The sequence below is a fragment of the Antennarius striatus genome, chromosome 18, assembly GCF_040054535.1.
Source record: "Antennarius striatus isolate MH-2024 chromosome 18, ASM4005453v1, whole genome shotgun sequence".
NCBI classification, from domain to species: domain Eukaryota; kingdom Metazoa; phylum Chordata; class Actinopteri; order Lophiiformes; family Antennariidae; genus Antennarius; species Antennarius striatus.
The window spans coordinates 15,299,328-15,443,506 of NC_090793.1; the positions used below are offsets into that span (position 1 = coordinate 15,299,328).

Below are 144,179 nucleotides of genomic sequence, written 5' to 3' on the forward strand. Positions count from 1 at the left end.
ATGTGGACCTTCTTGTTACATCCCGCCACAAAGCAGTGATGTATTTCGATTGTCAGTGTCCGTGCGTTCGTGCGTTCGTTCGTTCGTTCATAAGTTTGTTTGTTTGTTTGTTTGTTCGTTTGTCCACCAAATATCTTCTCAACCATTGCAGATAGAAAGATGAAACAAAAAGCACATTACTCGGGCAGCAAAGGGGATGAAGGATCTTGACCTTGAGAAATCTAGGTCAATGTCAAATTTTAACTTTTGTACATTCAGGAACCAGATAGGATACAAAGACGAGGGAGAAGGCCAGTGTGAGTAAGACCACAGACGAAAGTTAGTGCTTTGATCTACCGATGCACTAGATTTGATCTCTGGTCTTACACTGGCTTTCTCCATATGCACTAGGCTATGCACTAGTCTATGCACTAGTTAGGTACTACTTTCAGGGTACACTGACCTACCCTGAAAGTAGGTCAGGGTAAGTCGCGGGATGTTGCAGTCTCTGACTGCCTTGGTTCTAGTTTTCATTTGTATCCAGGCCCGTTGCCATTGACTTGACTCCGTCAGAGGAATCTTTTGTGGATGTGCAATGAATAAATCAATCAGTAGAGTGGAAATGAAGGGGGAAATTCTCCATAGACTGTATTCTTGTTAGGACGGTAAATACAACCAAATCCCCTGCCTGTGAAAGGCATTTACAGAAGCCTTATTGGCTCAGAAAAAATCAATCAAAAAGCATGTGTCTATAAAGAGACTAAAAACAATCATGCATATCATACATTTATTTAGAACGCAGAAGTGTTTGTAATTAAGCAGGGATAAAAATCATAAAGTGCTTACAGTGACATACACGTGGTTATATTCTAAACTGTGGAACTGTAACACTGACTGCTTTACCCACGAGACTCTGGCACCATGTAGAACTGAGGGGTGGCATGAATTTTGTATGAGCAGAGAAGTGTTTGGACACCTGATGTCTTTTTTAAAGTTCTGTTCTGGAGATGTTTGTCTTTATTTGGCAACATTCTGTTGTTCAGTTTAGTGAAATCTTAATACGATGCATGTTGTGATTTTTTCTGACAAAGGTCTGGGGGTTGCCTTTTCTTGTTTCACTAGGATAGTAGTCCACTAGCAAGGTTTTAAATTTTCATGGGGAGGCTGTGTTTTTGTGTTAGATAATTAAAAATCACACATAGCTATAGTATTTAATAAGTAATAAAAGTATATACCCAAAATGCACTTCTGAGGAAATTGAATAAATACATTTCTTGTTGAGTGTGTTTTATGTTCTGCTTGCAGTTCTACCACAAAGTAGGGTTTGAAAACTCTCTTTTACAGATTTTGGGATAAACTTTATTGAATTTCTTTCTCAAAACGCTTTTCCTCCTCTCCCTCCCTAAGGCCCCATGCAGGAAACAGTCTTCGACTTCTGGAGGATGGTCTGGCAGGAGAATACAGCAGCTATCGTCACGGTAACCAACCTGGTGGAAGTTGGCAGGGTGGGTATTAATTATGATTTCACTTGAACCACAGAACTTAAATAAGATTACCTTGCCCCCAGTCAACTGACAACCCGATGGAGCCATCTTTTATGTGTGTGTGTGTTTGTGTGTGTGTGTGTGTGTATGCGTGCGTGTGTGTGTGTGGACATCAGGGCCCAGATGTTTCAGATGTGTGTGTAATTAGTGGCGCGTGGGTCTCGTGTGCCGCCAGCTCTTTTTCCATCTTTCTGATCAGAAGTGAGAAGAAACTGATTGATGGCCTTCATTACCAGAGAGGCATCCAGGCAACTACTACTGTTTCATCTGAATGGCTCTATAACAGAAGATTATAGCCACCGGTCTCCACCGGGTTCCTCCGAGTACAAACACTCCTAATGTTGTCCTCACTGGACAAAAAGAGACTGTTATTGAACCTCGAGGATGGTTCATAATGCTCAAACCCAGCCATCGCTGCCTTTATTCGCTTTAGCACGTGTTCTGCCTCCCAGCTCTACTTCAGTCCTAATTTGTTCCACTTAAGTCATACTGTAGTTCCTCCTGGTTAGGTTATAATCAAGAGGAAATGAAGGTCTTATCTTACAGTGTAATGCTTTGACTGCCTGGGGATTTTTTTCCCAGAATTTTTAACACATTTGTGCTGAAAGGCTCTGGAACACAGACACACCTTGATTTTGCTGATGTGCATTTTTTGTGGGTCTTGAGTGTAGCAGAGTTGGTAATGTTTCACAGCTCATCTCTAGGCACCTCATTAGACGTTCCTCTACAGTAGCTGAGTGCCGCCCACTCCGCCCAGCACCTTCTCCACACCTGCTCTGCTGCCACGCCGTCCTCGACGGGCCCGGGCCCCCAAACCGTCTGTTATATGATCCTTGTCCAATGGCGGGCGGCAGTCACAGTTGGTCATAGTGACGGTGGTTCCACTGAGAGCCCCATAAAATCATCCCTCCATATCACAGTGGGCCATCTGCTTGGCACAGTTACTGATGAACTCTGGGAAATCCTGGCTCGCGCAAAACATGCAGGCACACAGCTTCTGTCCTGCTGCTTTCACACAGACGGGTGGAGCTTGGTGCTTTGAAGTATGACAGATTTGGTTTGGATGGTGGCGCGCTGATGTGTGTGATGAGGTGATGCTCAGCGGGCCTCTTTCCCATATACCTAGTCCATAGGACGGAATGAGATTGAATTGCTGTGTACACACGCCTCATAAGGTGGCCGCGCAAAAAGAACATCTGTGTGTACGCTGGCATAATTTAGCCCAAAGGCTAATCCCCCCCCCCCACCCCACCCAAAAAAATACCAAGTGCCTGATTCAGAGAGATCTAATAAGGTAATAGCTTTTGCCTAATTCAATCTGGCTGGAAGCGGACGTCGGATTTGTGATTGTCATCAGGGATTAGTCATCAGAGGTGTCAGAGACAGGGAATTTCAGGTCCCTCTCTGCCTGTGTCAGTCCACAAACCAAAATCTCATTTCATTTCTAATCAGCACGCAGACTCCTGAAATGAAAATTGAATCAAGTTGTGGCTGATGTCGCGTTTATCTTTCATCAAAAAATTATCATTCTCTGATATACCTCCATGATCTCAATCTCTATTACCAGCCTTGCCAGCCTTCCTCCCTCAATATAAACAGTTTAATTGAACTAGGGAAAAGAAGGGGGTGGGGGTAATTTTACACTCTTATGATACCTAATACAAGTAATATTTCCAGTGTGGTCTTTTAGATTTCTGCTGGGAAATCTGCTTTAAACAGCTAAGGGTTTATTATTTCATATCATTACCTGATTGTCATAAAATCTCCTGCACTCATTTGTACTACACAATTTCTTTAATGTTCCATCTTATTTCTCCTCACTGGTAGTCAATCAGTTAAGGTGGACAGATCTCGCATCCCCTCAATGTTTATTCTGTGCAGATATAAAGGTCTGCATGGTCTACCTTAAGACTCATGTTCACATTCTCAATGTGAGAATGAAAAAGCAATAATGTGAGAATGAGTTCTCCGCCAGTACATAAGATTCCCATTTACAGCAGATCCTTGATGTGGGGTCCAAAGTAATGCAGAGGAAATCTCATTTTGAGTTGAAAGAAATTATTTAGATACTGAATTATCAGGTTGCAAATGTAAGGTAATGTGATGTGACTAAATTGGAAAAAGAATAATGGCCTGGAAATATGCAGGCGTTTGGATTTTATGAGCAGGTATGAGCAGGGAAATTAAGAGGCTGTGTGTGTGTGTGTGTGTGTGTGTGTGTGTGTGTGTGTGTGTGGGTGTGGGTGTGGGTGTGGATGTGTGCGCGCAGATGCATCGCTTTATAAAATGTTTCTGTCACTCTCAGGTGAAGTGCTGCAAGTACTGGCCTGATGACACAGAGATCTACAGAGACATCAAGGTGACGCTGATAGAGACGGAGCTGCTCTCGGAGTACGTCATCCGGACCTTTGCTGTGGAGAAGGTACGTGTTTTAATCTGTGATACACAAAGAGATGAAACAACACTCATTTGTAGGGCCTGAATAGTAGATAAATTGTTGCTAGACGGAAATGCATGCAGCTCCCACCCCCCTCCCCCACCCCCACTTCACAGATCACACTGAGATTAAAGCAGCATCTACACATTTAGATCTGCAAAGAGAAAAAAACAACATAATTCCATAATAATATTAAAGGTGCTGTAATCATTTAAATTTACAAATTAACTCTCAGAGGACGTAAACAGTACAGTAATCTAATGCACTTCACTCATACCCTCAGCATGTGTTGTGGTTTATGGCAGTTTAGTCAGTGGCCCAGAAATTACCCTGGAGTGCTAACTATCACATCACACCCAGAGATGTGTGACCTCCGACCAGGCTGCCATATTTGAAGCATTTGGGAAAAAAATAATTTGTTCAAAACTAAAAAAAAAAAAAAAAAAAGAATATGCACTGCTCATTTTATTTATTTACAGATTTTCCCAGTGTAACCCATTGAAGTCCACAATTATCAGACAGTTTTGGCTGATTTACTTTAAATATGGGTGAATAAAAGTTAAAGGAAAAAGATAGTTGATGGAGTTTACATCACTTCATATTTGTTGAATCTTGGTGCGTTACATCCCAAACCGAGGGAAAATTAATCCACCAATAAACTCCACCAGATTATAGATGGAACTATATGAGATTGGTACAGTAAGCAAAGAAAGACAAAGTAGGAGGGCTTGGACATCCTGTTTGCCGTTAGGTTTTAGAGTGTTTGCTCGATCCGCCTGATGCTTTGTCCATGAAGTGTGTGTTTGTATTCAATCGGGCTCCATGTTTGCAATAGAAGGACCTCTTACACCATCCTCACCCTGGATCATCCGTCTCCTCACCTTCTCCTGGTCATCTTCTACTGCGCCTCCTCTGCTCTGTGTGTTTAATGTTATGGCTCTGTTCCTCAGAGGGGGGCTCATGAGATCAGGGAGATACGACAGTTTCACTTCACGGGCTGGCCGGACCACGGCGTGCCCTATCACGCCACAGGACTGCTAGGCTTCATAAGAAGAGTTAAATCCAAGACGCTGACCAATGCCGGGCCCATGGTGGTTCACTGCAGGTCGGTGTAAAACGTAGCTTAGCACCAACACACATTTGTTTCTAACCTGTCTGACCATCTAGAAACCAAACAAACCAGCTGTTCCAAGAGATTAAACCTGTTTGTGTCAATCACAGCCCACCACGTTGGAGATGAACAAGAATTTTAAAAAGAAAAGATCAATATAAAACTATCGCAAGCAAAAAAAAAATTCCTGCAACAGGAGGGTCTTTTTAATGTATATATTCATTACTTTAAATTGTAATTCAAAATTCCACAATGTTACAAAAGAAAGGCATGAAGACAGCGTCGGCTTTAAAATTAACCTCTTAGTTTGAATATTTACCGCACAAATTCTGAATAATTTCAAATACGTATTAAGGCAATTATTTTAGAAACCAACATTCTGCTGAATTCATTAAATACTGTATACAGTATAATAATAAACTATCATCCTGTAATTCACCGTCATTGGCAGAAATATGATTAAAAAATCTGAAATTGTGTAACTTTTAATAAATGGTTTAAGTGTTAAATAGTTCAAGTACTAAATGTGGCAAGAGGTATTCTACAATGAATGTCGGAGCAAATTAAAAACAATATTGCAGTAGGAAGCAGAAAATAATTGTCAAAGAATAAATTTAATAATGTTCATTACTTGGCACATTTGAATAAAATGGCTAAATAAAGCTAATATTAACCACATATTCAAATGTTCTTCACAGATAAAGCTGTCCGTAGCTGCAGGAGCAGAATAAAGTTCAAACCAGCTATAACACCAGTCGGTTTGCAGATATATATATATATATTTAATTTTTAAAATATGTCCGTTGAGTCAAAATAATTGACTCAACAGACATATCTGATTTTGATCAAATAAATCACCCTCAGAAAATATCTATTATGGTTGTATTTTAACATCCAATATGTTGAATGTTTATAAACCTCTGAGGTTTTCGGTCTTTGTGATTCCCTGCAGTGCTGGCGCGGGACGGACGGGCTGCTTCATCGTCATTGACATCATGCTGGACATGGCGGAGCGAGAGGGCGTGGTGGACATTTACAACTGCGTGAGGGAGCTGCGCTCACGCAGGGTCAACATGGTCCAAACTGAGGTATGATCAATCAGTTCCCGCACCGGCCCATCCCCATAAGACCCATCGCTAAACAGAAAAGAGCGAGAATGCAGCTGGATGAGCTGTTGCCATCAAATATGGATTAACTAGTATCTGCGAGTATTTCTTAGCATAAGCCCCTACTTCCCTTGTGCTTCAGAGCTAAAGCTCAGAATTAATAGCAAAGTGAAAAGCTGTGGAAAAATAAATAATTACCAGAAATTTATTAAATTTATGTCTGTGAGGAAAGAGATCCACTCTGTGCAGACATTTTACGATTTGGCCCCAGTGACTTATCATACACATTACTTTCCAGAATTCGACATAATTTTTTTCTTTTTTGCTGCCATTTATTTTTTAAGTGTCACTCCAATTATCACATCCTCAAACAGTGTTAATACAAGTAGTCCTCAACATATGAACATATTTGTGGCAGAGAGACGTAAATTCAAGTGAAATTATTTAAAACTGATTTTTACTTTAACTTTTTTTTTTAAACCCATGTATGATTGAAAACAACTTGAATTGACCTATCCTGCATTTAATTTTATTACATTCCGTGAAACGATGACGTATTATGATTGTCAGTGTTTGTGTGTTCGTCTGTCCGTCCATCCGTTCGTCCACCAAATATCTTCACAACCGTTGCTGATAGAAAGATGAAACAAAAAGCACATGACTCGGGCATGACTCGGGGATGAAAATGAGATGATGACCTTGACCTTTAGAAAACCAGGTCAAGGTCAAATTTCAACTTTTGTACACTTAGCGGCTGGATAAGATGGAAAGACGAGGGAGAATGTCAGTTTGAGCTGGTGCTTTGATCAATGACAGTAGGTCAGAGCACTAGCTTTGATCTTTGACCTATGCAAGCAGGTCAGGGTAAATTTTTCATGGGTGTGGTGGGATGTTGCAGTCTGACTGCCTTGGTTCTAGTTCTGTGTTGTTTTTATGTCCTATAATTATTTTTGTTAAGTCTCAGGGAATAGTACGTCCGTATCTAGAATAGTAATTGTATTTCAATGATCTCAAATGGCGATTATAGATTAAACTTTAATAAATAATGACTAACAAACAATTCAACTTACGAACAACTTCTCCGAAACAATAGTGTTTGTGTGTTGAGGACTACTTGTATACTCAAATATACAAAATTGTAGGTTACCATTTTTTGATGACTGTGGGACAAGTGCTCTTCAAATCTGCTTAAAATATCAGAAGAATAGTGTTCACAATAAATGTATTTACAGCTGTCGCTTTGCAATTTTAGTATCATCTCTCACAAAAGAAAAGCACTGAAGAGCATTCCCAACTGTCTTCCGAAATGCTTTGCACAAAGCACGAGCGCTTGCCAGAACATGTGATAATAAAAGGGTTTAGAGGCTTGTAACTGAGAGCATTTAGCGCATATTGATGGCTGAAAAAAATCCCTGGCTCATCCTCCAGCTTTATGCCAGTACGGGATACTGGAGGACTTTTTGCTGTTATGCTGAACACCGGCCATCTGGAGGTGTCCATAGTCTCGTTGAATGCATCATTTCACTGTAATTCGCTTTGAATCACAAGCGTCATTGGACTTAATGGGCAAATGTTTCACTGTTGACGTCCGAATTGGGATTTGAGTAACTGGAGACCAAATGTTGTTCACCCTGAGTCATTCTCCTCAAGTTCAGTGACCTTCAAAATGTGTGTATGTGTGTATTTTGCTTCGCAGGTGTTCAGGCCCGTTGGCAAGGCTCCTCAGCCCATGGCCAGACGCCATGGCGCCAACGTGGTTCAATCCGTCCGCGGAAAATGAAAAGCCTTGTTGTTATTTACATTTTATCAGTTTAGATAGGGTCTATCAATCTGTGAATTTCTGTTCGTGGATGACCCCCCTGACCTTTACAGAGTTAGTCAAACTCTCAGGTCAACAGTTCACCTTCTGAACCAGAATTAACAAATGGGTAATGTTTGCAAATCAGTGACCCCATGCATGTTCATAGATTCTGCTCTGAAGTGACAGGTGAGTGTCAGCTGAAAATGTCACTTCAAAAAAGATTTGCATCAAGCCACAAGCTGTGTCACCATGACAACTGCTTGACTGACTGACGTGAGGAGGACAAATTGTGTTGCGATTTTCAGTTTTGCTTTTCACAGAGAGCAGTGGGGGTTGTTTTTGTTCTGTTGAAATTAACCTTGATCGTGCTATGAAGATGATGATGACAATAATGATGATGAAGTCTCAACCTGGATGAGTTAACAGAGGTTTTATGAGGTCATGAAAAACTGGTGGAAGGTCATTGAACTTAAGATAGTGCCTTCTTTCATGCCTCCAAATATATAAGGTTTGTAAAATGTCACTTTCATGAGAGCAAGAAGCCAAAGCCAAAAATATGTAATGTAACCTTTGAACATGCAGCAAGAAATATTAGTCCTAGAATCTGCCTTGGGATGAAGAATAATTGGTCTAACCTCAGGGAAAGGTTTTTTTTTTCTGGCTCAAAAATGTAATCTACTACTAAAAATAAAATCATATCTTGTCAAGACTCTCAGAAGTCTTACGGATTCGCAATGAGGATGCTGTTTTTTGCAGGAGCAGTACGTCTTCATCCACGATGCCATTTTGGAGGCGTGTCTCTGCGGCGATACTACGATTCCTGCCAGTCAGCTCCGTTCTGTGTACTACGACATGAACCGCCTGGACCCGCAGACCAACTCCAGCCCCATTAAAGAAGAGTTTAGGGTGAGACGATGTTGCCACAATAAGGCAAATAATGCCAGTGTAGAAACCTGTATTAAAAGATTATAAAGTTTAAAATACAGGAAACATCTTTAATCTGTAATTAAAGCCCCTTATTTTCATTGAACGAGAGGACTATGGGATGCAAGTTTCACCACTGGTGGATCAGAGGAGTGAGAGCTATCGCTAACATGGTCCATTAATGGATCTTTAATGATCATATTGGTAGAAACATTTGCGCTACCTTCATCATTGTGACAGGTTGTCTTGTGCTTCGACCCCCACAGACTCTGAACATGGTGACTCCCACTCTGCGGGTGGAAGATTGCAGCATCGCCTTGCTGCCTAGAAACCATGAGAAGAACCGCTGCATGGACGTTCTTCCTCCAGACCGCTGCCTCCCCTTTCTAATCACCATCGATGGAGAGAGTTCCAATTATATCAACGCGGCACTCATGGATGTAAGAGTCAAACACAGACAATGATAGGTCTCGTTTGATGGATTTAATTGCCATTCCAGCATTGATAGAATTCTTCATACTTGAATTCCTGCAATTATAAAACGGTAAATTTACAGTCAGTTATGAGGGAAATAATTGCAGCTACCTCACTCCGTTTGATTTGAAACTACAAGATGTTTTTGATAAAATTTGCTAATCATTGATGTTTCTGCAGGTATTTTCTCTTTGTCAGTTAATAAAAGACAACATTGGTATGTTAAGGTGGTGGACATGATGCTGGTATTTCAGCCCTGTCCACATTGGATTTTGTCTAATAAATCATTTAACCCCATGTTTTAAATACTTCAAAATAAAAGCAAAAGAAACTCCAGTCTTTATACTGAAGATTTTGAACTTCCGATCATGGTTTGAAGGTCTTGTTCACAGATTATATTGAGATTCAGTCTCAGATGTCAAGAAAAGGAAGAAAATATTAATATGGAGCCAGACATTAAACTTGAAGGACAGGACAGCTAGATTGAGATTACAACTTTAAATATTGACTTTCCATTTAGTAACTGTTGGAGGATTTTAATCTCACATGACCTCACATGACCTCTATAAGCAGGTTGAGGTTGCAAGTTGTCAAAAAAATGTGTTAGTCAAACAATATGAATTTCATGGTTTCAAACTTCATCTTCTCATATGATGGCCTTGTATCGGCCCTTGTAGGGATATTCGGGATTTGAGTAAATTAACAGTTATTATTATCTGTCACCATAACTAAAACGCAACATAGGATAACACAAAATGATATATATAGCAATTTTCAAGTGTTAAATTTATCCAGGTAAGACTGGACAGAGAGCACCTTGACAAAAGTTCGTATCCAATGATGGACTTCTTTGCTCTTACCTGGATTCAGCAGGTGACCTTCAAGGAACCTCTTGGTTATTTCTGGGTTTTCTGCGGGAGTCAGGAACCACATTAAAAGTGCAGTGTTTGCATAGAAATCATTTGAAAACAGTTGTTGGTGTATTCTTGGTAGAATGCCTTGATGAATGTGGCATTTCTTTTTCTCAATATTTCCTTTCATTTTGATAATCTTGTCTCTCCTCCAGAGTTACAAGCAGCCCTCTGCATTCATCGTGACCCAGCACCCATTGCCCAACACAGTGAAGGATTTCTGGAGATTGGTGCTAGACTACCACTGCACATCCATAGTAATGCTCAATGACGTTGATCCAGCCCAGGTAAACCTGACCGGTGTGCATGAATACAGCGAACATACGATAAAACACAAACTAATCCTCTGGAGATATTACAAGAAATGTGCTCACAAGCAATTCCTTTCATCAGACATCTGTATGTAACAGTTCTGCAAAAAATATTATAAAAAATAAAAAAAAAACACTGTGGGAACCGGATTCTAGGAGAGCACTTTTCTTTTTTATGATTTCATGGAGAAAGCCCAGGGATGTATTTGTGTTTGGAAACATATATAAGACTATAGCTATATACAGGATGTGTTTGAAATGAGGCAGGTACTGCAGAGTGGAAGAGGACTTGGAGAAACAGGCCTGTGGAAGAGACTCTCCAGATTTCACAGCCCGAGGCTCTGTCATAACACCCGGGGATCAAAGCCTGAAGCCAGGCTCCTCGCCCATCCAAATCCCCTTTCCCTAGGTGGCTGACTGACTGGCTGGATAGAAAAGGCCTTTCATTGAATATTCTCACTGTAGCCAGTCAGTCAGCCAGCCAGCTAAGGCAGCAGTGCAGGTTGAAAGGGAGGGGAGCCTGAGTAGATAGAGGGAAGGGAGGTGGAGGTTTACTGTCTCCTCCATCAGCATCGTTGTTTTTTTGCACCTGTTGACTTTTCATTCTTCTCAGGTAGTCTCCTTTTTCCCATGTTTGTTCATTACTTAGTTGGTAGGCATGTCTGTCAGTGTGAAATCTGTCCGTCTGTGCGTGCACACTTCACCACGTCTGATTCAGGGCTGTGAAGCCAGCGTCGCTCTCTGCAGGTGTAAGTTCTTAACTAGTTTTCTCAGCTGAAATGGCAAAGATTTTGTGGTTCTTATGTTGTGGTATATTTATCAGTCTGTACTTTTCCCCACCGCAGAGCCGCCAATAACACTTGCAACAACTGCTTCTAAACTAAAAACTGAGTTATTATCAATGTTGGATAGCATTTTATTTGGTAAATAATGATTGAATCTCAGCCAGAGGTTTTTGACCCCACAGAATAAAATATTTTGTATTAGGAGTGAGTGAGTGTGTGTGTGTGTTTGCCTACATCTCTGTGTGGCTCCGCGGTCCACTGGCGTCGTGCCTCGAGTTTCCACCGCCTCAAGCTGGGATACGCCCCAGCTCCCCGCGACCCATAACAGCAGAGAAAGCGTTAGAAGATGAATGAATGAAAGAATGAATGGATAAATAAAGTGAAACATTTTGAAGAAATAAATTTAATTTTGTGTGTGTATATATACATATGTATGTATGTATGTATATATGTATCAGTACAGCTATCAATTAAGTGTCTTTTAATGAATGTCTTAATCTTTTGATTCCATTTTTTTTTGGTCAGATAAAGGATTCGTTTTTCTGTGAGCCAGAAAAATAAGTGAAGAATCATTGACGTTAAGTCTTTTGACAAGTTTGATTTGTAGAGCCAAAGGTCACTTGATTAGGAGAAAGCACTCATACTTTGGAGTGTTTTGTGTTCAATCTTCTGCAGTGAAGATTCATCACATTCCAAAGAGAAAGCACTTAACATTGAATTAAGTCACCTTCTTTCTCTCCACCTTTTAATGCTTGCACTTCATGTCCTCAAACTTTATGCAATCATATAAAGATGTTCAACATGCATGTTTTGAGGAGCTAGAACCAATGTCACTGCATTTAGTGAGACATTCAGTAACTAATGAATCATCTTCCATTTCCTTTCTTGTGTTTTTTCCTTTGATTGGTCTTTGTGTGTGTGTTTTTCCGTGTGTGTTTTTCCGTGTTTGTGTGTGTGTGTGTGTGCGTGTGCGTGTGTGTGTTGGCATGCCTATTTTGTTTAGTTGTGCCCACAGTACTGGCCAGAAAATGGAGTCCACCGCCACGGACCGATCCAGGTGGAGTTTGTGTCTGCTGACTTGGAGGAGGACATCATCAGCAGAATTTTTCGAATTTACAACGCAGCACGGGTACGGAGACACAGGAGGGTCACGCTTCAAACGGAACATTTATTATTCACAAAAAAATACCGGACATTTACATTTTTATGATTAGTCTGTTGTGTAGTTTTTGTCCTTTGTTGCATATTTTTTGTAACTTTAGTAACTTGTTTGTCTTTCCAGCGATAATCTTAACAGTCACTTTTTACTGTGACTGCACACCTCACACGTCCCACACATCCCAGCCTGTCCATTCAAGCTGTGCAGATTCATTCTACTCTTTGACTATAGCACTGCATCAGTGCTTTCACATAGCTTAAGACAGCTTTAGGAATGTTCACATGCAGTTTAAAAAGTAGAAACGGAGTTAAAGTCTCTGACTGTCCTTCACATGACTCTTATAGGACATGAATTAAAAGTTAAACTTCCTTAAAAAGCATTCCTTATTATTTCCTGATTAGGAAGCCCATTAAAAGTTTCTAGTATGAATCTAAGGGGTCATAAGATTATAGATGTAATTGAAGAGAATTCAAAAAATATTTCTGTACAGAATTATGTTCATTTCTCATACTCTTCTTCTCTTAAAAAATATTCAAATCAATTATTTTTTGTCCTGCTCACAACTCGCACACATGAATCTATTACTAGGGTCACATGTTTTGTTTGAAATCATATAAGCAAAAAAGGAACCACTTCTCCGTCTTAATTAAAGAAGCGTGAGTGTGATTATGACCGTCCTGCTTAGGAGTCATTTAACATTGCTGTTGGTCATGTTGAGACATTTAGTTTTCCTGGGTGGGTCACGGATGGCTCTCATGTTGGAGACCATTGCTTTACATAATTCTTGACCTTAGGGTTAGCAATGTCTCCTGGAAGAAATAATTCTTACCAAAGCTGCACACGGTGTTGACCATCCTGAGCAGCTAGGACTCTGAATCTGGAGAGACACAATGATAAATGTAAACACACAAACTTAATAAGCTGCCAGAAATAAGAACCTGACCGCCAACACCTGCATTCGGCTGTCTTTACTCCTTACTTCTACATTTAGCTGTCGATAATCACTCCTCATACTACCGTGTTGTAACTGCCTCAGGAATACAGTCTAATCTCACATGATCACTGACAAGTGTAATTGATCGATGTGTCTGAGTATGATTTAGAGTGTCTGTATCTTAGATTTTAACTGTCTGTCTCCAGCAGTAACTGCTCTCATCTATCAATCCGACTATCTACCCATCCATCTCTCTAGTGACTCCTTCTGCCCTGATTGATCTCTCGTCCTACTAGCCCTATATTCCTAGTCTCTCTTTACATAACAGTGATAAAATTCCCTACTCTTTTGGTCAACCTGTGATAACCAGAGTGCCCCCCCCCCTCCCTCCCTCCAGCCTCAGGATGGCTACCGGATGGTTCAGCAGTTTCAGTTCCTGGGTTGGCCCATGTACAGAGACACACCCATGTCCAAACGGTCCTTCCTCAAGCTGATTCGACAAGTGGACAAGTGGCAGGAAGAGTACGACGGGGGCGAGGGGCGAACTGTGGTTCACTGTCTGTAAGTTACCAGAGCATTCACTTATTCAGTGCATTCATTCAGTGTCCACATGAAAAAGAATTAAACATCTCCACCTACTGACTGAAGAGTGTTACTGCATCAAAAACAAACAGCTTTATCTTCATCAGTCGACCTTTTCTATATGAGGCGTAGTTGAAGTGATTTCTGTTAATGTTCTTTCCTTATGACAATTGTAGGAATGGAGGCGGCCGCAGCGGAACATTTTGTGCCATCAGCATTGTGTGTGAGATGCTTCAACACCAGCGCACTGTGGATGTTTTCCATGCGGTCAAAACCCTTCGGAACAACAAGCCCAACATGGTGGACCTGTTGGTGAGGAGCACAGTCGCTGTACTCTAGACCAGAGTTGAATGATAGTGTAGTATCGTGTCATTTATTACGATCTCACAAAGTAAACAAGTGTGTGGGGAACTCATGAGCAACAGATGAAAGGATAATCAGGGGAAGTTGGTGTATTGACCATTTAGAAACCAATGCATTAAAATAGTTTCTGGTGAATAAGTTATTTTCCAAGTAATTGCAAGGAGCTACAGAAAATCAAAGGCATTTGTTTATATTGCTTAAGTTGATTATTATAGTTTAAGTAGATTATTTTTACAGAAATTTTTAAAAATGCCAGTTGGCCTCTCTTTTTTTTCAAATTATATGGTATGTTTTAGACTTTTAGGAGTTTTAATCCCTTCTGATTAGTAAGACTTTTTGATAAGGAAAGAAATACTGACTTCTTGATGAGGAAAGGAATGCTGCTGTCCTTGTTGCACAAAGTAGCATGAAAACCTGTCTTTCCATCTGTCAGTCAATCAATCAATCAACTTTTAAGTGCTTAGTCACATCAGCAGACATTTTAAAGAGCTTTTACTAGCAGAGAAACCCAACAGGGTGATCAAACAGCTAGAATTTGACAAGCATTAATTAAATGTATCAGTCGTTCATTTATGTTCCAACAACATTCACTGCACAAAGGAGGAAGGGAAGCTGAAGGGTTTCAATGTATTCCCTTTGTGTCTGTACATTCATGTACAGTGTTCTCGTTTGCTTGCATCTTTGCGTCTTTGATGGATGTTTTTTGACAGGGACACACGAAGCGTGCATCCCTGGGACGCGAGCTTTAAATGCACTTCCATTCAACAAAAATACCGTATTCACAAATTGTCCATTTCTCCACTTAAATTTGGAATTCGGAAATCGCCATTATGTTTTGATCTCGCGCGAGTTTCAATCAATCTTGAGAGGGGACAGATGTTTGATTTCCCTCAATTATAGACCATTTTAGCAGGTTGATCAGGTGCATCTATAATATTCTTCTCCTTTCTTGTCTCCTAGGACCAGTACAAGTTTTGCTATGAGGTGGCGCTGGAATATTTGAACTCTGGGTAGCTCCAAAAAACCCAGCAGAGACTTAAAAGTTTTTGACTTTACAGAAGACTGCAACTCACTTGTGTGCATTGTAATAAGTGTGTGTGTTATCAACCCAACTGGAAGGAGGCGCACACACGACCATACATGCAGACCAACTCTTATCTTCTTCTTCTTTTGGTCTTGCCGGTCCAGTTGGGGCAAGGTAGCAGAGTTATACAGTGTTAAATAACACAGCCTGTAGCGCCAATGAAAGCCAGCAGGAACACAGTGAAGTATCTTCTCCTCTGCAGTGAGTTGCCCACTTTCTGGATCCCTCTTTTTCTCTGCCTGTCTCTCTCAGCCACTTGTAGTGCCATGGATGTTGCCTTGATCCTCACTGGATGATGAGCATTAAATACGCTCCAGTGTTCTGTGGAATGCGATACACTGTATATATTGTAACGTGTTTATTCTCACTGATTTCAGTTTTTTGCTCAGCTCTTTATTAAAAGTCATAAAATGCAGGAGCTCAAAGTCTAAATGTTACTAAATGTCCTGTAAATGTATGACTTCCAAATGAAATTTTCTTCATGTATGTTGGGGACAGCTTGCTCAATCCACATCTGCTTATCTTATTCCCTGTACAGGGATCCAAAGCTTTATTTGCACTTCCATTGAATTCTTGTTGTGCATATTGTACATATTTCTCTAGATTATTTATTGAGTGTGTATTTTTTTGTGACTCGCAGTAAGTGACAATCATAGGTTAAAAAAAGTTTTGGTTTATTGACTGTATTGTGTGCTCTCTTCATTTTGGGGTCATTTTGTGTGACAGATGAATTTCACTGTAAAGAAAAAAGATCTATAAATGTGTCTACAATATAAAAAATGGATAATGTGGTCCTGTCTATTTTTGAGGGGAGCATGCCATTAGAGGGACATCTGCTGGAGAGATGAGGAATGGCACCATCCTCTGTGTTTTAATACATCTGATATGTCACAGTATCAGTTTACTGTGGCTTTAAGTAACAATGAAAAGTTTATATAAAACACACTAATTTCAAAAATTTCCCCATTGTGGACAATAAAGGATAATTATTATTATTATTAATTAATTTAATTTAAACTGAAGCATATTTGCATAATAACTCATTTATATTTGAAAAGATAGAACACAATATTGAACTCTGATTGGACATTCCAATCAGACAGGTATAGCAACCTCCAGCCAACATCTAATATTGTACTATATTTGTAAACTTACAACCAACTGAGCTCTTATTTATACAGTGTCTTTAAAGATGTACAAATAAAGGTTGCATTCAAACTTATCTTGCCTTCATTTTTATTCTAACTAATCCTTGTCACAATATCTAGCGAACTTTGGGAAAAAAACATTAACTAATTAAGTTTTAAATGTGTTTTATTTTGGAATAATGTTGAGAAATAAGTGACCAGTTGCAGAAATGCCTAAATGGATTGCTATTTAATTTATAAATGAAAATAAATGAGGTAATATTTTAATAATAGAAAATATCTGCATCAATGGTTGGAAAACTTCTGAATCAAATTCAAATCAAACCTAATTGCAAGAGTATCAACAAAAGGGCATGAGTCAACATTTTCACATAATTACTTGAATAAGTAAGAGCTTTTATAATTCCTTTATGCATAATATGAAGATTGAAAATGAACTCCCTGTTTTAAATATGTATTGACTATTAAACAAAGGCTAACAGCAATTATTTCCCTAGAAACAAATGTTCTATGAAAAGTGGTAAATCTGCCAAGATGATGTCACAACATTATCAAAAACTTAAATATCCATTCATTTCAAAATACAGCATGTTAAATGTTTAGGAGTATTAGAAATTATTTTGAGTAAATAAGGCAAATATTTACTCTGTTTAAATTCAAGCACAGTGTATGCAATTAAAGGTCTCAAGCTGTTGTACTGGAGATTTCAGTCAGTCTAAAGAATGTACTGACGACAGTAAAGAGAAATATTCAGTCACTAGTATTCATAAAATGTTGACAGTAATTGGAAACTTTTTGGGTAATTGGTAACTGTATATTTTTTTATTAGAAGTCCAAAGATTCAAATCTTCAGTCACACACTCATATCTGATTTTACTTCTCTCAGAAGAACTGACTGTCTCTGAACTAAACTCTAAGCTTTATCTTGTGAGATAAACTGAAAGTAGGAACCTCAAATAAGAATTGTTTGGTGAACAATTTCCTTCCCTGTATCTATTATTAACGCATGCAGTTATATTAAGGAGTACTTTGCACTGAGTATTTAGTATCGACAAAGTAAATGAGAACAATGGGACCTACTTTGTACACCTTTGGAAGAAATATGAATATGAACACATTGTGGGTAGAACTGTCTCCTCACAGCAAGATGGTTGTGGGTTAAAGTCTTTCTGTGTGGAGTTTGCATTTTCTCCCCAGGTTCTCAGAATTCCTCTCACCCCCAAAGACATGCACTTCAGGTGAATTAGTAGTTTACAAATTATCTGTAGGTGTGAATGTGCGCATGCGTGGTCGTTTGTCTTTCATGTGGCTCTGCGGTGCATTGGCATCGTACATAAAGTGTCTCCCGTAAGTCCACTGGAATAGGCTCCAGCAAGCCCATACCACGCAAAACCGGTAAAAAGCAGTTAAGATGAATGAATGAATGAAACAATGAATGAATGAATGAATGAATGAATGAATGAATGAATGAATGAATGAATGAATGAATGAATGAATGAATGAATGAACTCATTGTAAAATCTAGTCTCTGCTGGTTGGGGGTTTGATCCTGCGACAATGATATAATATCACATCTCTTTTCTATTTAACCACAAAAGACCAGACTCAAGCCGGGATCCAGCAACTCATGAAGTTAATGGAATGGAAAAATAAGTGGGCAACATGGCTACAGGTAGCCCGGAGTTTAGAGAAGTGACTCTCTCCACACAGTCAATACTTACAAAATAAGTAAATAGTTTTCACCAAATTGATGCTGAAAAGTGATAAAGAAAACAACATATAAGTCAACTTAACAATTAAATCCATAATAAATCTATATTCAATCACAATGCCCCTTTACATTGTGATTGAATATGGATTTATTATGGATAATAAATAAACTCCAGCAACCCCCGTGACCCCCGTGTATTTCTTGAGTAGTGTATTCTAAAAAAAAGACCGTTGTCTCCAGGAGATGGCGCTACAGAGCAATTAAAGCTGGAATAGCACAATGTCAGAGAAAGTCAGTGAAGAGCTCTTCACACCCTGCCAGGGTTATGTCCTCGTAAGTGCATATTGGAAATAATTCACATAATTCAGTTTTGTTGATACTTCACGAATCTGATTTATTTTAATTCACATGATGACTTCATGGTAATACAAGTAAATGCTTAATTCAGGTTTGCATTCATACATACTGTATAAGATATGTTAAAAACATAATTATTCTTCTGCAATAATCTATAATAATCTAAATGTAATAATCCTCTACACATGTAATGTACATATATAGTCAGATGGGTTTGCATCTGTATTTTTCACCTTACATAATATTTTCTCACACTGCTGGCCTGATGTAGATTGTGACAGTGGTTAATAAACCAGTGAATAATTAATCACACTGCAGTTGCCTGAGAAAGATTAAGTGTTGTTTTGTATTGTAATCAAGGTGCTTTCTGAATCACAGATGCAGCACTATCTCACACACACACACACACACACATGCACACACACACAGTGCAGGTTCCCTAACACGTGCACACTCATGCACAGAAGTAACACACGTCAATGGCAGATTCACACAAGCTCACATGGGTCAAAGGCTAGCCGTAGCAACTGGAGCATAGCAGCCTGTTTGCATCTCCAGGGACTGGATTACTCTTTTTTTTCTTTTCCTCTCTCACTGCCTTCATGTCTTTACCCTAAATATCCTAACCCCAAAGCATCCTCAACAACTGAAAAGATTGGATTTTAGTTCTATAAAACAAGAAGTGGATATTTTTATTCTGTGTGATTCTGTGTTTATTGTGACAAAGACTTCACGGGAATTTAGATATTTATATTACCTTTAACGCAATGCATACTTAATTTGGCCAAAGTTCAGATTTTATCAAGATTTAAAATACTTATCAATTTTAAGATTATTCCATGATCCTCATAATGTTTTGGTGAAAGATGCAGCAGCTGTTTTGAGCTGACTTCCAATAATTCAGCGTATTTGCTTTTGAGTTGCAGCCCTGCAATCGAGCGTTTGCCAAGAGGGAGTGAGTGATCAATCAATGAACCAGCTCAACATACAAAAAGCACCCCTGTCGCGCTCTTACATCTGAGGCAAATCCATATCTCATATCTCTTCTATTTCTATGCAGATTGATAGGAGATGAGACAGAGTAAGATGTCTCCACTCCTCTGACATTGTTCCAATCCCCCTGACAGTTTGATGTGATTGCATTGTCAGCCCTTTGAGTCAGCTGGTGCTTTACTAATCTGGTTAGGGGCTGGATGTGAGAATGCTAAAAAAAAAAAAAAAAAAGTTCCTCGGCACAGACATGCATACATATTTCAGTAGTTTGAGACTACATATTTTAAAAGTTGCAAGCTTGGTGTCAACCCAACAGTGGGTAGTTTGGTTTCGTGCATGGCTGTTATGTTGCATATTTTTTTCATTGGTTTATGCTGGTCAAAAAGAACACACACAACACACACAACCGAGAGAGAGAGAGAGAGAGAGAGAGAGAGAGAGAGATAGAGAGAGAGAGAGAGAGAGAGAGAGAGAGAGAGAGAGAGAGAGAGAGAGAGAGAGAGAGAGAGAGAGAGAGAGAGAGATGTTGGAATATCAAGTTTTTTTTTAAAAAAATCCTCAAAATGCAAACTAACAACCAGTCAAGTCCTCATCAAAGTCAATCTACATTTCTGCAACTCAGGCGGAAACTGATGACTTTCCTCCCGTGATGCAGATTCAGCCACCAACCCTTCTCTGCTGTCGGTTGCCATAGCAGCCCCATGGAGCTTTTCTGCCAGTCAGTCTATCAGAGAAGACGAGTGAAACCAGTCGTGCCCCATCCAGAGAGGCCTGCATGTCTTCATCTGTTGCCATGGTGCTATAATAGCATTCCAGATAGATTTTGCATGGCAGGGAGTCAGTTCCTTTATCTTCCAATACATTATATTGAGCTAAACTTTCCTGTGGTTGGTGCTTGCAACATGGTGAGTAGACAAAAGAAGCAAAAGAACATAGATGTCAAGATCGCGTACCTATATTAAGAGCTGGAGCTGTGCTTTGCTTAGATGTGATCATTGGGTGCTAATTAGGAGGTACAAGGTGTTGGATGTTAGGGAGACATGCCTGACAAGGTAGTCTGGAGTGGAAGCTCAAGCCGAGTTATTTTATATTAAAATACAATGGATGCATGAAAATGTACAATAAGTATACAATAAGCTGAACATATTCATGTGTAAATAAGCACAGCTAGAGTCTTGTATTTCTGAGTTCCACTTTAAAATGAAGACAATGAATGTAAATGCTTTGGTTCACCTCAAATTACTTTCCACTGGAAAACACATTTCTCTTGATGTTGCGGTCTGTGAGGTAACTAGGGCAAAGATTTTTGGAAAGAAAGTTTTCGTGTTTCATTTTTTATAGGAACATTTTATATGCTTTGAACACCACAAAAAGACATTTCAATTGTTTGTTGGGTTGTAGGAAGAACACTTACAGACAAAGGTTTTAACAACGTCAAACAAACAAAACCATCTACATGGCTGTAAACATCGAGTCAATTTGACGACATTATTTGGTTGTGTTCCCAGATTTTCTCGAAAAGATAAAAACTGCTGAAACTGAAGCTAATCCATTTTCCACAGAGTGAAATAGTAAATTGTTCAAGGCTTTGAGTTTCAATAAGTAATGGACAAAACATTCAAGGTGCATTACGTAACTGTTCACCCTGAGATGAAGAGTAACGTTGTTCTTCCTGTCTCGGTTTTTTTATCTCCTCATCTCTCTGAAAACTTAACCTCTATAGAAAGCAGCAGTGGAAAAACAATCACACATGGTCGTCTGTTATATTTCTTCTCTGCTCTGAATCCTCGGTGCTGGTGCTTCTGTCATTATAATGTCACAGAGACACAGTGAAATTAGCAAAGCTAAGCTGCTAGGCTTGGCTTGCCCTGTCCTGTAATGCCACTTTGAATATCAAGAGGTGATTCTGACTCATTTTAATGTCAAGCCTGCCCTAATTCCATCAAGAGAAAATGAAGCGCTGTCATGAAAGTGCAGACAAGGGATGGAAATGACAAACACGAGGCAAAATTAGTATTTGATGTCTTTATTATACCGTTAGATGTAAAGTTATGATTTATTTAATAATTTTAATTCCATGGCATTCTGTTTTATCATCTTATCAACCTCAGTGTAAATCCGAACATTCAGTTTCAAATGTCCAGTGTTTTCTGTGTTTGATGGACATATTAACTACCTTTCCATGGTTCTGATACCTCACCTCACAGACAGCTCAGAAACCCAAAGCTCAGCATTTTCTAAACCCACAGGAGAAAATCCAGGAGATTCCTCTTTCAGCATTTGCACACCGTTTAAATCCCAGCAATGATTTGTTCCACTGTGGAGAGACAGGCTTTATGTTTTTCATGTCTTTTTTAATAAAACTAGTTGTGCCTATAGTAAAATAGATGTTAATAATCACCGCAGGAATAAAAAATCAGTCTCATCTAACTAATGTAGTATGAAATTGCATAAACTTGCAGGTGAAAAATATGCAGGATGTGAGTGATGCTATTGAATTGGCCTTAAACAAGGCAAGCTGCTGTGAATTCTTCATAGAAAATTCCCACAGGGATCCTTCAGTGCTATTAAAACTGCTGCAAGAACAATGATCTTTCACAGACAAATTTACACCTATATAATGTTTTCAGAGAGTTGAAAAAAAAACACGCAGAAAGTAAAGATTACGATAAACTGAGAAAGAAAGAAACTCCACTTTATTGTCAGGGAAATTATCTTTACACTCAAACCCATACAATAGATATACATACATATAGAGTATATATATACAGTATGTGTGTGTGTGTGTGTGTGTGTGTGTGTGTTAGACATGACATGCATATACACCTCCCACTGTCAGCTCACGCTCTGAGGATGGTTGACGGGAGCAGGAATTGAATCGCCGACCTCTGACCATGGGGTGCCCGCTCTACCACTGAGCCACTGCCGCCCCAGTTGAGGCCGCCGCCAACTGAGATTAATGAAACATGAATTGAAAGAGTAAAACAGTGAGTTTACTTACAGGGTTTAATTTGAAGAACGATTTTAAGGTTTAGTGCCTCTCACTGGTAGGTTTACAATAAGAAGCGAGGTCTGAAAATGTGTCTCTCCCAAATATGAACCGTTTCAACTATACCATAATATTAGTAGCAGCCTAGAAAGCTAGTTAAAGTTAGATTAATGAACAAAACGCTTAGCTACAACGTAGTAACTATTAAAAGATGTTGCCAGAGAAAAGTAAGTACATCATCAGTGGACATAAATCATATCTTACATTTAAGTATGAATTATCCTTCCAGCCAGAACACATGCATTCCAAATGTGACCACAAGTAAAGATGCTGAGTGTCCCTCCAGCCCTACAGGTTATTTAATCTGATAGTACAAATGAGCCTTTACCATGCAAAGTCAGAATTCATTAGGAAATATTAATTAACACATTAGCATTTTAAAATACAAGTTACCTCAATGCTGCACTCAATAAAAGCAGCAAATAGAAAAGTCTGTGTCATGTTGAGATGTCTAGATTATGAAACCTTTTTACACCTTTTTTTGTGATGGCAGTTAATGTGCTAAACATATGCAAGGAAAAATACCAGATTGTAGGATGAAAAAAACAATTTATTTTGAAGAACATCCATGCCTGCAAATTCATTTCACAAATGTTATTTATCTCAGGAGTCATCTCTATCATTTGCTTTTGTTTTTGTGTCACTCACCTTGGTGACTCGGTTTTTAAACATGATTAATGAGCTTATACAAAGAAACAGATTATTTGTTGGTTTTCCATTAAACCGTCTAGTCTCCAAAGTCTCTCGAAACAACTTTGAAGTACCACCATATCTATCACACAACTGAGAATAGAAGTAGGAGTGGCATTAAGAAAAAGACAAATTGGCCACATTAGAATAAACCCAGTTATAGGAGTACACTGATATGACAAATCACATCTTTTACCATAGCCTGCATGAACGCCGTGTTCCTCCTTTTTCTTTTTTTCCCCCTGGTGTTCTTGTTTATCCACCAGTTTTAATTTGAAAGAGCGAAGAAAAACGTTACGTATTCCTTCATTTATCAAGCAATATGTCAGACAATGCATTCTCTACTGAGCATTTTTTTTTCCTCCATCACTTGACGGCCTGTTCTGAGAAGCAGTGATAACTGAAGGTCAAGAAGTCTCATTTTCCATACCGTATTCCTTCCACTTGGTTTACCTGCTCAGGTAATATTGAGTGACTGCTGCCGTAGCCATGGTAATGAACTCCTGCAGATGCCCTCAACCCAGGTTCTTGTGACGAGCTGATTAGCATGCATGACTGGGTCCTGTGCTCTTCCATGATTGGTCTTGTCAGCTTCTAGAAAAGGGATCGGGTTCACCCCTGCAGAAGACCCAGCTGGCTGCGCGCCCCCCTCCCATCATGCTACTGTCTGCTGTATTCCACATGACTGGACTCGTCCTCCGGGACGCAGAGACCATGCCACTGTCCTGTGAATGTCAGTGTTAGAATGTCTCACTGATTCACATGCAGGCATATCTTCCAAGTATGTATAAAAAAATAAAAATAAAATGAAGCAGTCTCTAAATCTGCAACCAAAAAAGGATTTCTCTTAAACCGAGAAGACCTTGAGTCATGTCCTCTGTTTTCTGTGGATTAGCTCTTGTCATTATCTCCCCTATCTGTTACCTTTTTTTAACGTCACACCTTTTGAGCCGGTGCCTTACAAAGATGTCAGATGAAAAACATATCTTATGTACAGCCCCATCAGCTGCCACTTTTTCTCCCTCTCTCATTTGATTCTCTCCTGTCTCTGTCCCAGCCCTCCAGCCCAGATAAAAAGGAGCGAGGTGCTTCGGGAGGCATTATAAAACGGTTGCCATGGATACCTTGTCTGAACAGGCTCCACATACAGGCAGCAGAATGGGAAATGACAGATGCAATATTTCACATTTACAGGAAAGAAATACCCTTTTCTCTCGTCAGCACACATGCTGATGGACTGTAGTGTTAAAAATGCCAAGCATCACAACCTCCTGAATCAGTCATGGCAGCGGTTTGCTGCGGTCCGGTAACGCAACATCAGAGGGTCTGTTTGCGTTTTGCTCCACAGAGGTGGGTTGCGTGGTACTTTCTGCCTCATTTGATCTTTGTTGTTTCTCCCTGAAGAGATGACCTATATTATCAAGGATGGGAGATCAAAGAAGGCTTCTTCACTGTGATCCCATGAATCTTAATAGCTCAGAGAATCAGCCCTGATTGTGCAACTGCTTTGCTGCACGCTAAAATGTGGCCATGAAGCTAAACAGTGCAAAAAAAAACAAAAAAAAACTTCTTTGTGGCTGCTCAGCCTACAGGATTCATGATTCTGCAGTTTTAGGAACAGAGCTTTTGAAGCTGAAAAATTGTAATCCCTGTCTTTTCTTGAAATAATGTCTGCTCTGCTCATTGCTGTTTACTATCCTTTTCATAAGCAGAAAGAGGTAGACGGAAGAATGTACTAGTTTTATCTGGACTTTTTGCAAACTTTTTGTAAAACACAGTCTTTCTAGGGCTGTCCTACATGCAGAGAACTTTTTGTTTTTCACATACATCTCCATTAGTGATATCATCTGATGATATGTGGGCTGATGCTGGCCCCCAGTGTCATTCAGGTCTTTGGATGCCTATTCATCAGGCTTTTTTCCATGGAAATGAAATGAGTTCAACACCAGGAAATGGCCACCTGCTGGGAGTGAGCGTTCACCTGCTGCTCAGCGCTCATCTGTCCATGCTCTCCTGAGTCTTTCTCCTCTTTAACCCAACTACTGAGCCCAGTTCCTGCTTCAAACGGGCATCTCCATCCATTTCCAGTGCTCCATATGATGTGAAAGATGCATGACTGCCCAACATAGAAACGAACCAGAAACGCATATACCTGTATGTTTCTGGGACCTCTATCAGTCGCAGATGCCTTCGCGCATCTCATTAGCCACAAACAGAAGCTACAGATAGACCCTAAGACTCATTAATCAAAGGAAGGTTTTTTTTCCCTACAGTACCTGAGAAAACGATGGTTACAGTGGGAAGTTCTGGGTGTGATTTATGAGGACACACTCTATTCCGCTGGGTGAATCGCCATCCTAATGAGGATAATGTGGCATCAGTCCAAAACTAAAGGTCAGCAGATTAATGTGAGTGTCATTAATTAATATTAATTGCATTTCGGGCTCATGAAGAGGAATATTCACCATTATTTCATCTTGACCCTATTTGTTGCACAAATGCAATCTGTTGTGATTAATTCTTAAGGATGTAAGAGTCAGGCTCTTTAGGGAATTCAAAGAGTTCCAAGATAGTACAGGGTTTTTAAAATATACTTGAAGTATAAAAAGTTGTGTAATAGAAGGATAAAAGTAGTGAAATGACTCACTTTTCCCATGAAAAATATGGGTACAAACATTAAACAATGAGTGATGTGTATCAGAAACCTTATATAACTTGTTTTTCTGTGCTGTGTAGTTATTGTCATCCCAAACTTGTTCAAAGCACATCAGGATACCTCACTTTCACACTGACTAGCATAGTCCTTCAATGCAATGTCCACAGTCACTTCTGTGGACTTCAACTGGTTTGCAAGTACCAACTCCACCATTCTACAACTGAATGTGTGTCACCGTGCAACTGAAAATTGTCCCTTCAAAAAAGAAGGAAACACACTATTCTTTAACCTAAAGCTTTCTGTCACAGGTGTGGTTTGGACCCAGATGCAGTACACATGAGGAGAGGTCCACATTCATAGCTATAATCATCCAAAAGGTTGACAGATGATCAGGCAAGGAACGGAAAAACAAGCAAAATCACATGGAAGTCCAAGAAAGCTGAAGAGTAGGACGAGTCGGTGACAGTGGCAGCAGACTGAGGTCTGAGCAGAGCTTAAGTCGGGTGGAGCCTGACTGGAGATGGGAAGCAGGTGGCCGCAGCAACACAGGTAACAAGAGTGAGTGGATTGAGTGGGAGTGAATTAAGGATAAAGAGGACTGGAGGGGAAATTGGAACTGAGGCCGTGACACTTTCTATATATACGAGATATTTGTGACCCATTTTTGGAGATTTATGTCTCCGGTAGCAACCGGTAGCACTGGGGCATCATGCCACAGATGGAATAGGAATCAAGAAACAGGGACATTGCTTGATTTTATTCTTTTAGTTCTTAATTTCCTGATTTTCTTGATTTCCCAAAAATATGCCATAATGTTAGTTTTCATTAAACATTGATTGCATGCCTAGACTGGTGAAGCTCTTTTCAACATGATTGATGTCCCATCATCTCCCTAATATCTGTTCATCAAGCACTTTCAACTAACTGCACATGAGTTTTAAGGACTCTTATCTCCACCACTGGAAAGCCCTCTGACTTCTGCAGGAACTGAGGCAGTAATGATGACAACGGTTCCTGCAGGGAGTTGATCTCCTGCTGAGCCCCTATTCCAGGATTCCACATTTCCAATTAACCAGTACATCCCAGGCTTGTGAGAGGAAATGAACCCCCTGCAGCTCCCGATGCTCCACAGATATCTCTTAGCTGTTAACTAGAGTACTGTACACAGAAAGAGTGTCCGACAACTAATGGAAATCAGTGGACAAAATAAAATACATTGAACATTTTCTTCTGCGTAGTGACAGTGCAGATAGATAGTGGCAACAAAGCTCAGTAGCTCTGAGGAGAGGAACCACTGGAACTATTTTTGACACATGGTATATGTGAGTCCTACTATAGCGCACCTTCTCCTGGGATGTGTGAGGGATGATCTATTTTTTGATAAGACTCAGAAATGGTAAAGGAGAAAATCTCATTTGGCTTGAATAGAACACTGTACAAGAGATGCATCCTTTATAGTGGGCTGGACGGAAGAATGGGGTCTTAAATAACCGTGACAGACGTGATATGATCACTGGGGAATAAATTGAATTATTGAATTACTGTAGCAGTGTGGATGGAACCCCCTCCCCATCCCACAAGAAATGAAAAGTCCAGCATTAATAGAGCATAGCATAACAACAGTGCTTTGTTCTCTGGCTTCCATTGCTCTTTTCTCATTTTTACATTTAAATGCTCACTTAATAAAAAGTTTCAAGGTGTTGTCTTGATGACTAATGATTAAGTCTGTCAGGGTTAAATCATTAAGAATAGTTGGGTAGCACAGCATGCTAAATAATGTTATTTTTTGCAGTTTCTGCAAGTCTTTGACCTTCAGGTCATGACAAGTATATTTATCATAACCTGAACATTCCTCAGCAGCCCTGCAATGTGAAAACGTTAATAAATTAAAGTTTGTAAAGTGCTTTAATATATACTTATTTAATTAAGGAAAACAGGTTCTGGTAGGTCTCAAAGCATGTTAGCCATTGTTGACAGAGCTCCATTTGAAGCAGCTCAGTGAACTCCAGACATCCTTTTCTGCGTAGAATCAAACGGAATGTAGGCAGTACAAAAATGTCAGGCCGAGTCAATCTGAATGTTTGTTCTCAAAATTATCGGTGACCGAATTCAGGTTGTTGAAGGGAGTGAGATTTCCTAAATATGAGGTCTTCTTTTGTACTTTTGGGGGGTTTTTTGGTTATTGAAGCTGCCAAGAATATTTGCAAATGTACGTTTTCAGAAAGTCTTTAATAAGGAACTATATAATATATATTTTAGGTATCAAGATGCTCACAGTGGTTCCATTATTCATTCACTCCACATACTTGGTGATGCTAGATCATTGGACGACCTGCTCTACCATCTGAGCCACTGCCACTGTAAGTAGAGCTACTGGGACACTTACACAACTTTGTAACTAATAAGATGACATTCAGTCAAAAGTATCCCATGGAATACATTTGTTTGGTTCAAATAATAAATTCCAATCTTGTAGTCAACAGTTGTGGTAACTTCACCATTATGTCCAACATCTTGGCACAATATATGTGCAACATTTCTGTATTAATTCTCAATCACGTAATTTTAAGTCATTGTAAGCCCCTGTCAGAAGCTCACAAACATCTGTTACATGTCACTCTATATTTTCCTATATGCACCAGCTTAGAAATATTCTGAAAGCTGCTCCAGACCTCAAGACCTCCACAGCTCTGGTTAACACCAAGGATTAAAGACAGCTCTTTAAAACCCTTGGATTATTTCTCATGTCTGCATAGAGGTTGGTTCTGACTGCAGTGTGCACAGGAGTTTTCTCAGTTCATTCTACAAAATTATTTCATATACGAAACACATTTCCGGGTCATTCTGGAAATTCTCAGTCAACTCTCTGAAACATCAACACTAAAGTGTCTTTATTCTTGCTCCCTCTTGCCCAGTGAATAGTTACTGCCTCTGTCTCCACTCATCTCTCATCACCTAAACACATCTGGACCCTGTCATATTTCATTTTGTTAAACATGGGAAGTCGGCATATGCACAATTATGGCAATGTAACCAAAAGGGGGAATGGCAGAAGGAGGAAGGCACATGATGTAAGAGCTGATGGATTTGGGGCATTTCTATTTTCCGTTCTTTCACCTCACATGCCCCAATATGTACACTGGGAAACACATAACAGAGCCATTTATTCATGTGTTATATCCATCAGGGATGAGAAATCCATTTGTGCCATATTGCTGGTAGGATAATTCCCAGGCCAGTGTGAAAAGACATTAAGTGTGGCATAACGCATCTGCATTATATATTATCCACTTTCATTCTCTACCTTATTGGTCTAGAAGTGTGGAATATTTTTTATGGAACATGTGGATATAGGATGATAAAAGGCCCGAACAGCCCTAGCTTTTTAATGCTGCCCAATAAATTCCACCAATAGGGATGCAGTTGGCCCGCCCCTGTCGGTCTATTGTGGATCTGCGTTCAACTGGAAGCCGCTCTTCCAGCCTTGGTACCGAAGTGGCGCACCGCGACATGTATGGCTGAGGCAAAGGAGTGCGCCTCAGAGAATGCGTGATTTTCAAGCCACAATTTCTGGTGAGAGTCTCTGTTTTTTTTTTGTTTTGTTTCTGATTTATTTTTATCTCCATCTTCTTCTGTCTTTATTTCCAGCTGAACATAACCGCGCATCTTTTGTGTCTGGTTGTCGCGTCTGATTGAACACTGGTTCCTGTAGGCATCGCTGGAGACGATGGTCTAGAGATGAAGTGTTGTAATCCTGTGGCTGATCTAAAAATCGACGCACAAGAGTTTTGGTTTTAGGGATGCGTTGTACTTCAGAGTCCACGCACTCCAATCCGTTGACTTCTATCAGCGGTACTAAAATAAAGATTTTATTGCAATTTGTCCCGAGATTGTCGGGTTTGCTTTTAATATTATTGATAAAAATGCCAGACAAAGAAATCGATGTCTGTAATCAGAATATATAAATATATACATTATGATTTTGTTTCCTATAATTTCTAATAAGTTGTGCAGACAGATTATGAAGCTGTTATGTATGTTATCCACACGCACCTTTAAGTTGTAGTCCTCAGCTTCGTGAGGCCGTGGAGGAGGCGTGGATATTTTGGCATGTGTCTGCACCTTGTGAGCTCAGAAATACAGTGTTAGGCTTTGTGTCGGAGTGAGACACGTCTCTGTGGCTCTGGATATTTTCATGGCTCCTCCAACTCATCAGCAGGTCACACACTGCTTTCACGGGCTTTTCCAACAGAAGGGAAACAGATGCGCCGTAATGTCAACAGTCGATTACTCATGCAACATTGCGCGAGAATGTGCGCCCCCGCAGCTTGGATGTACTTAGGGGTTAAATCCGGCCTCCTCTCCATCCTGCTAAGCGATCACCTTTTTACAAACCAGGGTTTGAGCATTTTCCAGCACTACAGACAGAGAAACAACCCGACAGGTCCGCACCCACTCCGAGTGCGCGTTACCGCTGCCCTTCTCCTCCCAAATATAGAGAGAGCTCCGCCGCCTACGCTATCAGTTTTAGTGCAGGTTGACTTGCTCTCGCCTGGGAGACATTTGAGTGCTTATTGGATGTGATACGCAGAGAAAGTCGGTATAAACAGAAATGTGTTTTTTTGTTTTTTTTTGCCGAGGCTCAGGTGTAAGAGCGCTGCGATCTACTTTGCGTAATAACTTGGGTCGTTCCAGAATGTCCAAGGGGCTCCATCATCGTTATTTTGATGGTAAAGGCCGTGAAAGCAGCACACAGAACAGCCTTTGGAAGCGTTTTATTAAGTGCTGCTCTGAATGGATTTGTAGAACAAGTCATTCATGAACCCAAAGCCTCAGTCACGCACAATCAGACGCGATTAGTCTAATTAAATATCTGCCAGCACAATCAAAGAGGGAAAGCTGGAGTCTGTAATCAGCATCATCTGATTTTTATTCACCACATGTGGATGACAGCTATCACCGGATTTATGCTGTGCGTTGGTGCTTCGGTTCCTTCCACAGCTTCTAGTGGCTGTTCTTTTTTTTCTTTTTTTAAATCAGAAGTTTTGTTGAGAAATGCAAACATCTGTCTGAATGAAACAGGGGATGCTTTTTGAACAACTGGCTGACATTTACCTCGATGATGCGCTGCTTGTGATGATGGGGTGTCAACTTGAAGCACAGCTGTGCTGCTGGATGGTGAAGTGGATTTGTGTGGAAAGCAGGAGGTGCTGGGTAGGAGAGAGAGAGGAGAGGTAGGGTGAACATGCCTGCTGGACTCTTGTCTGGACACGTTATATTTTCATAAGCTGATCTCACGCTGGCACAGCTGAATATAAATAAATAGCACTCCGTGTTTCCTGCTGTCAGCTTGTGCTGTCTCTGTTTTGCTTGCATCATTTTTTTATGGATGCAGAAAATACATTGTTTAGTGACATCCAATGACTAAAATTACGTATCCCTTTTGTGCTAAAAAGCAGCACATATTCTACTTGTAGGATGTTCTTGGATGCAAGACCAATGCAAAAGAAATCTGTACCTCATATCTTCAACCCTTTGTATTGTGGAACTCGCTGAGAAAAAGAAAAACATCTTTAGGTATTAGAGCTCACACAATTTCTGTTTGTGTGTGTGTGTGTGTGTGTGTGTGTGTGTGTGTGTTTGTGTGTTTACATCACATTGATTGACAGACAACCCACTAACTGTCAACAGATTTAGATTCAAATGCTGGTGCCCGTATATTGTGTGACTTTATGTTTTTCCCACTGAGTTCCACCCACTTCAAACCAGTAAGAGAAACTCTTGGGAAAATAAAATCTCCTGAGTAATTTCTCACGTCAATCTGGATGAGCAGTAAGTAGTGTGTACCTCTGCCAATGATCAGTAGTCCTTTTTTATTAAATTATAGCCTAATCTAAATTCCAATTGTGAAACAATTTTTTTGTGAAAACCTGTTTATGAGTAATGTACACACACACAAAAAAAGACAAATGATGCAAAGTTTATCCAGATCCACCTAAACATGTCATTGTTTCTTCCAAGTTCTACAATTTTTTTATCAAAACCCATCAAGTCATTTATGTGTAGTCAATAGAAATGATATTAAAAAAAACCCTACATAATAATATTTAAGAAAAAGTGAAAAAAATAAATCCTGAATCCAATACTAGATTCAGTGAATTCTTGCTTGCCACATGTCCAACCCTCCTGCCAACGTTCATAAAGCTCTGTTAAGATTTGTGTAATCCTGCTAACAAATAGAAACCAGCGTAAAGCTAACCTCCTTGGAGACAGTAATAACCAGTCAGTTTTGTACGTGTTCATATTAGCCTAAATGACCCACAGTAAAAATTTTAGTGAATTAACCATTATCACAGCTCTGAAACTTTTATGTAAAAGTGATATCAAGTTTTAGAGATGAATGTAAGATATAATAAACCTGACACAGAGTCAACCTGTGCCTTTTGTCCCTTAGAGGGTTAGTTACCCTTTTGTTTCATCAATAGTCGATCTTGCATAAATCTGGATTACATGTGTAATCTCTCTGAGAAGATTTTCTCTATGCCTGCCTGTGGATGTTTAAACCCTGTGTTTGTCATGCATATCATTAACACGATACTTTCTCTTTAGGATTTGTTTCCCACCAGATTGACTGACAAGCCTGCTGTCCAATCGCCACCATGATAGCCACGGGTGGCCTGCTGCGCATGAACAGGCGCCAGGATTCACTCCGTTCTAAAAACCGAGCAGAAAACAAAAAGAAAAGGAAATCCAAGAAAAGGAAGAAGAACGACGTGGTTGTGGTGAAGGGGAAGCTGAATCTGTGCTCCCCGGCCGGTGTGGTGGCTGGTCTTGGAGTTGTCGTTTTAATGGTTGGGATTTCCATGGCTGTCTTGGGCTACTGGCCCAGTCAGAATCAGCAGGGGTACCAGGAGCGGCGCAGGACTGGAGTGTACCACACCAACAGGATGAGCTACTCCAGGGGTCCGGCTCTTCTCCCCAACTTGACCCAGGATAATCCTCCCTTAGGTCAGACACGCGCATTCAACCAGAGCCTTTCTAACAGCACTATCCCTGGCTCTTCCCGTTACTGTGGCTTCATGTGTGATTTCCTGGGTACTTACCTATATTCAGATAATCTCAAAGTGTTTGGACCACTGGTGATGGGAATAGGAATTTTCCTCTTTATCTGTGCCAATGCCGTCCTCCATGAAAACCGAGACAAGAAAACCAAAATCATTAACCTTAGGGATATCTACTCCACAGTCATAGATCTACACAACATACGGTCAAAGGAGTACTCGCCCCTAAATGGTTTGGTGAACTACAGTCAGTCTCGGAACGCTGAGGGCCCATCAAGCTCATTCCCGGCTAGTGGGATGCTAAGTCGGAGCTCCTGGCCCTCCACTGGACTCGGTTTTCAGAGTGAGTTAGGTAGCGATGAGGTTTTTAGACGCCAGTCTTTAGCCAGCAGGCCTCGCAGCTGGTCAAGAGATGCTCAGACCTTCACAGACACTGTCTATAGCATTTATAAAGACTATAGCAATAGCAGTGAGCAAGCCCCACAGCCGCGACAATGGGAGACCACTTCCATTGTCACCTCCTCTGTGAACGCGTTCACCCTCCCCGTGATCAAACTGAACAACTGTGAGGTGGAGGATTCTGAGAGAGTGGAGGCAGAAGGACATTCAGAGGAAGGGGTTGTTATTGAGGCTGCTCCTGAAACCATTAGCCAGACAGGACAAATCAACAGCAGCCGGACTGACGAGATGGAGACTAAAGAGACGGACACCTCGATGACAGATTCCCCTCCGCAGCCTCCGAACCACGAGGAAGTTAACACAGACGCAGTCGACCAACAGGGTGCGCAACAGGTTTCACCTCAGCCGCAGTGGACCCAGCTGTTTCCTCCATCACCTGTTGCAAGGTCGATGGGGTCGCGGCTATCTCTCAACTCCCTCACAGATCAGCCCAGGCCTGCACGCCGCTGCAGCCTGTCTGTGTCTGCCTGTTGTCAAGGTGACAGAGCAAGGCGCTTCAGCTGCCCTCGTCTGGAGCGCTCCAACAGTAAGGGCTACATCAAACTAACTGATCTGGGAGGGGAGTCCTTCGAAGTCCCAGACACAAATACTTCTTTAGTGGCCCCCGAACAGGACATAGAAACAGATGCAGCAGCAGCAGTAGAGACAGAAGCTCAGGGAGAGGACAATCTAGTCACACCCAGCACCTCTGGAGAATCCTAGACCGTTTTTTTTTGTTTGTTTTTTTTCGCCTCTGTTCTTCGCTTCAGATCTTCTTCTCTGATTGCTGATGTGAAGCTGACCGTTATAGAGGAAAGAAAATGTGGAGAGTAAGCAGCTAAAGACTTTTGAAAAATAGCCATGAACACCCAAGAGTAAGACTCTTTATAAATACATCCACTGCTCGATATTCAGATGTAATTTTTCTATTTTTTCAATGTAGCAAGAGCAATACTAAATACTTGTGAGAAGATTTAGTAAAGATTTGTAAACATAAAAATGTCGGATCTGATGATTTTTAAATATTGTTTTATGCAAGAGAGTATAAGAGTAGGACAAACATTGTAGCTTGTAGAATTTGCCAAAACTGTCACTGAGAATTTCTGTCTGACATGTTGTACTGTAGCATTAACATATGCCACAGAAAACTCAATAGTCTAGAAATGTTTCTCTACATTGTTGTGTGAATACTACGTGAAAAGGTAAAATGAAATTAATCTCAGGTAGACGTTTGGTTTAGAATTGAGACCTTAAGGATGAGGTCTTTCCTCTGTGCACACTTGTTTATATGAAATGTTTATGGTTGAATAAACTTGACTGCAACACCTGCTGTTGGGACTAATAGGTGTTTTTGTGCGACAAAGCATGAAATACAGAAAATGAAAAAGACTTTAAGAAGGGAAGATTTTGAAAAATGAAAAACAAAGTGACTACGTGTGTGGCAAACCTACAGATTCTATAGATTTTGTGTTGCTGCACTTCAGCAGTTCTTCTCATTACCAGGAAAGACTGCAGTACTATTGATGTTAGATTATCTGTGCACAGGGATCTGAAGCCATTTTGCTATCATCTTTTTAATCATTTTCACCTTTATTAATTAAACAGGGTATAAAAATGAAAGGAAAATTAAAAATTCCATGAGAAATCACTCACATTTTTATCTATCAAGAGCCATTACAACAGGCTCATCTTGAAATAAGCCCATGAAGTCATTGGAGCTTTAACTCTCCCTGGTAATGTTATAAAAAATGCTGCTAGTGGAGAAATCTGTCAAGCATGCTGTCCTAAAATCTTACATAAATTACGCTGCTTAAATTAGGTTAGAGCTGATGCAACACAACATGCAATATAATGGGATCCTCAGTGTTTCACACTATTTTCACCTTTAAAACATCTGCATTACCTAAACTCCTCAAGTCAGTCTTGCAGGATTTTCTTTAATCTGACATGTTTGTGTCCTTCTTTATATATGTTTAAATTATTTTTCTTAAAGCGGTATACTTAATTTGAGTACCAATTCATTAACAGCAGTATTGAAGTTATCTTGAGTAAATTTTCACATTAACACAATATACAGTACAGTGCTTCTGATAACATATTGTATTTTTTTTATCCATTGCATTTATTTGGTTTTATTATTTATTCAAATGTATTTACTTTGTAATGCAGTTTGTGTTAACACATGTCATCTAACCAGCTTCCAGTTGATTAGTAAACTAGTTTACTGGTTCAAAAGTCTTATGTAGTAAATCAAAAAGCAGCGTCCTATATGAAAACAACCAAATCCTAATATAATAACAGTTTGAACAGAACAAAATGACCTCTATGGATATCAGATTTATTGCTGGAATGTTGTACTTGGTATTAATGGGAATAACTAAGTCAGATCTATTTACAGATTCAAAATGAAGTACCCACTCTTAGGTTAGGGTCGGATTATTTTCCTTCTGGCAAAACCAGAAATAAAATGTTGGTTACACCTCAGCCAAAACAATCCAAAAGCATGCTCATGGGTGAGGAGGTCTTTTTTTCAGTTTAAGTTAATTCGATGATTTTAATTGTCAGTTGCTCCTTTTTGTTTGTTTGTTTGTTTGTTTTTCTTTTTTCTTTTTGTTTTTTGTCAGAAACTGTCCGTGTTTTCAATAAATACACGTATCCGTTGGATTTCAGCCTACCGAGGCCATCTAGCGGTCATGTGACACACAGTGATTATCGAACGCACCCCACCGATGAGTAAACCAGCAGATGGCACTGGTACTGCCCTGTCGTCATCATGGGTGTGCCCGTTTAGTAGGAGCGCGTGGGGCTGGGTGGGAGGGGCGGGGTTAACTCTGTGGGAAGGTCTGCCGCTGGCAGCGCGTACAGGTGTCTGGTCCTGAACTCCCGGACGAGCCGCAGCTCGGGATTCCTGGCCCCCAGAAACACACAGCTGCTGTGTCGGAGGTGGTTTCTTCTCGGAGGAGTCAGGTAGAGTTTTCAGTCATGTTTAACTTCGGTTTTCTTGAATTTTTAGCACCGCAGGGCTTATTTTAGTTAAACAGGTTTGACAACGACGGAAGTTAGTTGTAGTGTGATTGTTTGAGACGCGCTTTTGACGTTTCAAAGTGAATTATAATGTCTGACACGCCTGCACCTACACTGCGTTTTCTTTTTGTTTCCATGGGGCTTCCCAACAAATTGTGACCTGCTGCCGTGACTTGGGACCTGAAATGGTGAGTACGAGCGTTCATTCACAAAAGTGGGAAGTGTGATTATCTGAAACAGTTCAAGAGTAACAGGCAAGAACACCAACCTCACCAAAACACCCCCTCAGCTGTGTGAGTTTCCCCCTGTGATAGTCACTGCTGATCGTGTTCATGATTTCTATATCAGCATTTTTATTTTTATTTTATTTTTTTACTCATGTCTGCTCAAAACTGCTGAACAAGCAGGGTTTTTTTTTTTTTTACACACGCATTCATAAACCTGATCAGACGCTCTGGGCACAGGCTGACAGTTCGGAAATGGGAAGTGATCACAGCATGTGTTTCCATTTATATTCTCCCTAGGATAGAAATATGCATGAATCAATGAAGAACTCTTTGATTTATTCCTCTCCTCTCTTCAACCTCAGCCTTACATTTGACTATAAAAAAAAAAAAAGACAAAATTTACTGCCTGGTGTCCCAAGCTCCATGTGGTTAGAGTTAGATGTAGAATGGACTATTGCTCCTCATAGTGCCACATGGTCATTCTTTCAGTAGCTTAAATTAGTTTATGACGTTAGATGTTGGAGGTGAACGTACAGGAGCAGGGAGATAAGGCTGGGCAAAGTCTGTGGGACATAATTTTGAATGACTGGTGATGGTACTGTATGAGCGTGTTTACCCCTGAGAAGTTCACAAATACGTGATCAGAAGTGTTTGTTGAGCAGCTACTTTTGGTGTCACCATTGAATTGATTGAATTGCTTGTATGGCATGTCGTACAGTCAAAGTATAGTTACTGTATTACCTTCCAGGCTGCTCTTCTATGAAAAAGGATTGTGTATACTGTGGGCAATATTTATTAATAGAACCATATTGATGCTTCTTGAAATTATAGTCAAGGAAAGCCAGACATCAAAGCTTACATGATGCATTCTGGAAACATAACTGTGTAAAAATATAGATGATTGTATCAAAAATGCAGCTCTACAACTGCAATGAATTTTCATATAAAAATGCAAAGGACACGATGTGATGTACTGAAATATGTATTGCAATATGTTGCAAAGTTCCTGTTTTGACAGTAAAGGAGATTCTTCATGTAATTACTATTTAATATATTTTCATTGTTTGTCTTGATAACCTGCCAGGAATATCAACAATTTTGTTAGTTTAATGAAAAACAAACAAAAGCCTCTATTGAAAAAAGTTTTGCTCTGGAGCTAATATAGTGTTATAAGCAATTTTCTCATAGGATGAGTAGTGAGTTTGCTTTTACCTCCGTATCACAGCAGAAACAACAGCAGAGGATATACTGCTGTGAATAGTAGGACTGCTTCTGATCTCTTACTCAGACACTATTCAAAATAATGCTTTCATTTGGTTTACAGAAAAAAAGTATGGTACAATATTTAGGTTAAGAGTAACTAGTAAATGCTACATTTTGAACCGGCTCAGTGTAAGCTATTTGACGCATTAAGACATGTTTAAAAAGTTCTGCTATTCATTCACTTACATGTTCCTCAGATTTTTGACTTGTAGTAACTTCTATCTTGGTCTCTTCATACAGTTGTAGTATTACTGCTTCAGAGACCTGTTTGCTGCTCTGCAGTACTTATTTGTGGTCTAATGCCTTGATATGATCTTGAAATTGGATTAAATCAAAAATCCTGTAAGCCCATAGATTTTAAATTATTAAACATGTTCATGAGTTCTGAGCCTGTGGTGAGTTAGACTTGTGTTTTCCCCCAGAGTATCATGTCAGTATAAACCATACATTTCTGTACTTTTACTCTCAGCTGATGATAACTGATTATTAAGGCAGTGTAGGTTGGCAGCACGTCGACTGGGACAACAAAGTATTTGACATTTGAGTGAGAGGATGCCAATACAAAAGACATGTCAGATTTGATTTTCCACCGAAGAATTTTACTTATCTTTCAACTTTTGCTAACTGATAGGTTTTTATCAGTTGCATCATCCATAGTAAAGGTCTTTAAACCAACATGTTGCCACATGCTTAATTGTCCCTGTAATTTCTTGATAACAAATGTACAAGTTAAAGGGGATTAAAGTTGCATTACAGGTAGTCCTCAACTTACAAACATTGGACTTGAGAACTTTCGGAGATACAAAAAAATGCATGCAGCCATATCCGACTATTGTCCCGCAGTTCCTCTTTCTGCCACAAACCCCCCTTGAAGAGCATTTTTTGGAGGAGGGAGGAAGCCGGGGAACCCGGAGAGAACCCACACAGACATGGGGAGAACATGCAAACTCCACACAGAGCGAGACTCGAATCGGGAACCGCCTTCTGTGCAGCGACAGCGTTACTCACTGCAACACTGTGCCGCCCTGTGTTGTTTTAATGTTTGGTAATTGTTTCTGAAATGGCGATTCCAAATTGAAAGTTAATAAATAACAACTAAAGAACAATTCAACTTATGAGCAACCTCTCTGTTTGTATGTTGGGGACTATCTGTATTTAAAATCAAATTATTTCCAGTGTGCTGCTGTTCTTGTCCCCTGACAGCATACAGTGGTAAAGCACAATTTGGAAGATTGAATGAAATTATAACACAGCAAATTCTCAATAGAATGTTTGCACCTACTTATAATGAAGTGTCAGATGTTGCAAACTAGCATGTAGCTGGAAAAGTGTATTTCACTTTGATGTGTAACCACCCTTCTTGCCATGTTTTTCCAAACTGTGACCACTGCAACACAGGGAGGTTGCAATTATGGACAAACAGCAGGGAATTTCCAAAATGTGACTTAAACTCCAATGAACCAGAACTGTTTATTTCATAATATCTGAAGATGTTGTATATATGTTATAATTAAAGATCATTTTGTTGAGATTTGATTAGAGAACATTTTGTGACCACAGTGACCTTTGCTCTAAATCACTGAGTGTATCCCTCCTTGACATTTTCTTTTAAATATTATCATCTTCTTAAAGTCTTTTGGAAGCCTTTAAGGTCCTTATATGTGATAATATAAAAATCTTTATCTGGTTCAAGGAGTCACTGATGTCGACATTTACAGCTACAGGGGAGATTTCCTAATGTTCTGTTGTTTGTGATTCTTGATTATGCATCATAGTAATCTAAATCAATGCTTTTGTCAGTTCAGTTTGTGATGAATAGCAATGCAGTTGCACTCCAGGAGAGTTTTATTCGATGTTTCTTGATGCTATGACTCATTTTCTGTGTTAGGCAAAACTGAGGTTTCAGAATGCCTCGTGTGCGTCAGCAACAAGGGTTAAAGGTGAAAAGAAATGATCTGCAAATTTCTGCCATAATCAGAACTCAGTGATAAGACATGCAAAGGTTGTAGTGGAGTCATTGCAATCATTTTGCGAATTAAATTATTGCGCTACTACACCCACTGTATGGTCCAGATGGCAACTCCATTATTAATTTGACAGTTATATTTTTAAAAAAACCAACACTTTTCATAATTTTAGTTAAATGATATATTATTGTTGTTAAGGTTTTACACTCCTTTAACTACAAATGTAACAATGTTCACACCTAAAATCTATTTTGGAATTTCAACCTCCTTATTTACATCTATTATAAGGTTGTACCATTTTTGCATGCTATGACCTCAGGAACTTTATAATAGTTTAACTGTTTGATACAAACAGCTGTTTGCTGTTTAATGCATAATAGCCATTGCATTACAATATCAATTTTTTTTAAAAAGCATTCAATACATCACATTTAAAAAATGGAACAAGTGAGGTCTCTATCAAAATAGTTAATTGAAATATTTAACTGATTGTTGACTTTAATAGCCAACAATATTAGATTTTCTTCTTAATGTTTGCATTAAGGTACTGAAAAAAGTGAAATGATTGTTTAAATGACATATACATCATTTACAGTTGTTGTGGGAATTATTTTTTTTCAGGCATCTTTTCAAACACTATGCCAAATCTTTTCCAGATTTAGACATTCTTCTCTGAATTTCTGCGTAAAACTGTAGGTCACTGTGCATTTTTCACAGATTTTTCAACATTTTCTAGACTAAGCAATTAGATTGACTAAGCAATTGCTCAGCAGATTCTTCAGTAGCCGTCACACAGGTGTACATTTGTTCGCTGTCAGCTGTGAGTGAGCTGCACTCCACACGTGAGCACAGCATTGCTCCCGGTCTGACATAACACATGTGACTCAATCCTGTAGATTGGAGTCATAAACTGTTGTTAGGAGTCTTCTTGTGTTTCATCATTGCGTGATCACTTGGGAGAAGTATGGGATGTGCTTGTATTAAAAAGCTACAGGAACTAGATTTCTGTCTTTTGTTAACTATAACTACATTACAGCATAACCAAAAACGGAAGTCACACACCTGCATCATAGCCATAAAGTGAAGATACATGATTCAGTGTTGAAAATTTTACATAAATACATAACAATTGAACAATAGCTTGGACTTTGTGATCAACATGCATCCAGAATGAGACAAATCTGCCGCTGCTGCAGATTTTCCTTTCTAACCACATGCTTCACATTTGCTACCCCTCCCTTTCTCTAAAAATGCCTCCTCTCTAATCACATGTCAGCCCACTCATTGGCCTGTGGCTCTCTAAAGGTTACAAGTATAGAAAATACAGATGTGACTCCTATGTGAAAGTACCACTCCCCCCATCCATAATCATAATCCCTCCTTTTGTTGTTCTGCAGCCCCACTCTACCTCCCACACACACACACACACACACACACACACACACACACACACACACACACACACACACACACACACACACACACACACACATTAAATGGGGAAGGGGGTAGAGCTTAAGTCCAGGGTGCATGTTTACATGCATGTTAATTGAACTCTTTTTCTGTGTGTGTGTGTGTGTGTGTGTGTGTGTGTGTGTGTGTGTGTGTGTGTGTGTGTGTGTGTGTGTGTGTGTGTGTGCGTGTGTACGCGCGCACTTGTGTTTAGAAGGGGAAAGGAGCTGAATTCATAAGAACCATTTGTTATTTCTAAGTATAAAATGAAAATAACAGCCATAGCTATCAGATCCTATTGGGAATACTCGAGTCACAACTCTTCAATAACTGCTAGACAGATTTTGATGAGATTTCACACATTTTCTCTTGGGGCTGTAAAGGTGTGTGTATTGTAATTTGTTCTGTCCATTAGCACATTTTTGTATTGTTAGGGATATTTACGGATATATTTCGTGCCAGCTTCCTCACTTTCTCCTGTGATTGAGTTTAGGATCCATGCATAAGATCCCAGATCAAGTTTTTCTGTATCTTCTCTCTCGTTGGACGTACATTTTCTAGTTTACATTGAATCATCAGCCTGAGTGTGCTCTAATCATTGTGGTTTTGTTTAAGGATATATAGGTTGGCATCGGCGCAGCGTGTATCATCTATTACACAGAGGGTCTGGCAAAGTTATTGTGTTTCCCTGGAAAGATAAAATAAAAATAATTCAGGGTTCTGACAAAAAAAACCTTTTAGTCCAGGAATTATTTTCCCCCCGGACTTCAGAGATGTTGGCCTGGACTTTTTGGCTTTTTTTTTTTTAATTGGATCACATGGGTGATTTGCCATGTATTGTACAAAACATGCTTCAATATAATTATGCATTGATGAAGTGCCAGCTTGCTTGTTCTGACCACAGCACTGGAAATCGAATCACTCTAATGAGGTTCATGAGGTTCATGATTTCTCTCTTTAGGGACTGAGTAGATGAACACATTCACTCAAAGCAGGATTAGAAGATTAAAAAAAAAAGGTGCATGAGTTTTAACCGTACCAATAATTATTACACTAAATTAATTATAGTTAATCACTGCAAAACGGAGAGATCAGCGTAATGAAAATTCCTATCTGACTTTCAAATTGTCAAAAAATTGTTTATTTTTATGCAAGAGTGAGGATATGTTAGTTTTCTAAGAACTCACAGAGGTTAACAAAGTTCAAGGTCAGAGTTTGAAGCAAGTGAGTTTAACAGGAACTAAGTGTGTGTACGCAGCAGAAAAAAAAGTGGAGTTAAGCAGCGACATTAGCTCAGTAGGGTCCAGAGATCACGTGTTGTCTGTCTTGTGTGGTATTAATCATTCTGCTGAGCAAAGGCTGCTCTGAGGAGTCACTCATACTTATCTGCATCTCACTATACATACAGAGGAAAACCTCATTAAAAGTAGGAACTCTTTGTCAAATATATCTGCAGAGTTATTGTTTTCTTATCTCTTAAGTGGCAATTATATCCGAGGCTTGTGCTTTTCAAATGATTGTAAAACTCCCATTGATCAAATGTCTGTCAAACACAGTGGGTGATAACATCATGTAAATGGTTTATGTCCTATGAAGTGGAGGGTGTAATCATGAAGATATTACATTCACTATAAAGAACTGATTGCATGTAGCACTGTTTAATGGTTTTCCCCTTTTTGTTATTCAAGAAACAATCAACAGATCATTGAACCAACGGTTCACCACCTCTGTTGTGCTGATCACTGAATCCGCTGTGAGCAAAATACATTTTGAGTATCTTGTCAGACAAAGAAACAATCCATCTTACACCTTCATCATCTGTTTTTTCCCCACCAGCACCAATGATGGGAATACAGGAAGTCCTCAAGATACAAACAACTAACGTACAAACATTTGTTGATTAAAAAACAACCTTGTGCCGCCATATCCGATTACTGTAGTTCCCCTTTCTGCTGCAACCCACGCCGAGCAGCTTGACATTAAATAATGTCAATTGCCGATTGTAGATGGGTATTTAATAAATACTGATTTATAAACCCGCGGTACACTGGCGTCGTGCCCGGAGTGTCCCCCGCCTCACGCCCTGAGACTGCCGGGATAGGCTCCGGCTCCCCCGCGACCTGCGTTAGCGGATTAAGCGGGTTGGAAGATGACTGATTTATAAACAATTCAATTTACAAACAGCCTCTCAGAGCCAATTGTGTAGGTTGGGGACTACCCGTATTTCTTTACATCGATTGTTTTTTACATCGTAAAACTTCAAGTCTTTCACAATGGCTGCTTGTAAATTTAGCATTTCAAGATTTTAAAATTCACCTAAAACCATATTGTGAATTCTGTCTCCAACAACAAAGATTATAGTTATCATAATTTTTTTCATTAACTGCAATTTACTGGAAATTGAATCAGGATCCTGGCTTCTGGCAGCAGATCCATTATGTGTGTAGTTGTATTTACCCGCCTACAAACTGTCTGTATAGTATGTCTGTTACTATTATGGAATTCATTCAGCAGGGAGTTCTCTGAGGCTGTGGTATCCAGACAGTGTACAGTATATTGGCATTGTGTAAAGTAAGTTACTACTTGAGTATGAAAGAAGTTAGTTAATGAAAGTCAGGTCAAGTCTCCATGTGGAGTCAAAACCCAAACATCCCTGGAGGGAACAATGCAGGCACTAATTAAAAACTTGCTTGTCCGTCTGTGCGTACACATTGTGCAAGTACAGCGGCACACATGTACCTACAGGGCACCAGGTGTGTGTTCTTGTGCTCACTACTGACATATTTTTGATGTCTGAAAGTATGCTTTATACATATTACATGTGTGTGTGTACGTGCGTGTGTGTGTGTGTGTGTGTGTGTGTGTGTGTGTGTGTGTGTGTGTGTGTGTGTGTGTGTGTTTAACACAGCAAAATACCAAATAAAAAATTTGCACTCGAGACGTTTTTCATGAACTATGAAACAATCTCTGCTGCCTTTAAAAAAAAAACCCAATTCATTCTTTCACTATTTTATCCTGAATTTCGGTTAGATCATGTAGGAATTTGCTAGAAAAAAAAACTTTGTCAGAGATATGCTTACAGTCCGGCCTGTGTGTTAATGTACCCCGTTATCTTATTTATAAGGGACGGTGATTAGTCACGTGGGGGGGAGGGGGGTTTCTAGTGAAATATCCCACAATGCTGCGCTCAGCTGCATAGTGGAGCCTGATAGGCTGCCGGAGAGGGGGAGCTGCAGCAGACGAGCACCGCTGTCAGGAAACACAAGCCCGCTACCAGAGCTAGTCACCGAACCAGCCGAACGAGGACAGGCAACCCGGTAATAAACCTCTCATTTGCTCGTTATTACTAACCTCAAACTCAGACTGTTTTACCAGAGAAGCTAACCGGTATGTAGTCATGAAATATCTGATATTCTTATCGTCTGACAACAACATCCCGGATCGATGGTACATAATGATTCCCATTTAATTGCACTACTGTAATGCACTCATTCGTAAAGTCGAGTGACCCTTGTTATAACCTTTTATGTCACGCTGTTTTTGTATTGTAACCTCAGGCTATAGCGGTAGGATATTTGGCTACATGAGCTGCATGTTTCGGACGGTTGTTGTTTTATTTTAAGCTAGGAGTCATTCCTGTTTCCAAGAAACAAACCACCGAGGGTACAGTCGGCTAGCGGGCTCCAGTGAGGATGCAGAAAAGTGGGAAAATGGGTTACAGGAAGATGATAGAGATGTTTTTCTAGCCTTGAACACGCCCTGGTTAATCGGTGAAGGGCATGGCCGAATCACTCGCTGTCAGGCTGGGTAATATCTGAACCTCATTAATGGATAAAATTGCTCGGTTGTCGAAGGATATGACGACGGATTCGGCTGTTTTTGATCTGCAGTGCGGTGGGCGTGGCCACAGGCAGGATGACGCGGTCGGAATCCTCGGTAGCATCCTCTCATCCTTCAATGCATCCAATACGATAGCCTTTGTGTGACTTGACAATTTAATTAAAATACACAGTAAGTTGTTGTTGTATCATTTAAAAAAAAAGGGTCAATATGTGAGTCTTGTTCATAAGCTTTCATAGAGAATGCAATTTTAATAACCTGAATTTACCCTGGCCTATAGAGAATGTGTTGGGATTTTGAAGTGTTTCTAATATTGGTAATAAGGTTTGCGTCACTGCTTTTGTCTAAGATCAACATCTGTCTGCAGAATATAAATTCTTTACAGGTGTGGCTTTATAGACATAGACCAGCAAACCAGCTCAAATGATAATCAGTTTGTCTTTCTACAACGTGCACTCTTTGTAGAATTTATCCTCTTCCCCACTTTATCCTCTTCCACAGGATGAACTATCAATGATATAATCTTGTCAGTGGAAACAAACATCTTATTACCCCAGCTACATAATAGGGTCATATTAATGTAAATGGTTATGTCCTCTTTTTGCCATGTGTGATTGTACTGCCTTGCTAAAAATGCCACAATATAGGGCATCGTTTCAAACTGTGACTGCTCTGGCAAAGCATGATAATTCCCTTCAGAATGCAATAATACTTTTTTTAATAATAGACTTTTACAAAAGAGGTAACAATAACAATTTAGAGACTAAAGAGCAACTAATACATTCTGGATTTTTTTTTTTATTGTTTGAAGGAAAACTCTTTTCTCTGGTTGTGTGTTCCTCTAGACTACGGTAAATATTTTTGGATAGTGACCTGGTTGTGAAAAAGAATCACATTATGCAGTAAAAGGGTTTTGCATCCTTTTTTGACATAGGACAGATGAAATGACGAACAAAGAAAGTGATCAACAGTTGTTGACAAAAATATATAACTAGATGGCATAAGGTGCTCTTTTCTGAACTTTTGTCTATATTAGATCAACAAAGTTGATCAGATTTTATACTAACATTTTAAATCACACCATTCCATTGATGCTTTAGCTGCTTGTGGCAGAATAGACCAGCTTTCCTGCAGACATTGTTGGTATTGAAGAAACAGCTGATTACTAATTACCTGTAGCCAATATTGTAATCCTCATTTGTTTGTCTCATCCACTGTGTGAGAAGTGGATCAGCAACCAAGATTTAGTTCTAATCTTCTACATTAGCATAGAACTGTCACTTTGTGAATTTAAAGTCTTCTAAAGTCTGCTCATTCCAGTGTAAGTTGAGGAGTGCTGATGATGTTGGTTCCTGACTTTTAAGAAAGCTAACCCTTGTCTTAAACAACTGCATGGCAACAGAGACACAAAAGATTTGTGTTGAATAATGAAGGGCACACTCAAGTAGAGATAAGAATAACAAGTTAGCATGTCTTTTGTGTCTCTGAACATCTTAAACTGCTAGAGACAGTGATGAGTACAATATAAACACACTGAGCTGACGGAATTTACAGTATTCGTAGTAAAGAATTTTTAACCCATGTAATCAGTTGGGAAATATCCCTTCCAGTTCAATTTTAAAGGGATTAACTAAAACATTTTTATAGGATGGATACAAGGACAGGATGAAAATCCTCTGATAATCGCAAGAAAACAAACCAAATGAAACAACAGAAAAGATCTGAACTCAATATATAACTACCAAAACTAACAAACCCGGAACCTTGATGAAGGGTTTGGTTACACCACCATTAGACTGTCTACATGAGCCAAATTATCTGCCAATTAAATGTTTATGCCGAATCTTTTTTTTTTGTATTATGTATAAAATAATAATAAAAACAGTCATAAAGCATCATGAGGTGTTTTGATGGAGTCACTAGTGCTATATCATCTTGACAGTTTGTTGCTTTGTAGGTTTTGTAGTGATGTTTTATGATTATGCTGACTTTAATGGTTGTCTAAAGGAAGTGGTCCAAACTGTCTCTGCTTGTCTTATGATGCATCAGATATAAAATTTCTTTGCTGAACATTAGAGGCAGAGAACAGATCAGATCTGTTTTATTAGACTTATTGGTTTTGTCAAGAGCCAGACCAAACCAATCAAGCTGTGGCATGCTAGTGACAAAAATGTCTTATGTCCAGTTTCAAGTCATTATCTTATTATTATTTCCCACAGAAGTATCAGAATGACTTTAAGTTAACCTTACATCCTTGTGTTGCGTCTTACACCGGTTCTGGTGGAAAGGTGACCCAAAAAAAGACATGGTACACCTGTGTCAGCAACAGAATGGCTTTACCCTCAAGTGTTTGGGGGTGACGTATTTTTGTTTGGTTAGAAACCAATCGGCCTATGTGATGATAAAATCAATTTTCACCAATGTTACCAAGCTGATTTCTTCAAATGTCTTGTTTTGCTGATCAGCAGTTAAAACCCCTAGACATGGAATGTTTTATTGGTGGCACTTATGCTGGAGTGTCAATCTGAATCTCATGTTTCATTTAGAATAAGCTACAGGTGACAGTCTGAACACCTCAGATATCAAAAATGAAACTAATAAATATTTAAAATGATTTGCCATCCAGAGAATATCACAATCATGACGGAAGACATTAATAATTTAGTTTGCTGTGAACATCTAGGCAGTTGAAAGCACTTTGGGGATCTGTAACCCCCTCAGTGGAGGTGTCTCATTGGCACAGCCAGACCGGCTATCTTGGTATCTTGTTTTGCTCGGATGTGTGTGTGACAGCTGTCAGCCCCGCGGCCATATAGAGCGGTCACATCATACACAACAGGCCAGCTCTGACATGTCAAGACACGGCAACCCCTTCCTTCCATGTGACCCCCCGTAAGCCCCCAGAAGGATTATGGGTGTGGATGGCCCCAGCTGTGGCATGCTTCAGCAACAAATGGCAGTCCATCCTCCTTTAGTGTGTGTGATGTGTGTGTGCATGTACGGGTGTGTGGATGTGTGTGTTGGTGTGTGCATGTGCAGGGTCCATTTTCCAACAGTGCCCATTACAATCACAAATGGATCTTAAAATGGGAGTCTGCACGCACAGGCCACAGCACAGCACTGAGTGTCAGTGAACAATTATGTCGTGTGGATACATACTGGAAAACCTCTGAGCTCTTAGCATGGATGTGAGTGTCCACCACAGTGGGTTGTCACTCCAGCCCATCAGAATCTGATTTATTTTTGGTTTTAGCTGGTTTGTGGAGAGGCAGGCAGCAGACATGATTCCTTTGTTTGATATTAGGATGATTTGTGTCTGTGGAGGAAGACAAGTAGATGCTTTGTGTTTCCTCTCACTGACAAAATAAATGTTAATATGCAAGAACAACATGAAGAAGCACATGTTTTCCACTGGTGACAGTTGAGCGAAATGTTGTTAAATCAATGTTAGGTATGGTAATGTGAGGATGGCATCTTTGAAACTAAGTGAAAAGGGTTTCTTGTCGCTATCACAGTTAATGTGAAGTACTGAGCTGAAGTTATTACCTAGATTAACTGATGCAACTCTATGGACCCAGAGAAAAACTTGGCTTCATTCAATCTGCAGTTTCACTTTTCTGTGGTGAAGGCATCTGCGTCCATGAACACAAATTGAATGATAAGCTTTAAAGGAATTGGAAGCTAAATTTTATAGTCAGTAGATTTAAGCTGCATTGGTGATATCATCATCAGGTCCTGCTGTAGTTAGCAGTAATCAGAGGCTCTACATGAGTTGTGAATACAGCTTTCTGAATGCATAATGTATGTGCTGGTCTATGGTGAGGGCCGCACACAAGGCTGCTCTGTGGTCTGTTGTGTGGTTCTGTGAAGAGTGCCTGTCACCAGTGACTGAACGTATTCTTCTTCCGTTTCTATGGTGCTAAGATGCTCCGTTCCTCCATCCGACCACAGTTCCTGTTTCAGGGTTTAGGGAAGCAAAGGTTAGATCTGCCACTATTGTCTGCAGGTGATTAATGATCCACTCATCAGCACCTCACCTCAGATCAAGTGATAGGGTGTAAAGGTTCTGGTTAAATTTGAGTGGTTTTATCGTATCATAGAATGATTACTACTTGTTATAAGTGATGTTGAACATTAAAAAAGTTTGGTCAACATATTGCTTTTGGTGCTCTACATAAAAAGCATTTTCATACAATTTTTTTCACATTTGTCAGAGAGATGCTTTTTGAAATGTCAATCATTTATGTTGCCTACCTTTTCATTTCTAACCTTGTCAAAATGTCTATGTTATCTACATGGAAGATAAGTGGGCCTAAAAGAAACATTATCAATGAAAAACAAAAAAGATGTGCACGATAAACTGATGTAATTGATAGACATGGGCATATTGTGACATGGATTTCTGAAATGGTCTTGAATTTATAGTTTTATCTTTTTTATGTATTCCTAAAAAAAATCCTATGTGTGGTTCCTTCAAAAAATAAACATCCTTTTGTGTTATTTAAGAGTCGTTTTGCATTAATGTAAGCAGTAATATCAAATGATCGTGAATTAAAACATTCTAATATTCACACCAAGATATTTTGATAGGAAACATTCGTTTAGTTTCCAAATACTACTGATAAATGTAATGTTCTGTCACAAGGTTGAGCAAACAATCCACAAATGTGATTTGGGCCAAGACCTCTGCTGTTAATAATCCAGCTGCTTGTAGTGTTGTTTACAATAGGGCACATGGGGTCAGGCATGTGGGACAATGTTTGAAGTAACTTCACACAAATCTTGTCTCCCTGAAATTTGTGGTGTAGAGATAAACAGTGCTTTCCCAGAGCCTTAGTTCTCAGTCTGAGTTCACTGCTTGTGTGATTTGTTTAGCAGTTTTTTGTTGTATGCCAACCTGTCTCGCTTCAGTTAATCCAGAGGCTGTTGTCCCCAGCCATGACTGGAAGTCAGAGATCCTCTACTAAATCCACCCACTTCAGAGTAAACATGTCTCTATAAATAGAGCTCAGGGAGAAGCAGAATGAAAGGCATCCGTACTACAAACCAAGACTTTGCATCAGAGGCCCAGTGTTGTAACCCCACATGTTTTCCCTCCCAGCCTTCCATCCCAGTGTCAAATTCTGGGGTGTGCATGTGGTCAACAGTTGAGCCCCACTGCTATCTGTCCAATCTCTTATCGTTATTTGGGAAAACTGTCCATTAGATGTTTCCTCTCATTAGCCAGGTTTAGGGCCACAGGACTCATCAGTCATTGGTATGCTGTTTTTACATAGTATAACACGGTAGCATATAAATACTGTGCACATAAAATTATATTCTAATTATTATTATTAATTACCTAATAATTATTTTTTACATCCCTCGAAGCGTTGATGTACTGTAATTATCAGGGTTTGTGTGTTCGTCCGTCCGTCCGTCCACCAAATATCTTCCAACCGTTGCAGATAGAAGGATGAAAGAAAAAGCACATTACTCGAGCAGCAAAGGGAATGAAAATGAGATGATGACCTTGACCTTGAGAAAACTAGGTCAAGGTCAAATTTCTACTTTTGTACATTTTGTGACATAAAACAGATGCTATTTTCTGTTATTTGACAGACAAAATAAAAATTAGTCAAATTAACCAATCCTTAATTGTAGTCAAAGATTTGAGAGTTTTCAAACAGTTTCATGATGAAAGATGCAGTATATTGTACAGTAAATGGCAAATGTGGGGCACTAGCAGTCTTGACACTTTGCTTCATCAGCTTATGACTCCTGTGATTACTGGGAATAGGTTTGCACCTAATCCATAATGCAATTATTTTATTTAATATTCTTCTGTCCACATCTTTTAATTTGCAGTGAAGCAGGAGTTTCACGTTACACAATGTTGAAAAGTGACAGTAGCTTAATTCATAGTATGTCAGCTGACTCATCTGGCTCTCCTCTGTCTTCCTCCACTGCAGTGTAATTTACCATGACGACTGAATCAGGCACAGACTCTGAGGCCAAGCAGCCGCAGGAGAACAAGGAGACAGAGAAGAAGAACGCTAAAGAGAACGAACCGGCTTCACCTCAGAACCAGCCGGAGCAACTTCCAGCCGCCGCCGGACACAGCACCCCGACCAGGAAGGAACAGGTCAGTCACCTCACACCCACACCCAAACAGCTGACAGTGTTTTATACCATAGCTCAGGTGTGTCCAAAGTCCAATCCGAATGCCAATCACGGTCCGTGATCAGTGTGTTATATTTGGCCAGCATGAAGCGCGCAAATTGAGCATGCGGTTCTTTTACTCAACTCACGGAGGCAGCGTTGTGTAACATGTCTGTCAACCGCCATGAACCTTCAAAGAAGAAGAAGACTATAATGGACCAATCACAAACCGTGCTGTGAGATGCCGGTACTCTTGCTTGGGTGGGGTTGTCACTCCAGAGAGTTCTGCAGGCGTTCGCAGTCTGAATAAAATTTGTTGAGACTCTTCAACTGGGAAGTTGACAGTGAAGGCTGCAGCTTCTAGGAAAGGTGAATACACAATATTACAACATTCAAATTTGTAATAACATTACAGTATTTTTACAATGAAAGCTGAAATGCTAATAAATGCTAATACATACGACAAGCTATCCGAGAGCGACCATGTCGAATATGGAGATTTAATCTATCACAACGCTGTTGACTTCAACGACTGCTTTAGGAATTTTGATGCTATCAAAAAGGAAATGTTGTTCTTCTCTCCTTTCACCGTGGGCCCTGATGACCCTCCACCTCACCTGATAAAGCTGATGGAGCCACTGAAACACCTTCAGCTCTCTCTCTCTCCCGCATGTTTTTTTTTTTACCAGCAGCTGTTTCCGGAGATACGCACATTCACAAAGAAAATGTTCAGCTTTTTTGGCTCATCACATTTGTGTGAGCAGATGTTCTCTGTTATAAACTGGAACAAGAACCATTTGTGATCGAGACTAAGTAACTCCCTCCAACGTGACATTTTACGTTCATCTACCACTGCTCTCCAACCACACCTCCCATATGTACTGACATGACGTACTAAGGGACTGTCTATACTTAGACAGTAACATGATCAAATCTGTCCTTCCTTACAAATGGTTTGGAGACCTCTGCAATAGCCTCTGTTTGCAACCCACCACAGAAAGATTTAACTTTTTAGACTCCATTTTTTTAAGGGTGAGGCCTGGTTGAACTCTAAACCAGTAGGAAAGAAGCATACCTGATTTTACAAAAGAAATTTAAATTTCTATCCTAGCTTGATTTGTTTAAATAGGATATAAGTGTATTACCATATTGACCTTGCTTTAACATTGAACCATTGGCAGAAGGAGAGGGTGACAGAGTGGCTGTGAGTCTGCTGACGAGTCCACATGGACCTCGTGCCATCGATCATGCTGGGTTTAGTGTAAATGGAAGGCGTAGATCTGATGTGTGAACTGATGCCATATGTGGCATGTTTGGGCCCATCTGTCCACTGCTGATAAGAATCAAAGCATGACTGCTGTCTGCAATCCTCTTGCCTTTACTTTTGGTTTCAGTTTATATGATTATGAACTGAATATTTAGGAAGTCTTCAGCTGTGAGCCACATTTTGAGCTTTTTGGAGTCTTTGATAAGGTTTTTTTTATCATTCTTTTCCAGTGTTTTTTTAACTGTTCATTTTAATTATAAAAATAAGTTACATTTTAATTGATAATAAAAAATATTTGGCTTTATCACGATAATAATAATAAAAGCAACTGATGTGGTGTGGTTGAGACTATCGACCCGTAATTTAAACTTTAAAGCATTTCATACCATTAAGTTTTTGAATCTTGTAAATTGTCAGTTTTGCATTTGATGATTTTTTTTTATGTCAATTGAATCAGAAAACACAACCACTTGAAGTTTTGTGCACAACATATAACTAAAACACTCAAGCTAGTGATATCTCTTCTGCATTTTATGTCTTAGACAGCCCAAGTAGCTGCTGATGTTATCTGGGCACTAAGTGCTTGTCTGCAGAATTTGTCCCAAGCAACCATCTGGCCTCCTTTTCTAATCGATCCACAGATCGAATATCCAATGCTTCCAAACTGCAGGGGGACTGTCTAAGAAAAAAAAATATTCCTGCATACTATCCAAATTAGGAGTAGGGAGATAAAGATTATCAGACCAAGGGCAGGTCTTCTCAGAAAAAGATCAACACTGGTTAAATTTAAATTTGTAGATTTATAATTTTCAAGAAACCAGTATTAAGGCCTCAGAAAGTCAAAGTTATCACTGCCAGATGTGGACATGCAGAAAAAGTTGTTTTTATGATGTTTTTCTTCCTTTTGATCTGTTTGAGTTTGTAACCGCAGTTTGAGCGTGCTCAGACTCAAAGCTCCACTAAATGAACGGTGTGGTTTTATCACGATGTGGAAAAATGGAAGTATGGAAAGGGGTGGTTGATGAGGAGAAGAAATAGAGCATGAGTTTATATGTGAATCATAATGGATAATAATGAGATCACAGCGAGACGAGGGACCGGGTCAGTGAAGCAAAAATCTGTAACAAATGTACCTTAATGAAAATGTATGAACAATAGACATTTTGTGGATATTGATTTACTGATTCTGTTCATTTCTCTACCAGGCCACGATTGCCTTGATTAAATATTTGATCTGCAGATATCTTTTCCTTTTTAGATTCCATAAAAGTTACTGTTCTTTGATATTATACTGTAATTGGAATTAGCTCTCATCTGTAATCTATAAAGTAATTTCTGTGTGGCCTACAGAACAGAGAGTTCGCTTTTTCTTTTTACATTTTGATTTTAGTAAGACTTAATGATTTATTTTTTGAGTTTATAAAATCCTATTATCTAGTGTTACCCATCTATGATTAGTCAGGATGAAAGCGATGGAAGAACTGATCAATAGTGCAAAAATCACTTAAGGCGTGACTTTTTAAGGGATTTAATGGATTCATACCGGGAGCTCTCCTGCCTCGTCTACATTAAACAGCTGTCACTGTGTCACACTGAGTATGATGGATGCCTTTGGCGGAGCCGTTTGAATTGGCAGGAACAGTACTGTGAAGAATTACAGCACTGTGACACAACACTGTCAGTCTTCCCCATGAGACACATGCTCACGCTGAGGGGTCTCTCTGGCACACGCGGGAATGAAGTGTCCTCAGTTTATGGCTTCACTGCTGCGATTTTAGGAATCTGTTATCTCTCTTTTTTCAGTCACAGACACATACCGTCATGCTTTTAAAATCATTATTTGGAATTTCTGTAAGCTGAAGCAATTCATAATTCTAATGTAACTAAAAGTAATGTCCTCTAGGAAGGTGAAAGCAGTTTTCTTGTGTGATTAATCACAGCCTTTTAATGAATCCACAGGGAAAGCTGGTCAGCATGAGCTCTGTTAGGCGCATTATGGTGTCTGTACCCCAAGGAGCAAGAGAAATAATGTTGAAAATAAAAGCCAAAGCAGCATTAAGTCCACTTAAAATGTGAATAACGTGAAAATGTTTCATAGCCAAGGGCTCAGTTGCCAGTAAAGGGTCTTTTATAAAAGGCTTTGTTTTCAGTCAAGTGGAAAATAGGGCTTGCTGTGTTGAGACACAATTACAGCACACCTCTAGGTCCTGTCAGAGGCCCTGCTGATATTCCTTAAGGGTTCTGGTCTCTATTTTCAGGCTGTGGACGTGTGATGACCACATTAGGCACTTGACATTTTGTGTGTGTGTGTGTGTGTGTGTGTGTGTGTGTGTGTGTGTGTGTGTGTGTGTGTGTGTGTGTGTGTGTGTGTGCGCGCGCGCGCGCGCGCGCGCGTGTGTGTGTGTGTGTGTGTGTGTGTGTGTGTGTGTGTGTGTGTGTGACAGAAAAAGAGCGAGATGATAAAAACTGCAATAATGTATTGGATTCAGCACTCCACTCATTAACAGAGTGTTTTTTTTCTTCAGGAGCAGGAAGAGGAAGACCAGGTATCCAACAAGTCATCCACCAGTCGTCTGTCCAGGTCTCCTTTGAAAGGAGTGAAGAAAGTGAAGATCATGCAGTGTAAAGTCACCTTATTGGACGACTCCGACTATACACTCAATGTGGAGGTGGGTCTCAGCAACACAAGATTTCGATCAGGATCTCAGATAAAAGCTTCCAGAAGCTTATTCACAACGGTTTACTTGTTTTAAACCATGTCAATCCTAAGAAGATGCAACCCACAATAGCTGCAGACCACAAGCATAATATTTTGACACTCCATCTTGGAGGAGTGGATTTCACACATCCTTATTTGCGGGATTTGTTTTCCCTCCAAAGCTTCTCCGAAAGTCTTGAGGGAGTAAAAACAAGAGTCCTTATATAAAATGTCCTCAATTCAAAGATCATCTGCCCCCCCAGAAATAAACCCTGTGAAAAAAGATGAGCCCACAATCAGGGTAAAGCATGTGCTTGTGTTTTTAATGTGGAGCCTTCATTACCGCTACCCCAGCAGAATGGCTTTTATTATAATGCGGAAAAATGAAATATGAAGATTGGATGTTTGTGTAGAGAAGAAATAGGGCATGAGCTGGCTGATGATTATAATGCCTTAGAATAAGAGATGAGGAGCCCTCTCCTCCCCTGTCATTCTGACCGTGCAACAAAAGTGATTTGAGAAATTAAATGCTTTAACTTTAATTGATGAAGATAGACTCCTGTCACCATAGAGTGGAAGCCAGGATTAGCTGTGCTGAAATGAGCCCATTTTCATATAAGTTTAGTGAGACTCTGTTGGGCTTTGGATTCCAATTGCGTCTGAATATTTATTATTTTCAGTTGCGTCATTCATACAAGAGTCTGCAGCATTTCGGAAAATGTGTGTCGGAGCTTCAACGCACTTACTGTCTTTTTTCATCAACAGTTTCTTTCTTTTAGAACATTATAAATTCAGGAAAAAATCTGTACGGAGAACTGGAGATGTCACATCTAAAATACAAATTTTAGCCTCTCTCAAAGCTACAAGACTTGCAACTTCTCAAATGAGGTAGTAAAAGAAGACCTCCCTTCTGAGTTCTCCAGATTCCTCCCCACCAGGGGTTTGGATTAAGGGATAAGCCAGCTATTTTGGTCGCGGTGGTGAAGTGAGAACCTGTGACCCTGACATTGGGAACATTTTTGGCAATAGCTTTGGCCTGAGTACTCATTATCGTACTGTGGTCAAAAGCAGGGAATACAGTGCCGCTTCAGTGCAGAGCTTCTGCACCTTTATTCTACCACCCCCACACAGTGATAGCATAACGGGGCTCTGTGATGCTCCTCCTCATTCTCGGTAGTAACAGATGCGATCGGGCATGTGTGTAAATGTGATTCAGTTAGGGTGGGGACGTGGCGTTTTCACAATGCAATGAAGGAACAGTGATTCCAATGTGTTGCTATTCTTTAACTTGTAGCATGATTGTGATGTAATTGCAGAACAGATATAACAAAACTAAATGTTTCTTAACAGCATTGTATAATTATTGAGTCACCTTAGTAATCACCAATAATTTAAACTGGCAAATTGATGACGTAGGCACTGCTGACACCAAGGGGATGATGGGAGTTTTACAGCAAACATCCTGAGTGAAGAGGTTTGTTTAAATCACTGATTACAGCAAAAAGTTAGGCAATAAAAAGATGCCTAATGAAGTTGTTGGCTTGTGAGGTACGATCACAACCATTTGGAATGCTGGCCTTAAATTGATTGTGAGCACAGCACCCATAAGCTAGGTCAGATATTGGACACAGTGAGGCCAGAGAATCATGGGATAATTGCAATTCCTCCTCCAAATCCTATTTGAAACCAGTCCAGAATGTCAAGATGTGACATTTTTATCCCCTGACCATGTAGTTTTCCAACTCAACTCAATTTCCTTCTGTGGGGAAAAAATAGCTGCACTAATCGTTTCCTCTTTGCTGAACCCCCTCCCTTTCAGGTGGTGGGGGGGGGGGTCAGTCGAGGGTAATAAGAATCCAGCATTTCTCTTGCTTTGTACTGTATGTATATGCAAAGTCATGTTAGTGTTCATTATTTGGTTTGAACTATTGATAAGCAGAAGGTAAATCAATTTGTAAGCATTTTAACTGTCAGCTCATCTTTTAGTAAATTCATTTTTGAGCCAAAGTTTTTTATTCTTTGGTTGCAGCTTCTGCTGACTGGTTTTGTTGACATTATAAACTGAATTTTTGTGAGTTTTGCACTGTGGATATAACAACACAAGACATCTGAAGTGGAGGATGTTTTAATTTCATGTTATTTTATTGTAAGCATTGCAGGTAATTGAGTAATGAAAACGTAGATCAAGAATGATGTCAATTAATGAAGTGATATCTGAGATATTGCAGATTCTGCTCTTTAGCCCAGCACTAAACTATTTTGGTTTCTGCTCTCTCTAATCAAAAGGCTGACACAGGTTAACAGTGTCTGTAACTGTTCTGTTAGTGTTCAGTGAGAATATTGTGTATAGAAAAGTGTAAGGCAACAGGTTTAGTCCAGTTAAGGGTCCACTATTAACTGGTTACCCTGAAACCTGTTCTCTACTGTAATAACATAGGACATCTGTCCTCTGAAGCAGATGCTCATGTTCGAAGCAGTGACTCTATGAAGTGTCACACATGACTCTCCTGGAATTTAAGCCATGTCTCACCCTATTTCTGGTGTTTCCACCTTGACTTGAAGCCATGACAGACATTACATAGTCTTTTTTCGAGCTGAAGCCATGCTTTACAGTTCTCAGCAGCGTGGACAAATGAGCTTGACATCATTGTGTTGTAGTGATCAGTTGTCAATAAACATGCCTTCAATAGTAAAGGGAACTGATAAGCTTGCAGGAATTTGAGTCAGATGGATCAGACCATCTCAAAATGGTTTTCAGTTTCTGTCCCTGCTGCATATTCGAGGATGATGATGGTAATTAAAAGTCACAGCCCTTCTTCACATACAGTCTGGTCCGGAATCCCCCAACTCACTGCAGCTCCTGCCGATGTTATGCTCTCTAAAATCACATGATAGAAGCTTAATATTGCTCAACACCATACATGTTCCATCGTGTAAATGAATCATCTTGTCAGATAAATGTGTTTGTTGTTAAATGGAATGTGTGAATGTGATTCAGTGGTGTGTTCTGATTCTGCTAGAGGAAGTGTAGTAGTGGTATTCCATAAATACAGGCATGAGGTGCTGGCTCAGACAGTATGGAGGCGTCTGTGTTGTGGCACATCGGCCCTTAAAATATCTCGTGTCAACTGCGTCAGATGGATCTGGGGAGCTCAGACTCCGTAGCCGACCGATCGATTTAGTTTTATGCATTTGGGGAGCTGATGTTCACCTTCAGCTAAAGAAAGTGTGTTTCTTCTTATAGAATATGCCAATCCAGAGAGCTGGGAAGGGCCTCCTGCATCAATTTGATGGGGCGTCAATTTGATGGGGCATCAATTCCTGCGTCAATTTGATGCTTTTGTAACTGAGAATTACAAATGGATGTTGGTTGTCTGAGAAATGATAACAGCAGGTAACAATAAAGACTTTGCACATAGGTCTACTTCTGTACCAGACATGCATTATGTGGCAGCCATTGTGATGGTGCCGCTGCACCCTTCACTAAGATGTAGGTGTAAAAGAGCAGAAATGTTTTGGTGCTTTGAGTTGACAGGAATCATGAAGTCACTTTCTCATAAACTTGCTTAAAATTTTCTGTCATCGTGCCAGAATACCAGTGTGACCCCCGGTCACTTTTGATTTACAAACAGACAATGTTCTATATTTGGAAGATATGTTTGTGGATTGTAGTGTCTGAATTATATGACCTCCAGGTGTAATGATATCTTCCTGGCAGTGCTACGAATGGATCTTCCTGTACTTCTTGTTTGTTGAAGTCATCTTCATATTTCACTCTCCTCTTCTTCCTTCTAAAAATACTTGATCTCAACTGCAAGATAATAAACAGCAAGAGATGAAATTTGATCCAATAGCATCATTAAAAAGCAAATTAAATTTCATGTGCATGTTTAGTAACTTTATATGTGGTTTATTGTAGGCTGATGATTATTGGTGAGGTTTTCAAAGATGAATACTGTTAACATGTTCTGTTTGAGCTCATAGTCCAGTTATTACTATATAGGCTCAAATACTAAATATAAAGTCTTAATTCAGTTGTGTTTGTGTAATCATTTTAAATGATACAGCATAATGGCTCCATTGTATCCTGTGTTTAACAGATTTAATTTTTTTACTCCACAGAAACGAGCCAGGGGCCAAGAGCTCTTCGATAAAGTATGTGACCACCTTAATCTACTAGAAAAGGACTACTTTGGCATCACATACCGAGACGTAGATAATCAGAAGGTAAAGAAACATAGGAGAACGACGTGACTGAAAATTCTTAGTTTTGTCATGAGGGTAATGGTCATCTTCAGAGACAGTGTCACACTGTGGGAGCTTTGATCCTGAGTCATTAGACCACAAATCGGTGCTTAATGCTTTTTATCTGTGTCTGCTGCAGAATTGGCTCGACCCTTGTAAGGAACTGAAGAAGCAGATCAGGAGTAAGTCTAATAATCTAATAAAGCACCACAAGCATTTCATCCTGCCCAACCACTTAAGATGTAAAATGCTCCTTTTTACATTCATAATTAAATGTTCTCTCTGCATCTCAGCTGGTCCCTGGAACTTTGCTTTCAACGTTAAGTTTTATCCTCCAGACCCTTCCCAACTGACTGAGGATATCACAAGGTTAGTAAACGGCTAATTTATGTTGAGGATGTGATGTTTGCTTGCCATTGCTCAGTAGTTCTACTTATAAATTCACTATTAACTTTAATTTTTATAGGTCTGGATACCCAAAAATGTATTTTTCAAAAATGAAAATGATAGATTTATTGGGGGTTTTTTTGTCATTTTTCCCTGTCTTTCTGTGTCAGGTACTACCTTTGTCTGCAGCTGAGAGATGATGTGGTTTCAGGCCGTCTGCCCTGCTCCTTTGCCACCCACACCGTTTTGGGTTCCTACACTGTGCAGTCGGAGTTAGGAGACTATGACCCCGAGGAACTGGGCAGCGACTACATCAGCGAGCTACGCTTTGCACCCAATCAGACCAAAGAGCTTGAAGAGAAGGTCATGGAGCTCCACAAGACATACAAGTAAGTCTCAGCATCTTCTAGTCAGCTCCGACACTGAGCATGAGCAGTCATAGACCTGAATTAAACCATACCTATGACAGCACCATTAAAGGTGCTTATTTTTGTTTTACTGTTATGTGTGCAGTTCTTACTTTATAGCCTCAGTAAATCTGATTTTGATGTTTAACTTCTTCTTTTCCTTTCTCTTGCCATTAACGCTATAGTAATTTATTTTTATCCTGATCCTAAGCTTCTAAATTACCTTTCTACCTGCTCTCCTGCACACACAGTAAATCTTCCTCCTTATTATTATGTCACAATCAAAATGATTGTCATTTGCCATTTTCAGATCTTGGGGCTTTCCTTTCCTTTTCTCTTTCTGTCAGATTTTTGATGTTGACTTCTTGACATTTAGCAGTCTTAAGTAAATTAGCAACATCACACGTAAGATGGTTTGAATTAAAACCAATTATATTTTAATATTTCTTCTTCAAAATAACATGAAACAACCAAATAATTTTTATTTCCTTTTCTGACCAGAATCATATAAATGTTATTGAGAAAGTAAATATTTATAGCCTGTCTGATGTCTAACGAATCTTTCAGCTTTAGTGAATATTTACATCCTTACAAATAATAAGAATAATACATTTCTGTGGAAAGCAGCACATCATCAAACATAGTATTTGTGTCTTTCTGAGGCATTTCAATTTAATGTAACTTGAGACGATAGTCTCTCGTCAGTAGACGGAGCAAAACAGTGACAGTGAAAGGATTACGGTTCCCTTTTAAGATTGCCTGTGCTAAAAATGGATGCACTCATGGTGCTGTGTTAAAAGCATCTATAAAAACAAGCACCTCAAAAAGCCATCATACAACAGAACTGGGACTGAACCTGATTTAGATCTTATTGGACTCTGCTTCCCAGGTGTTTTTGCCAGCGAGCAGTAAATCTCCTGGATGTGTACATGTCCTTGCTAACCTTGTCTGGTCTGTTCTAACAGGGGGATGACACCAGCTGAAGCTGAGATTCACTTCCTGGAAAATGCCAAGAAGCTATCCATGTATGGTGTGGATCTCCACCATGCCAAGGTAACAAATTTATCATCTCACAGGTCACATCGGATATCTTTATGATTATTCATTGATATATAGTTTATGTTTGGAAATTAAATGAACTAAACTAGACTCACAACTGTAGTTTTTTGAGTATTTGAAATTATTAAATGTCACAGGTGTCCTTAGTAACAGTGGGTGTTACTAACATTAAGATTTAATCATCAGTTTACAACATTGAGCTGCATTTATGAGTACTTTTGTTTTGAATTTAAAGTTGTCTTTTTTTGTCATGGAGCACCGTTTGAATTCTTATTATATGGCTTAAGATGCCAAGGTCCCATTGTTTTTACTCATTCGCCGACAGACAGTAACTGTGACTGATGGATCGTTTCACCTGGATAGATGTTTCCTTAATCATAGTCTTTGTGAAAATCCAAATTAACAAGTGCTGGCTTCTGTTTCTTAATAATATACTGTATGCCAACTCTTTCCAACACTGTGAAATTGCTTAATTAGATCCGTAAATTAGCATGCTAGAATGTCTGGTATTCTCCAAATGCATTATGCGACTGCAAGTATGGGAAAATGCTTTTTGTATTTGTATGCAAAATGAGATTAACACATTCCACTCACGCAGTCAAGAGTGACGCTTTCCACCACAACACTGCTGCTTGAAAAACATCATGGCTGCAACACTAATGCCTCACTTTAACATGTCACCGCTGACTGATGACTGACTGACTATGTCACACTGCTTCAGGGGAGTTAAGGGTTGAAGGATGGAGGGAAAGGAGTTTCAGATCCCATGGTCAGGTGGTACCAAACATGACGTTTAAGTGAGAGCTAGGCTACAGGGGCAGGAGACCCATTATCAGGTATACCGGGTATTAGAAGCAATTTGAAAGTCAGAGTGAGTCTAGAAGTGAACAATGGAAAGGAAATTGCCTTCACAGGTGACAGTAGATCAGCATGGAGGAACTTACAGATGAGGAAGCGCCTTACTTAAACTGAGACAACAGCGCTCAGCGTGGGTATTTGATGCAGTTTTGATGCACACAAAAAAATATGTCTTCTCTCCTCTCTCATTAATTGCAAAGTTGGTAGGGAGTCTCTATGAATGCTTGGCTCCAGCTGAGGGAGAGGTAAGAGGCTGCATCTCATGTGGGTGTGTGTGTGTTTGTATGTGCGCGTGAATGTGAGCGTGTGTGGTTTCTACTTGTGCATGGTTACTTAAGACTGACTGTTCTCCTTTGGGTCAGTGCTTACCTCTGCTCAGCTCCTTCTTTGTGTAGTCAAGAGCATCGTTTTATGCTTCATCCATCATTTCCCCAAGAATTCATTGTTGCTTTCTGTCAGTCGCTGCACCCTCAGTCCTCAGTCAACGTCACAGCCTGCATAAAGTACATGAGAGTACCATATGCCTGATTCCTTTTTCACCTGCCTGCTTTACCCTGTTATTATCACAGACTTGTTAATTCTACTTTAACGTCCTGTGCACGGGCGCCTGAACTCCCTCTTTATCCTGCAGAGTTGTAAATAGCACAGAAAGAAGAGTATTTTTGGTATTCAGTGATTTTTTTTCTTTGAGATTTTCAAGGAAAGTGACATGATGAGTTTCATGTAACTTAGTTTTATGGTTGTGCCATATCTCGGTGTGTGTTGTCTCCAGGACTCTGAGGGGGTGGAGATCATGTTGGGAGTTTGTGCAAGCGGCTTGCTCATCTACAGAGACAGATTGAGGATCAACAGGTTTGCTTGGCCCAAAATCCTCAAGATCTCTTACAAGAGGAACAACTTCTACATCAAAATCCGGCCTGGCGAGGTGAGAACAACAATTTAAAATGACTTGTATTTACAGGGACTGGAACCACTGGCTACCCATTAGCTGTAAAATGATCTGAGACACATGTCTGCGATACACACCAAGTTATAAGTGTTGAACTGTGTAGATATATAAATTGAAATAGAAGAATATTAAATGACTGAGAGGTGATTAAATAATACAATGCAATGAAGTAATCTTCAGTAATTTACTTTTTACATATTTTACAAAATGCATTTAAACAGTTAATAAAATCCTATGAATCAATTTGGAGTCTTCCACGAGTAGGTTACATTTATTATTAAATAAAAAATAAGGTCGTCAGGTGGTTCTGATCAGTGTTTTGTCCTCTTGCAGTTTGAGCAGTTTGAAAGCACAATTGGTTTCAAGCTTCCAAATCATCGTGCTGCCAAAAGGCTCTGGAAGGTGTGTGTGGAGCATCACACCTTCTTCAGGTAAGGGACAGAAAATCCTTGGGAACGGCTTCTGAAGATCCCACAAGTCTTTCATAAACTGAAAAAAAAGAACGTTTCTATTTGGAAATATGAACTCAGAATCTTTATAGTTGATGTCATTTGGACCAAAATTGCAGAGCTGATATGTGCTGCTTCAAGCAAGAATATAGATTTTGGAGTTCCTAATCTAAAGTCTAAGTAGTTTTTCACAGTACAGTGCTTTATCCTGTGTTAATCCCAGTGTGGTTGTTGTCTTTGCGACAGGCTTGTATCCCCTGAGGCTCCTCCGAAGAAGTTCCTGAGCCTTGGCTCCAAGTTCCGCTACAGCGGTAGAACACAGGCTCAGACCCGCAGGGCCAGCTCCCAGATCATCAGACCGGCTCCGCTGTTCGAACGGTCCGCCAGCAAGCGCTACAACATGTCTCGCAGTTTGGATGGAGGTAAGAACTGGAAGATGGAGTTTGTTAAATGACCACCCATAAGTCCCAGCCACATTTAAAGGATTTATGTTCTTTTATCCATTTTTTTTCCACAGAATGTATTTGAGTTTAAAGTTTCTTTTCAAAGGAAACAAGATGTGCTTTCCACCTGAGAATCAGTGAAGCTAAAATATCTGGTAGACTTGCGATGTGATGTAAAAGCCGCAATTAGGATCATTACAAAAATTGCCAAAAAGAAGCAAGCCCTTTTTTAAATTATTTTTTACTTGAGTTAAAAATAGACCAATTGTGTCCGGGAAAACATCACTGATTCCCGGCCGTCCCATCCGTCTTTGTCTGTCCTGTCCTCCAGCGCCCATTATGGAGAACCACGAGACTCTGATGAAGGACAGCGCAGCCGAAGGAGCTGCCAACACCATTGCTAAGGGAGACATTATCACCAGCGTAACACCAGAGAAGAAAGCAGAGGAAGAAAAGGCGGAGCAGGACTACACTAAGATGGATGGTTCAGAGAAGACGGAGCCTGCTGCCTCTATGCCGCTCAGACACGAGTCAAAGGTAAACTACTGTCTTAAGAGGCAATGTAGAAATGAATATCCTCTGGATGAACAAACTTCATAGAGATTTTAACTGTTTGTTGTAATGTGTGTACTTTGCCAAGAGATTTTTTCTTAGTAAGTGTTGCAGCTTCTGTCCTTTTGGGTCCTTCATAAAGAGCTGTTTATTTTAGTTGGTTTATTTTCATTTCCTTTGTTGATTCATTTCTCAGTGACAAAGGAGAGCTTATCCTTCTGCAGTAGGCCAGAGTTTCTCGTCTTTTGTGCGCTTTACTAATTAGCTTTTCTTTTCTTGTCTTTCCTTTGACCCCACACTATACTTGTTTGTGTGTGTGCGCACGCGTGTGCGTGCATTTACATTCATGCGGATTCGCACCCGTTTCCCCTTTTCGCATCTGTCTTCGTACACACACCATCTCCTTTGCTGACCTTTCCTCCCATCAGTCCTCCCCTTCTGTGTACCCGTCAGACCTCTGCTCTGAGCTCTCTCTCCCCTCGTCCCCTGTTTCATCGAATAAAGTGCGGTGTAGGCGCAGGGAGAACGCGCATAAGCGGGCCTCATCGGTCAGTCCGACCAAGAGCAGCGCTGGGCGGCGGCGCCGGCAAGCCCAAGCCGAGCGCAAAGCGGCACTGCTGGACGAGCAGGCGCTGCTGCTCTCAGCCCGCAAGCAGAGGTTGGAACAGAGCAGGAGCCGTGGCGGCACGCTCTTCTCCTTCTCCCTGCATCTACCCGACTTGTCCTCCTTCCTGGACGACGATGGCTACATCAGCTTCCCCGACCTGTCGGAGATGCACTTCCTCCCTGAGTGCGCGCAGAACTTCCTGCCCATTAAGTCACCATCACTCATCCCCTGCTTCCTCTTCATCTTCTTCTTCCTCCTCTCCACTTCCTTCTCAGTCCCCTATGCCCTCACCCTTTCCTTCCCCCTGGCGCTGTGCCTCTGCTACCTGGAGCCTAAGGCGGCGTCCCTGACTGCCTCCATAGCCCAGGGCTACCATGACCATGACAGTTCAGAGGAAGAGGAGGTGTGTGTGCGCGCGCGTGTGTGTGTAGGCCTGTATGTCCGAGTCCCTGCCACTGGCTTAGAGTAACGGTTCATTACAACCGTTAACCCCATATCCTGTGTCGTATCTCGCTCTGCTGCTCCACCAGTTCAGAGCCAGCCTGGAGACTGTCTGTCCCAGTGTCTGTCAGTCTTCCTACTTTCAGAACCTCATCTCTGCCTGATCACACATTCTCATCTTGTATGCTACATCTTCATCAACTTTACAGCTACAAGAGAGATTAACCTGCAAGTCACCATTTTATATTCAATCACACTCACTGCACTTTAATGAGAGGGTTAGACACAAATATTGAGCACTATTTGGAGCTTGTTACTCACATCAAACTGATGTTTCACTACTTTTCGACTTCTTTACTTACTCTGGCATGTAGTCATTTACCATAAAGTAGTGTCACTCTTGTCTCGCAGTTTAAACCTGGTCTTAATGAGCTGCTTATTAGACAGAGTGAAGATCTGAACATATTGCCATCTAATTTCACATTCTTAACTAAACCTCATATTTCAGGAAAACTTTGTGCCTAACCCATCTCAGCATCATCATCCTTATCCATGGCTCCAGTGTTGAAACTGACAAGATCAACACCGGCTGTATGGACACACTTCCATATTTATCTGTTCACTCCATCTCTCTGCATTACTATTGCAGTCAAGCAAAGCACCGCAATTCAGAATGAATAATTTAAATTCAGCCTCTGCTGTGAAGGGTTGAAAAGAAGCTTCCTGCAGAGCGCTAATTTTATAATATTTCTTATGATATTTCCAACTTCATGCAACAATCTTTTCAATTACAAATGAATGTTGTCAAATAATGCATGCATTGATGCAGATGAGATACTGTGATGGGTAAATGCACCCAGATCACCCTTTGGTGTCAACATGCATGGAGAGGAGGGGGAGGGCCTGAAAGTCAGGTTACTGCTGCAGATCTTCAAAACACATTATTTCCTTGTTTTGCTGGTCTGTATAATACCAAAATAATTATATACATCGGGATTTCACCCTGTCCAAATCCAGTGCCGATTTCCTCATGAAAAGTGACTGACCACAGGTTTAATCTTCCTCTGAGTCTGTTTTGCTTGCTTACTTTGCATTTGCTTCTTTTGTTTTAGTTGTTCTTGTCCTAGCCTTTATTAGTAGAGGTGTGTAGCTTACAGAAACATTTCCATTCCTTCCATTTGTGGTTTTGAGGAATGTGTTTTGAAGATAAATGCATTTTTACGTGTTTACAAGGTCAATTCTACTTTTCTCTTTTATTTTTGCTTGCCACTTGGAATGGTTTTGGTCTGTTTGTAACAGCAAACTGACAGCGAACAAACCGACTTTGCCTTTGATGGAGACGTGACCGCCACAGAGGTTTGTACATGAAGGAAAGACATGTATTATGAGGCATGACATAAGAGTTGAAGCAAACACAAAATTGTCAGAATATGTTCAGTTGATGTTCTGCATGTGACACATGTATTAGGTGGTCATATTGTGCCCATGTAGTTATTTTTGTCTTTATCAAAACATAATTTATATATTCTTTAGTATGTAGTCTGTCCTTTAGTGGGTATTTGTCTGCCTGTGTCTAAAACAAAAACCTTTTCACAGTATCATTATGTTCATTTAAATTATTAACAGCATTCACAAAAGCACTTACTGTAAGAAACTGACTCCTTCCTGATTTGAACACTAATTGTAATTTCCTGAAAATACGATTGGGTTTTGAGCGCAGAAAAAAACAAACAGGGGGAAAATGAACTATAAATGAAGCAGAGAGTACTTCTCCCCATCACATTCTTATTTCTGTGGATCCAGGGAGACGATATACTGTAGATGAAACTCCCTGACACACGTGGAAAATGGAAAATTTAAAATATGATGCATGTTTCAAAAATGTCTTCCTGATCTAAACTCAGGAATCATGCTTTAGGACAATATTTTAAGCAAGGTTGTGCTTCATGAAAGGGATTCTGAATGATCCTTCTTTCCTTAAGGTTATCAACTGTTTTTATTTCAGTTCTGTTTAGACCTCACCCCCCATAGTAAACTCTTGGTGTCACTGTTATTCTCATATAGATTGCACATAATGCAATATTCAGCTATAACAGTGATAACTTTACATTTTTTAATGTTTATGCATGTTAATTAATGTCATTATTAAAATGATTGGTTCTTAAATCCAGTCAAAAGTTAACAATGTTTCTCAAACCTGTACAGCTCTTTGCACTTTTTGATTCAACTACCATTTTCACCCTTTTCTTTTCTGCTTGTCGTTCTTTGTCAGTCAGTTTCTCTTCACCTCATGTCTTTGTATTTTTTAATGAAACAACTTTCTTCCTGGTCTCACTCTCTCCCTCTCTGCTGCTGTCAGTCGGATGCAGACGAGGACTCTGAGATGCTGACTCAGGTACACTGGGCTTGCGTCATGGCGCTGCTCGGTGCATTACACCACCACCACTACCACATGCCCTGAACCAGTCAAACAGTCATTTTGTGTCATGCCTCCCTGGCTTATCAGGGCCTACTTCTATTGACAGGCGTTCTTTCACATCACACTCCAGACTGATAGGACGCTTTCACCTACTTTCACCTCACAGACTGCTGCTGCTGCCCTTGCTTCTGTGCTATTTCTGCTCATCTGTCATTTGGTTCTGTAATGATAGAGTCGTGTTCATGTTTGTTTTCCTGTTCTTCGCCCAGAAGTCATTTTTCTCACCCGTGACTTAGTGTGACAGTTTGAGTACAGTATTTTCTGCACTATAAGGCGCACCTTAAAACTTTTTCATATATAAGCGCACTGAATTATAAGGCGCACCATCGGTTTTTGATAAAATTGGCCTCTAGGTGCGCCTTATAGTGCGGAAAATACTGTAGTTGACTTGTACCGTCATGTTATCTACATCTATAAAGTAGAAAACAAATCTCCAGTTTTCTCCAAACAAGAGAACTAAATTTAAAACAGCAAATCACCTTTAACTACAGTTCCTCTCCCCTCTTTGTCTTTACAGTATAGTTTCATAAGACGAGTAAAAGGGGAAAACGTTTTTATCAAGCATAGTAATCTGATGCTAGAGGTTGGTGAAAAAGCAATGCATGACTGAAATTTGCTTGCGGGTGCTTTTTGTATGAAATATCCTTGCTGAAATCTAATACATGTAACTTTCTAGTAACTCTGCAAATGTTGGATAATGTATCCTCACAATTTAATTTTTTATAACTAATTTCTCGTTGAGAACATCGAAAAAACAATTTTTTTTTTTGAAAGAATGCGTCACAAATTAAGATGAATGAATTCAGTTTGTGCAAAGTTCACTACTTGGAATGAGATTTGGGAGTATTTGCTCAACTAACGGTGAAAATAAATCAGTGGAGCTTAGCATGAAATCTAGCTGCTGTACCATAGTTAGCAGTTGTGTGTTTGTGGAATTTTGTTTGTACAAGCTGTTGCGTGTAGCCTGCACATCCTACACAATTTCCTTGAAAGAGGAATGTAAGTAATGAAGCATTTAATGCATTTGATGAAGTCTGCATTGACATTTGTGTCACTCAGTCTTGTGCATTTCTTGGTAAGTCATGGATATGCAAGCTACCGTTACACAAAAAAAGCATGGTCGTCATTCCCCCCTACATTCCTCTTTGCCTCATCTTCTTGTGTCCCGGTTAACCGGCAACTGTAGGACACGTCACCTCCAGCTGAGATGGTCAAGCACCAGACAAACATCAGCGAACTGAAGCGCTCCTTCTTAGAGACAGACAGCGGCATTCCAGGCCTGACTGAATGGGAGAAACGGCTCTCCCTTTCCCCGGCGCACTCCCCCAGAGCGGATGAGGCGCCAATGATAGAGCCGCTGGAGCTGCAGGATGTAAGCTGCAGTCCACCGCTGCCTGAATGATGCCGTGTGTGTGAATCATGACATCACCAAGGAGATGTTTACTTTTCAAGACATCGGTTGAAAGAGTGTTTGTGTTATGGAGCCTAGAGATGTGTTTGCAGTATTCAGTTTTCTCTATTGGGGCCAGAGGTTTTTCTTCAAACTTTTTCCGGTGCTGTGAACTCTGTGTTCCACATGAATTTTAATAACCAGAAGAATGTTATACATATATAAATAAGGTAAATGTATTTCAATTTCATTCAGGGTTAGTCAGCAACAGTGTCTGTTTCTTTTTGTCCTTATGTCAGAATCAGTGGCTCGCAAATTTGAAATATGGTTGCTGTGCTCTGTGACATTATGTGTTGAGTGTGCACGTCTTGTTTCCTTTATTTCTGATGAATAACATGTAATCATCGACCTCAAATGTGTCTTACTCACTGAAAGGAAAAGAAAATGATTTCCGTGGAAAAACTAAAGGATGATGTCCATTAAAACGATTATACTGGGATGACCTTTACTACTGTCTATTTAATGGCTTTTCTCTTTTTTTTGTTCCTTAGACTGAAGACAAACAACCTCCAGTAGAAGAGACAAAAGAGCTCGAACATAAGACCACTAAGGTAATCGTCTTCCACTTTGTTTTGTACGTGGATGTAAGCCATGTATTTTTTGGTTTTGTTGTTATGCCCTTGGTGTTTTCACTGAGCTCCAGATATATTTGGACAATAGCACAATGTTTGGTCTATTGATTCTTGCTACTGTACATGTATATTTTGTCCACCTTAATTCCTTTATTTGCCTTTTTTTCTAATATTTCTACAATTCAAGTAGTCTTCTATATCTGTTATGTTCAATTAAAATGAACCTTTGTTCATTTTAACTTCCCTTTAATTTAATCAAATTAAAGGGAAGTTAATTTGATGCATACAGTGGTGGAAAAGTGGAAAACATGACCAAAAAAAATACAATCAATTAAAGATGAGGCTGAGAGAAATTCAAGCAATACGCTTCCTGTTTAGCGTTACTACAATATGTAGATTCAAAAATGCTTCCAAACAGTAAAGCTCTGTCCAAGTATCAGAGAAGCTTCATCTGTGTGTTTTCTAAATGTTCTCTTTAGCTTGTTCTGAGCATCTTGGCTGTGTGATGCCGTCTGCCGATTAACCTGAATGATACGTTTCCAATAAGCCAAGTGTCTTCCCAGGCAGCAGGGTTTCTGGTGAAATACGTGGTGGATAGCTCCGGAACAGATTTGGCCACCTCCTCGGGGCCACATGGGATTAGTCTATCGACCACTATGGATGACGACGTCTTCCTGGATCGGACCCTCAGGACGGACGCTGACGAGAAAACCCCTGACTCTCAGGAGGAAGTGTCAGAGAGGTCGATAGGGAAGGTCAGCCCTGGAGCTGTCAGACAGGAAGTGTCCCGGGCTATCAGTGACAAAAAGGGAATGCTCATTATCTTGAAGGAGGCAGAGGATATAGAAGAAAGCAAACCGGAGTTTGCTGTGGATGAAACGGAAGAGTTTCTAGTCACTGGAGAGGCTGTAGCTGACGAAAATGAAATATCACCCTCTGAGGAAAATCTAGCGATTGAAGGAGACGCTTCTGTTGTCATAGAATCCACGACCACACTAGTCAAGATTCCAGAGGTGGAGATAAAAACTTACGGCGTGACTCAAATTAAGTGCATGGACTCACCTAAAAAGGCCATGGCGTCGTGGATTTCGGAGCAGGTGAAAACCAACGTTTCTGAGCTCAACAGCATGTCAACAACAGAAGAGAGACAGACGAAGCCGTCCGACGCTCCGCAGCCTCCAGCAGAAATGTTGACCTCTGAAGAGGAGCAGGCAGTGGCCACCCCGACTGGGGTCACAGTTTCTGAATCTTCACCTGCAGCCTTAGCAGTGGTACTGTATGAATACTAAAAACAACGACTCCGTTTTGGCTGCCCCCCTCCATACCTCCATCACCAACCTCGACCTACCCCATTGCCTCCCTTACAGCAGCAGCTAATCCAGATTGACAGTAGTATAACCGGGTGCACTGCATGGCTTACAGTTCCTTAATTTCCACAGTATTTATTTTCTCACCTCCCAAACCACCAGTTTCTGTTGCAACCGGGCCCGCCGCTTCGATTTTTGGCAGAACTTTTCTTTTTGTTGACAGCTATAACACACTTGCCTTAGCAGCTGACTCTCATAGCTGATAAGGAAAGAAATGGGAGCTGTGGCTGCCTCTTATTTGTTTTCTACGGTTTTTGCGCAGCTGTACCATTCCCTTATTTCACTGTTGTTATCAGTTCCCTGAAAGCTGTGACTACAGTGTTAGTTTGGTGCCACCGCTGCAGCTTTCTACACCTCATCCTCCAAAATCCCCTGTCTGCCTCTGTAACAAGTCAGGAAAACAGTTGTATGGTTCTACCTAAAACGAGATTTCACTGTTCTGAAGAAAAGAAGATTAGTGGAAATTTGCTGCTGCTGGATTCTAAAACGGGTTTTCATTCAAGGATTTACAATTTGTTCAACTTGGCGTTAGGTTCAGTGATTCTTAATGTGCAACACAATGGTAATCCATACAATCCATATTATATTTTCTTTTCCTCGTTTTTCCACCGTCTCTGCCTTTTCTCTTTATCTGTTAGTCACTGTGACCTTTGACTGTCCTCTGTTGTCTCTTTTTCTTTCCCACCATCCATCCTTCTGTCCTATCAGTCTACGCTGGGATTGCTTTCCTCCTGTGAAAAGGTGACCACTCCACTCTGGTCCTTGCAAATAAAAAAAAAACCACTTCACTGCAGTTTTTGAGGTGTAACTGAAATGTTAAATGTCTTTTATGTGTTCCAGTTTTATGATTGCTCTATGTTAAAATGTATAACCAACATAACTCTCATTATCAGGTGTGGTGTGAAGCTACCCTGTGTTTACTAGATATTCTGAAGCTCAAATATCGTCTAATGGTCTAATTTCCATTCACAGACATCAGCAGAACCGGAAGAGAAACCAGTGGTTGCCACGGAAACCAAGGCAACTCCAGCCAAATCAACAGGGCCAATGGTAAATACCCATATCGCAGACTTTAGAGCCCGAGACACTACACACAACAACTAAGATCACAGTGCAAACAATATTTGTAGAGCTTACAGGAGCGGTGAGTTGTACAGTTGCACTACAAGAGGATATCAGAGAGTTTGAGAGATCAAATGGAAAAATCTGGTCTTCCAGGCATTGCACCATCTTCAGCAATGTGAATTTGTGGCATTTGTGGAGCTGATGGTAGGAAAACATCCATCAGCAACAAATCTAGAGTAAAACAGGAGTCTCTCTAGCAGTTTTTGCTTTTCAGAGTCTGCAGAGCTGGCCTTAGCAACAGCAAAGGAAGGGGAGGAAGTAATAGATGAGGAAGGGGAGGTTTTAGATATTGAGGGTGAAGTTTTGATGTCAATAGACGAAAGTAGTGGTTTGACATTAACTTATTGGCTGCCAGTGCGTTGTAGCAATTTAATTTCCTTCAACGGACTCCTGTGGTATTTCCTACATTTATCAGTGTTTTCTTTCGGTTCTTGACCGATCGTGAGATGCTTCGCTCAGAGCGACACCGTGTCCGCTCACGGGTGCGAAGCAATAAAAATACATTTGCAGACTTTAGAAGAGGAGCTGTCAGACAGTAAAGACACAGAGAGAGAAATGCAGAGACAAAGAGTCCAGTTCTCCCACAAAGAGCAGTATGTCAAGAACCGGGAGTTTCCCGCAAAGTTAAAAGGTTGTATTAAAGAGATGGATGAAGAGACAGATGAAAGTACATCATCAGGAATACTGAAACTCTTGCCCTTAGAAAAAGAGAAGTTCCACTATGTACAGACGGACATCTCAGAAGATGACACGGAGCTTGGAGAGGGAAAAAAGAACTGAAACTAGGAAAGCATGTTGACAAAAAGACCTCAGCAGAAAGAGGAGCTGGTATGGCATCAGAAGAGATGATCGAGGAAGTAGTTGTCCAGTCTGAAGCAATGGAATAAGATTTACATCCAAGCTGACAGGAACACCTACAAGAATGAAAAAAAACAGCTAATCTAACTCTAGCCCTAATCTCTGCCCTATTTTCCTTTTTCTCCATCAGAGATTTGATGTTGTCGAGTCGGGTACCAAAGAGACACCTGTGATCCACACAGAGACGAAAACCATCACCTACGAATCAGCAGGGGTACGTGTCAATAAAACGTTTAGTTAAGAGAACATTAGTGGATTTGTTGTGGGACACTGGAGTGACAGAAACAACCTGAACTCAGCAGATTTGTCATTGCCATGAAGTCTAAATATGTTAATAAGTAGTAGTGAAACATTAATATATGCAATAGATACAGATCAACATTTATGAAACCAAACAGTTACCTAAAACACTTGAAAAAAAAAGAATAAATTCGTAAAATAAGTAACTCACAGCAATCTTTCTGAAGCAAAAAATGTGAGATGTTTTCAGCTTTTTGCCCACAAGTGTTTACAAAATCAGTTCAAAGAAGCTGCCTTTATTAATTACCTTGTAATATTTTATGATGTCATTTTTGCTCTTCAACAGGCTGACACTAACGGAGACTTAGATCCTGGGGTGTTGTTGAGCGCTCAGACCATCACCTCCGAAACCACCAGCACCACGACAACGACACACATAACAAAGGTCAGGGGTCGTACTTCCCGTTCTAACAACTAGACATTTATGCCATTCACGTCCGCGTTAAAGTCTCTTTTAACACATACTGTAGATATGTGTTAAAAGAGACCTTGAGGTTATTTAGCGTTAAATATAGTTTGATAGGTTGTGTGTGAACCTTTAAGATATCTGCTGCTGTGTGTGTGTGTTGCGTTGGTTATGATTGTAGTCTTTGTTTTCTGTTGGTCAGATGGTGAAAGGAGGAGTATCAGAGACGAGAATCGAGAAGAGGATCGTCATCACAGGAGATGCAGACATCGATCACGATGAGGTCTGTCAGAGTGTTTCTGTTTACAGATGATTCTTATTTATGCTTCACTTGCCTCCTAATTTGTCTTCACCTGTTAAAGCCATAATAGATTTTTGAACAAACACTTATGGAAAAACATGAAATGCTAGTGACCTCAGTCGCCCCTCCAGATGGTAACATAATTCAAAGTGGCAAAACTTTATTAACAAGTGATGCAAATGTAACAAATACTGATGTTATGATATATGTTACGAAAAGTGGCTTCCCTTGGCTTATTGACTCACAATCCAACATCCCTCCCTGCTTTCCCCCATTTTCTGTCTCCCCCTGGTGATCCCCCCCTGGGACTGCACCCCTGTATGTAGGCTCTGGCTCAAGCCATAAAGGAGGCTAAAGAGCAGCATCCAGACATGTCAGTGACCAAAGTAGTGGTACATAAAGAGACAGAGATCACACCAGAGGATGGGGAGGACTGACCCAGGTAAGACAATGAGGTCCCAGTCCTGGTCCTGGCTCTGTCCGTTCAGTCTGGCCTGCTCTGGTTTCCGTGTGGTCAGACTGGGTTCTGTTCTTGGGCATGCTGCTTTTCCATCAGCATTTCTTCTCAATGCTACAGACAGCCTTGCTTCTGTAGCACTTAGAGCTAATGCGTTACACTGTTGTCATTCCAGCTCTCCGTGCATGGAAGAGGTCAGCTGGTGCTTGCGTGCACACAAAACCGGATATTATAGTCTCAGCTCATAATGACAAGGCTTAAAAACCTTAACAGTAATGCCCCTGGCAATCTCACGCAATCTCTTGTAATATGACGACAACACTCCCCCCTACTGGAAAGAAACATAATCCCTTTTTACTGCAGAGAGCAATTGGGTGTTGAAAACATGGAACATGGGAATGTGGCGGAAAACAAGTTATGTTGACATAGTTGTACCTGCATGCAGGGCAGAAATTAGTGACAAGGTTTTCCACATTGTTTAGTCTCCATCGTGGAGACTCACAAAACACACAGGCAGCGACAAGCTCGATTAAAGACCAGTTGAACACACGGCCTGGATTCAGAGAAATCTCACTTTTATTTTATGGAAAACTATTAAGGAAAAGAAAAATGAATTTAGTTAAATGTAGCAGAACATTTATTGATATTGTAATAAATAACAAGCATCACTCCAACACGGAACTATCTTTTCAAGTGTAGATGTAATATTTCTGACAGTATGTACTATTTAAGTGAAAGTTCTGTGAGTGAAGTCTATATACTCTTTACCTTGAGGTTATCCAACTGGGTTAAAATGTTTAATACATTACAGGATAATACATAAACAGGAATACATTTTGTAGTTCTGCTAACAATCCAGGCAACATGTGGACACAGGTGAAAAGAAAAGTTCCCGAGTGGAGGTAGTAATTTTAACAGTTATGTTGTGCTCATACAAGAGCAGAAGGCCTGAATTATTCAGACTGTGTTTCTGGGATACTTAAGTGCATTCTGCTACTTTCAGTTGCACTCCTCTTTAAAAAAAAAAGAAAAGAAAGTTACAACATAGGTCCGTCAGTATTTCTACACACTTTCACCAATGCAGCTATTTGTGATTCAGCTTGTCTGCCATTAGCGGTGTGAGGATTACTCCCCATGTGGAGCTGCGTGATCGATTCGTCTTGTTCCACGGCACCCCGGTGGTTCAGTGATTACAACCTGGCCTCCTTTTCTCCCAGAACATCCTGTACCTAGAACCCAGAACGCTACAGTTCACCTTTGCGGCTCAAGGATTCTTACTTCGTTAGGTTTTAACTGTGGCGATCCAAGGCAGACAATTTGGAATGAGCAAGCATGCATGCGTGTACTTGTGTGACTCACCAGATGGGAATGCTTGGCTTTGTTTCTGCAGCCTTTTCCTCAGTCGTGTGTACATGTAGTGTGTGCTGTCTAACATGTTGTTCAGACACACGGCTGTTTCTGAGCAGCAATACTAACATGGTACTAAACGTTTTTTTCTTGTCTTTTTTCCACTGTAGATACACACAGATGGTTTTAGCCTTTTCAGTAGCGTTAAAAGTCAACACTTTATCATGCTGAGCACACGATGAGGCACAGTCCAGTCCAGATTCAAACCCTTTCACGATAAAAACAAATCACATACAGAATAACACCCTCCCTCCTTAAACATCAACCCTTTCTTGAATAATCAGTCGAGAAATACTCTGCAGTAAATGCAGTCCTTCAACTCATGCCACTAAGAACAATTAGAATTCACATTTTTAATATCAAGTTCTCAAAACCAAAATGCCGAAAATAAATTATATGCTACAAATATTCATCATGTGACTCTTTTGGTTGTAGTATGTCCAATTTATAATTCAGTACATCTTGTTCTTGAGGAGAATGTTGTCAAAGTCTCCGTGTTTATATAAATCACAGATTTATATAAAATGTGCTATAAAATCACAGATGTTGCAAATCAAAGTGTCGTGTGCGACATGCTTTTATTTTGACGGAGTGAATAAAAAATTCCGACCTCACATTTACAAATAGAGAATGGTATGTGGTCACTCCAGTCTGTTAACGTACTGCTTGCGTCGCCAAAGAAAACTGTGTGTATCTATGTTGTGTGTGTGTGTGTGTGTGTGTGTGTGTGTGTGTGTGTGTGTGTGTGTGTGTGTGTGTGTGTGTGTGTGTGTGTGTGTGTGTGTGTGTGTGTGTGCATTTTTGTTAGTCTGCAATCCTTCGGTGCATCCATTTACGGAGATGAAACTGCCCCCAACCTTTCATCTGGCTTGTTTTTAGTCTTTCACAGGGTACAGCGTGGCTCTGAGGCTTCAAGTGAGATTAAACATGCAGGGCGGTGCTAATTGTTCTTTCCTTTGCTGTTCCAGGAGTAACACTGAGGGCTGTTTCCTGCTCAACCACCCAAAAATACAACATCCAGAACTCCATATGTTACTCAAAGACTCCCAGAAGACTAGAGATGTTCCTACTCCTAAACGCCGCAGCTCTCCACTATTCCCAACCGTTACCTGCAAAACAAAGAAAATGCATTTTGCATGAGAAGGATGCAATGTTGCATTGTCTAACTAATGGCAAGATTATACTGAAAACAGTTTAATGATTTTATAACCGATTCTCTGTCCAGGCTGCGTGCCAGATCCCTGTGTGCAACAAGCAAACCTGTCGCTTCACTGCCTTATCACTTTGATGCATTTTTATGATTACTGAGAAAAATTGTTGTAGCAATGTTTTATTTATGAAAAAAAAGCCATCACTCCAGAAACTTAAAGTGCTATAGGCTATATATGTTAGAGAGCATACACTTTTTAACCTTGCTGTAGAAGTGCCAACCTCATTTGCCAACGAGCATTGCTGCACCCACTGCAGCAACCTCATGATTTCAGCAGCCCAGTACTGTACATATCAGCGATTTTCAAGGAGAATCATAAATTATCTTTCACTGATTATTTTTTTTTGTTATGTCTGCGTGAATTGCATTTTCATTTTTATGATCATTTCAGTATTTTATTGTTTGTCATTGATTGATTCCACTGTCTCAACACTTAAGAGAGGATCTGTTCTGGCAGAAAGCCAAGGAATCAAGATTCCTGTGTAAGAAATCGATTTTTACGCACCTGTGTAGGATTTGAATGTTTCCAAGGGTGAATAATCGGCCACATCACGCCCCATGTTTGTGAATATAAGGAAATGGGCCCAGGCTCATGAGCTCTGTCCAGATTAGATGCAAAGCCAAGACAGATCTGTCAATCCACCACGAACACCACCGTGAACATGTCAGCCGCACGCCTTCTTTATCTGTCAGTCTGCATATGAAAATTCTCAGTTGTGTAGAGCCATGTGTTTCCTCAGAACGGTGAAATAAAAGTGGCAAATGCATTTGTTTTAATTTGCTGTTTCTTTCCAAATATAAGATATTGAGTCACAAATAGGCTGCATGTTGTCAAGAGAGGTCTGTTGCAGTTAATATGGTTTTTAGATATATTCAGATGAGTAAAACTAATCATCTTGTGGGTCCATGAAAATGGTTAATCCTGTTATTACAGTCTATGAAGAAATCTTTTATTAAATTGATTCATGGTAAAACACAATTTTATAACAAATTCATATCCTCTATTGCAAACAGTGATCCAGTTTTTCAGGAATCTATTCAGTCTTGAAACAGCCTCTTCAGTTATTTAGTGAGACTAAATGTTATATGTTTGCAGAAGTATCAGTGTAATATATTGGCAAAGAATGTGTATAAATACTTTTAATTGTTTTTTATGTTGATCGCAATTAATTTACAAGTTTTACACATACTGTACAAGACCTGTACATCTGGAGCAACAAAGAACAACATAAGCAAAGACATTAGTTCATGAGGTTCATACAAGCAGAGAGAGATGAGAACAATGAATGGGTTTATAAATGATCTTAAATGCAACACAAAATTATGTTAACAGGAAATTGTAGAATTAGTATAATTAGTCACAGGGATTTAGAGAGTTAAACCTTCATAGCTGCATTCAATTTACACACACATATACGCCCACACCCAAAAAGCACTATAATCACACCATAATACATAACTGCTGTTACCATATAAATATATATATGTAGACACTGATACATGATAGGATGTTCTCCTCCTAGCAGCAAGTTTCTATTAAACTATAGCACTACCTTGGTTCTGGATTCTTCACAGGATTACCTTTAAAGTCCCTGTCAGGGGAAACCAGCAATGAAGTACTTTATGCCAATGTTACATTAACTCAACCCTTTAAATGTTCTAAGAGCAGTCGTGACCAGCGGTATACCGCAAAGGAGTGTCCTGGGGACATTATTCATTAAATACAGTACATCAATGACGTGCCAGATCATGTCGACAGTGATTCAAGGGTCTTCTTGTTTGCTGATGATACTAAGGTATATTGCCAAATTTGAACCAAGGACGACTTTATAAAAAACTCCAGAAAGACCTAAATTGCTTGCAGAAATGGATTGGTAAGTGCCATTTGCAGTTTCACCTCCAGAAATGTGTCAATGAGAGTAAGGAAATCAGATGTTTCAGAATGACGATACGGAATGGTACCAACAATGAATTCCCACTGAAATCCTCAGACATGGAAAGTGTTGGTGTCACTTTTCAAAGGGACCTATCATTTCAGAGGCATATTTCAGGAAAAGATCAATCAGTAGCATGGTTATGGTCCAGAGGACTTTTGAATACTTGGCAAAAAAGACATGTTTTTAATGCTGTGTCTGCACTGTAGGGCAGCACCGTGGTGCAGTGGTTAGTGCTGCCGCTTCACAACACGGCGGACCTGGGTTCGAGTCCCGCTCTGTGCGGAGTTCGAATGTTCTCCCCGGGTTCTCGCCGGGTTCTCCGGCTTCCTCCCACCTCCAAAAGCATGCGCTTCAGGTTGATTGGCCGTTCCAAATTGCCCGTAGGAATGAGCGTGTGCATGGTTGTATGTCTGTGTGTGCCTCCGCGGTGCACTGGCGTCGTGCCCAGAGTGTCCCCCGCCTCACGCCCTATGCCGCCGGGATAGGCTCCGGGTCCCCGTGACCTGCTGCGGCGGATACAGCGGTGGTCTGCACTGCACACACATCACTGTGCCCTATGCCAGTCTCTGGTCCGATGCCTCAGTTACTGTGGAAATAACACTGGAGGGGACTCTGTTGATGTCATGGAATACCCCCCACCCCCCTCTGGTTTATGTGTCTCTACCTCTGCTGAATGAATTTTATCCTCGTTTGTTTGATGCTTGACTTCTCTGTTTTATTTCCATTAACTCGACCAATATTAGTTATTAAATAGCAAGAAGTCCTGAGTTCAGCAGTTAAAAACCTGTTAAAACATAAAAATAACCTAGGGAAACATTTGTTCCTATTTATACTTACCTGAGCACCAATTATCCCCAGGAAACCCAATGCCTCATTTGACTTCTACATTGGGACAACCCCATCAAGACCGTTCAAATTAGGCTTAATCCTCTCGTGATCTGCCCTTATCCATGGAGCTCACTGTGGTGAGACCAGCGATGTTGTTTGGTCTAGAGACAGTGTCACTGAGGAAAAGACAGGAGACAGAGCTGGAGGTAGCAGAGATGAAGATGCTGAGGTTCTCTTTGGGAGTGACCAGGATGGATAGGATCAGGAATGAGTGCATCAGAGGGACAGCACAACTGATTTGCCGTGGCGACCCCTAACGTTTTGGAAAAAGCCGAGGGGAGAAGATGATGTCTTCCATCACATACTACTCATTCACATATACAGCCCTGAGGAACAGAACCACAGAGTGAGTCTCTTACCGCACATGTAGGATCTCTGTGCGTATCCGCTCCGGTGCGCTAGGGGGCAGCAGAACAATGCAGCCCTGCTTGCGGAGGCCAATGGTCACAACAAGAGGAGGAAGAGGAAAAACGACAGCTCTGAATCGTCGTCGACTGCCTTGCGTGACAACCCAGGGATCGCGTTCAGGCTACGGGTATTAGACATTTTCATTTTCTCTTTGTGTTTCCAACGACGAAAGAAAATAAAAAATTACACGCTAAGTGTTTTGGCGACTTATTCGCCTCCTCGCTCCCCGCTGTTTGTGCTCCGCTTTAAAGATAGCAGAAACATACCAATGGAGGCTTCCTGACCAAAATGGCTGGACTTAGTGAAATGTGAAATATTCTTGCTAAGGTTATTCTTCCTGCACGCCGCGCCGCTGTCACGCAAACTTAAACGACTTAAACGTATTAGCGCACGGAAGAAAAGTGCGCCCGTTTGTTTTTGCCTGCATTTCATTATTTGTTAGTATTTATGCGGCTTTTATATCTGTCGGGCCTGTCGTCTTAGCATTGTTGTTGTTTTTTTTAAATTTAGCTACTTTCTCCCCCCCCCTGTTAATTTATGTGTAAACAAATGCGGAGCAGATTGCAAGTTATTCCTGCAGAAACAATGCTTTTTTTTTTCCCTTTGTATTCTTAATCTGCATATATTCTCATCTGACAAGTAGCGTCCACCCCTCTGCTGTGCAGCTTGTACACCATCCGTTTTGTTGTGGTGACCATAAGATTTGACCTTTTCCCGTGTCCCCCTGCAGGTTGCTCCTTTTTCACCTGCAACATGTCAGACTTACTGAGATATATCGACTATGACCACAAAGCCACCTTCCTGAAGATGCTCAATCAGCAGAGAATGGAAGGTGAGCACTGCGATGTGGTGGTGGTGGTGGAGAACATCGAGTTCAGGGCTCACCGCTGTGTCTTGGCCGCCTGTAGCAACTATTTCAAGAAGCTCTTCAAAAAGCAGAGCGACGAGGACAACTCCATCGTCGAGTTGGACTTCATTCGCTCTGATATCTTTGAAGAGGTGCTCAATTACATGTACACAGCCAGGCTCGCTGTGAGGAAGAAGGATATCAATATGATGATGTCATCCGGCCAGATCCTGGGGATCAACTTCTTAGATAACCTGTGCACACAGAAACGCGAGCTGACCAACATGAAGACCCGGGAGAACCAGGCTCCCGGGGATCATGGGATGCGGGCTCAGGATGCTATCCTTAAGGAGCTGGCTATGGAGGAAGTGAGGAAGAATAGCTTTTACGATCAGGGGATGGACAGTATGGGGCCCGGAGGCTCCCATGTGTCACAGCCACACAACTATAACACCAGCATGAGCAAAGATCCCCACACCCACGGCTGGGGCTCCTCGTCCTCCAGCGACATGAAGCTGGAATACCTGTTGTACGGCCACCGCGACCACGGTTCCTGCCAGAGCTCAGGCACCAAGCCCCTGGACCACAATGCCAAAAAGGAGCGTCTGCTAACAGCGAACCGTCCCTACGGCTGCGAGCATTGCCCTAAAGCCTTCACCACCGCTGCCCACCTCAAGGAGCATCTCAAGATCCACTCTGGCTTCAAGCCTCACCGCTGCGTCGTGTGTGGAAAGGCCTTCATCAGGGGCCCCGACCTGAAGAGGCACGAGAGGGTTCACAGCAACGAGCGGCCCTTCGCGTGTCAGATGTGCGAAAAGGCTTTCAAGCACAAGTCTCACCTGAAAGACCACGAACGGCAGCACAGAGGCGAGCGACCCTTTAACTGCGGCTCCTGCGACAAAGCCTTCATCAAAGCGTCAGACCTGAAGCGCCACTGGAACACCATGCACAGCGGCAACCCCCGCAGACAGATGTCCTCCCTGTCTCCCGCCGCCTCCCAACACGGCCAGGGAGACACCGCCGACCAGAGGGACTGGAAAATGGAGACTGGGCCTCATTCGCACAACTCAGGAGACTGTTGAGCCCGGGAAAAAAAAAACGCACCAAACCACACACCATACAGACACACACATCCACAGCAGTCACTCAATGACATGTACACACACTGACGCAACCACAAACCTTGTGACGGGCAGACAGCCGGATGTCATACGGACAAACGATCAGAGGGAATAACCAGATCATCGCATGTTCATAAGACTGTGGCGCTGTATTATTATTCTAAAGAATTATGTCGAAACAATGTTTTCTTTCCACCTGTAAAATCATGTAAATGTTTAGTTCACTCTACTATACATATATTTTTCACAAAAGCATCATTGCTATTTAGAATGGGGGGGCGGATAACATTTTCTCCTTTTACTTTTATGGAATATGTAACATTTAAATGTTTGTTTAACCTTTACTGGATTTTATCGAGATAAAAAGAGTCGTTGGGGCGGGAATGGGGGGAGATTTTTTTCTGCATAGCATTTGTTGCATTGAGTATATTCATGTGAATGTTTTTAATGGATGTGTTTAGTTGTATTGATTGATATTACACTGTAAAAGTAAGAGTCACCGTTTTGCATTCGATGCAGATGATACCAAAGTCTTGGGCCCCTGAAGGGACCGTCTTTAAAGGCCGTCCTGCCCAAGCAACCGGCCGACTAGATTTACTGTTATACAGTATAACACTCATCCAGCTATCAACAGTCAATGATAGATGTCTGTATATACTGTAGCTTAGTTTGTTGCACAGTTAGAGTACACAACAATGACTTATGCACATATAACATTGTCCTACTCCTACACTTTGACAATAAACACCATTTGCTGTGTTTTATTGTTTTTTAAGGTTGTTTTTTGTTTATTTTAAGCGAGCAGGATCTGTATCCTGCAGACTTGTTTTTTTTACAGTGGGAAGTATATGAGCCACACCCTAATCTGCCTGAAAGCACCTGAGCGCTAGGTTTCACCTCTCAGACGTGAAAAGCTCGGAATGTGGGGGAGAAACCTGGAACGACATCTTCAACAAACAGACGAAGGGGCTCGGCGTGTGCTTTGTAGAGATTCACGCCTCAAAAGTTGTAAAAGGGTTCTGTTTTGTGTGTGTGATTCAGTTGGTCCAAAGGTGAGGTGTGTGGTTAATGGATTGAAACAAGTTATATCTGATCTGTAAAGGGACAGTTCTCCACAAATTAAAAACATATATATTATCCTCTCTGTAGTTCTGCTCATCACTTTGGATTGTTTCGTATAAGGTGTAGAGATGGGGACATCATCAAAACAAGGAAGCAGTCTCCTGTAAGTCGTCATGGTTATAAAGGATTAGCTATACATACAGCATGAGCAGTTTCTACCATTAATGTCTTTGTACTTAGACCTGCAGAAGGAAACCTGCACCTACTGATGGACAAGAGGATTGAGCTGCACAGATAGAGAAAATAATTACAGATGAATAATGGTATAACTGGGTCACATCTCCAAAGAGACTTCATGTGTTGTGTCAAAAGTTTTCATAGTTTTAGAACCCAGGAAAAAATTCCATATAGTTTTATGGTGTCTGAGAGCAGGCAGACGTCGCTAGAGGTACAAATAGAGAAGAAAAAAAACTTTGATTTTGGGGGGGAAACTGTCCCTTATGGTGCATCACCCTCAAACATCCTGGTCGGATGGGGTTGCTGCCCTCAACGTGTTTCTAAATCAGCCTAAGTCATATTTAAATGGAGAAAAATGTCCCGGATATCCAGAATCTTCAATGTTTATTTGTCTAAAAAAAATTAATGACCAACATAAATAATAGCAAACATACTTCAAATTAAGATTAAGGGATTAGTCAGTAGATGGGAAACAAATGTTATTAAATTGGAAACTGACCGTGTATCATGTTTTGAAGAAAAAAGTCCCAAATATTCTCCACTATCTCCTGTGAATCATTCATATTCATAGCTGCTTCTCCTGCTTACATGGGAGGGGGGGTGTGGGTACCTGGAGCCTATCCCAGAGGACTTATGGGCAAGGGCCACATGAAACACACTCCACGCAGAAAGGACGAATGAATGAATGAATGAATGAATGAATGCAGATCAACCTATAATCATAACCTGACCAATATTTGTAAGCCCCAACTGTGCAGACAGTGCCATCTTCTGCCCAGCCCCCCCCCCCCCCCCCCCAACCCACCCCGGAGGACCCCCACACCCAGTTTGAGCTGCTCCAGGTTCAGGTTGACTCATGACATGAAACCGTACGAACGCTCAGCCAGGCGGTGCTTTGATGAGGGTGAAAACACTTCGAAAGGGAAAAAAGCCAGCAGACACACACACACACGCACACACACACACACACACACACACACACACACACACAAACACACACAAAAAGTCTGGGCGTCTCAACATCCCAAACACTTTTCAGCTGCTTTTATACTCGACACGCAACACTAGATGGTGCCCTGTTCATAGTGATTGACCTGTTGCTGCCCAGTCAACCTGTCCAGAGCGGGGTTTGGACGTGTCGATGGCCCCCGGAGCATCACACCCAGCAGGAGCTGGGCTCGCTGTGGAGACTGGGACATTTATGGGCTCTCACACCTGAGAGCTTCCACAGATTTACATACATCTAGTTGGAGGGAGGCATGCCGGATCAGGGTTTCACACATGGTTGTGTTTCCGGTGACAGTAGGATGGAGATGCTCTCTGCCTATTAATGTGGGTTTGACCCTCATCTATCCACTATTGATCTGTTATTAGCTGTCAGCAGTGGAAGAGTTTGATCATCCCTGATCTGGGGCGAGACGGTTTGGTGGAAAATGATGTCAGAGCAGAATGGAAAAGGCGGGTCTGTCCTCGCTGTAATGCCAGATCTGTTTTCTACATTTTCTAGTCCTGCATATATATATATAAATGTGTGTGTGTGTTTGTGTATGTGTGTTTATGTGCTGAAGGATATGCCTAAGCGCATTTATATGTCCGTGCACATGTGTGCGTGTGTGTGCATGTGTAATGACTGGGAAGGCCGAGTGCATGCATGCACATGCATGCATAGATGTATCAGTGTGTGTGTGTGTGTGTGTGTGTGTGTGTGTGTGTGTGTGTGTGTGTGTGTGTGTGTGTGTGTGTGTGTGTGTGTGCATCCGTAATGAGTCCTGTGTGCATGCACGCACATCGGCGAGTGACAGGCAGCGAGAGCGAGTGTGCATTCACGCGTGTGCTCCCCTGTATGTACTCTTCCGTGCCTGATTGTGCATCAGTGTGTGTGTGTGTGTGTGTGTGTGTGTGTGTGTGTGTGTGTGTGTGTGTGTGTGTGTGTGTGTGTGTGTGCATGTGTGTGTGCGGGTGTCGGTTTGGCCTTATTTGTTTTTATGTATGCATGAACTTGCATGTGTGTGTGCATGCAAATGCACACATCATCACTATTTAAGGAATTTATATGTCAGCCAGCTGAATAAGATAACGCTGGTAGTCCCATGAATGAATTTCTGTATTTGGATGTGTGTGCGTGTGTGTGTGTGCCTGTGTGCGTGTGTGTGTGTGTGTGTGTGTGTGTGTGAGAGAGAGAGAGAGAGAGAGAGAGAGAGAGGGCTGTGCATTCACATTCAAGTGTGCATAACTTTATGTGGCTCTCTCAAAGTGTGTTTTTTCTCTCTTCAGCTTTGGCTTGTGCGAGCACGCGTGTGTGTTTGCATGTACGTGTATATGTGTACAGTGAACACCCGGTTTCCATTACCCCGGCCTGCGTGGTTCCCTCAGCCAGACCACAAACCTCCTGTCTCCACTCAGGCTCCACCCAGCGCCGCCACAGGCTTCCCAGAAAAGAACAGCATCTAATTAAAAAACTTTAATTACATTCATCTCATCTCTCTCTCTCTCTCTCTCTCTCTGACACACACACATACACACACACATGCCTAGAATAAAACAACTGTATACAAACAATCCCATATGATGAATGGGGATGAAAGGCAAAACCAGCTTTTTTTTTTTTTTTTTTTTTGCTGTGGATGGCTTTTAATCAGATTTGCTGACATTCATGAGCCACAGAGTCTCCTGTGAAGTCGTCCTCCGCTCCAGAAACATCTGGAATTTTTAAGGACTCCATAATCGCCATGTCTCTCAGTCCTCAAGTGTCTTTTCGTGAAACCTTTCACATCCTTGATCTGATCTTCAAGGCGTCTTAAATCTAAATAGAAAAATAAATCATCTTACAGCTGTTGTTGTGCAAACACTGGCGTTGGGGCTGTTAAAGTGATTTGTGAGCTCACACTCCATCAGCAGCTCATCTTTACGTGAATGCCAGGAGGATCTCTGACGAATGTTCCCCGTGGGGTTTCACTCGTCACCTTAAACACAGGAGGTCCTATTTCACCGGTTTCCTCCTTTCTAGTCTGCCAGACGTCAGACGATGGGTTTATTAACTGACCAGACAAGGTGCGTCTTTGTCGCTTGGGGGGTGGGGGGTGGGGCTGGGTTATCAGGTCATCTCCTCAGGACGGAGGAACCGGCTGCATCGCTGCGACCGACACCTGTCATTGTTCAGGCCAGATCTTCCAGTAGAAAGATTACCGCCACATTCAGGACGCTTCTGTTCTCTGGCCCTCTTGCCCTCCTACCTTTCTAATCTGTCCCCTACTTCCTTTCTCGTTTCCTTCTTCTTCTTTCCCGTCCTTCCTTCTTCCCTGTCCTTCTTCCATCCTTTCCTTTAATCCTGTCCTGCTCTTCTCTGTTCTCGTCATGTCCTCCTGCCGTCCATCTTACTTCCTTTTTTTACCCTCTTTCCTCTCTCCTCTCCACTTGTCTCTCTTCATTTTCCATTCTCTGTCATCATCATCTCTGTGTCCCTGTCTGTTTTCTTTCTCTCCATCCGAGTCTTACTTTTCCTTGGCCCATTTTCTCTTTCTTTTCCCTAGCTCCTTTGTCTTCCTGTCTAGTTTCTCCTTTCTCCCTGTCCTACTCCTCTTACTTTCTTCTCTCTATTCTTTTCTTGTCCTTTCCTTTCCCTCCCTCTCTACCATTTCTTGCTTTTTTTTGTACATTTTTTCTTCTATTTCCTCATTTGATCCCCCCACAGCTACATTCAAACTCCCCTCCTCTTATCTCCTCCACTACTACTCCTCACCACCCAACACCGATAACAACTCAGGGCTGTCTCTGGTCAAACACAGTGCACACTGTTCCCTCTCCTCCCACCGCTCCCCTTTCCTCCTCTGCTCTTATCAGTCGTACTCCTGGAGGCCTGACTCTAATGAAATTCCCCCAGCGATCATTCTGACAGATCTAAAGGCAGCGTCTCTGTAGAGAAAACATCTGGGCAGCAGTTGATGGCATAAAAAGGAATACTGTTGTAATCTGATTATAAAAAATGTTACCTGTAATCTTCAATCTGTGTCGTCGGCGCATTACAGGATTACTGATCAAAAATACCATGTAGATGTGTTTGCATGAAAGACATTTGATCAGAACTTCAGCTACCAGGGACTCCTAAAATAAAAACCTGATGTCAAAATCAAGTTCTTAATTGGTTATACTTGAATAAAGGATTTATTTTCTAATTGTAATTCTGTGATTGGAAAACTTAATTTATAGAAAACATTATTGTTTTGTATTCCTAACAGTTTTTCTGTGACTTTTTTCCCATATTGTTTGCTGCAAACATGTTAAATGATGGTTTGTTCAGAAATCACAAATTAAAATTAAAGAAAGTTTAATTATAGCAGCAAGATGCTAAAATTGAATCCTCATAGAGCCCTCGGTAACAGTCGGCTCCATAATTCAATGGTTTCTTTTTCAGGACAATGCTCCACACATTATGGATCTGTAGTGCACTAGATGACCAAGCAGTCTGTGTTTTTGCCTGATTAAAAATCTCTCTGTTTCTTGAATCTTTTGCAATTCTGTCTTCAGACCTTCATTTTCAGATTTTATTTCTGAAAAAGGACCTTAAGTTAGACAATCTGACGGGTCAAATTTTTGTACGTCTCAATCTTTCTTATTACCAGGGTATGTTGTTTGTTTTTACATTGCTATTTCAATATTAGTTCCTCGGTTGATTCTGGAACAATTTTCTTCCTATCAAGAGTATGAGTAGATTCTAATCTGGGCCTCTGTCTTTCTGCTTCCCCATCCATGCAGTGTTTTTCCTCTGAATCACATTCAGTGGCTCCATTCGGCATATTTGTTTTGCAAAACATATATTCAATGACATCAGAACATTTAGATCTGTTTTTATCAAAGCTATTCAAACTATCAAATCTTTGATCGGTCATACCCTTCTTCTTGGAGGGGGACTTGATGGGAGTCCCCCTCCAACATCACGCTGTTCCCAGTTTCAAAAACACTCTTGTTGTTTGTTTACAGACTTGATTTACTTGTTTGACATAAGATGTGATGCAAATTACATTTCACTTAAAAGTTCCTCGTAGGAGCCAGAAGTGTTTCCCAATCCTCTTCGTAATCATCTCCAGATGCTCTTGTCTTTCACACCTCCCAGATCGTTACTCTAATATCACTCTGTATGCTAGAGGGGAAACGTGTTCTTTTACATTCAGAGTGTCTCCATTCAAGAAGCGTACTTCATTCCAGACGGCCTCCACAATATTATACCAAAGGTCTGTGAAAGCAGTGATGGAGGTGAAGTAAACATCCCATTGATCTGACTAATACATGGATCCTCTGTGGTTGAGGGACAGTGAACAATGGCTATGTTGAGGCTCTGCTAAAGTGGAGAGCCTCGCTGTTGTCCTTCCTCAGCAGGTATTCACATATCAGTTGTCAGTGGTTGTTTCTTCAGTCTGTGTCTCCAGCAGGGCTTTTTTTTTTTTATTGTGGCGTTAATCTAACTGTGTTCCTGCTGGGGGCACGGAACGGGTATTACTTCATCTGCTGTCCGGTATGTTTCTCCCTGACTCATCTGGACGAGGATGTAGTGGGATGTCAGGGTCTGGTGTTCGTAAGAGACATCTCCGTCTGACCGTCAGACTGTAGCACGGTCAGCAGGTAGCACACAAGTTCAGAAAGAGAGCACCTGAACATATTGGCCAATCATACGAAGCAGCACATCTCTGGAATTTGTTAATAAAATCTGTTGGTCATTATCCAGTGCTGACATGTACAACCTCTGATTTGTATCGACATCAAGTCCACTTCCATGTAACCAGATCCCTATTCAACATATTTTCAACCAAGATATGATCTCTCTTAAAGTGAGTTTGTGTTACTCCGTGCAAGTTTTATTTTTATAGTATAGATACATTTTATAGTATACAGTGGTACCTCTACTTACGAAATTAATTGGTTCCGGAAGAAATTACGTAAGTAGAAAATTTCGTAAACAGAGACGTGTTTTCCATGTAAATGCCCTAATCCGTTCCAAGCCCCCAAAAATTCAGACATTAATGTTTTATAAAGCATAAAAATGCATCAAAACATGTAATAAATACATGTTACAAATAGATTATTACTCAATAAATGAGAGTTGCGCATAACGTAAAAAACAAAGAATAAAGAATAACAATGACAGTCATTTACCTTTTAACTGCTGTCCTCATTCTTTTTTGCCCTCTGGTTCATGCGCTCCTGCCCCACCATGCCGAAAAACAGAGTGAATTCCAGTCCTCCTTTTGAACTTCTCCAACCACCCACGCGATGCCTTAAACTCTTTAAACTTCCTTTTGTTTTAATAACATGGTGATTGTACATGCATTACGGCCATATTCTTTGGTGAGATCAACCAAACGCGTCCCTTTTTCATGCTTTTCTACTATATCTTTGTTTGTTTGTATGGACATAAAACTATTTTCTTCTTTTCTTTCCCTCTTTTCTCCATCACTTTCTTGGGGTCCATAGTGAATATTCTAAAAGTTAATATATTTACGTAAAACTATCAGAACACGTCATGGGTCGAGAGCCGAATGACGAGGACGCTGCGTAGGCACCTATCTAGCTACACAGAGAGGTCCCTCTTAGCCAATGGGATGCCAGGATGCTAGTTAATAGCCAATGGTAGAGCAGCTATTTGAAGGTTGCGTTCAGGAACCTGTGGGAGCTGCGAGTATCAGCCGATACGGTAGAAAAAATCTAGGATAAGGGTGCGGCAAACTAGTGACTGAAATTGTTAAAAATCGCCTTACATCCATAGAAATGATTAAATCTTTCCCAGTTGCACATATAGGAGGGAAATATAAAAAATTTCCCAAGTTTATCAGGAGTCAGATTCTTCTGTGTTCATTTCGGATGATAGATAACTTTTTCAACTACGGTATATAAAATATGTTTATTATGATTCCACAATATCCAAAGCATTCCTCCTTAAATTGGGACCTCTGAACTTGATCCATATGCATCCATTACAAGTGAAAAAATGGATACTAATTATAATTATTTATTTTATCTTCATACTGCCGTACACTCATATGCTTAAAGTGATCATGTCTAATGTATACTGAGAATGTATTACAAAAGAATCCTGCAGTGCAATGCTAATAGGCACATCTTGTGCTATTAACATCATGAGAATAAAGGTTTCTATACTTCACTGGTACAAAAATAACCGATTAGCATCTCTGCTGCACCTTTTCTGATTACTATCTGAGGCTGATCATGTTACACACAGTTAGCAGTGTAAAGGCTTTGTAAAGATGAGAGGAACTATAGGTCCAGGTGACAAGTGACATCTTTTATGTAAAATATTGGTGTCGCAGATTTACTGGATTACTTCTGTCCATTATGTCGCACCTGTAACCCAAGGATTACATGGAGACATGCCTGCAGACCATTTATCTGCCGTCTGATACAGTCCAAGGGATTAAAGACTGTTTGAGCTTTTGAACACCGTTGTACATTTCCTTGTCAACATCAAAACCATTTAATCTTCCCAGGAAGTAATGTCTCTGTCTGACGGCGATTAAAGGGAAGGGCAGTGAGAAAACTCAGCACAGCAACGGTCGCAGATGTCCCCCAAAAATCAAAGCAACTCCAGCCGGAGATCAGCACTTCAGCCTTAATGCGTCTGCTTTCATCCCGTCACACATGACTCAGATCAGTCTTATCAGCAGCTGGAGCGTCTTCATCTCGCTCTGTCTGCCCTCCTCCTCAAAGCTGCTCAGGGAACACTGGAGGCCTTGTTTCCAAATGATCACAAATGGTCAACAGCACCACATTCAAAGGGTTTGAACTCAATATCTGGCAACAACCACTAAACACCATGTAATATGGGTATGGGTTGAAGTTGAGAAGAACAATTCCACGCCTGAAATTTTCAAAGGAAATCTCCCTTTTTTACAGGTAGTGGCCTCCAGCCCACTGAGTCCTTTAAATAGAACAGAAAATACTCCTTTGGAAATGATCTGAAGTACATTTATCACCCTCACACCGAGTCCCCTTCAGTTCTTTACACTTAAATGAAGATGAAAGGTGAGCATTTCTCTGACATATTCCCACAATCTAGGATTTCAAACTGTGGCTTAATGATGGTAGGAGCTCCGGGCCAGGAATGAAGGGACCCTTTCTACAAAGTAGAATGAGATTGGGGGGGTAGATTTCTCAAGTGTCTTACAACTGAACTTACTGCCATAATCATCTTGCGAAGTGGAGGTCAGGGGCAACTTGGACTAACCACTTGGACTAACAGGACTAACAGTTGCTGTTCCGGCTCAGAACAGGCACACAATGGAGAGAACAGGTGGAGAGATCCCTGGACTACAACATGGTGACACGTGTTAAAGACTGGTGACCTTTTTCTCTACACATATAATAATCATCTAATAACAAAGCTACAAAATGCGGTGCAAAATTAGCTCCATTTGCACCAACCAAAAACCAGTATTACGTCCTGATGTATTGTAATTGTTAGTGTTCGTGTGTTCGTTCATTCGTCCGTTCATCATTTCGTTTGTCCACCAAATATCTTCACAGCCGTTGCAGACAGAAAGATGAAACAAAAAGCACATGACTCGGGCGGCAAAGGGGATTGAAAATGAGATGATGACCTTGACCTTCAGAAAGCTAGGTCAAGGTCAAATTTAAACTTTTGTAGTCTCAGGAACCGAATAAGATAGAAAGACGAGGGAGAAGGCCAGTGTGAGTACGACCGTAGATCAAACCTAGTGCTTTGATCAATGACAGTAGGTCAGAGCACTAGCTTTGGTCTTTGACCTATGCAAGTAGGTCAAGGTAAAATTTTGATTTCAGGGGTGTCGCGGGATGTTGCAGTCAATGACTGCCTTGGTTCTAGTTGGCTTTTGGGAGGGGAGCGTGTGAATGTAAACAGGATGTGGCGTTGACGCTAATTCTATACACATATTCACTTAGCACATGCCTTTCCCTGCAGTGTACACACACCTATGACACAGCCCTGTTGGCTGCTGGGCCGGCCTTCTGAAAAGTTAAATAAACCGGGATGATTAAATGACTCCCGCAGTCAATAATTCACCAGCTCGATACCACCGAAGCGAGTACAAGGCTCAAAATTCGAGGCGAGTGCACACACTTTGTGCCGTGACTTCCTGCTCAGCCATCAGCGCCACCTTCCACACAAAGACACACACTCACATAAGATAAACATGTGAATAGACGTTGGGCAATGGATGTTATATATGAGGCACTTTAAATGTAAACACGTGATCTCAAGTGTTTCCCATCCATCATGTCATGGACACAGAGAGATGAAGAGGATGGGGGAGGGGGTGAGATTTATCAACAACAGCTTTATGACTCTCCCCACCTTCACTTTACATGAGAGACCTGATTTTTTTTTTCCCAAGGTGATGTGGAAGAAAACGCCCCACCAAAAAATGTGTTTTCTTCATAAGGGGTCCTAAGTTTTTTAAATCAATTCATTGGACTTTAAGAAAGTTCCTCAAAGACGTCTCGATTCTTTTCCAAGAGAAATCTTCAGTTCTGGTGGCGGTTGATGTTGTCTCAGCTTCTCAACCCTGTAAGGTGTCGTCAGTGTTATTCATATTCCAACAACCATTGTCAAAATCCACCTGGCTCCTCAACGATGGTTGTTAGGAGTGAAGGAGTGTCAGTGGCGGTCGAAGAAATGAGAATGTCACAGATCATTAAGCCTGGTTATGCTAATGATGGTCATTAGCATGAGCCATTTCACATGAGTCAATCTGGTGAGTAGTTCTTATGTGGAGGTTTGAAACGACCTGATTGTAAATTGCCAAAAGATGATGTCACAGATGTTCTCCCTATCCACCGTGCCGCCAGATCAGAGTAAACTGATGTCGTAATGTATGTTAGAAATTGGAATAATAAATCTATTTTCACATGAATAACTCCATTTCTCTAATGTGATTAACTGTCAGGATAATGATCTTGAGTGTAATTACCAGTATCTAATTTTCATTATTTCAAATACATATCTTTTTCCTGGTATTATGGATGATCAGTCCCTACAAAGCTAAAAAGCTAACCATAAAACTTCGCTCTGTGTCCCATCATGCAACTGTATTTGGTTTTATCTGCTAGAGAAGTATTCCTTAAAACACACTGCCAGCCATTTAGCAAGCTTGTTTGATGTCAGGATGAATCTGATCAGATATCACCCACAATCTCTGTCTTCATCATACAAGTTGAAACAGGTCAGACTGTTTGATGAGTGTCTGCTGAGTACACACACACACACACACACACACACACACACACACACACACACACACACACACACACACACACACACACACACACACACACACACACACACACACACACACACACACACACACACACACACACACACACACCTTGTTGTTCTTCAAAAGTGTTGCTTTTTTTCATGTGTTTTTATGTTTTCATAGATGTTTGACATCTTGGATTTTGTAATACTTTTTCCTACTGTTTTGTAATTTACTACCAAAGATTGACATTAACAAATTTTGTGATACATGTTGAAATGTTCACAGCTTCTCTCTACTTTACACTCACCTCCATTGTAATTGAATACCTCTTGAAGTTAGAGAGATATCTCAAGATATTTGGAAAGTAAATCCATTTTCCTTTGTAGAAAAATACTACAGTTGATTAAGAATAGATGTTTCTTCAGTGCCTGAAGAGAAGTAGCATTTCTATTCATGCATTTTAATAACCTGAAACTTGAACAACTACGACTGTGGCACGACTTTCAAATTGTTTTCAAACTGGTTCACACTTCCTGTTTCTTCCACATCTAACTTCATCCTAACAGCCTGGAAACAATAAGTTCCTGCCCCTTCCTTCTCCATCTGCAGGTTGATGGTTGATGTTACGGTGGCCGGCTAATGAGAAGCATTCTTGCCTAAGAGAGAAATAGATGGCTGATCTGCAAGACCTATAATTTTCTAGATTTTCCCCTTTGATCCCCCCTTTAATCACCCCACTTCAACAACAGCAGGTTGCCTGTGCGTGCACATATGTGTGTGTGCGTGTGTGTGTGTATGCTTGTGTGTGTTTCCCCAGGGGAGGAGGGACTCACACATGTGGTTCGGGTATGCTTCAAGGGTAGGCTGCATGTTGCTTGGGTTTCTATCTCCCTGGCAAAGGTGGTGCCGAGGATGAAACGTGATAAGTGGAGTAATTTTCTCTGCCTCCCTCCCGCAGCGAGGAATGTAGACCGTTTGGATCTGGGTCTGTCATTTCTGATGTTGGTGACATCGCTGCTGCTGCGCTTCATTTTGCATGATTGAACACGGGTCAACACGCTACAGAGCTGGAGAACATCTGGTGACAAGAATCAGGCTCTGTTTTTCTGAGGCTTTAAACTTCAAAAGGAGCCAGACTCAGAATAAAACTATTAACATAAACCTGACAAACTTTGTCCTGGTGACGCTGCGATGGTGACACGTGTGTAACTACACACTGATGTTTCCCCATTGTTAATGAAATGTAAGGCATCAGATGCTGTGGTCCAGCTGTTGTTCTAAACTGAAGTCTACACTTTCATGTCTGTTTGCTCCAACAATGCAGCACAATGTTCCCATGGCTGCACAAAATGTCTTGGGAATCATTTATTTTACTCATATCCTGTTATTTTATTCTATTGCTGCAACCCTCTTAAGCTACAAGTTTCTTATCAAACAACAACAAGGGTTCAAACAACAGTTGTCTATGGATTAAAGTATTGTATACAATGTGTAAAGAATGAACTGGTGAATTTTGGTAAATGACATCAAAGAAAAACATATTTCTCCAGAAAGGTTAAATGCATGGATGACATCTCACCATATGTGACAAAAGAGATGCATCTGTAAATTTATCATTTCTGAATGTCACACATAAAGACACCGCCCATCCATACATTTTCCTGTACATGAGACGATCACAATTGTTTCGACTGCAGCCGGTCACTCACCTTGCGGGTCACGGGTCTGCTGGAACTGTGAGGTGAAAACCACCAACCACCAAATAATGACACATTAAAGAAATATTTGCCATTCACTTTTGAGCAAATAAAAAATAAAAGCCTTGCATTTCTCCGCTATCCTGCTGGTAGAATGGAACATCACCAACAGCTGTTTTCATCATTTGAATGATGATTTTAATGACCCTTGGTTTCACATTTATCGCTACAGTCAGCTGTATCCAACCCTAACTTGAAAACAATTGTTGTCTGGAACATCAGGCACATTGATGTGTTTTTGCACAAGTTGGCTGCAACACCAACAAAAAAAACATTTCTTACAATATTCAAATCCGAATGGACACCAGTAGTGGCCCTTTGAATATAGTTTTGCTCCGGAGGATATCTAACACTTCATCGGCTACTCACAGATCGGCGTGCTGGCTTACAGCAGTCAGCACAAAGAATATAATTTCTGCCAGATTAACATCAGAACTGAGCCACTGCATTGTCCATGTGCTTTATGATGTAAATTCCATAATATAAAACACTACTTTTTTCACACGCTTTGAACCCCTGCGGCTAAAATAACAATGCTTCTAATCTATCTTCTATCTTCTAATATAAACTTCATGAGATGGGGAAGACGTGCAGCAGGTTACTTTGATGAATGAGGAAAATGAGAGAGAAGGTCGAATAGAAGTTTGGTGGACCAGGAAGTAGCAGTGATCAGCAAGGGTGGAGTTAGAATGGCACTAAAGAGGATGAAGAACAGGAAGGCAGTTGGTCCGAGTGACATCCGTGTGGAGGTAAGGAAGCATCTAGGAGAAGTGGCTAAAGAGGAAGATGCAGAAGATAGGTTGGCATGGAAAAGGATGACACGCTGTGGCGACCTCTGGGGTCCTGACAGTGGCTACTCCACGCTCATGAAATAAGACTCAATGTAAAGAACTTCAGCCATGAACATCTTCAAATGTTTGTTGTTGTTCCAAACGTTGAGTCGGGATGTTTTTTGCCATCTTTGGATTCTCTTGTCTTCATGGCGAGGCAGTGGATCAAGCCTCCAGCAGGTCAGAAGCCTCAGAACTCAGCAACAGATGCACACGATTAACTCAGGCTACTTCAGATTAGTCACCTTTTGAAGTTCAAGTTCCTTTTAGCGACATTTTCTTTTGGAGACCAGCGATGCCTTGAAACTTGAGACAGGGTTGTGGGTGTGGGGGTCTATTTGGGTGGTCTGTTCCAGAATGAGGAATGCTGAGAGTTTGCCTTTGAGCTCGCACAGATTGCTTTGTGGTTCACTATCTGATCTGGCCTTCACAACCCACAGCTTACCATCTCCAAACACGCACAGTGGTGCTTGAGTTAATACTGGAAATCATCTGTATTCCTCAGTAAATACTCATTAATATTCTTTAAAACTCTGGGTTTACCAACACCAAACATGAAAGGTTTATATATATATATATATATATGTGTATATATATATATATATATATACATACATATATATATATATATATATATGTGTGTGTATATGTATATATATATATATATATATATATATATATGTATGTATATATATATATATATATATATACATACATATATATATATATATATATATATATATATATATATATATATATATATATATATATATATATAAACCTTTCATGTTTGGTGTTGGTAAACCCAGAGTTTTAAAGAATATTAATGAGTATTTACTGAGGAATATATATATTAGGGCGGCAGTGGCTCAGTGTTAAAGCGGGCGGTAGAGCGGGTCGTCCTATGATTTAAGATCGGCGGTTCGATTCCCGCTCCCGCCCCCCAAAAATACCCGGAGGTGAGCTGACAGTGGGAGGTGTCAGCTCACCTCCGGAGCACTGCCGAGGCACCCTTGAGCAAGGTGCCGTCCCCTTTACAAATTGCTCATTTGAGGCGCACCAAGAAGGAGCTGCCTGCCACTCTACCTCCCCTGCATGCCTACAGGCCCCTTTGTGTGTGTGTGATACGGGGGCCTGTACTCACAAATATATATGTATGCATGCGTTTGAATCAGTAGCTAGAGTGTGCGTTCTTAATCTCCCTTCAGGGATCAAACCAGTATATAAAATTAAAAAAAATATATATATATATATATATAAACCTTTCATGTTTGGTGTTTGGTAAACCCAGAGTTTTAAAGTTCTGTGCTCCAGATAAATTATTTGACATGCCCTTGTGTTCTATATATTGTTTTCAAACAGTCTTTGAAGGTCCCACATGAGAAAAATGAACAACCCCTGTCCCTGTGAGAGAATCCTCCAGATTTGACCCCTTTGTCACTAACTGTTAGACATCATTGATGTCATTGATTCCAGCACCTCCTTATCTCCTGATGATGTTGTGCAACTTGGAGCTACATCCTAAAAAAGCAGCTAGTCCTGAAGTCTTATTTAGGGACAAAAACATTTCATGCATGACACAGTATGCATGAAATGATCCCGCATGATCAGTAGAGGACTGGTGTCTGACCAGTGTGTATCCCAACTTGCGACAAAGTCATCATTTCCATCCTTGACAGTGTAGTTGTTGCTCTGACTTCATCAAAATTAACATGTTGAATACTTTACTACACTTTCCTCCAACTTAAACCTGGTTTTTAAATCTGGTTTAAGTTGGAGGAACCAGGATGTGCTGCTTTTATGGCATATCTCTGATCAGACGTCTTTTGATAATTGTGGTTCTTTCCCACAATACCCATCTTGTGTAAGTTAGAGGAAGATATAGATATATTTGTCATGTTAAAAATGGATGAATGGCATTTTCAGCTCACATTAAAGGCAAATATTGCTGTTATAATATAGTAGAGGGGCAAATATTGCTTCTTCTAAATCAACAGTTTTGCACATAAATGCTCTTTGACACGGACAAACTTGTAATGCCTTTCCCCAGATTTAGGTACAGATTGAATTTCTGTAGGACAGTGAAATAAACACAAACCAAGTTGTAAGAGTGCAACTCTGTAAAAATAAACATGGAGACAACATGTAACATCAGATTCAAGACATTAGGGCCAGTTTGCCTCGTCTTTTTAATTCAGAAGGCATGACTGCTCGGCTTGCAGTCAGCATTCATAAATACTGGGCAATTATTCTGTCCCTTTGGTGAATCTGAAATGAATTTATAGAATGGAAAGCAGATGATTTTTCCGAGACTAATCCAGCAGCACATGTGTCACAGAATGTGTTGTCTTTTTCTGGCTGTGTGGACTGAGGACTGAGCTGTCATGTCTTCATCTGTCTGGTACTGGATAGGCCTCGTGAAGAAAAGGTCACAAAAGCAACGGATGACGACAGAATGCCACCTAAAACCCACAAAACCTGATCAACGTGACAGCCCCCAAAAAAGAGTTCTGCTGGTACAGCTACTTCTAAAGGGGCCTCTATTCATTATTCATACATGTTAATAGTAAAAAATGAATGTTTGCAGTTTTACAAGAAAAAACTAGAAGGAGAGAAGACACTAATCCAATCAGGCCAGAATTCCATTGTTACAACCACTGTTCATGTGGATGCACTTTCAATACATAGTATATTATTGTTTTGGATATGTTTAGCTGAAATGTCATCATCGTGACCCACTTGAGGCACCATATTATTACTTTTGCTGTGTTAGAGACATCTCTATCATCAACCATTGAACAGTAGGTCATCAGTTTACAACAGTGATCCAGGTGTTCTCTGGGGCGAAAAAAGATAGTGACAGGGTAAAGTCTTTATGTCTGTCTCTGTCATTTCTTCACCATTCACACAATCTCAAGAATCAAATGTTTTCCTGTAGATAAAATCGTGTTGTATTTTTACCTTTTCCTTTTCAGAAAGGTTCTTACATTCAAATGAAGAAGCATGTTCCATGTATTGGCAGTAAAGCAATCATAAAAAATAAATAAAAATTCCTGATTGCTTTCTGTATCTCTTCATTTTCTGTCTGTGCTTTACTCTTCTACTATTCACCCCATGACTCTGCTTTATGGATCTATATCTTCAGCTTCACTGTCAGTTCTGACAAATAACGAGACAATGTTTGAGGGAGTTTAGATACTGTCTGACTTCTACCCCTATCCCGTCTCCCATCTGTTCTAAACCCGCTAAAGGGACCAGATGAAACAATCCTGCCAGAAGAAGAAGTTAGGGAAATGTTTGAAAGTCCATCACCTCACAACTCATCTGTTATGAAGTGTTTTGGACTGTTCATGCTGGAAAGGAGGAGAAAAATTGTCTGTAGGTTTCCAAAGAAACATGTGGCCTTTATAAGCTCAAACTTAAAGCTGTGAGAACTTTACAACCCTTCAATGAAACATTATTATAACTCCAGCTATTCTCAATGTATTTGTAAGTATTATTTGTCATTTAGATTTTCAAGTCTGTTACTAATGCTGTATTGGGATTGCAATTCATTCATTCACGTCTATATTGTTGCCTGTTTCATAATAAAATCAAATGGAAATAAATCAAGACACATATAAAAAGTGGAGCATAATAATAACTTAATAATTCCAGAGAGATCTATGTTCAAATTGAAACGGATGTCTCCACTGCAAGAGTGTTAGCCACATATGCTAAGACATGCTAAAGCAAGCTGCTTGTGAGTCAGTCATACTTGGGATTAATTGGTCATATTTTTATCCTTATTCCCAAATATTTTATGAACACAAACTAAAAAAGGTGAAACTAAAGGTTTATGTTCTCAAGACTTTTAGACAAATAAAACAATCTGTCTTGTACTCAAAATAAGCAAAGCAATAAGCTATGAAACATATATTTAAGATCAAGGGGGCTCATGTCCTCTACACACATACAAGCATTTTGCAACAAATTGGATCATGGAGGGAAAAAAGACAGTTAGTTGGACACTATGGAATCTATTCGTTGAACCCAGAATAGCATGATGTGTGAGGCTCCAAGCCCTAATAGACTGCAGCTGATCCAGCCAGCTTTCACAGCCTCATTCCATCTTTCAATCATAAGATTATAACAGATTCTTAATGGGACGCAGACTTCACATTGCATTTGTAGGCCCACAGGCATCCAGTTCATATTGTTCATGTTCATCTTGAAAGAATCTGGAGATAACAACATGTCTGTGTCACACTCACACACTGTTCTCATCAGGCAATGGCAGGGACGACAGCCAGGCGACGAAAAAGCACAAAAGAAGCTCACATCTTTGGAAACCCTCAGGTAGATAACAACCAAATATTTCAAACCACTGGCTTATTTTATTTTCAAGGGACACTCAACAGAGTGCATACCTCTGCCAAGGCCCAATAATCCCTTTTAATAAAATTAAACTAATATAAATTCCAACAAGACATGCGCTATCAAGATGACTGCCTTCAGGGTTCTGTTAAAGTATGTAAAAAGAAAATCATGGTTTCAACGTTTGGCTCATACCTGACTCTTCCGTCCAGATTCATGAAAATCCATCCAGCAGATTGTGTGTAATTGATAAAAATGCTGGGAAAAGAAAAGCTTTTAATTTCCAAAAAAGTAGCAAATAATTCCTGTGAGAGCTCCTTTATCTGTTTTCATGCCAACATTTAATGGGTTCCTCCTCAACCCTTCCTCAAAAGTCTCACAATCCATGTTCTTCCCTTCCACACAGTCAGCACTTCAGCCAGGTCTCAAATCTGTCAACTTGTTTCCTGTTAACAGACAAAAAAAACACTTATGGGAAAAAACAACCAGTAAGTATATCTTGATATAAAAAGAACATACAGTATGTGTGTGTGTGTGTGTGTGTGTGTGTGTGTATATATATATATATATATATATATATATATATATATATATATATAAACAACCAGTAAGTATATCATGATATAAAAAGAACATACAGTGTATATATATATATATATATATATATATATACATATGGAAATAAATAAATAAATATATATGTATGTATATATATATATGTGTGTATATATATATATATGTGTGTGTGTGTGTGTGTGTGTGTGTGTGTGTGTGTGTGTGTGTGTATATATTTATTTATTTTTTAATGTATTTATATTTTATATTATATTTTTACTGCTGTAGGAGATCCAGACAGACATAGGTGTGTTACATGCAAGCTTAATAGAAATATTCAATAAGCAATGATATTATATATTTACATATGATATAAAAGTAGTTGTAGTTTTGTAATATTCTGTTGTCTTCGTGTAGACTTACGGCACAGGCCACACAGTATGGAGTTGAGTTGTTGTATTACAGGATTTTTACTTATTTGTGTTTTTACAAGAGTGATTTTGAATAAGATTTTCACACATATGAATGTTCCCATTCAGAACAGATATAAACACTCTTGCCTTTGTATGTGGTTGGACCACACTTCACAGGAACCACACTTCTTGAAATATACTGAGCCCTTAGGGTGTGATTTTTGTTCCTTGACTCAAATAATAATTGCACACATAATATTGATGAAAAAAAAAAGAAGCTGGTCAAGGGTTTTTATGAAAAACACATCATACAAATATCTTTCATTTCTGAGCTACAGGGGGAAAAGAAAGGTAGTCTCTAATCATGTGTTGGACAAACACAGGGGCTCCATTGTGACCGTAGAACACATTTAAGGATGTTTTCTGGGTCAGTGAAGCAGAAGTCAACACTTACATCACACACACACACAAACACACACACATATACACACACACCTGAGGATAAAACGTGTGGTAGATTGTGTATGTAAACGATTTAAACAAACGAGCCCTCGTGAAGGAAATGAGAGGATTTAGTGAGGGTGAATTACAGAGTCGTCCAGCCAGAGATCCAATCAGCCATTTATGCACACACACACTGTGATTTATGGGAGAGTCAGATGCTGCTGACTGCTTGCATTGTTGTTGACGATAGCCCATGAAGGAAGGACGAGCTTCCTCTCTGTGATCTTGTTGTCATGGAAACAGCAGGACCCACTCAAATAGATTAACTTGGATCTTTTGATCTCTAAGAGGGAAACCAAAGTAGATCCTTAAATTGGCAATTCTTTTTTACTTTAAACAAATACTCTGGCAAAGTTCAGAAGTTTTTCTGTGAAACACTTTCATATGACTTTCTGCTTACAAGAAAAATAAAGGAATTTTAATATCCTGAACTGAGGCGTCTTCAGTTCTCTTGGATGGGAGGTGAAACGTTTTCAAGAAACCTTCTTAAAGTCCATGGGATTGGTTTAAACAACTTTGGATAACCATGAGAACCTACGCAGACAAAATGATCATTCTTTAACACGTTAGAGTAGCATCTCTGTTGCTTGTTTGAAAGCAGAAATTCTGCATGGCTCGCTAACGTGCTGTACATGACTTAAAGCTTGAACAAGGTTTACTAGATAGCATTAAGGCAAATATGCATGGGGATCGTTCATTTTTCTGCTCTTTGTTTCTTCTATTTTCACACATGTGTATATATGAACAGGCTCCTGCACACACACGCACACACACACACACACACACACACACACACACACACACACACACACACACACACACACACACACACACACACACACACACACACACACACACACACACACACACACACACACACACACAATGGGCCCTGTAGGCACACAACTAGGGAGAGGGTAATGGTAGAGCAGCGGGCAGCTATGTTGTGTTGCTCCCAAAGAGAGAGTTGTCGGGGAACAGTGCCTTGCTCAATGGCACCTCGAAAGTGCTCCAAAGATGAACTTGCACCTCTCCACTGCCAGTTCACACTAGGAAATGTTTGGTCCATGTTGGTCTTGAATTGGTCACCCTCCGGCCCCCAGCCCGAGATTTTGTGTACTGAGCTACTGCCGCCCCCACTACAGTGCATTATTTAAAATAGGGGGATATTTTTAGAGGTTTTAGGTAAATTTCACATTCCAAAAATCAAAATACGTCTGGTGAAAATATCAGCTGAGAAAAGAGAAGCTGAGAAATGATTTTGGTTTTACAAAGTGGATTTGTCATGATGTCAGTTAACTGCTTCCAGAAAGAATAAAGAGCAGGGTTGTCAGGACTTATGAAACTGTAACCTCACGGGTTCAAGTCCAGACAAGCTGGCCTTGTTACACACGGTTCCCATGCTCCATCCGATAACTGCTGATGATAATACACCAGAGTTCATGTGGATCAAATAGACCGACAATAAACAGATAGATAATTCAATTCTTACGAGAGCTGCTACAATCGCGTTTTGACTAATTCTGGAATGTCCTGTAGAATATCTCGACACAAACATCGATGAAAACACATCCTGATCCGTTTTGTATGAGGCCAAAGTTTTGTTTTGTTTTTATTGCGGCGTATGTATGTTTTTAACAGAAAGAAAAAGTGAAAATTTATTACAAGATATTAAAATGGATGGATAGATGTCAATATCCATGGTAATAATGTCACCAAGACAAACTGTGTTATTTTTTTATGTTCTTACCACTAAGTGTGTTTGTGAACCTGTTGAACTTACCGGCAGGAGCCTCAAACACTGAACCGCTCCGCTTTGTATTCATCTGTCAAAATCGGGTTTGATTTACCCTCTGATCCAAACAGTTGAATCTTTTGATTGTGCTTAGCAGCCCTTACCTTTCCATTATAACGCCTTCATTTGGTTTACTATGTAAACAGTTGTTGGACATGTAAGATAAACACGTCATGTCATGCAGGCCTCACGGAGAAACAGAGAAAGAAAGGAGACAGAAGATGAGGAGTTGAGAGAAAGATGATGGAAATACTGACTTTATTTTTGCTATTATCATTTCTTCCCCTCCAAACAGACAGCTATGGGAGAACATCGTTTTAAAGAGGTCAGATGATTCTCCTTTGTGGCTTTCGGTGCTTTTCATGTCCTCTCAGCTACATGGACGTCTTCAGTGAGGGAAATTCTTGATGTGTGCCTCTGTTTTTTGTGGTTAAAGCCAAAGATGGAGCAGCGTATGCTTCCTACCAAACTCTACGGTGTCACATGAGGGTCATAAATCAAAAGCATTATGAGGTTTGTGTAATGGCACGGTAAGGGCAGTTATGGAGAGTCCTGGAGGAGACGGATTTGATTCTGTCATCCTGCTGATGCTGATGTGGTTGTTGGTGGCCTGGTGGTCAGACAGACTGTCCTTCAAAACACAGGAATGGGGTACAAACCTGCTGTGTCAGCAAATTGTCTGCCAGCTGAAGTGTCGTTAAAGGAAAAGCCAACCTGGGAAAACATTCAGCAGCATGCACACATGTACAGTAGATATTTAAGCATCATTTTCTATTTGGGTAACTGTCCAAAAGATATAACAGCAAAAATTTGAGACTCCCACTACGTGTCCCCTGATTGGACTTCCTACAAACATATTTTTGCCATAAAGCAAACAAACGATGCCAAAGTCAAAATACATCCCAATTTAGGATTAAAATATCTTTTTGTCATCTGTTTTTACATTATCACACCCTCCATCTAAACACAAAGCCACATCTTAAAGGAGCAAGATACAGCATGTCCTCTGGGTTTTGTCACAAGTACTTCTGGGAAATGTATTTGCGTCGTTCTGTTAACAAACAAACAAAAAACAAACAAACTGATCAGTGCAGGCATCAGAAGCATTACGTCGTTGGCAGAGGCAATAATCAGCAGTAAATCCTGACGTAGATAATAATTTACCATATTTTATTTATTCATAGCTGTTTCTTCCCACTGTTATTACTGTCATCAAAAGTGTAACACCTCTGTGCAGCTAAACTGTCTAACTTGGTACAACCCAACAACTGGTGCGCTGAAAAACATTGCAAGTATAACAAACAATCCAGATTTTCTGTTCCATGTGAACAAGTATAAGAACATGGATATTATAACAACTAGAAGCCCTTTTTACAAGTATAACAACATCACTCTAACAAAAGTGGTCACACACACACACGAGTCACTAGTGAACAGCTGAACCAAGGATGTGGAGGTTGAGAAAAATGTGGGCTATTTATATAGTGTTATAGTTGCTGTGTTTGTATAGTGTTGGTTTCATATAGAAATTGTGACTTTTTTTTAGTCAAACTCAAAAAAAATACTATAAAATCAGTCAAGCATGACTATAACTTCATAACTGAAAATTATGACATGATCGTCCCTACATGTCGATGAACAATTAATTTAATGCAGATGGTAGAATTTTTTTAATTGGAATTGGAACAAATAATCCCTTGAGTGTCATTTTGTTTTGAGCCACTTTGCTATACATGGTGGTGGTCTTGTCATGTTGTTTGCTGTTGACTTAATGTTTTCTCCAATAAAACATTTCAATGATGTTTGCTGTTGTGTTTGTTTACACAAGCAGTAAATTGGAATTTTCAGGTCAGCTCAGTATATTCATCCTAATAAATTCCGGCTTTTTGACTGCCATCCCACCAAGACCTCCTCCTGTACCGTCTGCTTTTACGGAGAAAGCTGGTATGGAATCAGCCCCCTGTAGTCCTGCACCCATCTCCGCTCTGCTTTTTTATTTATACATATGCCTCTGCGCCACAAGCCGGTCCAAAGAGCATCTGGTTCTTTTTGGTGTGCGGTCACAACACTGAGAGAATGCCACATCAAAGTTCCTTCCATTCAGCCCACAGAGAAGCGAAGAGAGCAAAGAGGGCGGAAGGAGAAGAGAGAAAATCTGGGACAAATTCTGTTTCACACACACACACACACACACACACACACACACACACACACACACACACACACCGCAAATCTGTCTTTGCTCATGGAAAAATTGCAACGCACATCTGTGGTGGTACGTTGAGAATCCATCAGTCTCAGTACCCCGACTGCTTTGCTCACACAGATAGTCTGACTCTGGATCCCACGCTCATCTTTTAGAGGCTTTGACAAAATGTTTTAAGCTCTGAAGTTAGTTGTCAAGATTTATTGTATTAGCATTATAATATTTTTATATAATTACGTCAAAGACACTGCGATGACGGAACCTCAACTCTGTCCTCTACGTGCGGCTCTGAATTAACAATTTCATACTATGAAAAAGATCAGTGGGATGAAAAAGAAGAATCATCTTGATGTCTTTCCTGCCTTCATGCTAGGGCACGCAGACACACACACACACACACACACACACACATATACACACACACACACACACACACACACACAGAAGATCAAATGCTGAGGGGTGTGATGGTACGTTTTGAAATGTGACCCTCCAGCAATTGGCCCATCAGTCAAAAGAACCAAAACACAAACAGCTGCAGCTCTTTGTGTTTAACACCTGAAGACTCAGACAGAAATGTTCACCCTGCACCGACATGTTTGGACGATTGAAGTGAGTGGTAATGTATTAGCATTAGATTACATTCTATCTGTGCACTGGAGTCAAATGAGTAACAGATGAAAGTGATGTGGGCCAAAGGGGTGGCGCTATGGTTCATGAGGATGGCTGGCTGGCTGGCTGGCTGGCTGGGTGGCTGGCTGGCTGGCTGGCTATGAAAAGGTTATCAGCTGAACCACAAACTGATTGCTGGACAGGAACACATTTTTCACCTATTTGTATGTATAGATAGTTGATTCTTACTTTTACGTCTGACTTTAAATACGATTTTCCTTCAACTCATCTGATTAAAAACATGATCTGAAAAAGTTCAAGTAATTAAAAGATTGACATGTCATGGAATAACAATGACAAATGAGTTTTGTCTCTCTGAGCTCCATCAGATTCCTCAGTAAACTGATTTTAAGAGGCAGGTCTGCAGTCATCTTCCTGCCACCTGTGAGTCGAGATCTGTTCCTCTATTCATTCATGCCAGATTCTTTGATGTATGCAGCTGCCTGTCACACCCAGGGGGGGAAAAAACATTTGGACAGATATGAAATTAAATGTCTGTATATGACATCCTTCAACACTGTGGGGATTTGTGTTATTCCTTTTCCATGTTTGTGCACAAGTTTCCAGTGACTGGAAACAATTGTGCCTTGAACAAATACAATTAACACATGTGGACTGAGTGTTTTCAAGACATCCCTCATATGAACATTTTGAGAAAAGTAAGTCATGGGACCGGCTTGACGTAACATTTAGTTAGTTTGCAATCCAACAAGTTATCCTTTACAAATTGTGAGTCAAATGATTTCATGTATCAAGAACAAGTACAAGTAAAACAGGTTACAACTAGATGAAACACAGACCCGGACCATGAGGAAAAATCTTATTTTAGCTGACAACTCATAAACTAAAGATGATGAACACATGGATCTTAGTACTAGGAGTAGATTTCTGGGAATTAGATATTATTACTTCAATTTATCACGAGACAGATCTGTTGAAAGCAACTTTCTAGTGTTGCTATGCCCTGGGTGGAATGACAGATACAGCATAAAATGCACGTACAATGCAACCATTTCTCCCTTCAGAGGCCTGGATGCCAGCAGAAATCATGTGAAAGAGGTTTTACATGGGAATGCATCATACCTGATAGTGCCGTAAAACATTGATCACTGTTTATTTGAACTGTATTTTAGATTATTTTATTTTATTTTTTACCATTATCAAAAACTCAACATTTATCAAATAACAAATGTTGACTCTTCCTGTTACATGCACACTTGGAATCCACCAGAAAAAGTAAGTGGCCATAACCAATTCATGGGGACGAACATGCAAACATAGAAAAGGTCCAGACAAAACAGAGAGATGCCATAACATTGTCACCAGGAATACATTAATAACTTGCGATGTAGGTAGTGTAGCAGTAAGTGGAAAAAAAAAAGAAGAGAATGTGAGAGTCAAGTTCAAACCATTCTCACTTTCTTGTGTCGACACGCCTCGTGCGTAACCCCTCTTCCAACACTCCGTACCTCCTCTGCTGGTTTCCTGGTCATTCAGAGGAATTCATGGTGTCTATTTAAAGCTAAAGTTATGCGTTGAGCATAAATTCGTTTGAAGACCTCTCCCGTTGTTATTCCGAGTAGGACAGTGTTGAGTCAGCCTGTGTGATCACCAGGCAGCTGCCACTGCCCAGGACAAACAGGGGCCTGTCAGAGAAGACCAAAGACCTCTGGATGGCCCGCAGGAACCACAAGAATCCGGACTCTGGCAGTAGGTAGAGCGACGACTAGGCCTCTTTTTTTTTTTCAGTTGATTTCATTGGAGAGAGGATTGTCGTTCCATCATGAATTTTATCTTTTTTTTGTTCCATTTTTATAATTTCTCTAGTCGATAGGAGCCGCTCATTCTTGTCTACTGTGAAAAAACAACCACAGCAGTCCTGAAAATCACCGGATGGTAAACTATTCATCATAGAAAACACGACAGCTCATGTCAGTGTTTCCTTCTTATCATCACGCCTTTGCTGCGAGCGGAGTGTTTTCATATCAGCATTACTTTATGCTTTGCGTCCTGTCAATCAACTCACAGCCACAGCAAGGCCTGGAGGTCTCCAAGAGGAACCAATCATTCAGGAGCTTGTTGCCTCTCAGACATTACTGTAACGTCTGGATCCTCCTGGGGGGGCCGGCGGGCTTTTTCATGCTGCTGGACATGAAAGACTGGGCATGTAACGACGTTTAAAAACACACACACACACACACACACACACAGTTAAGGTTTGAGGGTCAAGAAAATGAGTTGAAGACAGCTGGAATGTGGTGTTTCAACCTCTGGATTTTCTCCCTTCAGTCTGCTTCTACCTTGTTTTTTCACGTGTTTTTTTTTCAGGGAACATTTATTCTTAATCCCGTATGCAGATTTCTATCGCAGAGAGTCTACACAATGTAATCTCCTCTTACACACTGGAGTAATTACCAGAGATGAAATAGCCCCCCTCCCCCCCCCCACACACACACACTCCCCCGTTCTGTTTCCCGCTCCTGGTCTGGATCGATTTAACTGTACCGGTTCAGTTGTCTCCGGAGCAACAGATGTTGTCCATATTAGAGCTGAACTCAGAGCCAGACCTTCTTGTCTGTGCTCAGGGAGGATTCTCATGTTTGACTGATTGTTCGACTGATTATTAAGGTACTTTAGCATCCCAGGTAGATTTAGCATTGAATATAACTCTACAGGGGGGCAACATGGTGGCACAGTGGAGCCAACTATTGTGGTTTCAGGTACACCTGATGACCTGGGGCTATTCTGTCTGGAGAGATGGATGGATGGATGGATGGATGGATGGATGGATGGATGGATGGATGGATGGATGGATGGATGGATAGATAGATTAACTTCTCACCTGTCTCTGGAGGCCCTTCAGATACATCGATCTCAACTTTTGCTTCTTTTGCTTCTTTTGCTGTAACTTCTAATAACACATTGTAGGCCGCTGCTTCAGACAGCTGTCAGACAAAGTTAGCAAATAACAGTGAAATAGTGAGATCTAGAGCAGGATTCTCCAAATTTTTCCTAGGGGGGCCACATAACTTTTCCCTTCTCTGATGAAAAACTCTTGACGACTGCAGGGCTGCATAAATATAAAGATTTATTGTCTTCCAGAACCAAATATTAATAGAATTCAATGAGACTGTCGGGCTTGAATGTGTATTTGAGCAATGTTTGGCTGTAAAGCATCACCCTTCATGTGATTGGTGTTATGTAATTTCCCCACTCTGGGACTAATAAAGGAATATAATTAATATAAAGAATATAAATGGAAACACACAGCCGTCAATAAGACAGTAGCCAAGTCTGATGAACAACAACTAGTTAAACAATTAACATCCTGTAAGTCGATGTGAGTTTAATGGTCACTGGGCACCACACCCTTCTCATTCAGACTTTTACGGCTCGCTCCAGAAATCACACGACCATCTTCAGGGAGACATGAAGAAGGAGGCAAACTGAAAATGGTGCAGTCATCTGGTTTTTTTTTAAATTTTTATCAGAAACACAAATAATTTTGTAAGTCCCCCGCTCACGTTCAGCTGCTTTGACATGTTTAGGAACGGCAATGATGAAAACTTAATACAGAAAACATGTTTGAAAAAGTTTAAGAAAAGAAAAATGAGCTCCAGCATCGGCAGAAAGAAACACAATCATGATGGAGTAGTTTTAGATGGGATCACCACTTCCGATAGGAAATATGTTTGTAAAATAGTGAGTGCATGTTTTCTGCTGGTTTAACTTTCCCATTGAGCGGTCTCACGTCCGGTTTTAATGCATCGCATTCCTGCAGAAACTCAAAGACTGTGCAGCAATGCTTTGATTAGCCACACAGGACAACGCAGGGGTCAGCACACCAGAACAATCCTCCCAGTTTCACCTCCCTGCCTCCTGCCTGTTTTCTATACAGCCCTCTTACTAATACCCCTTCCGGGCTTTTCCCAAATCCCATCAGTCTATTTGCACAGATCTCGCTCAGAGGTTTTCTGGGATCCAGAGAAGAGAAAGAATCGAGAGAAAAGGAGGGCTGTGGTCATTCTCCCAAAGCTCGGATTGGAGGAAAAAAGAGCAAATGCTGTGGAGCGTAGAAATTAATTAGAGCCCCACTCAGTGGAGGATCGCTCTAATGACTAAGGATTGTGGATTATGGGATAAGGACACAAAATACTTTTTCTGTGTATGCCAGGGCCTCATCCACTCATCATGTGGATGAGTGGATGAAAGAAGCATGGATGTAAATTTTATGCTGGGGGAAAAACACATTTTGTCAGTCCTTTCTCCTCTCAGTATTGTTAAAGTGGGAAACATAGAGTTGGAGCTTCTCACATGTGACGATTCTCTCATTTTACTCTGGGATATTATTTTTTTTAAATTTTATATACAATTAATACAAATCATTCTCATTTTGTTGTTACAGGATTCAAGAAATTAAACCATGAAGTGAGTTTATCAAATTAACCACGTTTATTCTGTTTAGTTAAACTATTTGCACTTGATTCAGTTCCTTAAAACAAGTCCAACACTATTTAAGTTACCATGGCAACTTGAACTGGGAAACTAGCCTGGCCCTGCATCAAACTAAATCTTGGCGTCTGTTTAAGCAGATTTATTGAAACACCGACTCTAGATCAGGGGTGCTCACATTTTTACAGCATGTGAGCTACTTATAAAATGAGTAAGTGGAAATGATCTACCTACTACCAAAATGCAAAACGTGTATTTATTTGTAAATATATTGATAATTCTTTATATGTACAATTTCCATTGGTTTACCTTGCATAACCACATGAGCCCATATCACACAACACAACTACTGGTACGTACATTTTTTATCATTTCCTGAGTTCACTCTGATGACTTGCACTGAATGGAATCAGCCAGGGATTCGTAGTCAGGACAGTAGCTGCTGAGAGAGAACCTCAAGCACCCGATCATCAGTCATGGTGGAAACGATATTTGGCCTCGATGATCTTCACGTAGGAAAAGGCTGGCTCACATATGTGGAGTAGAGTAATGCAAGACAACCGAAATTCTTTTGAGACTTCAAATGGAGTTGAGTGAAATCGCAGACAATTATCTTGAATGATGTCACTTGTTTCAGCGCTGATTAAGGTTGAAGACTGCCAGTTGATGAAAGAAAATAATTTATGGTGGTGCAGTTTGAGAGAAGGGAGATTACCAGATATCTGCTGCTGATCTCACTACACCAGTCAGCTCAAGGTCAAACTGCAACTAGTATAGCCCCGATTTTGATGATCTTTTTTGTTCACTATGGGTTGGACAATGTTAAATGAATGCGATCCTATGGACACATTTCTCCAGTCTTAACAACTCCTAACTCAACATTCCAAGATTTCCTTTTAATTCACAATTTGATTTAAATTTATAAATGCATACAGGTCCTTAAGTTGGTAATAAGTAGTAGCGGTAAGTTCAAGGTGGGAAACGGTATAGTTTCACAAAAGGTAAAAGTAGGTTTTGTGTTTTTGTGCAGGCAAATACTTAAAACCCAGTTGGCTTACTGTCAGATTGACTGAGTGGGTGAATGAAGAGGAGCTGGAACTCTCGCCTCAGGGTCAACAGAACAGAGAGACGACAACATTGAACTACAAGTTGAAAAGAGATGGTCAGAATCTCAAGGCTAAGGTCTTACACACGCACACACACACACACACACATACACACACGCACACACACACACACACACACGCGCGCACACACACACACACACACACACACACACAGACAGATAACAGGTGTTGGGGAGGCGAATGCTCTGTGGAGATTCCTTGTTGTTGCCCCCTCCAGGCAGGATAAGATGAGAAGGTGTATAATTTTAGAGTCTGGGTCAATAGGAATGTTCGGCTTTCATTATGATGGATAACAAGCAGGATGTTGGACACAAATGAAACTAGGAAATAGGCAGTCACAGACCTGCAACATCCCACAACACCCCTGAATTCAAAATTTTACCCTGACCTACTTTCATAGGTCAGAGTCTTTTAATAAAAGACCCATGATCCAACTGGTGCATAGACTAGTGTATATGGAGAAGGCCAGTGTGAGTAAACACTAGCTTTGATCGATGGTCTTACTCACACTGGCCTTCTCCCTCATCTATCTTATCCGGTTCCTGACTGTACAAAAGTTGAAATTTGACCTTGACCTAGTTTTCTCAAGGTCAGGGTCATCATCTCATTCTCATCCCCTTTGCTGCCCGAGTCATGTGCTTTTTGTTTCATCTTTCTATCTACAACAGTTGCGAAGATATTTGGTGGACATACGAACGGACGGACGAACGAACATACGAATACTGACAATTACATCACCGCTTTGAAAGAGGATGTAATCCATGAAAACATAACAGTAATGTTTCACAGGGGTCCCATGATGACTCCAGGCGAGCGTGGATCAGGACGTGGAGTGTTCGTCTGGAATGTCGGCTGTTCAACATATCAGAGTGTCCTTAAACAAGAAACGGAATCCCCAAACCCAAAATGATCCCAATGGTGTGTGAGTGATTGTGTGAAGGGCTAACACTTCTGATGAGCATCCAGTGCCTTGTTCAGTAACCTCAGCCACCACTGTATGAATGTGTGCATGAATGTGTGCAGGTTTGTGTTGTAAACACTTTGACTGGTCAGTCAGAATACAAAGGTGATGCACGCCTATGTTACTGTATTCTGAAATAACACAAGATTTGATCACTCTGTCTTTAGTTCTATACAATAATAAGATTTTACACAAAAAATTGTGTTTATGCTTCTATAGAGGAAGCTTTTCGATTGAGTTGGTTAAGGTTAGGGTCTCACAGAGTTGGGACTTAACTCAAAAGAGATCACAAATATTACCCTTAATATGAATATTAAGATTTGTGTCTGTCTTTATGGTTCTTAAGGTTCTCAAGAAGTTTTTAAATTACTTAATAAAAGGAACCCTTTTTTCTGGGTCTAGTGGGATATACGGTACTTCTGTTCCTCAGTGAGTCACAGGTTAAGGTTCATTTGAATTCTTCCAGTAATCTTCCTGCATGTTTCTGTAACTCTACTGGTGTGGGCTCCTGATATCGTAAAGCAAATTCCTGTATGAAAATACTCCGGAAAAAAAGATGTTTCTAACGAGAAAATCATTATTTAGAGTGGTATAATTTACATTTGCAAATACAAAAGGAGTTCAAATGTACAGTTCTGCAAACGAACATACTGTATACCTATCATAATGTACCTATGATGATGATGATGACGATGATAAGGAAGATCATGATAATAATGATAATAATAATAATGATGATGATGATGATTATTGTTATTATTATTATTATTATTATTATTATTATTATTATTATTATTATTATTATTATTATTATTATTATTATTATTATTATTATTACTATTATTATTATTATTATTATCCTTTATTAATCCCTAAGTAAGGGAAATTATTTCTTGTGATGGTAAGATTCTGATGCTTAGTTCGCGTAAGGTATTTATTTGAGGTATTTATTTTTTATTTAATTAAGAAATAAAATAAAATTAAAAATCATTTGAAGATCTCTTAGGATTAAGACACACCTTGCGTAATTTTTTTTTTTCTCTTTTTTTTTGCAGTGTGCGCCTCATGGGAACACATACAGTAGGTCTACTCCACGCCCATAACGTCCCTACAAAGGCAGGGAGAGTTTTTTTGCAGTCCATTCTGAAACACTCCTCCAGGACGCAGGACGTACGGATGACGCGCGTAAAAACAGGCGATCCGCTTTATTTCTTCAGCGAACGACAGCGCTTGAAACGCGCAGCGTGACGCGCACTAAAGTTTGGACTTCCACGCGTTTCCCGTGAGCGCGTCCTTTGTTTTGAAACTCATGCATAGAGGTAGTTGTAATAGTACTCACTCCATCCGATCGGAGACGCGTTACCTATGATGCTCGGATACCACAGGAGCGATGGATGCATAACGTGAGGATTTGTTTCGGAATAAACAAGGAAAACCCTGACTAGTGGAGCTCGTTTTTATTCCGGAATGTCGCCGTCATCTACTCTTCTTCTTATTGCTTTTTTGGGTAAGAAACTCTTCCGAGACAAACAAAAAATACTTCCACACCCTATGAAAGACGGATTGTTGTATAAAATGCGCTTTAGCAACAAAAAAAAAGTGGGGGACATCAACTAAATGACATATTTAAGCTACTCCAGAAACTTTTTTCTCCCCTCTCTTCTTCATAGACGTGCCAGGTGAGCACACCTGTTCACCATCATGGTTGTGTTCATCCAACAACAGTAGATGCGTTTGGACTAATAGCAACAACAACAATGAGCATGTTTTGAGAATAAAGAGCAATAAAAAAGCTTCCCTGGGGGTTGGTTGCTGATGAAAACACCCGTCTGAGCAGCAGAGGGTTGTGGGTCTGCCTTTGATCCGATCCATCTGCTGCCTGACAGGGGAAGGAGACGTCTGGATGGAGATGGGAGTCCACTTATTCCTAAGTGTGTTTAAGTGGATCTAACGTTCAATTAAGTGATGTATTATTGCAGCCTGTCGGAGTGGCAATGAAAACAGTCTGTCAGTCTGGATTAGTACGTATTGGGGAAGAAACGCGAAGTTTATAAAAGTCTGCTCATAATTCACCGTTATGTGAGTCTCATATGACTTCTGCTGCGTCCAGGATTTACTGCGTCTGTAACTCAGTAGTGTGTAAAAGGGTGACTGCCTGGTCGGGTCAAGAAATGATTAATTCTTAAATTCATGGATTTATTCATTCATCTGATTGCTGAATGATCTTTTACCTCTTGTCTGCAAAACTTTCTCTGTGTGAAGATGTGTGAGATTTTACTCATTGAAAATCCAGGAAATTGGGGGGAAAAAATAAATACTTTAGATTTTTTTTTAAAATCACATTTTCAAAGTAGATTCAAAATTTTGATGTTATCATTCTAGAGTTGCTCTAACATTTAAGAAAAATTTCAATATTGATCAATGAAATGTGTCTGAGAGACCATTGATGTGCTGTTAATTAAATGTTACTTCAATAGTCACAGTAAATGTGAAGTCACTGTGAGAATAAACACTAAACTAGTATGAAACGTGAATTCATATAGTTACATATTAATGTGTAACATATAGTGTACAAAGCATATTACTTACAAAGTAACTTAAAATTAAAGAAATGGCCTGTAAGTTCATCTCAGTGGCATAAATGAAACTCCAGCATGTTCCAGTGCCAATAAAAGAAACGTGATGACAAATACTCAAATGTTTCAGGCTCTCAAGATCGACACGATCTGAAATCACGTTAAACCTCAGTAGAAATCGTGCTGACATGAGTCTGATGAGCAGAGGTGAGTAGGTTACCATCAGAGGATGGATGTGGGTGGTGTAGGTGATGCTGTGGCAGCCTGATGACCCACCTCATCAGCAGGGTTTTATTCAGAGGAAGCTGGGCTGATGGTAAAGAATGAATGTTTGATGAAACAGAAAAGACTAGTCATTGTTCTCGGTGAATAGATATGATCTTCAGGAGAGGCTTTTTGTCACAGAACTGAAGATGTTCGCATTTTTGACAGCTTGAATGGTTTATTCTGGTCCATATGTGTTTTATTATTAAATTGAGCTTTAGAATATAGCCTTGAGCTTGGAAATATAAACATTTCCAAGCTCAAGGCTGGTTAGACTTTGAAATTAGCCTGAAGATAGAATTTGTTGTTTCACAAATTCATGTCACTGTGAAGGGTACACCATGCTGTTTTTAAATTCAAGTTTCCATGAAGCTCTCTCTGGAAGCACAACACATACTTAGATTATTTCCCGTGCAAGACGTCTGGCCAAAGTGACGACAGTTCCAGATAGACTCTTAATCACCGTTTTCATCGCACTGGACTGGCAATAAATATGGTGTTGATAACCGATTCCCAGAGGATGAGTCCTGTTGATTTTCCTTAACCTCAAGGTGACATGAGAAGTAAATGTTTTTGGTGTTTTGTGGAATGATTGGCCAGCTATTTGTCAGATTAGCACAGAAATTGTACAGACATCCACAGTGCTTCAAGGATAAGATTCCTTAATGTGAGTCAAAACATTTGTTTTTCCATTACATATTCATCATCCACAGGATGGATTGGCACAAAGTGGAGTCTTTCATTTTTCCATAATGGTGAATCCTGCAGACATTTGGTATTCCCTGACGTTTGAAAAGTCCAGTTGCTTTGGGGACAAACTAAAGCAACTGGAGTGTAAATCTGAAACAGTAATGCCTTTGGTCCCTTTAAAATGAATGTATACACCAATAACTTTAGCTTTTCTTTTGTTTGGTGTTAAACATCCTATAGCAATATTAGCATTTATGAATTTGTCCTCATATCAATAGACTCAAATAGCTCATAGAGCCTACAGTTTATTGAGCTGCCAGTGTGTCTGAAGACTTTAGTTGTAAATCTTGGATCCAGCTGAATGCAAAATGGAGATTTGCACAAAGGAATACATAATTTAGTTACCGCTGTCAGATAAATGTGTATTGGAATTTAACATTTGTTTCACTAGAATTCTATTTTACGTTATAAAACGTCTCAACCCTTAGTACCTCCTGAGTATCTGAGTACTCCACAGTTCTACAAGTTAACAGCCAAATGCTAAGATAATATAATTACTGTAAAGGTCCTTTATCTGGGTTGTACTCCATCACTTGGGGATTTTTCTCTTCCCATAAATGATGTTGAGTTTCTCCGTTTGTCAAGGGTCCCAATGCTGTTAGCTCACCAGTGGGATTAAGCCAATTGGAACTGTTCTCTGTGGTTTAGGGTTCTGGGAGTTTTGTGGGCTCTTTGATTTAGATAGAGGGATGTTTGGGAAAGCAGTGGCGAAGGACTGGAGAAGGTTTGAGTCTAGCCAGTCTGATTATTGCTATAATGCAGGGAGTTTTTTTAAGAAAGCTATTGGAAGAAATTCATACAATAAATACCCCTTAAAGTTGTTTGAGTGACTTACGTGACAAATCCTCTGAGAAATAAGTTTCACAAAAATACTACTTAGGATTTTATTTTTACTTATAAACAGGAATTTCCTTATTTAATTCATTAGTAATCATGTTTTTGAGTTTTCGTTTGGTTTTGTTGCAATAAAATAGCAAAACGTATTAGTAACTCTGTTTAAAATAACGGTAAAGACCTTTCATTGTAATTGTGATATTTTCACAAAGCCACAAAATAATCTTAATGAAGTCTCAGTCAGATGCTTTTGATTCTGTGTCAGAACAATTTTATTTACACACATATGTAATCAAAAACCATAAAATAAGAAGCATCTTGTGCTTCCAACATTTTTTAGTGAGGAGAAGGTGGGAGGAAACCAACCAGACATTAACAGCATACTTGTGTTTTTTCATACTCATAATTTTCAGATTACTTCATTTGGTAGCATGAATGTTTGAGGCTTAATTTTAAAAAAAAAGCAACCATGGTTCAGTAGGATTATTGTATGAAAGTTCTTTTCTGGATGGTTCAGACCTTTGGACTAATAACAGGAAATTACAGCACTCTACCACCATCAATAAAAAAACAGAAGAAGTCAGGAATATTGAAATGTTTTTAATGTTGGAGGATGGATGTTTTGGGGCAATTTTTGTCGTTTGTGTATTAGCTGCAGGACTGATTATCATGAAACTGAGTTGAAGGATGTGCCAGGCAAAGAATCATCAAACGATCATGGAACTTTTGGTGTAGTAACACACTTATCTAGGATAGAGATTCATAGTGTGAGTAATTCAGTTAGTTCTCCTGTCCTGCTTGTTTGTATTTCTGTACACAAAAATATTTACATTGTTGTTTGAGGGTCTCTATACAAATTCACACGCTTGCAGTTAATCCTCTGACTATTGTGAAAACACAAGTCAGGGTCATTGCTGCAGCTCAGATCCAACTACAGGTGCAAAAAAAAAATAAAAAAATAAAAAGCCTCACACACATCACAAACACACATTCACACATAAAATTCAGTAAACTGTGAAGTCTTTACTTTGATTTTTAATGTGGTTCCAAACGGCAGAGCAGCGTTACTAATGCCACCAGCTGAGTCTGGGATCAAGTCTCCCTGAACCGTCCAGAGCTTTGACTGAGCAGCGCTGTGATGTGGTGATTTACACACACAAGCCTCAGTTAACACACATAGCCGCTGCCTCATTGGGTGTGAAATAACTGGATGGATCTTTGTTCTTCCCTGAGATTCTGGCTTCTTCTAATCAGATGTTTTTGTTACTCATTGTATGGATTTTGTCTCAAATGGAAGAGCACAGAGGCAATCAGGGCATTAAACAAAGGATATGTTTAGGTAAGCTAAACCCAATACACACATTTCTAGGCAGTCTTCATAGTCAAAGTTAATTATTCAAAGTTATTTTTCTTTAGATGGTATCTAGAGTATATTAAGAAATGAGTCTGGATGGAATGTGAGCTTGAAGGCTTTTCTTTGGCTGCTGGATTTGAAAATGCTTTCATTTCCGATCTTTTATCCTTTAAACTCAGCCCATTGTTTCATGTGTTGCATTGAGGGTGCATTCATAGTTTTCAAATGTCAGAGCCGCTGACGTTCTATTTCCTTTATTAACTTAGCAGTTCACATGTTTCTCTGTGTTAGCAGAGAGCCTTTGGTTTGGATGTGTAAGTCTTCGTTTTCCAATATTCAGCTTTAAATTATGCATCAGTATCTGTAAAATAACTCTGGATTCATTTCTAACATAGAATATACAATGTATGAAAAATACTGTATACATTAAAATAGAAAATAAAGAAAAGAATAATGACTGCCTTCGCTGAACCTTTGGTGTCTTTATTGTCCCTTCAGGCTGGGCTGAAGGTTCGACCATTCAGCATTCAGATGGTCACTCAGGCCGGCTCTCCCTGGAGAAAACCTTCGGCCGGTTGGCCAGAGATTCGCAGTGTCAGCACATGTTGAAGCACCTTCACAATGGAGCCCGGATCACTGTGCAGATGCCTCCAAATGTAGAGGGACACTGGGTGTCCACCAGGTAAATAAGGCTTGAAATTATGTGTGGGCATTAAATCTTGTCTTGTAGGATAAATTTCCTCATTCCTCCGACACCAAAGTAAAACAATTTCAAAGAAAATTCATTGAATATAAAATATAAAGAATTCATTTATTCAAACAGTTACTGACATTGGACTTAACTTTGAATTTGACCTCAGCTAAATATCCAACCGTTTATCCATTTTCTTCTTCAAGACGAGACGACTTAAGTCGGAAATGGATGCAGATTAAATTAATGTTTTTATGCCAAAATCCCATTTCTAGAAGAGTTACAACCATTTTGAGTTTCAGTATTCATTTAAACCTTTTTTTCATTCTTTTTTTTAAGCTGTGAGGTGCGACCAGGCCCTGAGTTTCTGACACGGTCCTACAGATTCTTTTCCAACAACACCTTCCAGGCTCACCAGTTCTACTACGAGGACAATCACTGCACCAAGCCCACATACACCCTCATAATCTGGGGTCGTCTGCGCTTACGCCAGGCCTCCTGGATCATCCGTGGAGGTACCGAGGCAGAGTATCACCTGCACCGTGTTCAGATGGTTTGTCACACGGCTTTCGTGGCCAAAGAGCTCAGCCAGAGGCTCAACCACAGCTGCAGGGGAGCCGTGAAGGGCCCCTGGGAGCCTAGCCTGATCTACGAGCTGTGGAGCGAGGAGGGCGGCTTCGACTGCTCCAGGGAACTGAACTTTGCCATGCATGAGCTTCAGCTGCTGAGGGTAGAGAAGCAGTATTTGCACCATAACCTGGATCATCTAGTGGAGGAGCTGTTTCTAGGAGACATCCACACCGAGCCATCCCAGAGGCTGTACTACAAGCCATCCAGCTACCAGATGGCCCTGCAGAACGCCAAGGTATGACCGTAATGATTGTGTCTCGAGCAAAGCGTAGCTCGATCGAAGCAAATGTAGCTGCTGGGTGTCATTTGGACAAAACCGGTTTAGTCACAACTGTAGAATTCATCTCCCAAGGGATTACAAATCAATCCTATAAATTGATCCTATTTGAAGTGATTACCAGAGTATAATTTGTGTTTAATTAATTCTGCTACACAATAAATTATTTTTTGTTCCTTCTTGTGTTTTAGAATGTTTTCTTTTGGCTTTATTTGCCACAAATGTAATGTAACTCTAGGAATGGTGGTTTCTGGCTATTTGCTGACCAGTTAACTGCCTTGGTTCATATTAAAGTCAGCCAAAATAGCTGAGTTCCAGTCAAACTTGTTCACTATCAGCCAAAATAGCTGAGTTGGGAGGCTGAAGATCTAAAGCTCTTTGGTTTGACCCTGGGTTTTGGCATTTTGATATCCCCCAAAATGCCAAAACCAAATATCATTTTTTGATTTTTTCCAGATAAATTCTTTTGTACAAACCCATAGCACTGCCTATAACACAGAGGTTAGAACATATTCTAGGCAGCTGAGCCAGTAACATCATCATCTACTTATTGAAAGGTCTACATGCTGCTGTAATGCCTGGCCACTGCTTCTTCTTCCTCAAAAATATCTTAGGATATTACCATGACATTTTGGATTAGCACTAACAGCTGTCAGATGCTGAATCCCACAAGCCTTGGTTGTCCCCTGTTGCTTCAGATCAAGACGGTCCTGGGGTCCAAAGTCACCTCAAACTATTCTGTGTGGAGTTTATCTGTTCTGCCCGTGTTGGTATGGATTCCTTCTGGTTTCTATGGTTTCCCCTCTCCACCAAAATGTGAATTGTTCACTCTAAAATTGCCCCTTGGTTTCATTGGGATTGTTCATCATCTTTCATGTGGCCCTGCAATAAATTGGCAGTTTGTCCAGGACATAACCCACCTCCCATCCAATGTCAGCTGGAATGGACTGTAAACATTATAAGCAGTTTAGAGAATGAATGAATGAATATTATTATTATTATTATTATTATTATTATTATTATTATCATGAATGACTGAATATTAGACCATGTGAATTAGTTTTGATATCTGTGTATATTTTGTTTTCTGGTATATCAAAATTAATAGTCCATGTTCCTATACACTGCAGGTGTGTCACGGTTACCTGTCAGAGGGTTACAGAGTGAAGTCACATTAGGAGTCACAGCAAGACTCGTCTCTGCGTTTATTGGAATGCACAACCCGTCTGGTTGTTGGGATTTGTTTTTAGAAACCTGGAAAAGAACCTCTGGTGAACTCCAACTGTGTCAACCCTCCACATTGGAAAGACCACACACACACACACACACACACACACACACACACATACACACACACACACACACACACACACACAGACATTAACTGACGTTACATATCACATACTATTGTGTGAGTTTATCTTAAGTGTATCCAATATAAAACTGAACTTTCTGTCTGAACTTTCTGACAATAATCTGTCACCAGCCAGTGGTAACAAACAGCCATCCAACACCATTTAATGCAAATTCTGGTCCAGGGTTTCTATCGACAGTCGTGCCCGTATATGCTAACATTTGCACTGGTGGAAACCAGAAACTATGCATATTCTGTTTCCATCTTTCACATCTCCAGCTAAAAAGAGCTCTTTTCTGTGATCAGCAATGCTTACAGGATGTAATTTCTGTACGTATTTACTTTGCTGAGCTGCAGTTTCCCACTAGATGAAACCCAAGAGTGATGTTTTCACTGTCACCCTCTATAGAGATTACAATCAAATCTTTGTTCAGTTCTGTCTAAATAAACATCCATTTGTACGGGGATGATGGGGCTTGGTGCCGCTGATCAGAATGTAAACACAAAGCGGAGTGATCTGACAAGCTCCCCATCGCGTTGTAATGACCTTAAGCCCCTCTGGCCCTCAGAGGTGCAATGTGAAACCCAGCCTATCTGTGGGAGAGATCAACATGTGGTATTCCTAGAATTTGGAATGATGCAGTCATATGAATTATTCCAGTGAGCGCATACCAGCTCTGATTTTATGCATACCTGAGGCTCAAATCAAAGTGTCGAATGTGCCTTTTTTTTCCTGCCAAAACTTTCCGAAATAAAAATAAAGACATAGTGTTGGGCATGCTTGTAGTATGAAGGGAAGTCGTAGGAATGATGATTACATCGTGGACGTGAGGCACTACAATGCCATTGCAGTTTTATCCAGATCATCTTGAATGTTTTGAATTTCATTCACTTTCATCGAATAAAGGCAGAAATGGCCAAAAGCAGTTTTCTTAAAACCTCAGCATGCAGACCTGTGCATAACTAGATACCAGACTAGTAAATAGAAATAGACATATATTCATGATTTATTTTAGATTGTGGGTGAACTGGCCTTAATATGCATCTAGAAAGAAACAAGCTTGCAGTGCGTGCTTGCAGTATTACAGATGTCTAATTTCATAGCTCTGGTAGATTTTGGGCCCAATTGGCTGTTGACCATTCACCTAGAGTGAATTAGTTTGTGGTGAAACGCTGTTAGGAAATATGTCGCTCCGTCTTAGAGCAAAGCTCTTAAGTCTGACCGTCTCCTGAGGTTGTAATGGTTTCTTTTCAGGGATTTTTATGACCATGGCCACTATCCAGCTCCTTGATCTCAAACGGTGTACCCAGAACTGGTCCAAGACCGGAAGGTTTTCTAGTGCCTGGTTGTTAATTTGTGATTATTGGGTGGATCTCAGCAATGATGCAACAGCAAAGAATCACAGTTTCTTCTGTTTTATCACCTTGTTCATTGATGTTCAAGGATGCAAAAACAGAAAAATATTGGTAAGATGTGATTAAATATCACTAAAATGTTTTTTAAAGCGTGACAGAGTTTATTTCTTGCAAAAATCTTTTGGTCAAAGTCTTCTTAACTGTGTTGGTAATCCTCAGAAATACCCAAATGAGAACCCGCTGGCAAATAAAGTGAGATATCTGATCTGCTGTGGTTTGGATTGTCTCTGCTGTCAGCTCAAACAAAAGGTCCTGCCAAAAATAATAGCAAGAAAGTGCAATTAATGAATGTAACTGAAATGAAATTCAGATCCGTCCTCTTTGGTTTTAGTAAAGGTCAACAAGGGCTTTGAGTTCAACAGGAAGAGCCAGCATTTTATTTCAGCAAAAGTTTGAAGTCTGACATTTATACTTTGACTAAAACACAGACTTAAGAATGTTTCTTCTTTTAAATGTAAAGGTGTAATTTGTGAACTTTGGGCTTTCACAGTCTGTCCAGTTCCTGAGAACACCTTCACTGAATCCCTGCTTTCACACAGTTTAACTATGGATTTAGTAAAATCTTACTGAATGTGAGTTTGGTTCAGTTTTGACTTCGGTAAGAACTTCCTTTCAACTTGTCCCTTTAGAGTTCCCAAAGCGTGTCATCCTTTTCCATTTAGATGAATACACATATTTGTTTGGCGGAGTTTTTTATGCTGGATCCCCTTCCTGCTGTAACCCCCTGTGTTTATCTGAGCTTGGGACCAGCCAACAGTTGACCCTGGCTTGTGACCCCAAAGGGTTACTGTTGACCGGGATTGAACCCAGGGACTCCGACCACTGAGATACATCCCACAGTTTTGACGAGTACTTGGATGAACTCTTCGATCAATAAACTGAGTATTTGGAGGCTTTGGAGTGCTCTTGTGCTCATACAAGGACTTTTCTGACATCACATGGGGCACTATTATAACGTGAGATTAACTGATAATCATCTTTATTGCTTTGTCTTGGTTTACTGATAACATAGAGGCTCAGATAATTTACAGCTGATGTTAAACCTGATAGACTTGTTAACCAAGGCAAACTCACCTCTTGGGAAACATTCCTGAGTTAGTTGAGAAGAAAATTTGAGAACATTTCTCGAGCAATTCCCCAATTAAAGCTAACCAGTAGCTTTACCTCCACATATGCAATAAAATGTATAAACATATTTCAGAAGATGTCAAGCTGTACCTGTTTTGTCATTATATTTAAATCTTTGTTAAATTTAGTTCTGTAGAAATGCTCCCTGCCGATCCAATAAAAGCTATAAATTTCTTGAACCTTTACTGCGAATACTCCAGATTATTGCGACGTCACCGCAGTAAAATCTTTACTTGCAACCTGAATATAATTTTTTTCCAATAAAGCTTGTGTGAAGTTTTCCTGAGGCCCCTCTGAACTAGCATTTACAGTCATTAACGGTGGTGATTGCTTGCTTACAAACTGTTATATTAACTTTTTTTTAATCTGAGGTATTTTCATTTTATTGCTTGAGGTTTATTCTCTCACTGAAATCTTTCCAACGGTCCACACGAGGTGAAGGAGGAACTGATAAAATTCTTCCCACTGCTCACGTGAGTCAACTTCAGTTCAGTGGATTTGTGTGTTCAGAGCGCTGGGTTGAAGAAACAGCATCTTGAGCTGTTCTGCCCTGGTTTTGTCCATCTGGCATCATTGGGTCAGTCTTGGGCCAAATAAGAGTTTATTTAATTATAATACAAATCAGACTACGGATGTGGATTCTAGATCACTTTATTCACGTTTTTCCAATATTAGGATAATGATAGGGCAATCAAAATAACATTACCCAATCAGGGACAAATCATGATGTCCTACTAGAAGAACTGGATCCAGCTCTAGATTTTATCCTTGATCCTTGGGGGATTAAAATCCATGGCTCTGGATGAGCAGCGGCAGCATGTAAGAGGAGAGATCCGTGGAAGGACACGATGTTCTTCGTCGTATTTTCTTTGTTAGGCTCAGACTTGCTGTCTGTGTTTTTTTATGGCCTCAAAGGTTTGCGCAGATCTGGAACATGTTTTCCACACCTGCGACCTAAACTCTCAACCTCCCGCTCTTTTGTCTTGCATCCTCACATACGTGAACACTGAGTTTGCTAAAATATGTGTATTTTTCTCTCTGAATTCTATATTTATTTCTTCATCCCCAGTGTTTTTTTTCTCTTGCCAAGGTACACTCTGCCGTCACCCAAACACAGCTGGACTCACGGCGGGCTTCACTTCCACTCATCCCATTAACCTCTCACTCCAGTGCGTTTGTGGAGCTGCACTTAGACTCTCATTTAAAGCATGGAGTGATACTTCTTTCCATTCACCATTCTGAGTCTTATATCTGACTCCTTGTCTGGGTGATCGGATCCAGGAGGTTAAGCCTTAAATGTTTGACCACCCTCAAATAAAAATATCTACCGTCTCCCGAGAATTTAATCTTTGGTCTGCAATTTTGTGGAATCCGGAATGATGACTTCCAGCTCCGGAGTTGTCAGGCCCTTACAACGTTTCTCCAGCCAGATAGTACGAGCACATGCTGCTCTGAGGCTCCACTTACAGACGTGATCTGACATGATTATAATTAGTCAGGAATTATGAGGTTTTACAGACTCACTAACCCTTTTCTCTCCATATGAGAATGAGTATATTTCTTCCCAGTATTTGTTGTGTGACTTCACTTGTGACCAAACATCTTTCTTTTAATGTAAAACGATGTGATCAGCCTAAGAAAAAGCTGGAAGCTTGTCTGGCGTCTAATACCCAAGAGGTTCGTTCTGGAGGAAATAGTTTTTCCTCCATCAAACGTCCTTTCATGTGGATTTCATGACATAGAAAACTGATGGCAGAGTGAAAAATTGGATAGGTATCATATGAGAGACTTTTTCAGTTGATCCGGTGCGCCTTATACTGCGGAAAATACGGTAGTTGTTGGTCGCATTCTGTTATAGTTTGAAGGTCAATCAGAAGAAGAGCCCTCTCTCATCCTCTGTATTTTCCATGTAACACCTCTCCTCTGCTTTGTTTTCCAGAATCACGACCACGGCTGCATCGCCTGTCGCATCATCTACCGGTCGGATGAGTTTCACCCACCAATCCTGCCGCCGCAGGCCGATCTGACCATCGGCCTGTACGGTCAGTGGGCGAGTCAGCGCTGCGAAGTTCGCCCTGAGGTCCTTTTCCTCACTCGTCACTTCATCTTCCATGACAACAACCACACATGGGAGGGCCACTACTACCACTACTCAGACCCCGTCTGTAAGCACCCCACCTTCACCATCTACGCCCGTGGGCGCTACAGCCGAGGCCTCCACTCCACACGCGTCATGGGTGGGACGGACTTTGTCTTCAAAGGTAAAAAACTGGTCGCTCTTTTCATTATAATTCACACAATATTTTAAAGTAACTAAAACGAATTCATTGGATGCAAATATGCTCCATGTAAAGTAGTTGACGTAGTTTAAATACTTTTTCAAGATTATTACATCCCGTGAAGCGGTAACGTCTTGTAATTGTCTGTGTTGGTGTGTTCGTCAGTCCGTCCACCAAATATATTCACAACCATTGCAAATAGAAAGATGAAAAATAAAGCACATTAGCAGTAAAGGGGACGAAAATGAAATGATGACCTTGACCTAGAGAAAACTAGGTCAAGGTTAAATTTCAACTTTTGTACATTTTTTTGCACGTATCTCAGGAACAGAAAGAAAAACAAAAGGTGTTATATTCAGGGAGGCAAGGGGATGAAAATTAGATCACAACCTTGACCTTCAAAAACTTATGCAAGGTCAAATTTTCCCCTTTATATCTTTTTAGGTACACATCTCTGAGATATAATCACAAAACAAAAGGCAACATTTTCAGCAAGCCAGAAGCACAAAAATGTGTAGGTCAGGGTAAAATGTTGAATTCAGGGGTGCAGTGCATTGCAGTCTCTGTCTTGTTATTTATTTAATACCGCAGATTGTGTTCAGTTTGCACTTTTCCTGTTTATTGACCTTCCAAAATAACTTTCTTGAGATTTTAAAGAGAAAAGGCTCAACAGTAAATATTTGAACAAAAGGAACCTTATTTAATTAATACCAGACGTCTTGATTCAATGATCTGTCAGAGATTATTTTTTGTAGTGGGGTCTTGCCCAACTATTTGGTGGCCAAAACAAGACTCTGGTTAGAATCCAGATGTTTTTACTACCTGGTGAGCACCACATTACTACTCTGGAGGTCACCAGGATTGCTGGGGTAACTCTTTAGTGGTCCACTTTAGCAGTAATCTGAGCTAACAGGTGTCTTTCCTCTTGTAGTTAACCACATGAGGGTCACTCCCATGGACGTGGCCACCACCTCCCTCCTCAATGTCTTCAATGGTAATGAGTGCGGAGTGCAGGGCTCCTGGCAAGTCGGGGTGGAGCAGGATGTCACCGTAACCAACGGCTGCGTGGCTTTGGGCATCCGGCTCCCCCACACCGAGTACGAGCTGTTCCGCATGGAGCAGGACGCCCACGGTCGCTACCTGCTCTACAACGGCCAACGTCCCAGCGACGGCTCCAGCCCGGACCGGCAGGAGAAGCGGGCCACCTCCTACCAGATGCCTCTGGTGCAGTGTTCAGCCAGCAGCCAGCTGTCCGAGCACGGCCGAGCAGACAGCAGCGACAGACCTCTGCCGCCCCGAGATGACTGCACAGGATGGCACAGGGACAGCCAGAAACACTGCACCATGGCACTCGTCGTATTCGTGACGACTCTGTTTCTCTGCTGGCAAAGATAGAGGACAGTTTGTGCTTTTCGTAAAGGCATTAAAGACCAGACACGGAGGTTGCTTGTAAAGACAAAATGTTCATTTTTTTAGGATTAAACCTGATCCTCTGAACTTTTTGCCAGCTGTCAAAGACTGCTATACTGCTGCACCATAAAAACTGCACTTTAGATGGCATCAAAGTCCCATTTAATGTTTCCACAAACACACAAGGATGTCTCTGTACACACAGACCTGGGAGTGTCTCACATGGTGTGTTTACCTACAACTACAGTATCGAGCAGCTTCTTGGTTCTGCAAAAAGACTCACTTTAAAGTGTGAAACCATTTTATGACGTATTCTTGCCAAGCTCCCTGTCTCAAGGAGATGAGTCTGGATGGTCACTGTTTAGACTCAAGGGGAGCAATCATCCACCCTTCTTTGACTATTGCCTCACAGTAACCTGAACTCAGCATTAATCTTGTCCACAGTTAGAGTATATTATTTTGGATATAATGGAGCTCTTACATCTGCTGGCAGTCACGTCCCATTCTGAAGAGACATTTTTATTTTTCACTGGGACCATTTTGAAATTATGTCAATGCTCACATTTCAAATCTACATGACATGAAAGCAAACAACCTCCCCAAAAGACGTTGGATTTCTTTGAACAATATGGCACAGTTAGAATGTTTTTAAAATGTAGAAGTTTAAAAAATTGAAGGGTTTCACTTTTTTTTGTTTTATGTGCATAAAATGCTTCATGTTCAAGTTTTTTTATACAATTTTCTTGGAATCACTAAATCCTGATGGCATGTTAATATAGGACATGAAGTGGTTTGGTGGTGAATTCTCCACTTTTAAAAGACTGTCACTTTTCTGCTAATGGAATTGATGAAGAGACCCAAATACAAATATCTGGGTCCAGTACGGGGTTCAGATTGTAGTTTAACTCCTGTTATGATTAAGATGGCACCAGCGGTTTTCAGGGTTAAATATTCACATTCGGTATGTTTGGTACGTTTAACAATTCTCTCAAGATTTGAAACACAGTCGTTTGACATATCACTTCACATTTTTCTAATTATAACAGGATAGATTCTATAAACTAGTCCTTGTTGCTCCTTTGAGTATTTTCTAAATCTGACAATGGGAATAAATTCAAATGACATAAAAGGCTTGAGCTCACCAGGCGCAGTATCAACACCCTTCAGCTCTCCTATTGATCACAATCTGAATTCCCTGTGATGTCATCGTCTGTCTGTAGACATTGTCTGTCTGCGCTAATCCTGAACCAGCAGCTGTCGGGTCCTTACAGACGTGCTTCTACCAGAACTGTGACGGTCCAACTGAGAAAGGACATCCCAGCAAACTCTGGTTTCTGCAATGGGAAAATGCAGGACTAATTTCTTGCAGCCAGTTATTTCTGCACCGTTGATGATGCAGAATCTTTTTCCCAGACTGAAGAACTTGTTTTAGACACTTAATGTCTTTGTAACTGGATACATGTTTAAGATTAAAGGTTTGTTACTCTTCACTGGTGATCTTTTATGTACATTTTAAGTTCTTGCAGATAGGCCATACAGTATCGGTGTGGCCTATGGAACATTCATTTCAATGATGAATTATAATTTTCTAACTGAACTAATTTTCTACTGTCAATCAAGATTTACTGCATTTCCTTTCATTTTGTCAAAGACAAAAATTGGATTTCCTCACATTGTACTTAAAATACAATGTTAGGCTACCTCCGCTTTGCTCATGTTCAGGAGGGGAATGCAGTTCATCCAGGTACTCTTCTCATTCACAATATGTAGTAAATCAAAATTACTGAAAATGTATGAATAATTATCAGATTATATGTCAGACATATTCTGAAACAAGACAATTTGGTTTTGAGACAAACTACTGGGGGGTATTACAGACATTTCTACACAGATGCCACTTTGAAGGAGCTGCTAGATCAGAGACTTTCCATAGCAAACAACCACTGAGACTTTTATCGGTAAATAAGTTGAAATCTTTCTCTTGCAATAGATTTTTTTTCCTCCATTATTTATTTAAGGCCACAGAAACCGATAAACAGCTGCAAAGAAGACAGAATCCCCAATGAAAATACCTCTTAAAAAGCTAATTATGCACAAAGGAAACTAAACCAACGGCAGCGGGTGGAATCTGTTGTTGAGGTCAACGGAGATGGAGCTACTGTACTGTATGAATCTAAATGAAGCTGCAAAACTATTTCCTTATGTGTTGAAAATCCAAGTGTTACCCCAAGCCTTGCTCTATGTTAAATCAAGGCAGGTAGCAGTTTTTGTTCACACAGTAGCTGTTATAATTAAATATTAAAATGAATTTATACTAAAATACGATTACGTGGTCGATGGACCACGACATCCAGTGTTTGTATTAAACAGGAGAGTAAAAGCAGTTCAGTGTGGTTTTAGGATGAGGTTCATTCAGTTACTGGGGGGGGGGGGGGACCAGGCTATGAAGGGACACTCAACTCAAAATTGAGAAACATATACTTACATTATTTGATAAGATTTAGATGCCTGGAATGATAGTTACAAAGCAAAATGAGATAAGGTTAAACCTAATACTGTAGCTTTAAATTTAAAACCCATAGATAATGAATTTCTGCGATAAGTTTCTACACAGCCATCTGATGACACGCTGCACAAAATGATATAAATGGAGGCGTTTCCATTGGAATAAACATATGAGTGATCTCAGAGGAAACTGTCAGCTCCTCCATTGCCTAACGTTCTTGTTTCTGTATAATCACAGTAAAGCTTGTAAAACATTATTCTCCTTTGACTGCCAAGTGAAAAATACATAGAATCCAGTGGACTTTTTCCCACGATGTGCTATCCTCCAGGAGTCTGTGAATTATATTACTTTGCAGTTAAACAAAATGATTGCAGGTTTCATATGTGGGGGGGAAGGAGGTTCTGTACTTAAGCCATCATACTGAAATGAGCAGTTTTTGGCCAAATGACCGCTGCAGTTTGCCATCCACAACGCCATAATGTAACATAACTGAAGGAAATGGTTTTACTACAGAAAGAGTTAAGAAATAATGAATGACAGCCCTTATTTTGTGCAAAATGAAACCATTGAATGACTAAGAATCTCCTCCCTTACTGACTCAATTTAAAAAAGTATTAGAAAACCAAACTTCACCTTTGAGCCAGGCTGCATGCACAGTAACTTCTGATTTTTTTTTTTCTTCTTTTAGGCTTTGAGCTCATAATACTGAGCTCAGATGTTTGAGGTCAATGAGAATTTTCTAGCAGACTTGGTCAAGTCCAAATAATATTAAATGAAAGCAGTAGTTTTTAAACACATTTTGCAGTTTTTTGTCCTCATACTAAGTAAAAAAAGGACCAAAGTAAATAATACACTAATATTAAGGTCTCAAATAAATCCTTGAGGGTGTGTATCCAAAAGGGGAGAAATGAGAAAAGATGGATGTCAAAACCACATTTTTTAATTTTTATTTTTTCCAATGCTTAATATCATGGGAGAGATTTAAGAATAACGACCTTATTTCAGTCAATATTTGCCTCAGAAGAAATATATAATAATAAACTGAACCTGAACATTTAAAGACAAGAAGTAGAAATTACAAACAGAAAAGATTTACTTCAGAGGCAATCCAGCAACAGGTGGCAAGGCCTTTTGATGGAAGTCCTTTCCTTTTTCTTTAAAAGGATTTAAAATTATTTTACAAGACTCCTAACATCCCATTTCATTCCTATTAAAAACAACAGAGCAATAAAGAACGAGAGAAAAAAAATGCAAAAAAACCCAACATTTTTTTGACTGCCTCTAACCCAATTCTTTCTAGGTGCAGCTTCCATGGTGATTGATGGTTTATGACTTTCATTGTCCCAGAACATTACCTGCATACTCCAGCCATCAAAAAAAAAACAAAAAAAAAAACAGAAAGCAAAAAGAGGAAGCCATCACTGTGTCGCCTTTCTTTTCTCAACCCTCTGCATGTAGTAACTGTGTGAGATTGTAAGATGGCGACCCCTTTGCATGATGCTGTATAGATGTGCTCACTTTAGGCCACACTATCAATGATATGGCAAAGTCAACAGAAAGACTTCTCGGTTTTCCAGGCCTGTTTCATTCTGGAGCCGGTGCAGGGGGGGGATACGACCGGTCTGCTTCTCTCATTCTACAGGATGAATTTCCCTAGGAAGAATCCGATGAAGATGGCTGCTATGACGACGAGAAGGGAGGGCAGGGAGGCAGCGCTGGATTCTCGGCCGAGGAGGTTGGTTGAGTTTGATGTCATGTGGTCTGAGCGGGGCATCATTCTCTTTCTAACCCCTTCCTCCTGCAACAGGTAAAGAACGAAGAACAGATTCAGCGCAACCCAGAGCGTCTCTTGATCATCAAACAGAACCACAAATGTTGTTGATACTCAAGGAATTGTGAAAAGCAAACAATTTTTTATCCTATCAATACATTGCTCAAAAAAATAAAGGGAACACTAAAGTAACATTTTGTAGGTCTGAATGAATGAAATATTTTTATTAAATATTTTGTTCTTTCCATAGTTGAATGTGCTGACAACAAAATCACACAAAAATTATCAATGAAAATCAAATGTGTCAACCCATGGAGGTCTGGATTTGGAGTTGTGCTCAAAATTTAAGTGGAGACACAAACTACAGGCTGATCCAACTTTGACGTAATGTCCTTTAAACAAGTCAAAATGAGGCTCAGTCGTGTGTGTGGCCTCCGCACACACTACTGTTTTCCTGAGTGATCTCCCAGACCTGGACTAAAGCATCCGCCAACTCCTGGACAGTCTGTGGTGCAACTTGGCGATGGTGGATGTAGTGAGACATTGCTGTCCCAGATGTGCTCAATTGGATTCAGGCCTGGGGAAAGGGGGGGCTAGTCCATAACATCAATGCCTTTGTGTTGCAGGAACTGCTGAGACACTCCAGCCACATGAGGTCTAGGATTGTCTTGCATTAGGAGGAACCCAGTCCTACTGCTGGGTTGTTGCCCTCCCACGGCTTCCTCCACCTCTCCTGATGCACTGGCCTGTCTCCTGGTAGCGCCTCCATGCTCTGGACACCACACTGACAGACACAGCAAACCTTCACAGCTCGCATTGATGAGCCATCCTGGATGAACTGCACTACATAAGCCTCTTGTGTGGGTTGTAGACTTTGTCTCATGGTACCACTAGAGTGAAAGCACCTCCAGCATTCAAAAGTGACCAAAACATCAGCCAGAAAGCATCAGCACTGACAAGTGGTCTGGTCACCACCTGCAGAACCGCTCCTTTATTGGGTGTGTATAATTTCCACCTGTTGTCTCTTCCATTTGCACAACAGTATATAAAATTGATTGTCAATCAGTGTTCCTAAGTGGACAGTTCAATTTCACAGAAATGTGGTTGACTTGGAGTTACATTGTGTTATTTAAGTGTTCCCTTTATTTTTTTTTGAGTAGTGTGTATTCACATTTCAAAATCCTTATTACATTAAATCTTGTATTAAATAAAGACTGTGGCTACATGGACTCTAAAGATTGCCAAGCATTTTGTCTTTGAGGTGGCGCCACTGTATGAATATTTATATTGAATGCTGGCTGGACTCACAAAGTACTTTGACGGGTCCTTCGGACTAGAAGGACTCCATACAAGTAGAGCCCAATTATGATTTGCAAATACACTCCTCTTAAAGCTTTTATTATTATACATTTTTAAAGCAAAACATACTACAGGCACACAACATGAGTATAATTGCTTTCATATTGTGACAGGACTTTGGTTTGGCCTCTATAAGATCACACTTCATTTTGGTCAACCTGAATCTGAATTAAGCCACACCAACTTTTTTTTTTTAAAATTTCCAATTCAAGTTGTGCAGGGCAATAATGTTCATGTTTCTGTCTGATGCTGCGGATTTGGAAAAGTTTGAGAAGAGTGAACTGTAGATGTGTCGAAATGCATCACCAACACCACAAGGAGGCAGTAAAACCCCTATAGGCTGTGTAAAACCGGGCTTTGAAACAGATTTTTTTTGCCAATCGGTTTGTTCCAAACAGAAAACATTAGTATAACGCCTCCGGTTTTACGTTCCACCCATGAATTGAACCTGAACCGGTTACAACAAAAAATATAATTTTACGAACCGGTTAATAACGTTTCTTGTAAATATAAATAGGTAGGTAACTTTAGGACTTTTAAATTGGCAATTAGTTTAAATACTGAAGATATGTCCCTTCAGTAAACAGAACAACAAACCACTGATTCAGTTACAGAACAGAGGATGGAGAACCAGAGGATGACAGAAGTTGCGGCAGCTTATGATGGAACACAGTTTGTGTATGTCAGAGCTCACCAGGGAGCGAACACATGAAGCTCTGAACTAAGCATCTTGTGATCGGTCAAGGACAGAAAGAAAACACCGATAAATGTTCGGAGCGTCGGAGGAAGTCCACTGAAGGAGATAAATTGCTACAAAGCGCTGGCAGTACGGGGACACGCTGCTCTGGAAATGGCTGCAGCCAGTGAGTTAATGTCTAAATCAAACATTCTTTTTTAAGATTGACAGAATGCAGTGTTTACCTGTTATGAATATAATGGAGATTGGGAGACTGCCTTTTCCTTGACTGCTGGTGATATGCCTCAACTTCTCTCTGCTCTCATCACGCATTGAGTGAATGACATTATGTGAAACTTGGTCAGATATTTTTTTCAAGAACCAAAAAAAAAAAAAAAAAAGGTTTTAACTGGTTATAGTTATTCTGAATAACCGATTCTGTTTCAGAACATTAAAAAATATAAAATTTTTGGTTTTGTCTTCATTCCTGGCTAAATACCAAAAGTTTATTTTTCCATGAGCCGCTTTAAAGCCCTGGAGGCCAGTGTGAGTAAGACCACATTATCAAAGCTAGTGCTTTGATCTATGACAGTAGGTCAGAGCACTAGCTTTGATCTTTGACCTATGCAAGTAGGTCAGGGGAAAATTTTAAATTCAGCGGTGTCGCGGGATGTTGCAGTCTGTGACTGCATTGGTTCTGGTTTAAATTAACACTGGAATGGTTTTGTATGATTTTTGAAGAGTGATTGAAATGGGTCCTTAAGTCACATCAAGTAATTACGTTTTCCTGTATAACATGACCCCACAATTCACACGAATTTTAAGTTGCATCATCTGTAAACCGAATAACAGCTTATTCAAACCTTTATGTCTCCTGTCAGGAATAGTCATCAGCTCATCTAACCTTTAATTGCCGGTTTTCTTCAAGAAGCTTGCTCATTTCAGCTTGCTGCCTCTTGCATTTCTCCAGCGCTTTCTTCAACTCTGTGTCATCCACTGATGCAGAGACAGGCACAGCGGCTGCTGATGGATCGGCCTTCAAGGAGTTCATCAACGGGGCTGCTTTGATTATCTCCACGTCATTCTGCCCAACAAGGAGAAAGAGAGAGAACATTGGAAGTGAAATCCAGCACAGCTTGAGCTGGGTAGAGAGGGTACCCTCTATCTGTCAAAGTCAAATACACGGAGGGCCAAAAAAATTTCCTTCAAGTTAATGGCCGGACTGGTTCAATGTTTATTAAAACATACTGAAATGAACATAGCGTGTTGAACCAAGAGCCAACAGTGTATATTATTTAATGATTTAATAAAGCAATATTTTGTTATGACTCTTTTAGATATATACCTTATTAATCCTGGAGGAAATTGCACATATCCACTGCTCAGGCATTTCATAATGAATACATAGTGGATAAAAAAAAGAAACACTGACACCAAAGGACATACCACAAGACATACACTACACTAGCAGACACATGTGGCATTAACAGGACATATACTAAATTATCACAAAAATATAAACAGCATAAAACAAAATAAAATAACAAATAAAAATAAAAAGTGCAAGCGAAAATTAGCAGGGGGCCCACATAGTGGGTAAGGTACACCCTTCTTACAATATAAGGCGTCACTATCTAATATCACATCTAATACCACAAAATCTATCCATCTATCTAATGTCACAACATCTAATATCTATCTCACAATGGTCAAAAATATAAGGCGTCATTATCTAATATCAAAACATCACAAGTTCACAACACCTTGGCCCCACTACACTGCAGGACGGGCTGACATCTCATCCCCTCCATTCAACCGCGTGCAGACATCGCCACCTCCCCCCCGGTCCTCCTGAGAGAGTCATTGTACTCCCTGATGGCACGGGGCACGAAGGAGGACCTCAGCCTCTCTGTGGAGGTGCTGTGTGACACCAGTCTGCCGCTGAAGGTGCTTCTCTGCTGGGAGAAGGTGGTGTGTAGGGGGTGGCTGGTGTTATTCATGATAGCCCTGACTTTAGACATGGTCCTGCTCTGGAGAAGTGTCTCCACAGAGTCCAGGCTCAGCCCGACCACTGAGCTCGCTCTGCGGATGAGTCTGTTCAGACGGTCCATATCTCTTTTCCTGGCCCCGCCACCTCAACACACAATGGCGTATGACAGCACACTGGAGACTACGGACTGATAGAACATGAGAAGGAGCTTAGGACAGATGTTGAAGGAGGCCAGCCTCCTCAGGAAGTACATCCTGCTCTGCCCCTTCTCTTACACACAGTCCGAGTTGAGTGACCAGTCCAGTCTGCTGTCTAGCTAGTCCCAGGTACTTATAGTTACCTACCACCTCCACCAGTGCCATTGATGATCACTGGCTGTGCAGAGGAGGGTGCCCGCAAGAAATCCAGCACAATCTCCTTCGTCTTGGAGACACTGAGCTGGAGCTGGTTCTGTTGGCACCACTCCACGAAATCAGCCACCAATGCCCTGTACTCTCATCACCCTCCCATCATGCCACAATTGCAGTACCATCGAAGTACTTCTGTATGTGGCATGTATCCGAGTTGTGCTTGAAGTCCAATGTGTAGAGGGTGAAGAGAATGGGGGAGAGCACCGTCCCCTGTGGCGCACCTGTGCTGCTGGTCACCATAGAAGACAGTCCCCCATACAGACGTACTGGGGTCTGTTCATTAGGTCGTCCGTGATCCAGCTCACGAGGTAGGGGTCCACAGCCATGGAGGTCAGTTTATCCTGCAGGAGCCTCGGCTGGATGGTGTTGAAGGCGCTTGAAAAGTCAAAGAAGAGCACCGTGACGGCACAGCCCCCGACGTCCAAAGTACGTAGGAGAGCACACGGTGGAGGAGGTACAAGACAGCGTCGTTAACCCCAAACTTGGCCTGACAGGTGAACTGGAGAGGGTCCATTGCACCCTGCACCTGTGGACGCATGAGCTCCAGCACCAGTCGCTCTAGGGTCTTCATTACGTGGGAGGTAAGAGCAACCGGTCGTTGGTCGTTGAGCTCAGTAGGGCGTCCTTTCCTGGGTATAGGAAAGATATAGGTCTTCCACAGTGACGGGACCCTCCCCAGCAACAGACTGAGGTTGAGCAATCGCTGCAGGGGGTCCCTTAGTTCCGAAGCTCAGGCTTGGAGGAGTCTTGGGGAGACCTTATCTGGTCCAGCTGCCTTATAGGGATGGAGCCTCTGCAGCGTTGTCGTCACCAGGTCTCAGTCATGGTGGGAGCAGGAGGTTGTGGCGAGGTTTTCTAGGTCAAGGTCATCTCATTTTCATTCCCTTTGCCGACCGAGTAATCTGCTTTTTGACTCATCTGTCTATCTGCAATGGTTGTAAAGATATTCGGTGGACAAACTAATGGATGGACGGACGGACGAACTGACGAACACACGAACACTGATAATTACAATATATCACCGCTTTGAAGCAGAATGTAAAAATCAGTATACCAAGACACCCAGTCACGGCAACAAACATGTATATAAATTGAGCGTGGTGACAGGAAGTTTTAAGTGCAGCCAAAAAAAAGTGCATTATGACCTACGTGGAGCTACCAGGTGAGCTCACCTGACAGAAAACAGGGTCTTTATACGACTCGTCCAAGTCTGCCCCACAAAATTTAATTTAGACTTTCCCCATTTGAAAAAGGGCAGAAGTCATTTAAGTCTGGAAAAGGCATGGCTTTATTAGGTGTACAAAGTTAATAATGTGCCGGTACGAAAGTGCCTTGGCTGCTTTTTGCAGTGAAACAACACTGAACTTGTTTGACATTAGAGCCGTATATTTTCTCAAGTTTTTATTTTAATGGAAAGCTATGGCATTCTGGAAATATTCAAAGTGGAGCAGTCAATAGAGTTCCTTCATCTAAAAATCATAATTAAAATTATGAGTTACATTGTGAGGTAATAAGCTGTCATTAGTGTGCATAAGTGCTCCTTACCACTTTATCGTTTTCAAAAGGCAGTTCGAAGACACATCTCAGCTTGGAATCCATGAGATCATCAGGCTTTGTATCTTTCCACTGGTCAAAAATGACAAATGGGCATGTTATTCATCAACTGGAGCTGCTAGCAGCTGGATTCCATCCACACACTCATGCAACCACTCCAACCAACATCATACGATTTACATGTATTGGACACTTGAATACACGGATATTACAGTAACAAGAAAACATTAATAATCAAAGTAATAATCTGCTTCATTACACATATATAATAATAAGGAATAGCACCTGTTATTAAATGGTAAAGTAATGCAATGGAAAACAATTTACATGATAAATCCATCACCTTTTAAAACTCCAGGTTACTTATCAGAACTAGTCACACCCTTCCTCTACATATCCTGGATTTTGCTCTTCATCTCAGACATGCCACAACATGAACACAACTGCCAGGAATGTTCACGTTCTACCTGACTAACAAAGTCTTTGCTGCTCTCTGGTGGACAACTGGAGAACTAACTTAGTAGGTGGGTTTGTTTTTTTGTGTAACACAGTAATGGTTTTAAAGAAGGAAGAATTTATTCCATCCGTCCATCCAAAGAATTTAGACGTGGAAAATCAATTACGGCCGGTTCCAGATGAGACTTGTAGAACAAAGGAGTTCAATAATTGCTTTAACGCACAAATCCACTCAAAGCTCTTGACACACTTACTCATTTGTAGTCTCATTACATTGGCTATTTGCTACATTAAAGAACAAAACAGAAGACGCGAAAACTAAATAATTTAATATGCGGAAATTTGTAACGAACAACAAAATATTGAAAACACAAAACATGTTTATTATTTCAGATTTTTCAAACATGATAACTTGGCGCTACTGGCATTATCTTAAATGGCTTCATGAATATTCCTGCATTTTTACTGTGGCTGTTATGATCACTTGTATTTTTTCGGAGTAGAGTTGATACACATGAAATAGCTCGGATTGACAACTGTAGTCCTTTTCCTTATTATGACAAGAACCGCAAACCAAAGAGAAGCAAGACCAAGACTGACGTCTGCTTCAGAGGATAAGTATTGAAGTTACCAGCCTCAGAAATCACCAATGAAAAGGTCCTGATTAGAGGTGATGTGAATGCGTCAGAGTTCAGGTAGAAAAACAATGATCATAAAGCTCCGGCTCCAGACAATCCTTGTATCAGAATGTGTGTAACATTAAATAGGTCACTTGGTGAATAAAAAGTAGGTAGTGTGTTTTCATATGAACTTTATGAACAAACACATTTGCTTCAAGTCCATAAAATAAAAAAATTTTACACTGGGGAGGAAAAAAAATTACTCACCAATGAATCCATGTCAGAAACATTTGGGGGAGCAAAAATTGTTTGCACCATGAATCTATGTTTACTTTTTTCATTGGGGTCATAGTCCTTTAAGGGCTGTAACATGACTGTAAAAGAGAGATGAACAAAGTTAAAAGAGTTGAAGGAAAACACAGGAAAATACTAACCCAAAAAGTCAACATTCTAAATCCAACACATAGGTTCAATGACATCAAATTAAACACACCGTTTGTATAGCATATGATCTCATGAGCTATAATCACCATCATTTGATGACACATTGTTAGGTGATGGACACAATCTCTAAGACCCAAATGCAGCGAGCAATTTTGAGACCTTATATGTTCCGAGGTGGGTTGTGGAGCAATGAACTACATTTAAGTTCCACACAAACTTCATGTGTCAATGACTGTGTGACTGCATTACTTGTTGAAATGTTGGTCGACAAGTTCCAAGTGAACCATTGTAACGTTGTACATTCTGCAATTCTACTGTGAAATGTTTGAGCTACCTGGAGCAACATCAACTTCAAGAATATGGTCCATATTGTCCAATTTTAAGCAACAAAGACTTCTAAAAAAAATTTTTTAATCATGAGTAATGACATGCATATTGTGTAGCACTTAATCCTGACCCCATACTTGGCATAAAGTTTAGGTTCTCTCCAGGTGCAGTCCAAATACGACATCGCATAGGCCACAAGTTAAATGTGGATGGTGTCAGTGTGTGTAGATGAACTGGTTCCACACATCCCACCTCATCTTTATCTTAGCATCCGCCGTTGTGAATCTTCAACCTCACTGTGCAACGGTTACATGTTCGAAGGTTCATTTCAGGTCTCTTGTAGACTCAATTAGCATCAATTGTTTCATTACAGAGACGTAACTTCATTAAAGGGATAGTAAAGTTAATTTTAAGTGACATACATGTATTCATCATTATGAAATATAGAAGAAAAAACAAATTTTATATGTGTAGCATCATTCCTTTGATCAGAAAAGCTTAAAATCTGCACCAGAGCAGCTTGCGCATTCAGTGGTCACGTGGGCGTCATAAGTCACTGGCGCCCAACATAGCTTGACAGCCATAGGAAACAATTCAATCCACGACGCAATTAACTCCAAAAATATCATCAAAGGGATGATGCTACACATATAAAATTCATTTTTTCTTCTATTTTTCGTAATGATGAATTACATATGTCACTTAAAATTAACTTTACTATCCCTTTAAAAACCTTAAGGAGGTATTTAATGAGTAAACTTACCAGAGATAATGATGGATGCTCCAGGATCGATTACGCCGCTGTTTGGCCGTACACAGTACCTGCGTGGTGCGGTCGTCTTCACCTTAAAACATACTTTTCTGTCAGAAGGGTTCTTCAGATTGAGGTTGGTGGTGACTACTTCTGTGAAAGGACCTGGTGGATGCAGGACAACAAATAAAGACATTATTTTAACACTTAAAAAAAAAATAAGGGAAAGAAAAACATTCAAAAAACTTCTCTTGCAGAAATATATAAAGCTGATTAACTGGTGACCTTCTCAGACATGTTCCATCAACCAGTCAAAGTTTGTTTTTCTGACAGTATATTCTGCAATAGTTTCATCAAAACAGAGCAGACAGATGAGATGATAAACAGATGCTAGATAGACGATAGAGGGCAGACAGACCAATAGTTTATTAATTCCGGAGGAAGTTACATTGGAGAAACCAAAATTTTACTTATCTGTGATTCATGATAGCTAAAGCTTTGGCACTTTCATGACAAGTTTAAAGTTAAAAAGGCTTCAATTCAATCTCACAAGATCAAATCTTTCATGATTACATTTTGGTTGGCACTGCACTGCACAATATATTTACTGTAAATCTATTGTGGGACTGTATGAGTGTCTCCGAGCATTTCAGCAACCTTCATTTGATCTACAGTAATCCCTCGGGTATTCGCGCTTCAAGATGTACGGCTTCACTACATCATGGATTTTTAGTAGGTAGTCACATGATATTGTACGCGCATGCTATTGGCTGACAGCATCCAGAAGTGCACTGACTCACAGTTTAAACAATCTACGTATAAGAGTGTGGGAAATTTAAACAAGAAAAGTTCATATAGATGGAATGTGGTTCAATATCAGTACAGGGAGGGGTTCATAAACATTTAATTACCGTAAATAATAAAATAAATAGTTCGTCCTTATATCACGGAATTTCGTTTTTTGAGTAACGAGGGGTTACTGTTCTTCAAACTTTGCACATGTTTAATTGTTTAATTGTTTGGCCTGCCAAACCACCTGAACTGAATAGATTTATTTTCCCAAACAGCTAATTTAATTTAACAGTCCCATGTTCGTATTCTGAATTAAGGTAACTTTCTTGGATCATACATAAAGAAGATCAGTGCCTTGTGAGAGACTTTGCCTGACATTAGACAGTTACACGATTAAGGACCAAATAAGTCCACTAGTTGAATATGTTTGGATCCCAAATTGCAGAATAGGTCTGGGAACCTCATTGAACAGTGAAACCTGGTCCCATGAATGCAGGCCCACCCTCAGATTTACCTTTAACCCTGGGAGTCCCTTTTTATTGACTGAAGAAGTTCAACTTTGTCTCTTATAATAAATTTATTAGTGTCTGATGTACCTTCAACATCGTCTATGACAGCCGCGAGACATCTGATCCATTCCTGCATCTTTAATGAAGACTGAAGCTGCATTATCCAGATAATTCTCTCATCTGGCTAACTTCTCACTTTACCAATATTTGTAGCTGTCAACTGATTCAACGTGTGTGTACTTCCATCCTTGACAGACCTACCCTACATTTTTCCAAGATTGATAATATAAAGATCGAGAGTAACAATGATATCAGACAGAAGAAGGAACACAGAGAGCTCAACTGCAGAAAATCTAAGTTTAAAGTCCACTTCCTCTACATGAAAAAGCTATTACTCCAACCTTACCAGGCATTTAAGTGCAAACTGCTTACTTCTCAGTTTTAAACACAGCCTGAAGTTAGGGCCAGGGCAGTATGGATTTGTTTTCTTGAAGTAATATAAAAGGGTGGGATGGTGGTTAACAACATACCCAAATAGAAATTCACACAATCAGTCAGCACTCGCCACTGACTGCTGCCATGTTGGGACTTTGCTCCTAAAGCTTCAGAGATTTCCAGCTGTCGTTTCTCGCCAAAGGTTATCTCCTCCACAGGCAGGTGTGCAATCCTACAAACTGTGCAGGATGATTTATTCCAAGTTGTAATCTTGGATTAAACATATTTCCTCACATGATGAATAATTTCACGAATGCATTACACAGCCTCACCCAGGTTTGACCCGTTACGGCTAACGTAACATTTGGCTTTCTGATGAGATTCATGGCAAGTGTTGACTCAGATAATGTCAACCAGTTAATATTATT

The 144,179-nt window shown here is 40.4% G+C and overlaps 6 protein-coding genes across 21 annotated transcripts in view; 5 read left to right on the forward strand and 1 right to left on the reverse strand.

Annotated features, from left to right (window-relative positions):
- The window catches only part of LOC137612718 (receptor-type tyrosine-protein phosphatase mu-like), a 154,177-nt gene extending 137,554 nt beyond the window's left edge, over positions 1 to 16,623 (forward strand). Inside the window, exons 24-34 of the mRNA XM_068341389.1 lie at positions 1,387 to 1,484; positions 3,829 to 3,945; positions 4,911 to 5,065; positions 6,024 to 6,159; positions 8,735 to 8,884; positions 9,169 to 9,342; positions 10,443 to 10,574; positions 12,399 to 12,512; positions 13,874 to 14,037; positions 14,235 to 14,370; positions 15,382 to 16,623. Coding sequence (XP_068197490.1) covers positions 1,387 to 1,484; positions 3,829 to 3,945; positions 4,911 to 5,065; positions 6,024 to 6,159; positions 8,735 to 8,884; positions 9,169 to 9,342; positions 10,443 to 10,574; positions 12,399 to 12,512; positions 13,874 to 14,037; positions 14,235 to 14,370; positions 15,382 to 15,435 — 1,430 coding nt within the window. The 3' untranslated portion in view covers positions 15,436 to 16,623. The remainder of the gene's footprint in view (positions 1 to 1,386; positions 1,485 to 3,828; positions 3,946 to 4,910; positions 5,066 to 6,023; positions 6,160 to 8,734; positions 8,885 to 9,168; positions 9,343 to 10,442; positions 10,575 to 12,398; positions 12,513 to 13,873; positions 14,038 to 14,234; positions 14,371 to 15,381) is intronic.
- A 12,976-nt stretch (positions 16,624 to 29,599) lies between these two features.
- Positions 29,600 to 34,442, forward strand: LOC137611769 (transmembrane protein 200A). The gene is given in 2 exon segments (XM_068339862.1): positions 29,600 to 29,682; positions 32,719 to 34,442. A coding segment is annotated over 1 exon segment (1,674 nt). The 5' UTR covers positions 29,600 to 29,682; positions 32,719 to 32,768.
- Positions 34,443 to 36,443: 2,001 nt separating this feature from the next.
- On the forward strand, positions 36,444 to 78,583 carry LOC137611739 (band 4.1-like protein 3). 16 transcript variants are annotated; one of them, XM_068339816.1, is made up of 27 exons: positions 44,748 to 44,858; positions 51,333 to 51,505; positions 55,315 to 55,458; positions 59,610 to 59,714; positions 59,872 to 59,914; positions 60,026 to 60,101; positions 60,290 to 60,508; positions 61,492 to 61,579; positions 62,644 to 62,688; positions 63,216 to 63,368; positions 63,726 to 63,823; positions 64,088 to 64,263; positions 64,616 to 64,821; positions 65,265 to 65,846; positions 67,184 to 67,240; positions 68,244 to 68,279; positions 68,881 to 68,946; positions 69,550 to 69,735; positions 70,305 to 70,364; positions 70,949 to 71,656; positions 72,461 to 72,493; positions 72,725 to 72,802; positions 73,866 to 73,949; positions 74,322 to 74,420; positions 74,644 to 74,724; positions 75,069 to 75,184; positions 77,575 to 78,583. In XM_068339816.1, the coding sequence occupies exons 2-26, from the start codon at positions 51,344 to 51,346 to the stop codon at positions 75,177 to 75,179; spliced, it is 3,696 nt and encodes a 1,231-aa protein (XP_068195917.1). In that variant the 5' UTR covers positions 44,748 to 44,858; positions 51,333 to 51,343; the 3' UTR covers positions 75,180 to 75,184; positions 77,575 to 78,583. The 16 variants fall into 16 exon arrangements, with proteins under 16 accessions (XP_068195916.1, XP_068195902.1, XP_068195904.1 ...); XM_068339815.1 differs by lacking the exons at positions 44,748 to 44,858; positions 65,265 to 65,846 and adding an exon at positions 36,444 to 36,575 and having other exon boundaries at positions 51,360 to 51,505; XM_068339801.1 differs by lacking the exons at positions 44,748 to 44,858; positions 65,265 to 65,846 and adding an exon at positions 36,445 to 36,575.
- Positions 78,584 to 81,051: 2,468 nt separating this feature from the next.
- LOC137612202 (zinc finger and BTB domain-containing protein 14-like) lies at positions 81,052 to 84,156 on the forward strand. The gene is made up of 2 exons (XM_068340608.1): positions 81,052 to 81,176; positions 81,780 to 84,156. Exon 2 carries the CDS (start codon positions 81,803 to 81,805, stop codon positions 82,976 to 82,978), a length of 1,176 nt encoding a protein of 391 aa, XP_068196709.1. The 5' UTR covers positions 81,052 to 81,176; positions 81,780 to 81,802; the 3' UTR covers positions 82,979 to 84,156.
- Positions 84,157 to 115,345: 31,189 nt separating this feature from the next.
- LOC137612142 (protein APCDD1) lies at positions 115,346 to 130,641 on the forward strand. Its single transcript, XM_068340510.1, has 5 exons — positions 115,346 to 115,695; positions 120,465 to 120,648; positions 120,997 to 121,522; positions 127,402 to 127,723; positions 128,673 to 130,641. Exons 1-5 carry the CDS (start codon positions 115,656 to 115,658, stop codon positions 129,134 to 129,136), a joined length of 1,536 nt encoding a protein of 511 aa, XP_068196611.1. The 5' UTR covers positions 115,346 to 115,655; the 3' UTR covers positions 129,137 to 130,641.
- Positions 130,642 to 132,581: 1,940 nt separating this feature from the next.
- The window catches only part of vapal (VAMP (vesicle-associated membrane protein)-associated protein A, like), a 17,108-nt gene continuing 5,510 nt past the window's right edge, over positions 132,582 to 144,179 (reverse strand). Inside the window, exons 2-6 of the mRNA XM_068341471.1 lie at positions 142,028 to 142,180; positions 140,761 to 140,867; positions 139,409 to 139,489; positions 136,368 to 136,547; positions 132,582 to 133,455 (exon numbers count right to left, since the gene is read on the reverse strand). Of these exons, the coding sequence (XP_068197572.1) occupies positions 133,294 to 133,455; positions 136,368 to 136,547; positions 139,409 to 139,489; positions 140,761 to 140,867; positions 142,028 to 142,180 (683 nt within the window). The 3' untranslated portion in view covers positions 132,582 to 133,293. The remainder of the gene's footprint in view (positions 133,456 to 136,367; positions 136,548 to 139,408; positions 139,490 to 140,760; positions 140,868 to 142,027; positions 142,181 to 144,179) is intronic.

Bases quoted from the DNA above. Each gene is read 5' to 3' on its own strand.
- LOC137612142 (XM_068340510.1), top strand. From the start codon at position 115,656: ATGTCGCCGTCATCTACTCTTCTTCTTATTGCTTTTTTGG. The intron at 115,696-120,464 runs GTAAGAAACTCT...TTGTCCCTTCAG, and splicing joins TCTTCTTATTGCTTTTTTGG to GCTGGGCTGAAGGTTCGACC. The intron at 120,649-120,996 runs GTAAATAAGGCT...CTTTTTTTTAAG, and splicing joins GGACACTGGGTGTCCACCAG to CTGTGAGGTGCGACCAGGCC.
- LOC137612202 (XM_068340608.1), top strand. From the start codon at position 81,803: ATGTCAGACTTACTGAGATATATCGACTATGACCACAAAGCCACCTTC.
- LOC137611739 (XM_068339816.1), top strand. From the start codon at position 51,344: ATGACGACTGAATCAGGCACAGACTCTGAGGCCAAGCAGCCGCAGGAG. The intron at 68,947-69,549 runs GTTGGTGAAAAA...CGGCAACTGTAG, and splicing joins ATAGTAATCTGATGCTAGAG to GACACGTCACCTCCAGCTGA. The intron at 71,657-72,460 runs GTACTGTATGAA...CTGTCCTATCAG, and splicing joins CACCTGCAGCCTTAGCAGTG to TCTACGCTGGGATTGCTTTC.